Raw genomic sequence first — 144,179 nt, 5'->3', positions numbered from 1 at the left:
AGAGCCATGCTGTTAAGTGGAGCTTGTCTAGGCTCGGATGGCTCAGTGGCCCCTGCGATAGAAGATCTGTCCAGGTAGGGAAGATGACTGGGTCCTGGACGCTCAATGTTGCTACAAGACCGAACCAGCTTCTTTTGGGCCAGAAGGGGGTCACCAGGATTAGTGTGCATACCTGGGTTCTGAAATGTTGTAAGACTCTGGGGATCAACGGTATAGGAGGAAAGGCGTACACCATCCCCTCTCCCCAGTCTTGGCCTAGGGCGTCTACTGCTGTCGGACGATCTCCTGGCCGGAGGGAGAAAAAATTGCTTACTTTGGCATTTTCCCTGTTTGCGAACAGGTCCAATTGTGGGGTCCCCCACTGGTTGATCAGGATACTGAATGCTTTCAGGGAGAGAGACCATTCTCCTGGGTCTATTTGCCTCCTGCTGAGAAAGCCCGCTTTTTGGTTTAGCGTCCCCTTCAAATGGGTTGCCGTGATCGAGAGGATCCGGCCCTCTGCCCAGTGGAAAATTTTCTGTGCGATGTTTTGCAGAGCGGGAGATCTTGTGCCCCCTTGGTGTCGTACATGGGCGACCGCGGTGATATTGTCTGACAGTATCTTTATATGCTGGTCCCGTAGCGAGTTCCCTAACTGCTGTAGGACCTGCCATACGGCCTGTAGTTCCCTGTAATTTGAGGACTGTTCTTTTGTCCTTGGAGGCCATGGGCCTTGAAAGAACTGGTTCCCCACATGCGCTCCCCATCCCCAGGCGCTTGCATCCGTTGTGATGCGAGTGGCTGGGTTTTGTAGCCAATGAACCCCTCTCCGCAGGTTCTCTGGGGATGCCCACCAACGCAGGCATGTTTTCACCGCGCTTGGAATGTACATTCTTGTCCCTAGAGAGGACTGCTTTTTGTCCCACGTGGATAGGACTGAGGCTTGCAGGGCTCTGGTGTGAGCCTGGGCCCATGCCACTCTTGGAATGCATGAAGTCAAGCTTCCCAGGAGAGACATGGCTTCCCGAATTGTGCATAATCGTCTCCGTAAAAAGGTTTTGACTAGCCGTCGGATTTTTTGTATTTTCTCCTCGGGTAGGCAGGAGCATTGCGATTCTGAGTCGAGCGTTATACCCAGAAACGTTTTCTGTTTGTTGGGATCTAGGCTGGATTTTTCCCAGTTTATGATCCATCCTAAGGATTGGAGAAGTTCTAGCACTATCCTCAGGTGTTTCGTCCTCCACTCTTTTTGGATTATTTTGGTGATATTCTTGTGGACAGGGAAGGTATGCTTGCGCCTCTCCCCTAGTCCCCCAAATATCTCATCTTGTAGGGTACGTGGTTCTCTGGGCTCTTCCATTTTTAGTGTAGCCCTGACTGACTTAATCAATTCCATTAAGTCGTCCTGATGGAATAAGTATTTTTTGTAGTCCTAATCTGAGGACTCCTCGGCCGCCTGTTCCTCTTGCTCCAACCCGATAGAACTCTCGGAGTCGGAAGGCTCGTCAGGAACATACGCCCTTTTCTGGCGTTTCGCTGGCGGCGCCAACTGTGATGTTAGGGCTGATCTACCTCTTCTTTCACCAGCTTCCTAACGTCCTCCCGATTCCTCTTTAACTAGCCTAGCTACGCATGCCTTGCATAGAGGCCTCTGGTACGTAGCTGGCAGTTTTATCCCGCATTCCACGCATTTTCTGAGTTTTGTTCTGGGGGTGATGTCTTTTTTATCCCCCTGACAAAGCAAGCATTTTTTGCGGGTAAATATGCAATTTTCCATACACAATACACTGGATATTTGCATTGTATTTTGTGCCGCACTGGCTACTTATGGCCGCTGAGGCTGAGGTTTCAGCTGTCTCTGGGGCTGGAGCACTCATTACTATACCGGTGCTGAAGACAGCCTGCGACCTGTAGTGCTGGTTTGTTCTGGCTTCTCTCAGGTTCCTATTTTTTTTAAATTTTCGCGCTCCTGCGCTAAGCCCCGCCCCCTCCGCTCCTGATGCAGACGCGATGACGTCATCGCGCTGGGCACGTGACGCGGCACCCCGCCGTTGAAGGGCTTCCTGGAGCACCGCGCTCTAACTTCTGCAGGGAGGACGAGGGGGACTGAGGCTCCCGCTTTGTACCCCCCATGGGCCGCCGCGGGAGGAACCTGGCCCGGGGGTTACCACCCCATGTGGCGTCCTGGGAGTCGTCTGGCTTGGAAGGGAGGACAGGCTGAGCCACTGCCCTCCGATCCGCCTGTAAGTAATCCTGGCTGGCTTCTCCACCAGCTCCTCTCAGAGATGGCAGGACAGGAAGACACTAAGGAAAGTGGGGAAGGGGGGGAGCTTTTAACCTCTCAGTGTGTTCCTGTTCTATCAGGAGGAGGCAATCTCAATTGGTGCTGTCGTGGAGACGACTGGGGAAATAAAGATTATTATTATCCATCATCCATTGACAAACCCCTGGTTTTGGGACAAGTGATAAATGAGACAAAAATTTGTTCAGCTCCATCCTGGGCAACACCCCCAGAGAAGAAACCACCAGGTCGGGAAAAGGGGGAACTCTGAAAGATTTGGCCATACGGCCAAGGCTCACCTTTTTTGCCAATTTTTCTGTCACAACTCGGGATAATGATGGGCTGATTTAAGATTTTTCATAGAGTAGGGGACCTGATGTGGAGAAGGAATTTGGAAGCCATCTCTGAAACCCACCATTGGTAAGGACACCTTTTGTCTATCAGGAAATCTATTTAGACATAGAAGCATCTTGGGAAGCCTTAGAGGAGTCGTCCCTTTGGCCAACAACAGGCCGTTGCCATTGCAATGAGAGCAGATGTGTTTAAATATACAACCGGCCCAAAACTTATACTGGCCTTCATTAAATTACCAGTACACGACAGATTTTTGACTCTCGTATTGCCCCGACTGCCCTAAGGGAATTCATCTTTGCAGAGATCCGTTTAGAACTGACTCCTCCAGGAAAGAACTGCCTATAACGAGAAGGTGCCATAGCTTGTAATCAGAGGTAATTTTCTTTATTATCCTAATGAATAGACAAATGGACCGCCTTTCTTGCCAGAAACTGTACATAATACCAGAGCCATACTTGTCCTCCATATATATGATGTGACTCTCCTATCACATTCATATAGCAGACAAATGCCAAACCATTTTCCGGGAACTTCTTGTCTTTGACGCTAGCCAAGATGGCGAATGCTTGCAGCCAGTTTGTGAACGTCTGTGGGATCAAATGCCATCTCCGCTTCTCTTTCTCCTCCTTCTTAATATCCTCTCTCTTCCACTTGTCTAAATTACATTTTTCCAAAGGGAGGAGGGAGAAAATTTCTACATACTCATCCCGACAAACTTTTTTCTCTTTCACCTCCTTTTTCATGTGTGCCCCTAGAGGGCCCTCAAAGCACACATAGACTTTCCCATTAGCTTTATTATACAAGCGAATACCATTCCCTTCTTTTTTGGTTTGAACTGCTACGGCCACGCCAGTTTGCGTTTCACCCCCTCTGACAAACAAGGACCCACGTCTGCTCATGCTTCTGCTTGGCCACAAAGTGCCACCCATGCAGACACTGGAATTGGGCCTGCCAGTACTCCCGTCCCGCGTTTACAACGTGAAAGTAATTCCCTACACTTCAACCTGTGTTCCCATGATTCAAGCTCAAAACCTGACCTAACCCACTCCACCACAAAGAACTCTGGACAAAGGAAGGACAAAACATGAAGTGATACTTCATAAGGCTGCGCAGAAGCTGTGACCCCACCAGCCGGACATTCGGAATCCAGAAGAGATTCGCCTACAGCCATGTTGATGGCAGCTGTTCTAGTTACAATTTCACCATCCTGGAAGGCAGAACAGCCCTGCCCCCATCCAGGCGTCATTATAAAGCAATCTGTGTGTACATCAGAGGCATGCCAAGGAGGATCATCCAAGGAGGAGAGGCCCACTGATGCTTGCCCACTGGGAACAGGCAACTTCACCACCAAACTCAGGGCTGGGAACCGCAATAAAATGTTGTCGACCACTGCACTCTCACACCTGGTGGGCTCCCTGACTGGAATGCTACCGGAGAAATCTACCATTGATGTTGTTGTCATTGAAGAAGTGGCAGAGGCAGGCCTTGCATTCCTCCCATGCTGTGCTCCCGTGCCTGATGTGGAGGGCAGATGAACCCAGCCTGGAGGGTCCCCAGAAGGACTCCTCAACCGGTAACGCACACTGGACACCATTTTCCAGGCTAAGGCGCATGGACAGCCCAGCTCTGTTTGAGTGCCACTCAGGAGGAGGAAGAGGGGTGGAGACAGCGGTGGGAACAGTCACTAACGCCCCCGCCACTTGCTGTACCAGCCAGACACTACTGAGCAGCGCAGAGCTGCTCTAGGCTGCAGTAAACCTCCGTGCTGGTAAGAAAGAAGAGGCCTTCACAGGCTGTCCTCTCCTACACTGTTCTTCCTGCTCTGAGCCCTGCAACTTCTTTCGAATTCTCCCTTCCCTCTGTTCTCCTGTTAACCCCTTCACTACCCGTCCCTTCCCTTCAAACCTCGTCATATGGAACATACACCAAGGGTACAGCTATGAGCTGGTGTGTGGTTACAATACAGGAATATGGAATGAAGCACAGGAGCAGTACAAGAAAGGAGCCAAAGGTAGTTTCCAGGATGGCTGTTTTCAATACAGAAATAGCAGAACTGTGTTTGTAGCTCAGGATACACACTCAAGCACACATGGAACATAGCTATGTTTTCCATCATCAGGGGAAAATAATCAGTTTGGCTCATCCACCCCAGAAACTTTAGTCTTCACTTCCAGTTGCAGGAAGCCGGCGATGTCACCAACACCAGGGCCATGTGACCACTGCAGTCAATGATTAGCTGTGATGGTCACATGACCGGGTGTCAGTGGTGTCAGCGCTCTGCCCCAAGAAGTCAAGGCCAAAGGGAAGCATGTACCAGCGAAACATCAGCAGTGGAAAAACAGGAAAAGTGCATAGATCTTTTTACTTTAATACAGCAGGCTGAATATCTTTTTCAAAACAAAAAATGTTTAGTTTTGGCAGGATGACTTATAGCTTTCATGAGTAAATTTTGAGGTCCATACAACTTTATGATTACGGTTTATTACTGTTCTGTGGAATCAAGGTGAACAGAAAATAGCTTTATTTTTTACAGAATTAACTGTGCTGGATATGTAATGTAATATTTTATTGTATAGATTGTTATAGATATGGCAATACCAACTATATGTTGGTTGTTTTTTTTTGGTCCTTTTCATTTTTTCAATATATAAGTCATTGTGTAAGGGGAAAAAGTTTAAAGGGGTTGTCTCGCGGCAGCAAGTGGGGTTATACACTTCTGTATGGCCATATTAATGCACTTTGTAATGTACATCGTGCATTAAATATGAGCCATACAGAAGTTATTCACTTACCTGCTCCGTTGCTAGCGTCCCCGTCTCCATGGCTCCGTCTAATTTCGATGTTTTCTGGCGTTTTTAGACGCGCTTGCGCAGTCCGTGCTTCTGCCTGGTGAATGGGGCCGCTCGTGCCGGAGAGCTGCTCACCGCGTCGTCATCGTAGCTCCACCCCGTCACGTGTGCCGATTCCAGCCAATCAGGAGGCTGGAATCGGCAATGGAATGCAAGGAAGGAGAAGAAAATCCACGGTGCACCATGGGAGAAGACCTGCGGTGCACCGTGGGAGAAGACCAGCGGCGCCATCTTTAAAAGAAGAAAAGAAGAAGCTGCAGAACGCTGATGCAGGTAAGTGCAATGCTATTTTTAAAAACTAACCTATGCTTTCTTTTTAACAGGGCAGAATGCAGGGGTAAGTGAGAAATTTTTTTTTTCGATTTCGCCGCGGGACAACCCCTTTAACATTTTTTTTTTGTAAAAATGTTTAGATTCCACTGTCAGCAATGACTGCAGCATCTGCTGGATTAAACTGTATGGAAAAGTTATTAGATGAGCAAGTGCTCATCTTTTCACTCCTTTTCTGGCAAAGCAGACCCCCATATGTGACAGAGAGCAAATATGTTCTCTGATTGATATAAGTGACAAAATGAAGAAATGTCCATGTCACCCTTTCCCTGGGACAGACAGGAAAATGGCAGATGGTGCCGATTTTGATGTGGATTTGCGATGCTGATCCGCTACAGAATGTCTGGTGCGAATACTCTACTCCATGTTAACATAGCCTTACAAATTGAAATGCTGGTGCAAGGAACAGAGTCTGTGTAAGGTTCGTTCACATATGCCCTTTCACGCTGATCCGGTATGGAATGTTGGACCGGATGATAGGAACCAAAACTGGCCACAGTATAGTCAGTGGGGTCTCTTTAGGAATGGGAGTGGTGTGCACAGCCTTCTAAAAAGAGTCAAGCTGGTCTGCACGCTCGGAGTTTGCCAGGGGACACTGCAGAAATGGGGAAACATGTGAGTATGAAAAAAAGCCCCCCAAACTCCACGTCCCCTATGCTATAAACACCATAATTTAGTTTGATACTTCTATAACATTATACATATATTAAAAATTCCAGGGCTTTATACAATGGATTAGTAGTATTAGGAGCAACACAGCAAAAAATATGATGAACTTTTCAGTACGTGCAAACTTTGTCAACTAGTATGGCTGTTTGTAATGACAATAGCACCAGACAAGGATTGGGATATATGAGGGCAGCAAGTGCAATGGGTAAAAGCAAGAATCTGAGTGAGTCACATTGTGGCTACATGATTGGGTCAGGGCATCTCCATAACAACGAATCTTGTGGGGTATTTCAGGTATGCAGTCATTAGTATCTACTAAAAGTGGTCCAAGGCAGGATAAAATGTGAACCAGCAAGAGGGTCACGGGCATCCATTACGCATTGAGATGCTACAGAAGAGCTACTGTAGCACAAACTGTTGCAAAAAGTTACTGCTGGCTATGGTAGGTGTCAGAATACAAAGTATATTGCAGATTGCTCTGTATAGGGCTGCATAGTTCCAGAGCGCTCAGAGTGAACTTGTCCACTGTCTAAGTGCTTAAACTGGGCAAGTAAGCATCAAAACTGAACCCTGGAGCAGTGGCAGAAAGTGGTCTGGTGAACCAATTTTTCTGTTATTTAATCTGCATGACTGGATGCATGTGCATTGCTTACCTGGAGTGAAGATGGCACCAGGAAGGACAAAGGCAAACTGATGGAGGTAGCAAGCAATGCTTTGGTGGAAAACTTTGGGTTCTAGTATTTATGTGGATTTTACTTTGACACCTACCACTTGCATAAACTTCTTTGCAGACCAAGTTACCCCTTAAAGGGGTTGTCCCGCGCCGAAACGGGTTTTTTTTTTTTTCAACCCCGCCCCCCCCCCCCCCCCCCCCCCTCCGTTCGGCGCGAGACAACCCCGATGCAGGGACCTAAAGAAAAATCCGCACAGCGCTTACCTGAATCCCCGCGCTCTGGTGACTTCTTACTTACCGGCTGAAGATGGCCGCCGGGATCTTCTCCCTCGGTGGACCGCAGAGCTTCTGTGCGGTCCATTGCCGATTCCAGCCTCCTGATTGGCTGGAATCGGCACGTGACGGGGCGGAGCTACACGGAGTCGGCATCCTGCACGAGCGGCCCCATTCAGAAAAGAAGACCCGGACTGCGCAAGCGCGGCTAATTTGGCCATTAGACGCCGAAAATTAGGCGGGCTCCATGGAAACGAGGACGCCAGCAACGGAGCAGGTAAGTGAAAAACTTCTTATAACTTCTGTATGGCTCATAATTAATGCACAATGTACATTACAAAGTGCATTAATATGGCCATACAGAAGTGTATAGACCCACTTGCTGCCGCGGGACAACCCCTTTAATGACAATGATATTCCCTAATAACAGGGAACTCTTTCAGCAGTATAACATGCCCTATCACACTGCAAAAAGTGTTTGGGAAAGGTTTGAGGAACATGAAAGAGTTCTCAATCCGATCCACGGATGCTTCAGTTCGCAGTTTACAGGATTCTAAGGATGTGCAGCTAACATCTTGTGTCAGATGCCACTGGACACTTTCAGAGGTCTTATGGAATCCATTTCTAGTTGATTAAGAGCTGTTTTAGTGGCACAAGGGGATCTACACTATATTAGATAGTGTATATGCCATTTAGCAGTTTCCAAATTGGGAGATAATCTTTTAACAGAAAGATGATGTTCTAAGCCGGCCATAAACTAGTTATTTTAAACGAGTAAATGACTGCCAACTCTTCAGGCATAGTTCAGTAAAACAGATGCCTGTAAAAGGGATCGGCGATTTCTTACCAAAAGAATTAAAATTGACATGCAAGTAGAATCGTAGAGTTCGAAGGGACCTCTAGGATCATCGGGTCCAACCCCCTGCTTAATGCAGGATTCACTAAATCATCCCAGAAAGATGTCCGTCTAGCCTCTGTTTGAAGGCTTCCAATTAAGGAGAACTCACAACCTCCCATGGTAACCTGTTCCACTCATTGATCACCCTCACTGTCTAATATTTAATCTGTATCTCCTCCCTTTTTAGTTTCATCCCATTGTTTATAGTCTTTCTTTGTGTAAATGAGAATAGGGCTGATCCCTCTGTACTGTGACAGCCCTTCAGATATTTGTAGACAACCACTAAGTCTCCTCTAAGCCTTCTTTTTTGTAAGCCAAGCATTCCCAAATTATTTAACCATTCATCGTGATTTATAAACCGCTCGCCATCCTGGTAGCTCTTCTCTAAACTTGTTAGTTTGTACATGTCTGTCTTCTTTAAAGTGGGGTGCCCAGAACTGGACACAGTATTCCAGATGAGGTCTGACTAAGGAAGGGTAAAGGGAGATAATTACTTCTTGTGATCTAGACCCCATGCTTCTCTTAATACATCCCATGATTGTGTTTGCCTTTTTTGCTGCTGCATCACACTGTTGACTCATGTTCAGTCTGTGATCAATTAGTATACCCAAGTTTTTTTTTCACATATGCTGTTGCTTAGCTCAGTTCCTCCCATTCTGTATGTGCTTTCTTCATTTTTCTTGCCAAAATATAGGACTTCGCATTTCTCCCTGTTAAATACCAATCTGTTAGTCACAGCCCACTGTTCCAGCTTGTCTAAATAGTCTCTTTCCTTTAGTGTTAGCTATCCCTCCTAGCTTTGTGACATGACAAATTTGATCAGTTTCCCCTCTGTTTCTTCATCTAGGTCATTTATAAAAATGTTGAACACTGAGCCCAGGACAGAGCCTTGTGGTACCCCACTTGAGATATTCTTCCAATTGGATGTGCAGCCATTTTAGACCACTCTTCGAGTAAGAATTTCAAAACAGGAGTTGCAAGCAGCACTCACTTTTAACCTGTGCAGGCTGGACTCCAGAAAATAATTTGCTTGACAAAGACCTTTACATAGGTCGAAACGTCGCTACTGTTTGCTATGGAGGAATAAAGTTTTGATATCTATTTTTGCATCAAAATATGCTGCCGCATGTTCTGTTCTTTCACTCTTCGAGTATGGTCACTCAGCCAGTTGGGAATCCACCTAACAGTTGCCTTGTCAATCCCATATTTGATCAGTTTTTAACATAAGGATGGTATGAGATACTTTGTCAAATGCTTTGCTAAAGTCAAGATATACTATGTCCACTGCATTTCCCTGATCAACATAGTCAGTGATTCTGTCATAGAAGGAAATTAGATTTCTCTGCCATGACTTGTTTGTTGCAAACCCATGCTGGCTTTCGTTAATTATTACTCCTTTCTCATCCATGTACTTTCATACATGTTGTTTATTAATTTGTTCAAAGATTTTACCTGACATAGAAGTCAGGCTCACAGGCTTGTAGTTTTCTGGGTCCACCTTCTTCCTTTTTTTAACATAGGGACATTTGCCCTTGTACAATCTTCTGGGACTTCTCCTGTTCTCCAAGAAGTTTCAAAGATTCAGCAATTGCCCCTGCTATCTTATTCAGTATCCTAGGATGTAATTCATCTGTACCTGGAGACTTGAATTCATTTAATTTAGCTAAGTGTTCCCTCACCACCTTTTTGCTTATCAATAGCCTGCATTCTTTTATCTCCCCAATAGCACAGGGAAGATCAGCTGATGTTACATTTACTTTCTGAGACAAAGCAAATACAAAATAGGAATTTAAAAGTTTGATATTCTCAACATCATTTCTCACAAATTCATCATTTCCATCCTGTAGACATCCTATAGAATCCTTGACTTTTCTTTTGCTTTGACATACCCCCACATCCTTTTTTATTGCTTATGTCCTGTTTGTTTTGTGGGCCAAAGTTATTTCTATGATGTCATGATATTAACTTGGTTATGCTTAGTGAGTGAATACGTGGAGGCAAATTTATTAAGCCTGGCATTTACAATACTGGTCTTAGGATAATTTCCCCCGACTCATGATGCACTTAATATATGTAAAGGCGCACTCTTCTTCATGTATTAAGCACATCTTGGCACATCCATACGCCTACACAGAATGTACACCAGGATCTGGCGTATGTTTCTGGCATGATTTACACCAGTTTCTGGTGTAAATTATACATAAATCCTTCAGTGTGTGGCGATCCTGCCCCTTCTTGACAAACCCTGCCCTTTTTTTTCAACAAAAGTGGCAAAGCTAAAAGGTTGTAAATGTTTATGCAATTTACGTAAATATTTGTGACTTTTTTTTGTTCAAAAAATTTTTGTTAAGTTTTTTCAACATACAAAAATAATAACACATTCGTAAAAGGAATTGGGATAATAGGGGGTAGGACCGGGAAATCGTGAGCATTACTCATCACTATGATTTTTAATGTAGTCATGAGGCATGAAGAGACAAGACATACCTCCCAGAGGACATCCGATGTGGCAGGTTAGCAAATATACACCACCAGACATTGACATAGACACAGACCAGGGAGAACCACATCCAGGGAAGAACACAAGGGGGCGGGCAAAGGTAGGGAAGCCCGCGTCCAAGCTTGCTCGTCTTCCACATCATCCCCCTCCTCTCCGCCACTTCAGCTCAGGGGGTGCCCAACTCCAACTACCTTACAAGCCTGTCAGAGGACCTGAAAGCGACCCAGGTCTGCCAAGTGCAATAATGTTTTACCCATGCCTCTGGTTCCTCTGCCCCCAACTCCTTGAAGTGCATAAGTGTGTGAAGCTCCTCTACCCACATTATCCGGGTTGGGGGTTGAACGCCACAGCCTTGGAATAATCCTCCTGGTAGCTATAATGAAGAATCTGAGGAGGCTCCTTTTTGTATCTCTCATTGAGCTGGGGAACATAGAAGGGCTAATTCCAGAGTCAAAGGCACCTTTGTATAACAAATATGGTTGTATAACTCGATCATCTCCCTCCAAAGGTTCAACACCAGAGGGCAGCCCCACCAGATATGTGTCATAGTACCGCTGCTATCATTGCATCTCCAGCAGGTGGCAGGAACCTGGGGGAACATCCTCTGGAGACGATCTGGAGTCCTGTACCATCTGGACAATATTCTAAAATTCAAGTCCTGGACTCTACCCGCTGAGGAGAGGTTATGAGCCAAAAGCCATGCTCTGTGCCATTCCTCCGGGGTAAAGCTCCTGCCCAGTTCCCTCTCCAAGACCCCCATATAAATAGGGTTCTCGCCCTCTATCTCCCGAGACAGCAGCAAACTATAAAGTCTGGAAATCATGTGTCTGGGAAGTAGGGGGGTAAGACACAATTGCTCAAATTCCGTGGGGGGCCAACTTCATTCACCCATGGCATCAGTGAGTAGACAAAACCTCGCAATTGGAAATATTGTAACCACATTCCCGACTGAGCCTCTCTGTCCCCCAGAATCTCCTTCATGAACTTTATGCCCCCCTGAGACATCACATCACCTAGTCTAGGAATCGGGATATCCAGAAGTGCCAGTAAAGAGGAGCCTCTAAAAGTAGCCTCAAACTGAGGGTTGGAGACTAGAGGTGTGAGTGGGCCTGGAACCAAACTCCTGGGAACCGCAAAGCGTACCCAGTTTTTAATAAGTTGAACACAGAATGGGGACTCGATAGGTAAAGCTTTAATCTGTTTAGGAGGGATCCAGAAGGCAGCCTGAACATACCCTGTCACCCCCTCAAGTTCTTCCTCCACCCAAAGCTATGATGATTTATGTTTTAGTAGATCCAGTACACAGTTGGAGACACTAGCCCTGTAGTAAAGGGAGAAGTCAGGGAGACCCAACCCGCCGCTATCTTTTCTCCTCGTGAGGAGTGAGAAACGCATACGTGGTCTATGCCCTCTCCACACGAACGCCGAGATCAGGGATCTAAGTCTTTTCAAGTAGGGTCTAGGCAGCCCGATCGGGATAGTTTGGCATAGGTAAAGGAATCTAGGCAGTGAGTCCATTTTGACCACATTGACCCTTCCACTCCAGGACAGGAACAGTGGATCTCACTTTTTCAGGTCCGCCTCTAGTCCCACCGCAAAGGGTAGAGAATTGAGTCTGAATGTCTGAGAGACATCCGCTGGGAGCTGTATCCCTAGATATTTTACTAATGGGAAATGACCCCTCCAGGTGTGACACCTCGGCCCGCTGGAGAGTGATATTTAAAGCCTCAGATTTTTGGGCATTGACCTTATGGTTGCTGACCCTGCTGAATCTCTCAAACTTCTCGAGGAGGGCCGGCAAACCAACTTGAGGGTTAGACAAATAAAGAAGCAGGCCGTCAGCGAAGAGAGCCATTTTGTGCTCCCGATTCCCTATTTGGACTCCATTGATGTAGCCATTACTGCGAATAGCATTGGCCAAAGCCTCCATGCCCAGCACATACAAAAAAGTAGAGAGAGGACAATCCTGTCTCGTCCCATTTCGTACTCGGAAGGTCTCGGAAAGTGTCCCGTTGACCAGAACTCTGGCTGATGGATCATGGTACAGTGCTAGTATCCACTGCTTCAATCGCGCTCCCAATCTTATACTGTCTAGTGTGGCAGAGAGGATGGGCCAGCTCACTCAATCAAATGCTTTTTCATCGTCAATCGGCAGTAGACACAGGGAAGTTCCCAAGTGCTTTGCCTTTTCAATGAGGGACAGCGGCTTGATAGTGTTATCCCTTGCCTCTCTGCCAGGGATGAAGCCCACCTGTTTCCTATGGATCAGCCATGGAATGATATTTTGGAACCTATTGGCTATGAGCTTAGCGAACATTTTCATGTCTAGATTGATCAGTGAGATAGGTCTATAGTTCCCGTAGACCAAGGGGTCCTTGCCCAGCTTGGGGATCACTGTGACATGGACCTGTAGTGACTGTGAGGGAAAGGGTTGGCCCCAACTAATCGCGTTAAACTCCTCCAACATCAGGGGGGATAACTCCTTCTTAAATAGCTTGTAGAACCTAGCCGTGAACCCATCTGGTCCGGGGCTCTTGCCCATCTTCAGCTTTTGAACTATCTCGGATAATTCCTGGACTGAGAAATCAAGCTCCAGATCCTCTCTCTCCGTGTCCATCAATTTCTCTGGGGAATTAGCGGCCAAGTAGGCCTCCAACTCCTCCAGCTCATTGCCCGGGGCACCACCAGAGGCGCTGAGTCAATATTATACAATTTGCTGTAGAAAAACCTGAATTCCTCTAGAATGTCCTCTGTCGAGTGTCCCCGTCGCAACTGTATTTTAGGGATGTATGTCAGTGGAGGGTTCTGGCGAGCCAGCTACCGCATATATCGCCGAATTTGAATGAGCCTCTCCTAAGCTGTTCTCTATAAGACAAAGACGTTTGATCAAGAATAGTTAGGATCTGTTGCCGGAGAAAGGAGATGTGGGCCCTAAGTGTGTTAGATTGCAGGCTCTTGTTAGAAGTCTCCTTAATGGTGGGTTCTGATAAGTTAAGGCCGATGACCTCTCCTTTTTAAGTCGTGTCCCGTGAGCAATCAGTACCCCCAACACACATTTTAGGAATTTCCATTTCTCGGGGTGAGGGGTAGTATCAGTACAGTGGACCTTCCAAATTTTTTCCTTGATATCAGACACACACAGGGGGTCCCTGTAGAGGTTGTCATTCAGTCTTCAAGAATGGTTTCTCTGCATGATTTTCCCGAGAGCCAACCCACTAAGAACCAGCGAGTGGTCCGACCAAATAAAGCTCCTTAGTGTGCAGGTGGGGGACCAATCCAGGAGATCCTGGGAGATCCAATCCAGGAGATTATATTTGTGACTTTTTTTAACACCAAAGAGTGGCTTAAGGCCTCCTTCCCACGAGCGTGACGGGCTCCGCAGCGTAATATTCCGCTGTGAAGCCCGTCACGGCGCCCCCCAGAGCCCCTATACTTACCTGCGGGAGATAGCGTGAAATCGCTTCCCCGCCCACCACCGCCGCGTCACCGCTCGTCACCGCTCGTCACCGCCCACCGCTCTCGCGTCACCAGCCGTGTCACGTGACGCGGCCGGACCGCGTCATTTGGCGTCATATGACGCTCGGCGGTGGGCGGGAAAGCGTTTTTTCACGCTATCTCCCGCTGGTTACAGCGGGAGATAGCGTGAATGGACGGCTTCCATTGACTGCAATGGAAGCCGTCAGTGCGTACAGCCCGTCCTCACCCGCAGAAAATAGAGCATGCTGCGGGTGAGGACGGGAGAAATCGCGGTGCGTAATTCCGCGGTGGAATTACGCATCGTGAGCATGGAGCTATTAGGTTCAATAGAACCTAATAGCTGCGTGCAACGCAGCGGATTTTCGCCGCGAATTACGCGGCGGAAATCCGTTCGTGGGAAGGAGGCCTAATAGTTTTGATAATTTGTAAGAATTGTTACTGCCAAGAAATTGAAGCCATTCAATTCTGTTTCTCATTAAAAAAAGCAATTATCTTCAGAGGTACAGTAGTTAGTTGTACCACTGCTTTTGTATTTTGTATTACTCATAATACTGTTTGTAGTACTTAGTATTTAAGATTCCATGACGTCATTTGTTAGGTTTAGATCTTTGGTGATGTAAAACAAAGCAGGGACCCATTTACTCTAACTGACTAAAAGTTAGTACAAACAAAAAAAGTTAGTGCAACACAGGCAGTTTTAAAAATGCACCAGATTCATCCCAGCGACTCATGCTGGATGGCAAATCTGTCAAAATTTTAGGACTGTCTAATTTATACCCCTCATTAGTTCACTTAGCTTACAGCAAATTTTGCACTAAAAGTTTGGTCAATTTAGGCCACACCCCCTTTCCAAAAAGCCATGTCCCTTTTGGACGAGTCGGAAAAAGTGTCGGTAAGCATCTAAAAAACACATAGTAAATGTGCTGCAAAGATGCAAGACAGTTTTTTTGGAGCAATTTTCACTTAAAAATGGACATGTTTTGAATAGTAAATATGCCCTACTGTGCAGTCTCAACGACAGTACACAGCGAAGAATATCCATTACCCTAGACTGAGTCCCAGACAGATTTGGGGGACTTATCTTTGTCAAACATAATAAATTGCTCAAAAAATGGCCAACCAACGGACAGTGATTCTCTCTACTGGCCAACAGTAATCACAAACTTGAGAGATGTTGCAGAGGCTTCTGCGATATAATATCAGTTACATACGTGTGAATTGGGTTGTTTTTGCAGCATATGCATGGATTTCTGCAAACCCCATTGTTATAAAGGGGACAGTGACCGAAATTTCTGCAACAAATCTAAGATGTGTGAATATCTTAAGATGATCACATTTTAACACTGAGAAGCTCATTGCATAAAAATGGCAAATTAAATTTGTAAAGAAACAAAAAAAATAATAAATAGCAACATTTAATCAAGTCTTCCCTCTGTAATGAGCTATATACACATTTGAGAAAGCAGCGATGTGGAGATGAGAGAGACTGGCAGCCTCGGTGCCTTTGATGTGCACTTTTCATGCATTAAGGAAGTTATCCCCAATCAGGACATTATGGGCCACCGACATTATTCCGCTGCTTTCAGGAGACTGACTCATCTCCCTTCCTCTGTTCTGATGGGATCTACTGTGTTTAGAGCAGTAAAGGCATTGGATATTATGTCTACTGTGAGCCATTTATAGAGTGATATTTAACATTTTACTTCTACTCAGGATGTACATGGGATCAGAGCATGTATAATTCAGCATAAGTGTTTATCTACTACTTGTGTCCTCAGTGTTAATCACTAATATTTCAAGGGGTTGTATCCGATTTTCAAAAAGGTCTGTGCTTTTGCAGAAACAATGTAACTCTTGTCCATGGACTGTGACCGGTGTTTTTCCTAAATTTCATTCAAAGCCTTGAACTGCTTGAAGATGAATTAAAAAGTGAAATGCTGAAAGTAGGTTGAACAGCACCCCCATCAGGTGCTATTATGCCACAGCTGGGAAATCATAGCATCAGCACTTTAAAACATCTTCACCTATAGAATGAAATACTTAAACCTACAGTCTATCCTCTCTGGCCATGGACATTCATATAGCCCTTGACTATTATACTGCAAGATTTGGGCTTACAGGTCCTGCAGCAGCCCCAGGATTGAGGAAACAGTGTGGGGATCTTGAATATATTCTACATTATTTTTTATCCTTATATTTCTATAAAAGTTTATTCACTAGAAACCGGGGGAAAAAAACTTTAAAAAGGGGCCTCCATTATGTCATAGCAGCCTGAAGTGCAGCTATTTCGAATACATTATACTAGAGATGAGCGAGCATACTCGCTAAGGCAAACTACTCGAGCGAGTAGTGCCTTATTCGAGTACCTGCCCGCTTGTCTCTAAAGATTCGGCTGCCGGCGGGGGGTGGCGGGGGAGAGCGGGGAGGAACAGAGGGGAGATCTCTCTCTCTCCTCCCCGCTCCCCCTGCTCACTGCCGCAACTCACCTCTCACCCGCGCTGGCAGCCGAATCTTTAGAGACGAGCGGGCAGGTACTCGAATAAGGCACTACTCGCTCGAGTAGCTTGCCTTAGCAAGTATACTCGCTCATCTCTACATTATACTATATACAGACAGAATTTGATTTGAAAAAAAAAGTGAACTTCAGAACTTAAATTTGCGATAGAATCTAGTAGAACTTTACCCTAAAAGGTGCATTATCAACCTCAGACACACAGCGCTACATACCGAGGATTCTGAATGAAACTCTTTGCTTTCCTCCACTATTCTGCACAATCAGATTACAGAACAACCAACCAATCACAAAGGAGAGGCTTATCAGGACTCATTCGGAGACTTGAATCATACCTTGCTGGGGTCTGCTGGAAAAGCAAATGGCTGCTGCCTTCAATTTGTACTTCCATCACTTTCTTGGTAAATAACATAAGATTTCGACCAAGCACATCAAACCGTATGGTAGTAAGAAATACTACATGTTTATAAAGCAATAAAGATTAACTTTTTTCCAGGGAGAAACTTCCCTTTAAGAGCAAATCTTTCCTGCTGTGTCTTTAGAGGGGATACAAATCTCTAGTACAGTCTAAGTTGTTGGGCAGCAATGGGTATTTAAGCTGGCAGCTTATCACAGTCTTTGCTGTCACACTGCATGTGATTGTGCTACACCTCACTAAGGGGAAAGCTCAAACACCTCTCAGTCAAAGACATTAATTAAAAAGCATTAATAACACACAGAAAGGTCCCTGGTCTGTTCAATAAGCGGCCACCTGGTTATCCGGCCTAGCTGGAGGATCGGGAATCTCCCGCAGGGACACATCTCTGCCTTGCTCAAATGAAGAACGGCCTTATTAAACCCTGGGAGATTGCCTGCAAGCTTCACACATGTGGGACATGCACAGATTAACCCCTGGATAGGCAGATAATACAGCATTCTCTAGATCCAGGGAGGAAACACTGGCTGCAATTTCATTTCCCACATATATTGATTTACAGTTCGAAATTGAAGGGAAAGCATAAGAAGTTCAGGGTGCAGTCACCAGTGAATGACCATTTAAGACATTTGCCGAGTTCCAATTTTAATTGCTCTATTTGTTTTAGCTACAAAGACAAATGCAAGTACTACAATAGAACCCTGAAATCAAGAAGGAATTCCGAGTTCTTGCGGTAAAACATCTTGTAAACAAAACAGTAAACACATAAAAAAATAAAAGTTCCAAAGCACTGGTAAATGGCCGGGTTGAGCCAATGAATATATAGCAGTTGCACCAGTAAATGGCAAGTGTGATTTGGTCCCGAATATGAATGTAAGAAACTAGACAAACTTAGGACTCGATCTAGAAAGAAAATGCCGGTTAGATGAACTTTATCCTGCATCATAAGCAGAGGCGTAACTTAAAGCTCCTGGGCCCCAATGATAAATCTGTAAGAGGGTCCCCAACTATAATGCTTTATACATACTACTAGGCTTATCGTATGGAGAAGATAGGCCTTATGGGCCCCTAAGGGTCCTGGCCTGAGTGAAACCGCATCCCCTATAGTAACGGCCCTGTCATAGTCAATGTGCTTACTTCATGCTCTTCTTCTGATTTTCTGGTCACAAAAACTAGGAAATACTAGTCTTTATATTGTACAGGTCTGTAGCATGGAAAGGTAAGTTTGTCTCTATGTTGCTTATTTGATTGTCAGTGTCACTGTTAGGATCTAGGCTTAGTATTGGTGTATCATTCACTGGAGTTTTACTATTATCATGAACTAGTGTTTGACCACCCCAAGAAAAGTTTCCTAAACTTCTGCCAATTTGTATCTTATTCAGGGTCCTAGCAGCCTCAGGAATGCAATTTATTATTTTGCTCTGAAGAAGAGCCTGTTGAAGAAATGACCGGACCAACAGCACATTCTTCATCTGCTGCCATGTGACAAAATCAACCAATTTCACACTCGGTGGATGTCCTACATCTGATAATCCAATGAAAATACTGATACTGCTTAAAAATGGCTTATTGTTTCTTAACAAAATAAACTGGTCATTCACTGGAGCCATCACCCCTACTCTAAAGCACATTTACGCAGCATAAAGCAGCGAACACAATATAATCAATGCATTTATGTAGGTGGGATTATCAAATTACATAGAAAAGTTTGAGATTGATTTCTACGTGTTTTTATTCCAACTCCCTAGCCAAAATACATTGAAATACATGGATTTTGGGCTGAATGCCAAATTTATAAAGTCCCTGCACCTAGTGTGTTAGGAAAAGAGAGCAGGCTTCGGAATCGCACCAAGCACAACACACGTATTTTTTTCTGCATTCTTCTACTTTGTAGTGTAGCAGAAAACTATGTTTCTTAATGGAGATGTGCAGCCACAATTGGCCTGACTCTGGCTACACTGGGATATGGAGTCTACGAAATCTCCTGGTTTTTCACTCTGATCACCAAAAAGTAGCTTCACTATTTCTATGAGAAGAATTTTGGGCACTCAACCAATAGGAGTAAGCTTTAATATTGGGTAAGACAGGTACTATCCAGCTATTCTTGCAATGGTATGACAATAACATGGCCTACTCTTTGAATGACCCTGCCCCTCAGAGGTAATGAGCTCACATTAGGAGTGAGGAATACAGCCAGCTATGACTTTGTGGTTGAAAAAAAGCAGAACTCCAGGATATTTCATCTGAATTGGCAGGGCTATCCAGATAGTAATCCATGTGAATACCACTGCAAGAAGCGCCAGATAGTCCCCATCACATTTGGGGGAAAGAACTGTGTTTGTAGTCAAATTTAAAACTAACTCCTATGGGCAAGTAGCTGCAATCCTGCCAATAGAACTATTGAAACTTCTTTTTTTTTTAAAGTAAATAGACAATCCTATTATCCAACATAAAGGTTCGGACTTTCCCAGTCAGAGTCTCAGGTCACGGTCCTCAAAATGGTCCCAGTTGGTTGTAGGCTTTCTGAAGGACCAACAGCGTAACCAGAAATGAAGGCAAAGATCATTGCCAAGGAAGCAGTGAAGAATGCAACAGAGTGTAGAAGAAGTTAGTCAGAGGATAACAAAGTCGGAACCAGGCATAGAACGACAGGTAGCAGGCGAGCAATCTAAAGGATGGCACATATCGAAATCCAAGAGAAAGGCGGGAGTCAGGGTCAAGTTCAAATACGGTCCAAAAACCATGAGTAAGAACAAGGAAATACGAGAAACAGCAGATGGAGTGATACAAGCCGGACTCCCCTTTAAAGGTTGTCAATTCCATAATTAAAGATAGCAGTGGGAGGGAATCGTATAAAATAAAAAGGAACCAGCAACATCACAGGTCACGTGACGTGTCACAGGAGGGTTAAATGTGTGCTATTCTGAAACGTACTTTATGTAAAAAATTAGTATGGATAATTTTTAAATAGCCCTCACAGACTGACAGCAGCAGGTGGCACTAGTTGCCATGTGGATCGCAGAGAGGAGAACCACAGCCTATGAGAACATAGTAATGTAGCAGAGGGAATTTTTAAAAAGTGGTGACAGATAACCCACAAGTGCCCTCTTTTGCGCAATTTCCATGCATTGCCACCAGTAGGAAATATAATATTAAAAGGTGGTCACTGAGATCAGTGCAGCAGGGAGAGAAAGATGCATGCGCTTTCTGTAGCCACCCCTCTGGCTAATAGGTCCCCAATTACACTGGGCAACAAAAATGCACTTGAAATTTTTTCCTTTCTCAAAATAGTTAAAATACCCTAATTTTGGGCTGAGAAACACGAATATGACATTAGATTTTGTTTATTAGCTCTGGTTTTTAAGATATGCTAAAAATACACTTTGAAGTTCTTTCTTTTCTCTAAATAACTAAACTGCCCTAATTTTGGGTCAAGGAAAATGAATGTGACCTTATATTTAGTTTGGTAGGCCTAACTGGTTTTATAGATACACTAACTTCAAATAAAAGGGCTTAATCACGTGAGCGGATTCTCTTTGCTTGTACTCCTTTTCTGGGGCGTCTCTTGTTACTGTCCAACAGTAGTCTGCAAGCAGAGAAGCTTCCATCTTCCTGATACCTCTGTTCCATTTTCGATATATCCTGATGGAATCGCTCTCCATGTTCATCACTCACAAAACCGCAGTTGTCTGGGAAGAAGTCCAGGTGAGAATGTAGGAAATGGATTTTGAGTGTCATGTTGCAACCTAATTGATGGAACTTTTCTAGAGGTTTATTCGAAATCTCAACATAGTTGTGAACTCTTCGATTTCCCAGGAAGCCATGCACATCTTTACATGCCTCACATGCTGTTTTCTCATGACCCCGAAGAACTTGTTATCTTTAAGAAGATTCTAAGATTTCTAAGATTTAGCATTATGTTATCCGATTTACGTTTTAGTTATTCAACTATTTTACTATATGTACTTTTGTTTAATGATTTCACTCATGTAACCTTGAGGATCTGAATAAGGGTGCATGCATTTAACTTAAAATGGGCTATATTTTAGAGCCAAGAGCTAAAGCCCCATTTACATGCAAAGATGATTGCTTAAAATTTGTTCAAAAGATAGCTTGAATGACAGTTTTGAGCATCATTTTGCATAAACTACTAAGTAGTACTTAGCAGCTTATTAGCCTCATTTGCGTGCAAATGAGACTCCCTTTGCTGTATTCAGATAACAGCAGGAGGTCTGTTATCTGCGTACAGCTCCATTGTTCTCCAGTGGGACAGCAGCTGAAACAATGTTATCAGCGCTCCCTGCGAAGAATTACAGTGTGTGGTCCCTGCTATCAGCTGGCCAGCCAAAGGATGGTTTTTATGCTGAACTAAGAATTATCGTTTGGCTGAAACTAACAGAAAACTGCAGTTCAGGTTTTTTTTCCACGTCATTCAACCTTCTGGGATATTTTTATAATTAAGTTCATTAGATGTAATTTTGTTTAAAATATTTGTAATTTTACTATAAAAGTTTGTAGGGAAAAATAGGTATTTTTTATTTTGCTGATTTTTCACCTTTCTTCAGCTATTTCCTTTTACACTATTATTTAATCCATCAAGGGAACTTGAAGATATGATCATTCTAATGCTGCCATAGTACACTGCACTGCCTATGTAGTGTAGTATGACTATGATAACAGCCATGGTCTAAGAGGCTGGCTTACATGGGAGGCTGTTATAGCAACCAATTGGGCAACCCACGATTATATTGTTAGGTTCGATGAGTGAAAGAGGGGGTACATCTGTTAGCCACTTAGATGCCACGTATGTATGCTAAAGATCAGTGTGGCCTAGAGCGTGATGTGAGCACTGGACACACGCCAGGAGAGCTCTCACCTGGTAGGCTAGCTTTCTAGCTTGGTTTTCTTTCTAAAATAGTGTTTTTGATCTTGTTGTGCTGTCCGTTTTGCTGGTCCCTGGGAATTTGGCTCTGCTGCACCAAGATTCCTACTGGAGTTCCTGTAGGTGTAGCTATAGTAGATGTTGTGAGGCCTAGCTATTGTTTAACAGAGTTGCAGTAACGAGGAGGAAAGAAGATGCACGTGTGTTACTATGAATACTTTACGCCATGTGGCTGGCTGTGCAACATTGGAGGAAAATTAAGTGGAGTGATCGTGTAATATACATGGAATGCTTTGACCATTCTGATCACCTTCCTGAGAAATGCTGTGATATGGTGAGCAGGTTGGCGGAATTCGCTTGCTCAATTCACTCTGCAACCACTGTAAGAAATGCCCATGAAACATCTACAGCTGTATTTGCCTCCTCTGATGGGACTTTTAATATGTTATTGCACTCTGAAGGGTAAGCATGGCCCTCTTTTATATAGTTCATCTGCCTCTTTGAATACTATTATGCTGGCCATTTCAGCACAAGCTAGTCGTGTGGATATAAAAATGATATACAAAACTAACATGCTCTTTGTGGTTTTTCTAGTTGTGACTGAAAACCATACTGTTTTGATTTTGTTCTTTGCTCAGGTTGGTAGCCTGACAGAGGATGTTTGATTTATAAGACACGATTTGCAGAAAATGACTGCAAATTCAGAGATTGTCTAAAGCAGTGACACATATTAATGAAATGGAAGAAAAAACTGTTCCTATGCAGGACACAATTAGTAAATGCAAACAGTTTATCTGTACTTTGCAATATAAAAGCAGATGATCTGGAAAATAGACTAAAGAGAAATAATTTGCGACTGATGGGGGTTCCAGTAAAGGACGAAGGATTATATCTGAGAGAATTTTTTGAGGGATGGCAGAAATGAACTTTTGGGGAAGACATTTTGTCAGCTTTCTTGGGTACGGAAAAGGCTCATAGAGTTACTGCAAACCACCTCCATCCGGTGTCACACCAAGAGCAGTTTTGATAAAACTCCTGCATTATAAAGATCGGGACACTATTTTAAAGAAAGCGAGAGAAATGAAAGAGTTAACTATTGCAGCAAGCTGAAGTTGGCAGGTGTAACCCGAGGGGATCATTCTGATTACGGCTCTCTCACAGTGGTTGTTCCTCTGCCTGGAACGAGGGCCTGTGCAGCTAACGGCTCACGCAAACATAGTCGATGACCACAGCAACAGAAGTTCTTTGTGACGCCAGTGCCTCAGAGTATGACGTAACATCAGGACAAAATAGTCAGCAGTCAAAGCAATGTTTGAACCGGAGGCACTTGGTTTACTTAATACTTGTAAAGTTATGTTTCAATACATACTGCAACAGTCTTGGGTAACAACAATTCCAACAAGTTTTATCATAACAGTCACCGCTTGGCTTCTTAACTCTCCAACTTGAATCCGTGAAGCCTGCTCTGGCTTGAAGTCTCAATTTAAGTAGGGGAGTTCACAGAATTCTTTGCTGGCTGTCTCTCTCCGCTCCCGTCCCTTCTCTCTTTCCTCAGAGGGGTCGCAACCCACCCTCAGGGGGCGGACTTGTGCTCAGCTCGCACAACCTCGTAGGGGCCTCAGTCCACTCCACACATCTCTCTCCTCAGACTACATCTCACTTTTTTTTCTTATCTCTTTTCCCTGTCTCCTCTAACCATACCTAAAACACTCACTATTGACGCAACACATAGCGGGTTAGGGTGACAGGGGTACAGACACATTCAAGTTTGGTAACACAGACACCCGACATTGACCTTTTGGAAACCATGCTATTTTGTGTCCGACTTGGCTGAGAATTGTGATGCAGGGGAAGACTTTTCTTTGATAATTCTAGGGATGCTGTCTGCTTGATTGATAAACCTGATCAATATTTACATAATATATAACAGTAATATGTGGATTAATTATTAGTGGAGTATTTGACTCCTGAAAGGAGATTATTTGTTAGATAGGTGGGAGGTTCCTGGCTATTGCTCCTTACTGTCACATTGATACGTCACAGAAGGGAAATATAAAAACTTAAAAACAATCACAGAAAATGGCCATATACTTACTGACTAAGAAGTGCAGATAACTGCATCCCCTCAACGTGCAGGTAGCAGACTACCAAATGAGGGAGCTAATTACACCTGTGAGGGACACCGATGAAACAGCCACTCACACAGCCTCTTAATATAGAGGGGGGAGGCTGCTTGGTGTATACTCCCACACAGAGTAGATACAAAGTGGCAGACCTTCTGATACATGTAGTTCACCATGCAGACCAGCAACCTATTAATGACAACATAATAGTTCGGTGGGTTGCCCTGCACCTCAAAAAGTGAACCACATTGGTACTGCCACCCTGGGCTCCCCCTGGTGTTTTAAAGCCACACTGCAAGTGAAGAATAGATAATAAATGCAAGGTATTAGTTGGATTTTGGCCAAGATACATCGGCTCACTAACCATGTCAAGGTTCCTTGCTTATAGTGAGTCCCTACACTAATATAAATACGTCACATTGAGGATTTTTGTTTTCACCGTTATCACTATGTCTAGGTGATTAGAGCCCTAGGGGATATGGGTATGTGTGTATGGGGTTGGGTGTGCCGGGGTACTTTTTTTCTCCATTTTTCGAATGACATTTTTAATTATATGTGTAAAACATAAATAAGGAATATCATTTACCATGATTCAAGAGATTAATATTATTTTGTGGAATGTGCGGAACATAGGGGATAAACTAATAGATATGCTGTTTTTTCTTCTCTAGTATATATAAGAAGTCCGTCTAAAATGCCATGTTTTTGTCATCTGACAAATATGAATCATTTTAGATTTCTTTCCACCCTCAATGTGACCCACTATCAGTGTAATACAATTATCTGCACAATTCTATTGAAAAACAAACAAATCATTTAGGGTGGAAAAATAACTAAAATAATGTGGTTGCATTAATGTGAACACCCTCTTATATTTGGGGATGTGGTTGTCTTCAGAATAAGCCAATCACATTTAAACTCAAAATAGTAGTCAGTGTACAGCTGCCAATATTTACAGGGATTCTGATTTACCCCATATAAAGTTCCACTGTACTAGTTGGATTTGCCTGACATTTTTCAGCAAAAGCCGTGGCCCGTAAAAGAGCTTACAGGACATAAAAGGGGTCCTATTGCTGTAAGGTATCAGTCAAGAGAAGGGGACCAAAAACTTTCCAAGGCATTACATATTCCATGGAACACAGTGAAGACGGTCATCAAGAAGTGGATTAAATTTGGCACAACAGTGACATTACCAAAAACTGGAAGTCCCTCAAAAATTGATGAAAAGACCAGAGCAAAATTGGTCTGGGAGACTGCCAGGAGGCCTACAGCAACATTAACCCCTTAACGACCAGCCCATAGTGTTTTTACGTCCTCCCGAAGTGGGCTTTATTCTCTGAGGACGTAAAAACATGTGTCCTGCAGAGAATAAAGCCCCTTGGGCTGTGGACGTGACAGCTCCATGCTGTCGGTGTCCACAGGTAGCTGACAGCATGGAGCTGTCATCCCGGGCTGTTCGCCCCCTCCCCCCGGCATTGCGATCGGCGCTATCCAATTGATAGCGCCGATCGCAAAAAAGTAAATAAAACTGCAATAAAAGTTAAAGATTCAGCCGCTGGCTTCTGGGATGTGCCGATGTGGCGCGCATGCACAGAAGCCGGCGAGCCCGGCAAATTCAACATCTCCCTGCACCCGGCTGTCACAGATAGCCGAGTTCAGGGAGATATGACTGGGGACCGCTGTATGCGGTTTCCAGTCATATGATCACCGTTATCCATTGGATAACGGTGATCATATAAAGTTAAAAAGTACAAAAAAAAAAAAAAGGTTAAAAGTTAAAAAAAAGTTTAAAAAGTTAAAGTTTCATCTCCCCTTACGGATCGTATCCGTAAGGGGGGATGAAATTACGTACCCAAGGTCCCGGATTTGTTCCCTGGTGGGATGTTGATCCGTGGACCTTACCCCAGCTTCGGCGCATGCGCCCGTCAGCATGATGGCGGACGCATGCGCAAAAGTGAAAGATTTCCCAAGAAATTTAAAATCTCCCTGCTGCTGGCTACCAAAGGTAGCCAAGAGCCTGGAGATGTCACGGGGGGCCGCGGTATGTGGTTACTGGTCACGTGATCGCCGTTATCCAATGCATAATGGCGATCACGTAAAAGTTCTTTAAAAAGTGGCAGTTTCATCTCCGCTCACCGATGCGATCGGTGGGGGGAGATGAAACATCTTCTCGGAGGCTTCCGCATTTGAATCCAGATGCGATTATCCTCCATGGATCTTGCCAGCTACTGGGTATGTGCCCACCGGCAAAATGCAGGACACATTCGCAGGAGCCGGGGAGCCCAGGAAATATTAAACCTCCTTGCTCCCAGCGACCAACGGTCGCTGAGTGCTTGGAGCAGTGACTGGTGGCCTCGCTGAGCGGTCCCCGGTCACGTGATAAAGTAGCGAACTAACATTAGGCCGGTCACACATGACCGGAGAGGAATTACGGGTTCTGCATGCGCTTGATCAGCGGTAATCTACGGATCAATCGCATGCATTGGATTACACAATTCCCCCCAATTAGCGGGTCGGAATTACGTAATCCACTCGCAGAAACAGAACATTGCATGCTATATTTTACCGTGGATATTCGCGACCTAGAACCCATTGTGCTCTATGACCGCGGATATACTCGCAGCCCATATGCAAACACATTGTGTACGGGCTGCGGGTACCCGGGTCATCTCTAAGCGACGGCACGGGAAATATAAACAAAAAACCGCCTGTGTGAGTAGGCAGTTATGCGCAGTACATTACGCAGCCGTACGCAGGGTCACAGCCAGGCTCACAGCTGGGATCCGCTCCAGGGCTTCGCAAGCAGATTCCGCCTACGGCTACGTGAGCCCGGCGTTATTCAGACCGCTACCTGTAATCCGTAATTTACAAGAAGCCCCTGGAACGTTCGCCTTCCTGCAGTTCCAGGAGCAGCTTGTTGAGCGCCTTCTCTGTGAGACCGCCGCACCGCAGCAAAATTACAAAGCCTCACAGAGCACCACTTTTTACACCCCATATCCACCGCTGAGGTTACGAAATACCCCCCAAAATACATGAGAGGAGGGGGGGGATACCCGGTTTTCTTGCCCCATGTGCCCATCCCAAGCAGCCTCCGTAATTACCCCTGTCTTCGGACATAAAACGCAGTTTATATTATTACCTTTATCTAATATTTAGGGAATGCCAAAAAAATGGGGATGGCGGGGGAGGGATTATTTTTAGGAAGTCAATTTTTTTTCCGTATAAGTGGGCAATGGGGCCTGGAATTTATTCAGTTCTGCCCTGAAATCCAGCGGGCATTCCCTCCATTATGGGCCTAGCCATGTGTCCTATAAGTAGATTAGGGCCACAATGGGTATGTTTCTGAACACGGGACAAATGGGGGTATCCATTTTGGGGTGAACGTCTTCATTCCTATGTACACTGTAAAAAAAAACAGTTTTTAAATTGACAAAATTGCCAAACAAATGAAAAAACTTAATTTTTTCCTTTTGCTTTGCTTAGATTCATGCAAATACTTTGGGGTCAAAATACGCAGTACACCCGTAGATTAATTTGTTAAGGGGTCTAGTTTTCAAAATGGGGTCATTTGTGGGGGTTCTCTATCATTTTGGCCGCTCAATGGCTCTACAAGTGGGCAATGGGGACTGGAATTTATTCCGTTGTACCCTGAAATCCAATGGGTGCTCCTTCCATTATAGGCCTAGCTATGTTTCCTTTAAGTAGATTAGGGCCACAATGGGTATGTTTCTGAACACGGGACAAACAGGGGTATCCATTTTGGGGTGAACGTCTTCATTCCTATGTACACTGTCCAAAAAAAACAGTTTTTAAATTGACACAATTGCCAAAAAAATGAAAATCATAATTTTTTCCTTCTGCTTGGCTTAGATTCATTCAAAAACTATGAAGTCAAAAAAGTCATCATACCCCTAGATAAATTCGTTAGGGGGTCTACTTTTCAAAATGGGGTCACTTGTGGGGGTTCTCCATCGTTTTGGTCACTCAATGGCTCTACAAGTGGGCAATGGGGACTAAATCTCCTTCAAGCAAAATTTCTGTTCCGAAAGCCACCGGTTGCTCCTTTCATTTTGGGCCCCATTGTGCATATAGACATAATACTAGGGCCACAATGGGTATGTTTCTGAGCACGGGAGAAACAGGGGTATCCATTTTGGGGTGCAAGTCTTCATTCATATATGTGCTATACAAAAAAACTGCTTTTAAAATGACAGAATTACCAAAAAAATGAAAATCTTATTTTTTTTCCTTCGGCTTGGCTTAGATTCATTCAAAAACTGTGAAGTCAAAAAATTCATCGTACCCCTAGATAAATTCGTTAAGGGGTCTACTTTTCAAAATGGGGTCACTTGTGGGCGTTCTCCATCGTTTTGGTCACTCAAGGGCTCTACAAGTGGGCAATGGGGCCTAAATCTCCTTCAAGCAAAATTTCTGTTCCGAAAGCCACCGGTTGCTCCTTTCATTTTGGGCCCCATTGTGCATCCAGATGTAAGATTAGGGCCACAATGGGTATGTTTCTGAGCACAGGACAAACAGGGGTATCCATTCTGGGGTGCAAATCCTAATTTTCATGTGTACTATAGAAAAAAAGTCCTGTCTTTAAAATGACATATTTGCAAAAATATGAAATTTTTGTTTTTCTCTTCTAAATTGCATTGACTCCTGAAAAAAACTGTGGAATTAAAACACTCATGACATCCCTCAGTGAATACGATAAGGGGTGCAGTTTTTAAAATGGGGTCACTTGTGGGGGTATCTATCATTTTGACTCCTATGAGCCTTTCCAATCTTGGATTGGTGTAGGAAAACAAAGTGTTCCTCAAAATGCTGAAAAGTAATGTTACATTTGTACGTCTCCTGAATGGTTAAAAAAAAATGAAAGTTTTTCCAATGTGCACCCAAAATAAAGTAAACGAATGGAAATATAAATCTTAGCAAAAATTTCTATATTATGTTTGCACATATTTGAGATATTGCAGTTGGAAATGTGAAAAAATGACGATTTTTTTCAAAATGTTTCCAATTTTGGCGCTTTTAATAAATAAACACAAATTCTATCGGTCTTTTTTCCCACCTAAATGAAGTACAACATGTGGCGAAAAAAAACAATGTCAGAATCCCCTGGATATGCAAAACCTTTCTGGTGTTTTTCCATGCTAAAGTGACACGTGTCAGATTTGCAAAATTTGGCCTGGTCATTAAGGCGCAAACAGGCTTGGTCACTAAGGGGTTAAAGGAGCTGCAGGAATTTCTGGCAAGTACTGGTTATGTAGTGCATGTGACAACCATCTCCCATATTCTTCATATATCTGGGCTGTGTGGTTGGGTGGCAAGATGGAAGCCTTTTCTATCAAATAAAAACATCCAAGCACAACTCTGTTTTGCCAAAACCTACATCAAGTCTGCCAAAAGTATGTGGGAGAACGTGTTCTGGTCCGAGTACAGAGGAAATAGATTTATCTGGAATCTCATATGAGGATTAAACCCTGCTCATTACTGTTCAGCACGTCAAGAAAGCTTCAACGGCTCTTCCACACTTGCATTTTTCTTGCACGTTTTTTTTCATGCGAATGTCAATGGGATTTTCCAATGTTAAAAACGCATTGCACAAAAATTTCAAGTTTGTGCTTTGCAATTTTTGTGCGATGCGTTTTTAACATTGTGAAGTCCCATTGACATTTGCGTAAAAAAAAAACGCACAGAGATATCGCGTGAAAAAAACGCGCAAGAAAAAAGCAAGTGTGGAAGAGCCCTTAAAACTTTCTTTTGTCCCTTACCACAGAATTAAGATTGTAGGGGCTGATTGGCATAGTCATGGTCTCTGCTAGTGCCTGGACGCAGGTGCAATACGTGCTTTTTATCCATTAATAGTAATTTGTGGTGGTAGATGAACTCAGGCATTTACATTAGATATGCACGCCCGCCATAGTGAGGGCTAATTGATCATTGTGGCGTGGTCTAATTGTGTGCATTTTCCTATTTCTATTCCCTGCTCTGATATGTAAGATTACTGACAGGAGTGGTTTCTCCTCCCCGCCTCCTGATGTGGTCGTATCAGTTCAGAGAGGGTGTAACTGAGGATCTTATGATTGGCTGATAGAGCTAAGCCCCAACACTGGAGGGGCTGGGTCTTTTACTTATATACTGGGCGTCAGCCAGCAGTACTAGCACTTCTCTCTAGACATGCTACCAGTCACCATGGTGCATGTTTCTCTGCTTATCTGAATGTAAGCTTATGGTGCTTAACACTTTGGCTCTTAGCACCTTAAGCTGGAGCTCTCTTTCTACATCCCTGAGGAAAGAGCATCACATATATGCCGGAGAAAACGCGTTGGGTCTTTTTTCTTTTTTTGAAGACCATATTAAAGGTGTCCTTGTATGATGCTTTGGTACACACCAAATTGTCTTCACCTCTTGTGATTGTGTGCACTAAGTGAAGGAGCACGAGACTGCCCTCCTTGCCATCCTGTTAATACAAGAAGTGAGTTGACGGTGTGTAGATTCCAGTTATCCTCCCCCCAAGGTCCATTATTGGACAAGTGGAGACCCGTCTTTGTTTGTTGCGTGCTTCTCCTTCGGCTTAGTTGATATTTTAATAGAATTTTAGGCTCTCTGTAATAGTGACGTACACAAAACAGTTTCTTTGCCCACCTGTGAAATCTTCTATATCCACTTATAAATGGTAGGGGCTTTGGTTTGGATAGACTTTGGAGGTTAAATCCCTTTTGATTGAACCTGCTTCATGGTAATGCTAGAACCAAGGAGACTTTATTGGAATTTTTTCAGATTAATATTGGCTCTTCCTCAATTTCTAGGGTCTGATGTTAGAAAGGCATTTATACATGGCCATTATATACAGATTGACCTAAATAATAGTCTAAATCTCAGGATGTCATTAGGGTCCTTCAGTGACAAGCTTTAGCTGCAGAGCAAGCGTGTGTATATATATTCCAACTAATCAGGTGGAAATTAATTGGAAAGAGACACAGTCTCAACTTGCGGATGATCTGAGAAGTGTTGTAAAAAAAAAAGTGTTTTATAAAGCGGAAGATCTTTGAGGAAGGGGAAGCAGGGAATGGTTTTTCGGCTTCTATCACTAGGCAACAGTATTTTTTTTTTGTGTGTGTGTCCGGGAACTCAGTGGTATTTTCCCATTATTTGGATAACAAACAAATGGTTATTAACAGTTATTGAGCCAAATGTTTGTCACATTGCTGACTAAGATTATACGTACAGTGCAGGTTCATGATTATACATGTACAGGAATTATTTTGAATGCGAATATAATGCTGTTATTTTTGTTTTATTTACATCTGTAGATAAATTGGTGATTATTTGAAACAAGTATGACATCAAGAGGTTGTAAATATCCTGCAGATACTTTCTGTTAGGTATGCGAAGAGTTCATCAAAACACGGGCAAAGCAGCACTCTTTGGCAACAACAGCAAAAATGAATGCAACTTACAAAGCATATTTCGGATGGGTGATCAAGATAAGTCATGGGCACCTAACTTCAGCTGCGATAATTGCAAGAAAACTCTTGAAAGTTGGTTCAGAGGCGAAAACAGAGTCATGAAGTCTGTGATACCAAGAATTTGGCTAGATGCCAACTGATCGTTCCACCAACTGCTATTTCTGCATGGTAGACCCCTCCAAACGTGGAAAAAAAAACAGTTGCTGTGATGTATCCAAACATTCCTTCGTCTATGGTCCGGTACCACATTGCTCTGATCTCGCCATTCTGACGCCTCCACAAAGCATACATAGCGTACAGACATGGTCAGAAAATATCAGCTCAGACAGTGAAGATGCAACGGATCCTTTCCAAACCAGCGAGGATGACAGAAGACCATACTACGCAAACCAGAAGGATGTTAATGATTTGGTAGGAGATCTTAAGTCTTACAAAAGCTAAGGCAGAAATTCTGACATCCAGGCTGAAACAGTGGAACTTGCGCCTTTTTATCAACAGTTCTTCCAAGAGCCTGAAAACAGTTTTGCTTTACAATGAAAATCAACTTCCATCCCTTCTAGTGGCTCACTCTGCACATCTCAAGGAGGAGTACAGTAGTGGCAAATTCTTGTTGCGAGTTCTGAAGTATGATCAGTATGGTTGGGAGGTAGTTGGAGACTTCAAGATGGTTGCTTTCCTAATGGGTCTTCTAGGTGGTTTCACAAAGTTTCCTTGCCATCTTTGCTTTGGGATAGCAGAGCCAAAACTGATCACTGCCATCGACGAGACTGTCCTGAACGTATTGACTTCACTGTCGGATGAAGCAACGTCAAGTGGGAACCCCTAGTAAATCCTAAGAGGATTCTGATGCCACCTCTTCACATAAAACTCAGGCTTATGAAAGTTTGTAACAGCTCTAGATAAAGAATCTACAGCAATGAAACCTCTACTAAACTTCTTCCTGTAGCTGACTGAGGCCAAGGTAAAAGCTGGCATCTTTGTGGGACCACAAATCAAGAGGATCATAGAATTTCTGAAATTTCCTGACATGCTAACAGAAGTACACAAAGCAGCTTGGAACAGTTTTGTTGTCGTGATTCAGGGGTTCTTGAGAAATCACAAAGCAGACAACTATGTGGAGTTGGTGGAAACGATGGTGAAGAAATACCACGCTATGGGCTGCAGGATGTCGCTCAAGGTTCACATCCTGGATTCTCATCTACATAAATTCAAGCAGAACATGGGAGCATACTCCAAGGAGCAAGGAGAAAGGTTCCACCAAGATATGCAACAGTTTGAGTGTCGCTATCAAGGACAATACGAGGCTAGGATGGGTGACTACATCTGGGGACTGGTACATGAAAGTGACCAAGTATGCAATTGTCAATCGAAAAGAACCAGACATTTTCACTAATTTTTAACTGTATAGACATACTCTGCATTGTATAATGACTTTGGCTGATGATTGTAATTTCTTTTCTCACTCTGTATGCCATTGAAACATTCAAAATTCAAAATCATATATTTTTAATCCTGACCACAAAAGCAAACTTTTTTCGAAATTAAAGTTATTTTCCATTATATTTCACAATAAACTAAGAACAAATAAACTTTTCTCAGACACAAAAATCGCGTTGCCTAGTTTAATTAAGGCACAGGAATCATCATCTTAGGTTGCGGCATCGAGAAGGCCCGATAATATTTTGGTTATAAAGCAGGATGAAATTTTGAAGGCATTTCTTTCTATTTTAAAACTCTGCATGCTTCTAAGTTAAGTGTGGATTGTGAAGTTCTTTCTGAATATTAGGCTCGGGTGCAATTGCCAACTTTGATGTCCAGAGAGCGATGGTAGAGGCTTTTTTTGACACTGAATAAGCTAAGGGATGCAGTAGCAGCATTTTCTAAGGAAAAGTCATGAATGGATGGTCTTCCAAATGAATTTTTTGAGTGCTACATTTATTAACGGTGTTTAATGAATCATTGCATGAAGGCATATTTCCACCATCAATGAAAGATGCTGTGATTGTCTTAATTCCTAAACCGAAAAAGAATGGGTCTCTTCCTGAGAGTGGACACCCACTTGCGATTTTTGTCCCTGCGATGCGACAGCGATGATTATGAAACCAATGATTTTCAATAGTTTCATACTGATTTGCGATGTTTCAGCAGAGCTTCACATCGCAGAGAAGAAATCCGCAATATCGCTCAGTGTTTTCAAGAGGGCCAGCGGCAGCAGCGCTAGCCCCATTGCAAACATAGGGAGTATATCGTGGACTTCTGCCCCAGCTGAGACAGGAGTTTCCTTCATCCCCACGGGGATGAAGAAATCCTCTTCCACAGCTGTGACAGAAGTCCAGGAAGCTATCCCATTGCTTTCAATGGGGTCGGCGCTGCTGATGGCCCCATTGAAAGCAGTGGTTTTGTGGCAGATCCTGCAGCATAATTTTCGGGGAAGGGCTTGAAATATAAGCCCATCCCTGAAAATCATCCCTAGCTGGTTTAAAAAAAAACTTTACTCACCTCTCCGCTGCGGCCTCCGACTGGCTCCCATGCACTGCTGTCCAGCACTTTCAGGAGGCAAGGATTTAAAAGTCCCGCCTCCTGAAAGGGCTGTGCTGATTGGCTGAGTGCTCAGCCAATTGCAGGCAGCACTTAGCTATTCACTAGTGCCGATCCCATTAAAAGCAATGGGATAGCATCCTGGACTTCTGCCACAGCTGTGGCAGAGAATTACTTTATCGCCCGCGGGGATGAAGGAAACTCCTGCCACAGCTGTCACAGCTGTTGCAAAAGTCTGCGATATACTCCCCGTTTTCAATGGGGCCAGCGCTGCTGCCGCTGGCCCCTTTGAAAACACTGGCAATATCGCAGCATTTTTTTTGCAATGCGAATGTTTTCATTTGCTCTCGCATCGCAAGAAATAAAAACGCCAGTGCGTGTGATCCCTGACTCTTATCATCCAATTTCTCTGTTGACCACTGATGGTAAAATCTTGGCAAAGGTACTTGCAAATAGATTACTTTTAGTAAGGGCTCATTTAATACATAAGGATCAGTCTAGCTCAGTGTTTCCCAAATGCCAGTCCTCATGGACCCACAGGTCAAGTTTTCAGGATATTCTATAGTAAGAACACCTGTGGCAATGTCTGAGGCACTGACAGTAATTACAAAACATATGCAATACTGGGCAAAGCCTGAAAACATGATGTGTGGGATTCCATGAGGACTGGAGTTTGGGAAACACTGGTCTAGCTTCATGCCAAACAAATCAATTGCTATTTATATAAGGTGGTTGTATCTGAATCTTCAGGCGGATCTTTAAATTTATGGAAGTTGGGCTGTTTTCTCACCTGACACTGCCAAAGCTTTTAACAGTGTCAAGTGCAATTATTTGTGGGCTGTTCTTCATAGGATGGGTTTCGGTGAGAAATTTTTCACATGGGCTAAACTGCTCAATTCCAGGAAGAATAGGGAGGGTAAAAAAATGGTCATATTTTGGGACAGGTAATATTAGAGAGGGGAACAAGGCAGGGGTTTCCCCATTTCCTCTTCTCTTTACCTCCATAATTGAGCTCCTGGCTGGATTGCAGCATGGAGAAATTTAGGAACGCATCTAATTATATGCAGATAATAAATTGTTGTATACGGGGGATGCAAGTAGATGAATGAGTCCTATTATGTCATTTTTTTATATATTTGGCATAATGTCCGGTCTCACTATTAACTAGGAAATATCTGTGATTCTTTAGATCCCTTTCCAGTGGACTATTCATTGTAATATACACAATTACAAATAGTGAAAGAATTCAAATATTTGGGACTTAGGATATCTTCTAAGACTCAAGACTATATTTCTGCCAATCTGTTTCCATTGGTACAAAAGTTTGAGGATAAGGTCAGGTCTGGAAAAGTCTCCCATTGTCGATAATTGGCAAGGGAAATCTTATCAAAATGATTTTAACGCCACAGCTCCTTTATATACTTTAAAATTCTCTGGTTTCGATTCCATCACAATAATTTTTAAGACTTCATATGATATTTAGTTTAATATAGAATAAAACAACTTGCTAGTATAAAATTAGAGACCCTTCAAAGGGATAAACAGTCTGTAGGGTTAGCAATTGTAAATGCTTGGATATATTTTCTGGCATCTCAATTGCAACAGTTGAAGGGGTGGGATGAAAGGAATGCGGTGAAACGGCAGATTGGTTTCTAAAAGAATAGGTTGTGAGAGGGATGAAAGGAGAAAAAAAAGATTATTTCTGACAATTATTTTAATAAAATCATTGAATAAATTTAAAACTGATTTTGCAATTAATCAGATTGATTATATACACCCCCTCTGGAGGAACCCTAAAAATTGCCTTTTTTTTTTGTTGGAGGGATTTTCACTATGGGAGGAGAGGTGTAATCTTTTTGGAACAGGTACATTTTAATTTTTTTTTATAGTTTTGAACACTTTAGAAAGCTTGATGATGTTCCCCATAGTTATGTTTTCCAGTTCCTTCAGTTATGACATGTGTTTGCTGCTAAGGCCCGATCAGTGTCTGTGCTTACAGTTTAACACCCTGCGGTGTATTTTCTTGGGTGTTCTGGAGCTATGATGGATGTAATATTTGTAAGACAGATGCTTTCTTACTGTTTACAGCATATCCTAACAAAAGAAAACGAAAAATGGGAAACAATTTAGGCCACATTAGGGAAGAACAATGGGGCGCAGTGCTGCGTACAAGTCCAATGATACCTCTATCTGAAAGTCAACGAATATCTCAATTGCATTTAGTGCATAGAGTTTATTGTACTCCATTAAAGTTGTTTAACATGGGTATTGGATTAAACTCAGACTGTCCAAAATGTTACATGGATTGTGCAGAATGAATGAATATAGTCTGGTATTGTGTCAAATTTTGAATGGGGTACTAGTGATAATTAAAATAAATAATACATTTTGTCGATATTGGTCTAAACCCCTGTACTTGTATCCTGGGTATTGTTGATGGGCATGTGTTTTTTGGAATTCAGAGAGCACAGTATCAGATGCGGAAGTTGATTTCTGACTGTTGGATGTAGGCTGCACCCCAGTAGGAGATTTTGTTGCAAACATAAAAGAGGTTATACCTTTGGAAAGGATAAGATATCTAAAAAAAAGTCTGTTTGATTAAGTTTGAGGATATTTGGCAAAGGCGGTCTAATAAATATATATATATAAAATGGATCATTCACACTAAGTGCTGGTTGCATTGAGGTATCCTACAAAAGCTGATGGGATTGGGAGGAGTTGAGGGAGAGAGGTGAGAAGGTGGAGGTGTTTTTTGGGGTGTGTGGATGGAGGTGATTATGATTTGCTTAAGTAGAATTATGATTGATTTCTTGTTTGGGTGGGGTCATGTTATGGTTTATGTATATTTGGCTTGCATAAATGTTTTGAAATTAGGGAGTAATTGTATTTCAAAATATAATTTCAATAAAAATGATCTCATTTAAAAAATATGCCAGTCACTATAAACCACATGAGGTAAGGTGGCCAGGATCCAAGGTTTCTCCAAATTAGTTGTTAGAACAGCTAGCTTCTACTTTTCCCAGGCTAAACCTACAGCAAAAAGGCAGGTTTAGAGCTAGTAAGCAACCACCATGGAAAAAAAAAAAAAAAAAGTAGTAGTTGGTGGCCACTAATGGGATAAAGTAATGCCAGTAGTATCTCATAGCAAAGTTTTAGCACATTTGCCCTCCATACTAGAAATATGAGGCTGATACATGCCCTTGTGTGTATATCTGCTAAAAAGAACTGTCGTATAATTTCCTACTTCTCACGCTTTTGTCACAAGCAATTTAGTGAACAATGACTTTTCCAGCATAATGGCGCACAATGTCACAAGGTAAAAGTGATAAAGTGGCTTGGTTAACAGAACATTGAAGTTTTGGGTCCATGGTTAGGAAACTCACCCCAAATCTAAATCCCAGTGAGAACCTGTTGTCAATCCTTAAAAAGCGGATGGACAAACAAAAACACAAAAATTGTGATAAACATTAGGCACTGATTAAACAAGAAGTTGTCATCAGTCAAGATTTGGCCCAGATGTCGATATCCAGCCTGCCAGGGTGAATTGCAGAAATCTTATAAAAAAAAGGATCAATACTGTAAATATACAGCCTTCGCCTAAACATGATGTATTTGTCAATGGAGGTTTAAAAACTTGTGAAATGTTGTCAGTGTTTTCAGCGCCACACTAATATGTGTAATGCTCCCATTGTTTTCCATAGAGCCTCTCAGCCACAATTTTGAGCAGAGTCCGTTCTATTTTTCGGTGCTTAGTGCACCTCATCAATGATGAGGTATGCTAAACCCTGTTGTTGGCCACAGGGAGCTGAGGCCAAAAGCAAAAGTAAAATCGCGGCGCTTTGCCGAACACCTATGTGGGGGAGACCTAAGGCCTCCAACGCAGAAGCGTTCTTTTTGTCCATGTGTTGGATGTGGAAAAATCGCTCAGCACAGACTGCCAATGGACCCATATTATTTAATAAGGGCGCACAGACCACTGAGTTTTTTCATGCAGATATGGACTACATGAAAAGAAACTCGTCGCATGTCCAAGTCTTGTCCATTTTACGGAATGGGATAGGGCATGCAAATACATGTCAATATAAAGGTAGTCCATGTATTGGACACACGGGTGTCTAAGGCAAGTTGCACCAGAGCCTCTTGGATGGAGCTCATCACATAGTAAGTGGGCACTTTGCCTAAAAGCTCTAAACACACATAGGCCTCATGTCCACGGGGAAAATCAGGCCCGCTCCGGATTCTCCATGGAGAATCCGGAGCGGGTCCCTCCTGCCCCGCGGACATGAGCGCTGAAAATGAGAATAAATAAGAATAAACTTACCTCTCGCCCGCTCTGGATCTTCTTTTCGCCGCAGCGTCATCTTCTCTGCGTCGCGGACGGATCTTTTTTCTTCGGCCCGGCGGATGCGCAGGGCACGTCGGTGACGTGCCCCGCGCATGCGCCGGCCCGAAGAAAAAAGATCCGGCCGCGACGGAGAGAAGATGGCGCCGCGGCGAAGGGAAGAACCGGAGCGGGTGAGTAAAATCCGATTTTTGTCTCCTGCGGATCCGGACGGCTTCCATAGGCTTCAATAGAAGCCCGCGAGAGCCGTCCCCACGGGAGACCCGCACGAAAATGGAGCATGTTCCAGATTTTTTCATGCTCCATTTTTTTTAAAATCACTTTTATTGACCATCCGCAGGTATTTATCTACCCACGGGTGGTCAATGCATCCCTATGGGATGCGGATCCGCGGGCAGGAGAAGAGTTAAAATCCGCTGCGGATTTTAATTCTTCTTTTGCCCGTGGACATGAGGCCTGAAGCAGCAAGCTTTGTGAAAGCCAAAATTTGAGTCAGTCTCAAAACTTTTGGCCACAACTGAACACTGCAAAATTCAGGTAGTGCTGTGTAGTCTACTTGTAACAGGCTTCAGCTGGGTTTTATACAGTTGGCTGCCAGAGAAACCCATCAGCACCTCACAATCACATTGTGAGGTGCCGATAGGTGACAAGGGGAAAATCCCCCACTCAACCTCTTACTTGAGTAATCAAATATTATTCTTGAGACCTTACTTTTTTTTTTTTAAGCTTATTTGGACTTGTTCTATCTTATCAATATCTTTCTGTAGGGAAGGTCTCCAAAACTAAACATGGTATTCCAAATGTGGTTTCACCTGAGCATTATAAAACTCTAGCCCCTATATAGTTGTTAGGGTAGTTTGGGGAGGGAGAGTTTGTGTGTGTTATAATCGTATATTGGATGCTCTCTGTTCTTCCCCTCTCTTTTCCCACTTCCAGGGTGGCCATCAGTATACATTCTAAATTGATACATTAAATACCATAAATGGGTAAGCTACAACTGTGTGTTTTTTGCAAAAACAACAAGTCTCTAGTGTAATAAGATGTGTTTAACTTTATGGAAAATATATGCTGAATAGCATTAAAGTTTAATGATCCTAGCTCATTCCCTTTTTGTTCGGGCCAAGAACTTTCCAGCTCCTCCCTCATATATCTGTCTAAATGTTCTCACTTCCAACAAGAGGTAGTTGTGGCTAACATCTCCCCAATAACAGGCACACTGCGCAGTTCACAGAGGGGCTTCCGATCTTCCTAGGAAGACACCTTAACATCCGTACTGAGGCAGAACTAGACATATCAAGTTTTTCTCGTCTCTAGCAATAGTCCATAGGGTCAAGTGACATCCCACAACTCTGCCCTACAGCTTTATCACCAATTTTCCACCCCTCATAGCTTTTACCATCACTTGGATTATATATTTCTATCCTATTCCCTTGCGCCAGAACTACTGGGACAGGCATAGAACAAATTCTGTCAGATCTTGCACTAACACGGGTTACCCCAAAATAGGGAGAACACTTAAAGGCCCTACTAATGGAAACTCAACAATAATGTTCAACAACAATATCCCTGTATGCAAGGCAGACAGTCGTTCAATCATCATAGACTTTATAAGTACTCAAGAATTTGAACTCATAAGCCTCCACCAAAAGGAAAGATCTAAATGTGTTGAGGGGCACACACAGTCTGCCAGCAGTTTTTTGTTTTTTTTTTGATCTGGAGACCTATGCAAATATTTTTTGCCCAGCTTGCATCCCTTGAAATGTATTAAAATTAGTCTCCACCTATATACATGGAACTGTCTAAACCAAGACTAGCTCTCCTATGTCTGTTAGATCAAGCAGATAAAAGGCACTAGGGACAGACTACCCCGCCTATAGTATGATTTAGGGGATACAAGTGGCAAACTGTTAGCACATGCACTGCATTCTTCTTCCAACATTATGGCCCTACATTCTCACAAGAAAGGGGAAACCTATTCCACCAGCGATATCCTTGAGGAGTGCAGATCTTATTAAAAAAGCTTCTATAATCTAAAAAGGTAAATACGCCTCTCGCACACAGACTGCATAACAAAAATCAAATCATCTCTCCAAGTACATATCTCCTTCCCTAAGGAAGTTAGCGATATAATAGATTCTCTATTTACACAAACGGTGTTACTTTCCTCCATTAAATTGGCTGTCCGAGTTAAGGGAAACCCCTGTCAACAGATCCTCCATGCATTAAAATAAATCAGTAGTTATTCGCCTCTCCCTCTTCCTCATTCGTTGTCCGCCGACGGTCTCCACTGTGTTTACAGGCACCTTTCCGTAAACCTACTGTAGCAGCCAATGACAGAGCTCAGCCATTGTAGACGGGCTCAGCCAGCAAAGCAACATCACACAAAGACTGGACGAATGGGGAGTGGTAACTGCTGTATTGTTTTTTTAATACATGAGGAACCCGTTGACAGAGGTTTTCCTCAACTCATATAAACCCTTTAAGAAGCTTAAAAATAAAAAAATACCCAACCTCAAATGCCTATACTTTAGTTGAGGGGCTCCACTTTCTCTTATACATGCCCCAACTGCCCTATCTACCTAAACCTGGAAAGGAACCCTAGGTGTATGTGGGAATTATAGACTAACATCTACATCAATGAGAGCTCATACTTTGTTTTTGGTTTTTTTTTTTAAAGATGAACGTTTCTTCGACCTTATAGATCTTTCCCTGTTCACAGATAACAGGTGAGTTTTGTATGCAAAAGTGAGTTTAGGGACAACACGATAAATACACTTGAGCTTAAATTTTGTATGCCAAGAGCAAGGGGAATCCCACTGCGCCTACTATCAGTTGACCCTGGAAAAGTATTTGATCAGATGCAGAGGGACGTCCTGCAACTGATCTTGGAAGTGGTTGGGATTGGATAAGCTACAGTCGCCCAGATTCTGGCTATTTGTCCGCAGTGGACAAGCTAGGGTGGTCCATCACTCCCATTTGCTATTAATGGTACAAGGCATGGTTGCCCAGTCACCCCTACTTTACATACTTGGAACGCTTAGCAAGGGTTCTACACACAAAGGGCTCAATACGGGGTAGGGGTACATTGGATGACTCTGTCCATTAACTGGTCATATACACAGATGACCTCTTAATCTATACCTTCAAGATGGACATTCGTTTCCCATGCATCATATCCAAATTGTGATTTTTGGGGATCTCAGGGAAATGAACACACAAGTGAGAAACTTTAGGGGCATTTCGGAGATGAGACAAAATGTAACTTTTTTTTTTTTTTTTACATTTTGACGTATAGCCATTTTTCCAAACATTCATTCAAATCATTAAACTGAACTCCAGTACCTATTTTTTACTGAGCTGCGTCACAGCTGCTTTCCATTTAGCTTTAGATTTTCACATTACTTAAAAACGGCCACCAGCAAGTGCAAAAACTACGTCTCCCAGAATGCCCCATTGCCAGTTACTGACGAGTGTGCATTCACTGCTGTAACAAAGTGTCATCGCTGCAGCAAGCATATTGATGTTCACATTGTTGGATTACTCCCAGAGTAATCTGTAGAATCATAGAGTGAAACATGTGACCTGCTGGAGTACACACCGTACATGATCCAACTGATGCAATCATGAACAGCCTGGAGCAGTACAGACTACAGATCACACCATAAATACTTATCACACTGAGAACTGGCTTTAGGCCTCTTTCACACGGGCTATAAAATCTAGATACAAAGCGCAGGTACGTGAAGCCCATGGTTTCCAAAGGGTTCTTTCAGGCTACAAAACATCTCTCATGTGAAAGAACCCATGGGAAACCATGAGCTTCACATACATGTGTTTTGTAGCGAGATTTTACAGCCCATGTGAAAGAGGCCTGAGGCCACATCCACACAGGTGACACGTGAGAAAATCATAGCAATATCACACCGGTGGTCCGTGCGATAACGCCGCAGTTTCTCATAGCGGTACCGCGATTTTGTGGCGCTACCAAGTCGTGCAAGGGGAAGGGGCTTGAAATATAAGTCCTACCCTGAAAATATGCCCTAGCTGCACTGTTGTTCATCATCTCTTCTGGCCAGGAGTTGAAAAATCACCGCCTCGTGGAAGTGCTGCTTCTGATTGGCTGAGCGTTGTGACGCTTAGCCAATCAGAACCAGCGCTCGATGAACCAATCACAGCCTTTCATTGAGCGCTGGCTCTGATTGTCTACTAATCATAGCGCTCGGCCAATCAGAGGCAACGTTTTCAGGAGGCGGTGATTTTTCAATCTACGGCCAGAAGAGATGAAGAACAGTGCAGCTAGGGCATATTTTTAGGGTAGGACTTCTAAGGGAATTTTTTTTCCCCACAGCTAGGGCTTAGCTTAGAGATTTTACCCATGTGGTAGTTTTACTGCCCTATTTTCTTTTCTTCAGCTATCCAAATTATTTTTGCTGCATTTTTTTCCCCGTGACACATAGGGCTATTTTTTTAATATCTTTTTCACTGACTTTTTTCCCGTTTTTTAGTTCAATTGGGGGTAAAAAGCAAAAAAAAAAGAAAAAAAAAAGATTTTTTTTTTCATTTATAGTTATATTTTTTCAAATAGTATATTTACGCTAAAATAAAGTATTGGAATGGGTTCCTCATCTTATGTACCGCATAACCTCATAAAACCTCCTGGCGGACAATCCGTTTGTTTTTTTTTGTTTGTTTTTTTTAATTGGACATTTTTTCACAGTAGCTGGGGCATCCATATGAGCCCCAGTTACCGGGAAAAACATCCCCTGTAGTGAGATTAGTCACTGGCAGAGGTGATCAGGGTCTTCTAGGACCATGTAGCTCTGGTGTAGCAGGGAATCCTGGTGGTCACAGTGGAAGTTACACTACTGCTTTCCCTTTTCAGTACACAGTGCTCATTGAGTGCGGTGTACTCGGGAAGGAGAAGACAGAAAGGGTTAAAAACTAGAGATGAGCGAGCACCAAAATGCTCGGGTGCTCGTTACTCGAGACGAATTTTTCGCGATGCTCGAGGGTTCGTTTCGAGTAATGAACCCCATTGAAGACAATGGGCGACTCGAGCATTTTTGTATATCGCCGATGCTCACTAAGGTTTTCATTTGTGAAAATCTGGGCAATTCAAGAAAGTGATGGGAACGACACAGAAACGGATAGGGCAGGCGAGGGGCTACATGTTGGGCTGCATCTCAAGTTCACAAGTCCCACTATTAAGCCACAATAGCAGCAAGAGTGGGCCCCCCCCAACAACTTTAACATCTGAAAAGCCCTCATTAGCAATGCATACCTTAGCTAAGTACCACACTACCTCCAACAAAGCACAATCACTGCCTGCATGACACTCCGCTGCCACTTCTCCTGGGTTACATGCTGCCAAATCCCCCCCCCCCCACGACCCATTGTCCACAGCGCACACCAAACTGTCCCTGCCCAGCCTTCAGCTGCCCTCATGCCACGCCACCCTCATGTCTATTTATAAGTGCGTCTGCCACAGGAAAAGCAGGCACACACTGCAGAGGGTTGGCACGGCTAGGCAGCGACCCTCTTTAAAAGAGGCGGGGCGATAGCCCACAATGCTGTACAGAAGCAATGAGAAATCCAATCCTGTGCCACCTCCATCTGGAGCTGCACACGTGGGCATAGCAATGGGGAACCTATGTGCCACACACTATTCATTCTGTCAAGGTGTCTGCATGCCCCAGTCAGACCGCGTTTTTTTATATATAGTCACAGGCAGGTACAACTCCGCAATGGGAATTCCGTGTGCACCCACAGCATGGGTGGCTCCCTGGAACCCACCGGCGGTACATAAAAATATCCCATTGCAGTGCCCAACACAGCTGAGGTAGTAATGTCATGTTTAATGCAGGTGGGCTTCGGCCCACACTGCATGCCCCAGTCAGACTGGGGTTCTTTAGAAGTGGACACATGTAGTTACAACTCCCTGTGGACCCACAGCATGGGTGGGTGCCAGGAAGCCACCGGCGGTACATAAATATATCCCATTGCATTGCCCAACACAGCTGAAGTAGTAATGTCGTGCTTAATGCAGGTGGGCTTCGGCCCACACTGCATGCCCCAGTCAGACTGGGGTTCTTTAGAAGTGGACACATGTAGTTACAACTCCCTGTGCACCCACAGCATGGGTGGCTCCCTGGAACCCACCGGCGGTACATAAAAATATCCCATTGCATTGTCCAACACAGCGGATGTAACGTCACCTGTAATGCAGGTGGGCTAAAAATTCCTTTGATTACACTGTAGGCGAGGGCCCACAAAAATTGCTGTATCAACAGTACTAACGTACATCAGAAAAATTGGCTATGGCCAACCAAGAGGGCAGGTGAAACCCATTAATCGCTTTGGTTAATGTGGCTTAATTGGTAACTAGGCCAGGAGGCAGCCCAGTTAAAATAAAAATTGGTGGAGGTGAAAGTTTCAACGCTTTAATGAGCATTGAAACGTATAAAAATTGTTTACAAAAATTATATGACTGAGCCTTGTGGGCCTAAGAAAAATTGCCCGTTCGGCGTGATTATGTGAGGTTTCAGGAGGAGGAGCAGGAGGAGGAATATTATACACAGATTGATGAAGCGAAAAGGTCCCCGTTTTTGATGGGGATACAGAACGATGCTTCCATCCGCGGGTGCAGCCTACCTATTACTTAGGTATCGCTGCTGTCCGCTGGTGGAGAAGAGAAGTCTGGGGAAATCCAGGCTTTGTTCATCTTGATGAGTGTTAGCCTGTCGGCACTGTCGGTTGACAGGCGGGTACGCTTATCTGTGATGATTCCCCCAGCCGCACTAAACACCCTCTCTGACAAGACGCTAGCCGCAGGACAAGCAAGCACCTCCAGGGCATACAGCGCGAGTTCAGGCCACGTGTCCAGCTTCGACACCCAGTAGTTGTAGGGGGCAGAGGCGTCACGGAGGACGGTCGTGCGATCGGCTACGTACTCCCTCACCATCCTTTTACAGTGCTCCCGCCGACTCAGCCGTGACTGGGGAGCGGTGACACAGTCTTGCTGGGGAGCCATAAAGCTGTCCAGGCCCTTAAAGACTATTGCACTGCCTGGGCTGTACATGCTGCCTGATCTCCGCGGCTCCCCTGCTACCTGGCCCTCGGAACTGCGCCTTCGGCCACTAGCGCTGTCGTATGGGAATTTTACCATCAGTTTGTCCGCCAGGGTCCTGTGGTATAGCAACACTCTCGAACCCCTTTCCTCTTCGGGTATGAGAGTGGAAAGGTTCTCCTTATACCGTGGGTCGAGCAGTGTGTACACCCAGTAATCCGTAGTGGCCAGAATGCGTGTAACGCGAGGGTCACGAGAAAGGCATCCTAACATGAAGTCAGCCATGTGTGCCAGGGTACCTGTACGCAACACATGGCTGTCCTCACTAGGAAGATCACTTTCAGGATTCTCCTCCTCCTCCTCCTCCTCAGGCTATACACGCTGAAAGGATGACAGGCCAGCAGCATGTGTACCCTCACCAGTGGCCCAAGCTGTGTCTTCCCCCTCCTCCTCCTCCTCCTCCTCACCGCGCTGAGATATAGACAGGAGGGTGCTCTGACTATCCAGCGACATACTGTCTTCCCCCGGCTCTGTTTCCGAGTGCAAAGCGTCTGCCTTTATGCTTTGCAGGGAACTTCTCAAGATGCATAGCAGAGGAATGGTGACGCTAATGATTGCAGCATCGCCGCTCACCACCTGGGTAGACTCCTCAAAGTTTCGAAGGACCTGGCAGATGTCTGCCAACCAGGCCCACTCTTCTGAAAATAATTGAGGAGGCTGACTCCCACTGCGCCGCCCATGTTGGAGTTGGTATTCCACTATAGCTCTACGCTGCTCATAGAGCCTGGCCAACATGTGGAGCGTAGAGTTCCACCGTGTGGGCACGTCGCACAGCAGTCGGTGCACTGGCAGATTAAACCGAAGTTGCAGGGTGCGCAGGGTGGCAGCGTCCGTGTGGGACTTGCGGAAATGTGCGCTGACCCGGCGCACCTTTCCCAGCAGGTCTGACAAGCGTGGGTAGCTTTTCAGAAAGCGCTGAACCACCAAATTAAAGACGTGGGCCAGGCATGGCACGTGCGTGAGGCTGCCGAGCTGCAGAGCCGCCACCAGGTTACGGCCGTTGTCACACACGACCATGCCCGGTTAGAGGCTCAGCGGCGCAAGCCAGCGGTCGGTCTGCTCTGTCAGACCCTGCAGCAGTTCGTGGGCCGTGTGCCTCCTATCTCCTAAGCTGAGTAGTTTCAGCACGGCCTGCTGACGCTTGCCCACCGCTGTGCTGCCACGACGCGCGACACCGACTGCTGCCGACGTGCTGCTGCTGCTGACACATCTTGATTGCGAGACAGAGGTTGCGTTGGAGGAGGAGTAGGAGTGTGGTTTAGTGGAGGAAGCATACACCGCCGCAGATACCACCACCGAGCTGTGGCCCGCAATTCTGGGGGTGGGTAGGACGTGAGCGGTCCCAGGCTCTGACTCTGTCCCAGCCTCCACTAAATTCACCCAATGTGCCGTCAGGGAGATATAGTGGCCCTGCCCGCCTGTGCTTGTCCACGTGTCCGTTGTTAAGTGGACCTTGGCAGTAACCGCATTGGTGAGGGCGCGTACAATGTTGCGGGAGACGTGGTCGTGCAGGGCTGGGGCGGCACATCGGGAAAAGTAGGGGCGACTGGGAACTGAGTAGCGCGGGGCCGCAGCCGCCATCATACCTTTGAAGGACTCTGTTTCCACAACCCTATACGGCAGCATCTCCAGGCTGATAAAATTTGGCTATGTGCACGTTTAACGCTTGAGCGTGCGGGTGCGTGGTGACGTACTTGCGCTTGCGCTCCAACACTTGCGCTAGCGACGGTGGACGCTGCGCTGACAGACATTGCTGGATGGGGCCGAGGACAGCGGAGGTGGGGGTGTGGGTGCAGGCCAGGAGACGGTAGTGCCTGTGTCCTCAGAGCGGGGTTGGATCTCAGTGGCAGGTTGGGGCACAGGGGGAGAGGCAGCGGTGCAAACTGGAGGCGGTGAACGGCCTTCGTCCCACCTTGTGGGGTGCTTGGCCATCATATGTCTGCGCATGCTGTGGTGGTGAGGCTGCTGGTGGTGGCTCCCCGGCTGATCTTGGCGCGACAAAGGTTACACACCACTGTTCATCGGTCGTCTGCACTCTCAGTGAAAAACTGACAGACCTTTGAGCACCTCGGCCTCTGCAGGGTGGCATGGCGCGAGGGGGCGCTTTGGGAAACAGTTGGTGGATTATTCGGTCTGGCCCTGCCTCTACCCCTGGACACTGCACTGCCTCTTGCAACCTGCCCTGCTGCTGCCCTTGCCTCCCCCTCTGAAGACCTGTCCTCAGTAGGCGTAGCAAACCAGGTGGGGTCAGTCACCTTATCGTCCTCCTGCTGCTCTTCCTCAGAATCCTCGGTGCGCTCCTCCCTCGGACTTAATGCCCTTACTACTACCTCACTGATAGACAACTGTGTCTCATCGTCATCGGCCTCCTCACCCACTGAAAGGTCTTGAGACAGTTGCCGGAAGTCCCCATCCTCATCCCCCGGACCCCGGGAACTTTCCAATGGTTGGGCATCAGTGACGATAAACTCCTCTGGTGGGAGAGGAACCACTGCTGCCCAATCTGAGCAGGGGCCCGAGAACAGTTCCTGCGAGTCTGCCCGCTCCTCAGAATGTCTCATTTTCATGGAGTGAGGAGGCTGGGAGGAAGGAGGAGCAGCAGCCAGAGGATTCTGAGTTGCAGCAGTGGACAACGCAGAACTCTGGGTGGACGATAGGTTGCTGGAAGCACTTTCTGCCATCCACGACAGGACCTGCTCACACTGCTCATTTTCTAATAAAGGTCTACCGCGTGGACCCATTAAATGTGCTATGAATGTGGGGACGCCAGAAACGTGCCTCTCTCCTAATCCCGCAGCAGTCGGCTGCGATACACCTGCATCAGAAGCTCGGCCTGTGCCCACACCCGGACTAGGGCCTCCGCGTCCTCGGCCGCGCCCACGTCCTCTAGGCCTACCCCTACCCCTCAGCATGCTGTATTACCAGGAATGCAGAAACACAACACTGTAATTAAATGTGCCGCTTATTGGCCTGTGGTTTGAGGCTGAGTTCGCTTACGGAACGCCAGGAAATAATTTGGCGCAAGCCTGCTGTAACACTTAGTTGGCTGCGTATTTATTTGGAGAAATTTTACCCCCAGCACACACGGACCCACAACACTGAGCAGAGTGACAGGCAGGCCAAATAGATTTTTTTCAAATCTTTTTTTGCAAAAGGACCACTGCGTATATTCAATCTATAAGATGTCTTCTGGCCCTGCCTACACAATTAGGTCTCTGTAGTATTACTGCAGGGCGCAATGCTCTGCATGGCCGATATACCAAAAAAAAAAAAATGTGCAACACTGCTAACAGCAGCCTCCACAGTACTGCACACGGTTGGATGTGGCCCTAAGAAGGACCGTTGGGGTTCTTGAAGCCTACACTAACTCCTAACACTCTCCCTATAGCAGCTCCGGCACCAATAGCACTGTCCCTCAGCTATCTCACAACGCATCTGAGGCGAGCCGCGGGAGGGGCCGATTTTTATACTCGGGTGACACCTGATCTCCCCAGCCACTCACTGCAGGGGGGTGGTATAGGGCTTAAACGTCGCAGGGGGAAGTTGTAATGCCTTCCCTGTCTTTCAATTGGCCAGAAAAGCGCGCTAATGTCTCAGAGAGGAAAGTGAAAGTAACTCGAACATCGCGTGGTACTCGTTACGAGTAACGAGCATCTCGAACGAGTATCAAGCTCGGACGAGTACGTTCGCTCATCTCTATTAAAAACCCCTCCTGCCTTCTCCTCCGGGTTATGAGCCAAGTCTAACAGTTGACAACCCGTCCTTCCTCTGATTGATTGCAGAGCAGGAGGCTTAAATCCCTGACGTATTTTACATACAGCTGGGCCTTAAGCCCGGGGACCAGGTGCCGTATATTTACAGTGCCTGGTGCTAAATGGGTTAAAAGACTGAGACGCTTGGTAGGTTGTCAAACTAAGATCAATTTAAACAAGTCTGAAATACGCAATGTGACATTGTGGAGTCACTGTGATCAGCGTTCACTTTTTCTTGGAAAGAGGATGAGCTCAAATATCTGGAGACCGTGATAACGCCACATATTGATATCCTCTTTGAGAGAAACTATAGGCCCCTACTAATGGCCCTTGAGGCAGATCTGGGCAACTGGAAGAAAAAGTTCCACTGTACTAGTTTGGGAGAATAAACATGGTTTGAAATGAACTTCTTACCCAAGTTTCTTTACATTATTCAGATGGTGCCAATAAAACTCTCGGGGGCATACTTATCACAGATTAGAAAATCTATAATGAAGTTCATGTGGGAAAATAGTAGCCCCAGGTGGAATTGGAGGGCCGGTACTTTCAAATAGTGCTGCTTGTTTGTGAGAAACCTTTATTCTTCAGGTTCACACATAAATGTCAGATCAAGAGGACGCATCTCAGTTCACAACGAACCTTGGTCAGCTGGAATTGGAGGGCCCTCACTGGTCCCAAGAAGATGGGAGGGCTTGGCATACTAAATTTCTCACATTATAAGGCTTCTCTGACAAAGTAGATTTTGGATCTATTTCATTGTACGACACCGTAAGCGGTGGGTAGAGGTGGAACAAGACTTGGCCCCGTTTAGGGGGTAGGGGGTGTCTGGTCACTGGACAGAGAGACATAAAAACCTAGGGATGTCTCCCTTCCTGGATAGTTTAATTGGAGCGTAGGTCGGCCCTGCCACTAAGTCAGGGCTTATATCTATATCAGGCTCTTATTCCTCTATTTGGTAATCCGGACACACCGGCCGTCTTTCAGGCACCGCCTTCACCCGGTTCCCCGAATATATATATATATATATATATATATATATATATATATATGAGTTATGTGCCAGAGATTAATTGAAATTCGCCAAAGTTTATACAACTTGGGCGGTCTGGATTCAATTTCATTCCTCGCCGGGACTGAATATCTGGCTTGACAGCTGTGCTGTCACGCCATAACAGGTATGCCTCTCATCACCTAGGCACAGACTGTGGCTACATCAGGCGTAAAACAGAACCTCTACCTAATTGGACAGGATATTCCTCATTCCCATTATCCCTAGGAATACCTCTTTATGTTCTGGGATAGGAACATGTTGACACCTGGCTTCTCTTCTAAACCAAGCCCACCTACTATTTTTTAATAACCCAGTTTATCCATAAAGAATGAGATAGCGATATTTTGGGGCTCTCCAAGCTAGAGGCCCCCCACTTTACCCAATCATGTGCCTTGCCCCTTCGGACTTCTTCCCAAAGACACTTGTCCAGTGGGGATTGCTAGTTGTCCAAAGAGAAACCAAACTTTAGAAATACTATGTTCCCAAGATGTTGCTACGTGGAAACCTCACTCTTTTTGAGCCACTATGCATACAAGACATTCCCACTTAATATTACTGCTCTACAGGTTACTCCTGGAGACATATACTACCTCGCTACCAAACCTCTTGTCTTGGGAGTATAAACTTCAACAGTACTCCCAATTACTGGCACAAAAGCGTTGGTCTTATTTCAAACCTATAGAGAGGGAGGAAAAACTACAATACACTCCAATGAGAATGGGGTATGATATAAAACAAAGATTCTCCCGAATAAACTCAATTACGCATTAAGAATATAGTTGATACTTTTTTTCGTCCTATAAAGAGGACAATGGGGTAAATATCAACAGGTATTAATTATCGTGAGAGTTTGGTGCTTTTGTATAATTGAACTGTGCCTGACATGAAATTTGTGCCGTTGTGGAATACATTCCCAGTTCTGAGATACACAGCCTTCATATTCACACTGCTGTAGTCCGATGGCTTGAAGTATGGAGCTTTAGCTCCGCCCACATACATAGGACTGCTCTGAAACCAGAGTATTGAGAGAGTGCAGCGCTCCGTGAGCTGATCCATTATGGATAATGAACTATCGCGGTATTTTGTACCAAGCCCCATGCAGAAGCACTAATGCATATGAGTTCCGACGTACGGAGGGCGGAAGAAGGGCGCTCGCGTGACTTGATATATCCCGCGCATGCGCAGTTAGATAGAGAAAACGCTGGACATCAGTACAACATATATTACACATGGAGACAGCCGTGGAGAAAGCGTTCCACGTTATTATTAATGGAAAGTTACCAGACCAGGAGGTTGAGCCACAAGGTAATGATGATTGCACACATATGTGATTCTGTAAAGGTGATTGGTGGTGGTACAACTGTAGTTGTGTTATATGTTGGTGTCTGATGTATGTTATCTTTATGCTTGATAAAGACCCCAAGAGGGTTGAAACGTAGCAGGATTTTGGAGGAATAAATTATCGTTTTGCACTACGCCCTGGATACTGCCATTCCCTTTGTGAGAAAGTGGAATATATCTTTATTGGGGTTTTGGAGGCTCTGACCCCTAAACTGTTGGCGTGCATCCCATGGACTTATTAGTCATCTCTTCATTGGTTTAAAAATCCTGAGGTGTGCTGTAAGTGAAATCAAAGTGAATTGCAATTTTAAATATAAACATTCTAAGACACAGTCAAGATTTCACTTTTTTTTATTACTTTTGATTTACAAGAAACATTTGGAATTTTTTTCCTTTGTATTACAAAAACATTTTTTACAAAGCTTTCTCCGAAAGCTTATTTACATAATAAAAGTTATCCCTTTTGTTGGGATCCAGTACAAAGATTTAGAAATTATAGAGGTCTGTAGGATGACTAGCAAGTAGTTCAACAAAACAAGAATACTTGTTGCAGGCGGACATGGGTCCTACATCTCACTTTTTAACAAACAGGTGAACAGGAAAAGTCTGCATCTGCTAGTCATAAGCACTGTACTGTGAAACCACTGGCATATACGTCAGGCTAACCAGCAGCACACGGTATAAACTCAAGCCCGCTAATAACCAAATTCTAAGATTCAGCCTCTTAATTCACTAGAAGGCAGACTCTGACATGTCATGCCATGCAGGTGTGAGAACTGAAAGTCTGAATACTGGTTCTCTACAGACCTTTCCCCTCCACTGCTTCACCTGTTATATTCATTGCAGGGTGGCAAAAACCACAAGAGGGAGAAGAGAAAAAAAAAAAAAGAAAAAAGAGGAGTAAAGCCATGAGGTAGAGCTATATATATTAAAGAGGCAGCTCCCGAGTCGGCTGAGCTGCTAATAGTTATATCACACTCTAATTTTTATTTTCATTTATACATAGTTATTTTTACTTACATTTTTTTCTGTACGTGAAACCTAGATTGCCAAAATAAATTTTAGATAACGGATAAAGAACATCTTTAAGAGATCAAGTTGTAAACTGCTAATCTTACTAAAAAACGATTTAGCAATTTCTTTGCTTACACTTCGTATATGTAAATTAGAAAGAAAAAAAATAAAAAAAGATTCTGCACAATGTCTTCAAAGAAAAAAAGTTTTTAAAAAACCAAAACACGCACACACCACCAGAACAGTCTAACATACAGTACTGCCTGGTAGATTTAGGAATGGGAAAATGCAACAAGCTCTTCTATAACAATAAAATAATATTTCTAATGGTCGCTGTAATAAGTAATGTCAGACCTTCCTGCTCCTTGTATAGCACCAGACTGACTTCTTTTCCTATCACAACCCACAGTGAAAGAGCAAGAATGGACTATAAGTGCAAACATCAGCGATTCAGGGTTTTTTTTGTTGTTTTTTTTTTTTTTTCAAATAATTGACATCCCCTTTGAAAATAAACCCTTGATTCTTTTTCCTCTTCGTAAATGTAGGACAGACATGTGAGAAGGCGAAACAGTTTATATATTCTGCATTTCCTGGTGACAAGCAGGTATTCTCAACTCAAGCAGAACACGTTGCAGGTCTTGCATTGAAAGGGAAGTTCAATCGGACCTCTGGGCACAATTCTCTAGTAACAATCTCCGACCTTCTTCATAATCATCTTCATCTACATTAACAAGAAGCTGAATGTTTTTTTGCCCTACAACTTCCTTTAGAGAGTCTGTGATAAAAACACCCTTTAAAGCTTCCAGCAGGGAACCATTCATGTAGTCCGTCCAGAAGGCATCCAGATAAGACAGTTCAGAAAACTTAATATCGCAAATAATAGAGCCCAGGTCTATGGATTTCAGCACAGTGTTGGACTGGCTGAACAGATCAAACTGCTTCTCCAGTGGATCCTCTTTGAGAGACCGTACATTCTGGTTAAGGATCCTGTCGTGGTGAAAGTACTCCCCTCGAACACGCAATCTGATTCCTGGATAAAAACAAAACAAAAAAAATGGATGTAGGTGGAGGGGGAAGAACAAAAGGGAAACCATTAGAAAAAGTGTAACATATACAAAACTCTACAAGGTCATGCAACTTTAAGTCACTTAAAAAAAGTTAAGTATACCCTTCAAGATATGAAGGACCAGCAAAGCTATAACCGCTCTAAAGCACTAAAGGAGCACACTGGAATAACCAGTTTGCAGCCAATGTCAAGATTTACAAGAGGTTTTAAAAATATAACAGACTTGTCCTTATTGTTCATGTTTCAGAGTTAGAAATGTCTTCACAAAACCCCATTTCTTTCTGGTCACAGAACGTGTACTAGTAGGTATATTACTGCAAGTCTGAGTTTTACTTTATGATTGCAGCATCAAATGGCTCGTTAAAATATGTGCAGCTTTTACTGGATTTTGCTTTACTATCAATGAGGAAAAAATAAATAAAATAGAAAATAGGAATATATGACCAAAACGCATAGCACTTCAATAGAACAAATATGTTGTTTCTTACATACGCTTATAAGTGATTTTATTTCCGCTTTATTTTTTCTGTTCTTGTTGAAGGTCAGTCAACCTGTAGAAGTATTTAATCAAGAGTGCAAAATAGAACATTTTTGGTTTTCCTCGATACAGAAAAATGACATCTCCCTAAAGGGTAAAGATCAATGACAGTGGAGTGGGATTTCAGAGCTATTCTACCAGAGGGAACACGTCTTCCTACAGATGAAGTGATGCAAGGCTAAAGTAATGCTTGGGTATGGACAAAGGGGACACCAAAGATGGCACAAAATCTGTTAACAGCTTTCATATCTTTGATTAGCAATGGGCATTAAGGCTGTGAATTGAGAGAACCAGTACTCTGCACTCTGGATCGCCCCATGGTTGAGGAATACATATCGAAGTGGTGGCAGAGCCAAAGCTAATACAAAGCACTTAACGGAAATGGAAGCCGTATGATATTTTGGTTGGAGCCTTATGTCTGCATTAGAAATCATAGAACGATTTTGTGCACACACATCCATTTTATGGAAAGCGTCCAAATAATTGTAACAAGACAAATCAATACTGGTCCATTAAAAGTTGTAATACTAACTTTCTTTTCTTCATCTTTATAATGTTAACACACATTACAGACTTAATACCTTTCTCTCAGTTTCACTTGCCAGTCAGTCAATATGAAGGGCGCTGGCATGTTTATGACATGGCGTATACCTTTTAGAAAATTTCAAAATTCAGGAATAATAAGGAAATGGGGGGATGCACTCCCTGAGCAAGAATACAATAAATAGGTTGGTGGTCACAGCAAGGTCTCAAAGATGGTATAACATACTAATTAACATATCATTAGAATGTTAAAAAAAATTAATAAAAGTGTCAGGTGGATGCATCAGAGAACCTCCTTCCTCAAGCTGAGTGTCTTTTTTAAAATCCTAACAAAATATACTTATTGGTACGTTATAACATCTCGGAGGCCTTGCTGTGACCACCAAGCTATCCTTCAGCCATGTGTGTGCTGAGAAAGCGCATTGCCCTGGTTTTTCTTTTTTCCTCGCACTCTGAAGTTTCCAAATCCTGTAGTTCTGTCAGGCATGTAGTTCCAGCTGATGCAACGTAGCCATTTATTTATTATTTTCTAATGCTTATAAGCAGTTGTGCCTTTAACACAAGTACAGGAGGCGAGCACCTTTTAAAGGCATTTACACAGAGGTATATAAATGGCATATTATCATACTTAGAGCCCTGCTTGCTTTATTTTTTTTTTTAATACTCTCCAGGATTCTCTCATATTTGGCGCATCTTAGGCAGTCTAAAAAACAAATTTTCACCTTCTAGGAGCTCGATACATACCACCATGCTTAGGTATTGCAAGATGCTAGAAGGTTAAGCCTACCCAATTTTCTCGTCACTTTTCAAAGGCGTGAGGAAAAGTCACAAACTGATGCATAAATCTGGTGTTTGCCATTATTTACAACTTTTCTTTGATATTTTATAAGAATACTAGACATCAAGTAATTTGTGCCACTTTTATGGTAGTATGCCACAGCTCATTTATTTGTCCTGTAAATTGATGTTCACATAAAATGTATTTAACGTGCGTTGCACTTTTTTTCACATTAACATGATTACACAATGTTTAAATGTTACCAGTTCCACAGATACATACTTTTTCACCAATTTCTTGTTTGTACAGATCAGATGTGCTACCACCAACAGGCAAAACATTTTCAGGGTAATTTCTGACATATCGCACGCACAAAACCATGAGCCCTTTTATAGCCTTATTGTTACGTTTTCTGCATACAAATTAGTTCATCAAGAGAATGTGGAATAAAAGGTTTGTAACGCTGACATATTAGCCGATAAAGTGATTACAAATGTACAATGCTCTTTGGCGGAGCATTGAACAGACTTGCCTGTCTGTGATGACCAAATCTGATTTCTTTTAGAAATACATGAAGCAAACATTGACTATAGATGACAAAAAGCTCTGCTTGATTCAGATTAACTGTACATTACAAGGGGTTGTCCCAAGTTATAAAAAGTTATCCCAATCCACAGGTGGAGGTCTGACAGCTGGAATATTCAAGAATAGGGTAGGGGGTTGTTAGAGTAGAGGCCGTTGTTCTATTCACTTAAATGGATGAGCTGGAAATTCCCCGAGTATGAAAACTGTGGATAGGGGCTAACTTTATAACTTGGCACAACTCCTTGGTTTTCATTCATTTACCATATACACTGATAACAAACCAATGCTTAAAATATTGCAGATAAGAAACTACTAAACTGTGCTGTGTTAACTTAAAAAAAAAACAACACAAAGGAAGGCCTAACAATTTTCTTGACTGCCTCTGGGTATTTTAGCTGGTGACTTACAGAAAGGTACCGTTATGAAATACAGAAGATTGACTTTGTCTCTGAAGCACTGTTTACAGAGCCTGACCTTTAAAGAGAAATACCCTATCTCAATTCAATGCCTGTGCCATACATGAATGGAAATTCCATCCTGGGCCACTGCAGTGTGGATGGAGCTGTGCTTCCATCTCCCTACAGCTTAGTGATCAGCTAACTGACTGGGATTTTGGAGAAAAAGGGTCCAAAGTTGTAGTCCCCTGCAAAATTGAGTTACTCCTGTGAGTGGCAATGCCCAACCATCGAGGTATAGACACAGTAACCTTCAGATCCAATGACTATAGAGCAAATATTACTCAAGTGTGAAGAGCTTGAAAAAACCCTTATCTTAAATTAAAGCCATCCAAATATCAGTGATCTCTACCATGATGAATCAAGACCTGTCAGTCACTCATCCTCTCCAGGCTGTGTTTTCACACCTTTCTTCCAGTCTCACGATCAAATAGCCATGCTCTCTGCCCTACAGGAAATGGGTCAGCTTTATGTCAACTCTCAAAAGGAAAAAAACTGTTTCTTGCCCATGGCAACCACTAACAGTGAAGTTTTCATCTCATATTCTGCTCTTTAGAATGAAAGCTTGACTGTGATTGGAGGCTATGGGCAAGAAAGCTTTTTCATGGCAGTTGACATTACTGGCCCATTAACAGAGTTTCCGAACTCTGGTCCTCAAGGCACCCCAACAGGTCATGTTTTTAGGATATCCTATAGTAAGAACGCCTGTGGTAATGTCTGAGGCATTCACAAGAATTACATCACCTGTGCAATACTGAGGAAATCCTGAAAACATGACCTGTTGGGGTCCCTGAGGACTGGAGTTGGGAAACACCGACATAGAGCATTGCCAAAGAGCTGGTCATGTGACCTGGAGGCCCAGAGAATACACAGCCTGGAGAGGAGCTACACAGTTGGACTCTTCACAGCAAAAATCAGTGATCCTGGGATGGATTTCCCCAAAAAGAGAAGAAAAATTTTTCAAAAGTGGTTCTTTAACGTCATGGGGATATTCACATGTAGCAGAAATGCTCCACATTTTCTGCAATGAACTGGTTGCGTAAAATCTGCAGTATTTTATAATGCTGACAGTATGGATGAGATTTCAAGAAGTCTCACTGGAAATGATCTGCTGCATAAGTTGACCTGTGGTGCAGATTGTAAACCTGCAGAATGCCAATTTATACTGCAGATTTCACCTCTTCAAATGAGGGGGTAAAATAAGCGTCAAAATGCATGTGAACAAACTGACCCGCCACATGTGTGTGGAGTTTAAAGACCTTTTTTTTTAAAGGGAACCTGTCACCATGTTTTTGCAGCCCTCAATGAGAACATAAAGTAGTGTCTGTTACATACAACAGAGCCATTACCACAATCAGTGTATCTGTACAGGTTTGGATAAACTTGCATTTTATTAGTAGCAGACCCAGAACTAGTCCTGCATATTCATGAGCTAGCCACACCCATCCCACTCTCCAGCCAATGATTGGCAGCTCTCTATGCACAGTGATAGGCAGGCAATTGCTAATCAATGGCTGTAGGGCGGGATGGCTGTAGGGCGGGATGAATATCCAGGACTACCAGAAGTAGTCCTCTACGCATGTGATGCTATTGTTAAAATGCAAGTTTCTCCAAAACTACTGCACAGATACATACAATAAGCATATCATTGAAACCAATGTGACTGTCACTACCATTATGCTGCCCTCAGAAAGGGATGCAAAAAAGATGATGACAGTCTTTAAATATTAATGGCAGCTCTTATCAATCACACCTGAACGCAGGTCAGAAGACTCCAAAGGGTGGAGGTCCCATCTATCAGACGTTCATAGCGTAACAGGCTATGCCTTAAGTGTCTATGATGAGAAAAGCACGTTATATAGTATTTGACAGGCAGTAGCTTCTTTTTCTCCATATAAAGTCACCAGTAGGAGTCTTGTTCTAACCACCCACAGAGTGCAGTCAGAATATTCTTGCAGTATTGACCATGAAACAATGTAAATGAATTTCACGTTTGTGTTCTATTAAACAACTGAGAAAATAAGCTTTATTATATAACATCAATATTAAAAGAGAACCCACACGAGTCAAGTTTAGGACTCCTTAACAAATTGACTGAAAGTCCATGAGGAGACCGTTAACGTATCGGATGAGTGGAGCAGCTTGTCTAATACAGTGCAGACGGAAGCAGAAACAACACAAGCTTGTATTTTTGCTCCCATGTTTACCATTGAGTTGCAGAGCCAGGCTGTCAGAGCAGCTTTTTAAGGTTTTTTCCATTGGAGGTCTTAACTGTGAACCGAGAGAGACAGGTTGAAGTTTTCACAAATACATAGAACATTTGTTTTCTAAGCAGCAAGATATTAAATTTCACTACAAAAAGGTGCCTTTTTAAATCTATTTACATTATATATATATTTCCTTTGTAAAACGAACTACAAAAATCTCACTAAACTGAATTTAAAAAAAATGTTGTAGCAGCAGATAGCAGAAGATAAAAGATGCATCTTGGAAGAAGGCATACGTAGTCATCTTATGGACAGAACACACACTAAGGATGCTGGAATCCATCGGTATAAATTTGCTAGAAGGGTTCTCAATATCAAATTATAGACTTTTTTTGTTGCAAAAAAGTGAGCAGTGTTCACATACGTAGACGGCTCCATTCTGACCGGGGTTTGTAGAAACAACCCTATTCAAGTCTATGGGAATGATTTTTAGTCGCAGACGTTTCTGTAAGAGGTCTGCTGTGTTTATATTCACCAATAAAGAGCAACTTCGGTCAAACATGATGGATCAAATAACATTACTATTTCTTGACAGACATTTTCTTCTTTCCATGGTTCTGTTACTTTTAGTCTAATGAAGAAGCAACTTGTGGATTATAGCAGCTTTTACTAGGACTTTTTCCAGACACCATTTCATGTTTGCAGAGGCCTTGAGTTGCCAACAAACAGTCCTTAAGGAACACTATTTCGAAAACTACATCCCTCATGGGAGTATATAGTGGGTATTTTGATGACATAGGTGTCTTGGAGTTGGACTTTTTAAGTAAATTACAATTTTTCCAAAAACAGGTTTTGCTCAAATGGTCTCAATTTCATAATAGGGAATGAAAAAGCAATGCCATCCCCCCACCCCCTTTTTTAGGTTTTTCTACTTTTGAACAATAAAATGATTTCTCATTGCCATATTCAGAGACCAATGACCATTTTCCCATCTAGGGAACCGTGTAACATATGCTGTATGAATGACATTAATCTTACTCTGTGGATTGATACAATTACAGCAATACCAAATTTATATAATTTTCGTAGTTTGTGCAAAATCAAATAATTTTCTTGCAGAATGAGCCTTTTTTATCTTCATTGGTACCATTTGGAGTAAACCTTACTTTTCTATCACTTTTTATTGGGCGTTTTGGAAGCTGTAATATTAAAAAATACTTGCATCGCTTGTTTTTTTCATAGGCTATTCACTGCATGATGTAAAGGACAGGTCAACATTATTCTACAGGTCAGTATAATATTGTCAATACCAAAATGCATATGGTTTAAATATTTTATACATTAAAAACATTTTTCACAGGAGAAAAAAAATTATTGCCACATTCAGAGAGCCAGAACATTTATAATTATGCAGCGTACGGACTAGCTGTCTTGCAGGACAAGTTGACGTTTAGTACCACTTTGGGTGTTCATATAACTTTTTGATCTATTTATTCAGTTTTTTTAGGCAGGCGGGTTAATAAAAAATAAATAAATTTAAAAAAGGCAGTTCTAACATTGAAAGCCGAAAAAAAAAAGAAACACTGTTAAATAAGTTAACATTAGGGATTATTAAGAACACTGCAATACCAATTCTGTAGAGCTTTTATTTGCATTTTTCCTGTAATAAATGTTATTTTTAAATTTTTTTTATTTTTTTTTACCTGAAAAGTTTTATAAACGTTTAGTTACATTTTTATTTGTCTGAAATTGGAACATACGACAGTTTCATCGCTTAAAGACACTGCTGTGCTTATGCAATATTCCTAATAGTTTAGCCTTTTAGATCATGGCATACCGCAAGGCCATTAATTGGCCTCAAATTGCTATGGCAACCATCAGTGCCACGTAATCTCATCAGGGGGCAACGATGGCATGAAAGGATGGGGGTGGGAATCACCCACCCTCTGTAAACCCTGTAGGTGTCAGTGTGCACTAACTGTGGCATCTAAAATGGATAAGTGACCAGAATTAGAGCTGCCTTTGACTCTGGTCACTGCAAAGAGACCCCAGCTGTCAGTCACAGTCACCTTCTGCTGCCTATATGCCTATAGGAGTCCGTGCAATGTAGAGGTTGTAAACGTATAGCATTTTGCGTGAATCACTTCCTTCCCGTGACATACATGCACGTTATATAGTGGGAAGCACGTTATATAGTGGGAAGATAAACAGAATCTATTATGGTAAAATCTATGGACAGAACGTTTTACATGGAGGCAATTATTAGTTTCCCTAATAATTGGCCAATAAAAGTCCTGATGGGTACAATAAATTTGGGCTTGATGCCCAACAGAGGTTTGCCTTCCCAAGGGAAAATCACTTGACAGGTGGTCCAGTTGCAGACTAGGCATAAGAGATCACTAGGAGAATGGCATATCTTTTTTCTTTCTTAATGCCGTTTGCTTTTGACCATTTGGGTGCCGTCCACACAGGGCATTTAAAGGCCACAGCTAATCTTCTATCAAGAATAACTTTACGACTCCATTGTGCACTAATAATAATGCACCTATCTTCTAAGCCTCAAGATTACATTTCTGCCAATCTGCTTCCATTAGTACAAAAGTTTGAGGATAAGGTCAGGTCTAGAATAGTCTCCCACTGTCGATAATTGGCAAGGGAAATCTTATTAAAATGGTTCTGAAGCCACAGCTCCTTTATATACTAGAAAACTCTCCGGTTTTGGATTCAATCACAATATTTTTTTAGACTCCATACGATATTTAGAAGTCTATTATGGATTTAGAAATCTGCTAAAATAAAATTGGAGACCCTTCAAAGGGATAAACACAGTCTGGAGGATTGGCAATTCCGAATATTTGGATACATTTTTGGCGTCTCAATTGCAACAGTTGAATGGTTGGGGAGAAAGAAATGGGGTGGGGTTGAATGGTGGACTTGTTTCTTACTTGACAGGTTGTAGCCTACCTACAACTGTATGTAAGACAGGGAGGAAAGGAAGAAAAAGGATATCAGACATTTTAATAATTAAACTATGGAATAAAGTTTAGCAAGTTTTGCCATTAGACAAATATCTCTATCTGAAAGTCAACGACTGTCGCAATTGTATTTAGTGCATAGAGTTTATCGTACTCCATTAAAGTTCTTTATCATGGCGATTAGATTAACCGTAGACTGTCTGAAATGTATGAATTTTGCGTGAATTATGAAATGGTGCATTAGAGATAATTTTAAAAAATACATCTGTCGATATTGGTCCTAATTTGTATAGCGGTTATTGTTGATTGGCTTGAGAGGCCTACGCTTTGGGGAATTCAGAGAGCATTGTATCAGGCGCAGAAGTGGATTACTGCCAGTTGGATGCAGCCTGACCCTGACAGTAGGAGATTGTTGCAAAAATAAAAGATTGTATATCTTTGGAAAGGAAGATATATCAAATAAATAAGCCGTTTGATTAAATTTGAGGAAATTTGGGGAAGATAGTCTGATATATATAACAGATAGTTCACACTGAAAGCTGGTAACGTTGAGGTATTGCAGAAAAGTTGATGGGTGTTGGTGTGGTATAAGAAGGTGGAGTACAGTTATGTTTTTTTGTAAGTATCTAAAATGTTTTGTTTTTTTGTTTGGGATGGGTGCAATTATGATTTGCCTAAATATAGTTATGACTAATTGTATTGTTTGGGTGGGATAATGTAATGGTCTATGTATATACTTTGCTTAAATTAAGGGGTAATTGCATTGAAAAATATAACATTTCAATAAAAATGATCTGCTAAAAGATAAATAAATAATGCACCTCATGGACAATACTATGAAACATTCATTTCTGACTGGAGTTGCTCTTTAACTAGCTCAAATGTATGTACATTTGATTGGCCCAGAATGAATGGAGGTGTAGTTGGCACCACTCTGTGTCGAAGGCCTGTGGGTGGTGCAGCAGTACAGCCTCAATACCAGACAATGGAGATGCTGTTTTTGTTTTTTTTTCTCTCATACAACCTTTTAAGATCATGCTAAATGATTGTATACACCTTACATCCAATGAGGAGCTACAAAAGGACCTTTTATTTCTGGTATCTGCAGCAAGTGAACAATATTCTAGCAGAAATCTATTTTGTGAGGATTAAGAGCAGGCAAACTATTCAATGAAATGGTGTAACAGTTCAAAGATATGAAACTGGAAGAGACCACTATCTGAAAGGTAAGGACTCTAAGCTGAAGAAGAAGTAGGGTTGGATATCAGCTGCCAACTAAGTGAACAGTGAGTGTACACTAGTAGCAACATTATAGCTAACACTCCTGCTAAAATATGAACAAATTAACATTCCAGCACGAGGGTTCTGAATTTGCATGCAGAGAGCAAGAGGACAGATACTGATGGTCATGTTGTACTTGGGAATACTAACTGCCTCTCACTTGTAGAGGCATACATTTACCTTTTTTATGGTATGCTTGTATTTTTGAAGGGTAGAGATCATGATCATTTCTTTTACAGAGAGATTTTCTCTCTTAAGCATCAACCTTTCCTCAGTAACCTGGAAGTTAAATTTTAGAGAAAGTCGACTGAAGAGAAGAGCAACACAATATCATGACATTTACATGATACATCGAGGAGGAGAACTTCATGTAAAAGGACAGCAACAACCTAAAAAGCTTACTCACACTGCACACTTGCAAACAGCACCAGTCAGAAGACTATCCAAGGGAAAAAAATGAAACCATATATACATGTCTGTTTTTTAAAAAAGTAACGTAGGGCACAAAAGTGTATATATGTTAAAGGGGTTGTCTGATTTATATAAAGGGTCTCTAAACAAGCCCCATATCATGAAAAATAAACAGCTGACACTGACCATTCTCCCACTGCAAGCTCTGGTCTTCGCCAGATTGTTTTTTACACGCTGCTGTCATTGGCTGCAGCAGCTTGTTTGTAGGCAGCCTGTAAAAGAGGACGTCAGCAAGGAGACTACAGCGGGTAGTGAGTAACAAGCAGAGCAGCAGTATCAGGCATTTGCAAATTTTTCATGATCGGGAACCCATTCAGAAGCAGTTGATTAAGTCTTCCAATTAAAAGGGTTGTCCAAGTTATAAAATCTGCTTTACAAAACGAACAAATTCAAACAGATTTATGAAAAAGTCTAAGCCAAGCTTTCAAATGCACAAAATAAGAGAAAAGCTGCGCTCCAATTGCATATATATACCGTATATACTCGATTATTAGCCGACCAGAGTATAAGCCGAGCCAATACGTTTTTCCACAAAAAACTGGAAAAACGTATTGACTCGAGTATAAGCCTAGCTATACTCCAGTATATACTAGGTAAATAAATGCAATACTCACCTCCCAGCCGGCATCTGTGTCCCTGGCGCGATGGTCTCCCCGGCGATTCGGGCAAGCTGCTTCAGAATTCTCCCCACTGTCATCTCTGTCATCTCCCCACGGTCATCAGTGATTTCATCCACTGAATGGCTGTGATTGGCTGGCGCTCGATCCAATCACAGCGCTTACTTACACAGTGAAGACGGCGAGAGAATTCAAAGCCAAGCAGGGAGATGACAGCGGGGAGAATTCTCAAGCAGCTTGCCACACCCCCAGGGAGACCATCGCGCCGGGGACACAAACACCAGCTGGGAGGTGAGTATTGCAGGGGGTTTTTTTTGTTTGTTTACCTCACTCAAGTATAAGCCAAGAGTTTTTTTTCAGCATAAAAAAAACATGCTGAAAAACTAGGCTTATACTCGAGTATATATGGTATTTATTTTTATTTTTTTTTAACCCTTCATAAATCCTCTCAAATAAATTTAAAGGACACCTGTTACCAGGATCATATCAGGGGGAAAAAACACCTAAAAAAAAAAACAAAAAACACACAAAACCTAAGGCCACGGTCACATAGGGCGGATTCCCGATGGAAATGTCACGGTTTGGCTGCAGCGGCTTCGAAGCGGCCCGGCCGCTCGCTCTTCCGCTGCGGCCAGCGCTCCCATAGAGGAGAGCGTGGCCGCAGCGGGAAAAAAAAAATAGACACGCTGCGGTCGACAAATCCACACGGCAGCAGCGGCTTCTGCCGGCTTAGCCGCAGCTGATTTGCCGTCCTGTGTGGACGAGATTTCTGAGAAATCTCGTCCACATGGCTGGCTAATCCGGAATTAGCGGCCGCATGCGAATTTGCCGCGGCGAAATTCCGCACGGAATTTCCGCGGCAAATCCGCCCTGTGTGAACCCAGCCTTAGAAGTCTGACTCAGAGCTCAATAGAGCTCCAAGTTAAAGAGGCAGAGCGCATAAGGCTGCTCTCCACCCGTAGCATCAAGAATAGCGGCTCATGCTTATGTATATGGAGAAAGCTGCAATTCTTGATGCTGTGGGCGGGGAGAGCCCAAGGCTGTCCACCTCTGACTCTGAACACCAAGTCTAACTTCCAAGTATGTTTTTTTCTGAAACGCAGCAATGTTTAAGAATAAAACATACTTGGACCAAATGGGTATAGCTGTTCCCTTTGAGCTCTGCAAGGCATCTGTACTTGAAGTCAGTGACAGGTACATTTTAAAAGGGTTGAAGTATAAAACGAGGTTTAGTTTACTTTGCACTAATACTTGAGCACATTTAACATTCTGTGATGGAAAAACCGACCATTCAGTATTCAGCACTAAACAAGTGCCTTGAAAGCATTTGTCACTGGTGCACACTGGTATAATACGGAGGCAAACAAATTGAAACGAGGTAAGGTTGCCCACAAGTCTTCAAGAGGTCATAAAATATTTATACACGTATGCATACAGTGTTGAATGTGAAGTTTTATTGCTCCTACACCAAAGGATGTCTTGCAAGTGCAGAACTAACAAAATATACATACTAATTAGGCATTTGTGCCTTGGATTATAAAAATATAACCCAAAAGAACTGTGCGGAACAATGCTTTCGCTGCTGAAGAGGTATTCAAAAATTCAATGAATCTCTTCAACATTGAAAAACACCCTAATATTTTTTCAGCATTGTCAGAAAGGACCACCATCTAGAATTAAACTGGTCCATCTGCAAGTGAAAATTAGTTATATTATGAAAAAAATTTTGAGAAAAATAATAGGGGGGAAAAAAAAAAAAAGACAACACTCAAGAGTTGAAAGGTCTTACTGTTTCATCCAGGTAGCACAGGTTTGAAGGTATTTTTTGTATTTACTAGTTTTATTAGTAAATATCTTCTTGCGCACCATTTTCCTGCAACTGTCAAAATGTGAGAAACGGAGCACAGAGAAATTACATGACACATTGAATTGATGCCTTGTTCTGGAAAACACACTGAATGGGTAGCTAACAGACGTGCATGGTGTTATGATGAATTTTAAGCCTACTTCAATGGTTGAAAAATTTCCACTCCCTCCCCCCCTTTTTCTTCATTTGGGCATTTCAGGTAACATGTTCATAGAAGCAAGTTATGGTTAACAAGGATGTGGATATGAAATAGTCTATAGACAAGCACTTGAGCTCATAAAATCTATGAAGGTAGAAAATTCCTAGTATTCAAGTCATGCAGGTGAACATGTTTGAAGCCTGAATATTCCAGCTTCCTGATGCCAACAGCTATACGTATAACAGCATCCTTAAAAGAAGTGGAGGGCACTCTCAGAAGTTAACTGTACGTACAAGACAGAAATATGCACATCTTGTGAAACAAGAGCCGACTCATTGCAAAATGCTTAGAGTTTTAGTAAGTATTCAATAATTTTGTAATAGTTGTTTCAACTGAACAAAGCTAAGCTTTTCTTTTCTATTAATAAAAGATGGAAAAAAGCCAATATGAAGTTATTTTTTCCACCGCAAGCCTGGTATTGTGCGTTTTTATTTCTTTAATTAGCTTCATAGATAACAGCACAATACAATAAACTAATGAGGCAGGATGTTATAAAGCAGTATGTCAAAGACAGGAGAACGGGACCAAATTTCACCTGGAAAAAGAGATTTCAACTCTGCTAAGTAATGCAGTCCATATAGTTGTAAGTTAGCAAATATTGGGCCAAGTGATGTAGTGGATTCATCATTTCTTAGGCAGCGCCACAACACTTAATTGCTTTAGAATCATGCAGCTCCAGTTAACAGATCCAGTCGTGTAATTCGAATGTTATGTAGAGGCAAACATTAGCTACCAGAGGAACTAGCATTTGCTGCAGTTAAGAGAAAGTGTTAGTGGGCAGACACGAAAGCATATCACTTAACTTTTTAGAGAAGCTGACAGTCCGAACCACTGAGAGAATCAAGAAAAATGTCAGTTATAGGCAAGCCTCTTGCACAGATGTGACTCCTTAGTAACTATATATAAAAATTTGTTCCCATTAAGGTCAAGGTTCTTCATAAAATATGGATGAAACATTTCAGAAGAGATGCTTGGAGAGCTAATGACAGATTGATTTATGGTAAGACTTACCGCATGTTACTTTGCTCTGTCTTATCTCAGCTGGTGGGATAACATCGCTCACTTTGTTCTTTTTGGGTTTTGTGCAGCGGCTCCTGTTTTTTTTTCCAGCGCTCCTCCTTTTCTTAGCACTAGATCCTACGACATACAGCAAATAACAGAATCTTTAAAGCTTACCTTTTCAGAATAGGCTGCCATGCGTGTACATGAAGATTTACATTATTTCTAGTAATTATATGACTTAGGTAATTTTTACCTCCATCTTTCCCCTCTGCTGGGTGTATATCGGATTCTCAGTTCTAGGAACTGGTGGGAGGAGCCTGCTGCTGTGCTGTAGTCTACACACTGTACACACAATAGCAGATTTTGCTTTGTAATTGTCTAATATTCAGAGAACTAAAATGATCGTGTAGTACAGTGTACAGCAAGAGTGAGTAGTAAAGATGTGATTTCTTCAGCTACAACAGTAGCTTGCAGGCAGCATTTGTTGGATTCCCCCCTTACTACACATTTCAATTAACGGGATTACTTATCCCCCTTCCCCAAACTTCATTTGTCCCGTCAATCATTTGAGAGCATCAAGCTACGAGGACTGAGACCCCGAATAGCCAGCCCTTTAGAGGGGTTTTTCAGCACAAAAGCATTTTAGATAAATAAATAGAGTAAACATCAGTTTTGCTAGTTCTCACAATGGCCACCATATAAGCACAATTGTTTGTTCAAATATGACAGTTGTTGCTTTTCAAATTACTTGAATGGGCAATAAATTTTCAGTTACAAATATATAAAACTTGGAAGGTCATTACAATTTGGAACACAAAAAATGCCAAGCAAATAAAATGATTTACCTTGTAGTAATAAAACTATTTTTTTTCATTTATATATGCAAAAGATGTTCCAGGATTTTTACTTTTTAGCTGCTTCAGACTTCTCACCATTGTCATCTCCCGGCTTGGTTTCGAATTTCTCTGACGTCAGCGCTGTTTAACTAAGTGCTGTGATTGGATTGAGCGCCAACCAATCACAGCCGACGCTCGATCATTCACAGCCATTCAGTGAATGACATCACTGAATGGCTGTGATTTGTTTATCACACCCCGGCTGTGATTGGCTGGCGCTCGATCCAATCACAGCACTTAGTTAAACAGCGCTGATGGCGGGTGAATTCAAAACAGAGCCAGGGAGATGACAACAGGGAGAAGTCTGAAGTAGCTTGCCGTACCACCGGGGAGAGCATTGCGTCGGCGACACAGACGCCGGCTGGGAGGTGAGTAATGTGTGTTTTTTTACCTAGGATATACAGTATAGCTAGACTTATACTCCAGTTAATAAGTTTTACCATTTTTTTGTGGTAAAACGTATTGATTCGGCTTATACTCGGGTCGGCTAATACTCGAGTATATACGGTAGTTGTTACAAATTCACACAGCTCCTAACATTACATTTAAGTATTACCAGTTTCCCAGCTGTCTTCACTGGTCTGTGATGTTGAATTCAGACAATCATCCATCTTATTGCCAGCGTCTACAACTGAAGGACCATATGTGTATCTTTCTGGGGACACTGCAAAGCACATGAAAGAAAGGTATGATTACAATTTGTAGTGAGATAGATTATATTAGCAAACTTTAAAAAAGCTTTGATGGCATACTAGTTTCTAAACAAAATAAACCTAAAAAAGTTGAAAGGGGAGCTGATCTGTTTTGCAAGGCAGGGTCAGATAAGCAAAACTTATACATACCTTTGAGCAGAGTTACAATGACTGATACCATCAACAATCTTTGCCACACAAATGATCTTAAGGCCCAATGTCCACGGGCGGATTGGATTTGCGGAATCTGCGCAGGGCACCTCCATGGAAGATCCGCACTTTAAGCGGCTCACAGGCAAGTATGGCTGTCTGCACTTCAATTTAAACATGCAGATTTGTTTTTCGGATACCGCATGCGGAAAACAAATCGCCACATGCTCCATTTTAGTGCAGTTCCTGCATGGACGGCTTCTCTTGCCGTGGAATCCGTCCAATCCACGGCACGTCCACAGTTGACACTGCGGACAATCCACGGATTCTGTGGGAAAGCAGGAGTTTGGGGGGGAAAAAAATGTACAGCCCTTCCGCACACATCCGCAGCACAGAAAACAGAAGACCCGCTAAGCTAAGCAGGGTCGCGGGTAGGGTCGGTTTCCGCTGCAGGCTCCCACATGCGGAATCCGACACGCCAGTGGACATGAGGTCTTAGGCAGGACGTCTTACCAAAGTACTCTGCATTAAACTGAGCCAGAGAGCTGACTAACAGCTGTAGCAGCCACCTGGTTGGATGTTACAACTGTCAATCAGAGCTGTGGAGCAGCTCAATGAGAGATCACCTCAGTCAGAGGTCCCATCTACAGAGTACCACCTGTGGCAGCGGACAGCACAAAATTAAACTTTATTTTTAAATCACCGCTTCCAATAGTAACATGCTGTACAAAGATTTATCTGAACCCTGCTCCTTCACATCATTGTCAGTTTTGCATTACAAAAACTGCTGACAGACTCCCTTTAAACATTGAATATGAAGAATTACATTGACCTCTTTCTTTTATCAACGCAAATGGTCGACACTACATCTACATCCAAACATTCATGTCAACCACAAAAACACAAGGAAAAGCACAGGATTCTATTATCAGGGTATACACTCAGTTGTATTCTGGCCTTGTGAAATTTAAGATTATGGCCAGTCTCACACAGGAGTTTGTAAAATCAACACGGCTGACAGCATTTTTAACACACCCCATCACTGCAATAGGTGATGTTGTTCGTAAAAAAGCACTGCAACATACTAAAATAGAACAGTGTTAGTTTAGGGCGGCGTTTCACCCCACTGAAATCGAAGGAGGCTCACTACAGCGTTTTTGGTGGGCAATTCAAAAGCCCGCTAAAAAGAGGTAAAACTTGCCAGTGTGAGAGTGGCCTTAAAGTTACCAAAATTTCTAGCTTACTGAATGCCAGATTTAAGGCTCCATTATGCATATTTTTGTCAGCATTTTAGATTTTCTAACATTAAAACATACCTATGTGGAAAAACTCTTAAAAAGCCATACCTAGAGTACATGCTGCGTTTTGCTGAAAGGCCACATCGCTTTGTATGTAGTGCATTCTATATCGCACTATAGAATTTAAATCAAACACCTTATGCTGCCTGTCCACGGGCGATTGTTCATTGCGTTACCCGCGGCGATAATCCGTACGCAAGTAACGCAATGAGCGTTTTCCATAGCGTTGCTATGGAAAGCGCAGCCGCGGCATCCACGAGCGGAGAATCATAGCTATTTTCGCTCACGGGCTCTAAATCGTGGCATGCCGCAATGCGCCTATTTTTCAGATAGGCTCACCGCAGAGAATAGACAGCGGCCCCCTCTCCTTCCCCCAGTGGGAATATCGCTGGCGATATTCCGCAACAGCCATGGACAGGGCGCCTTACTGCAGGAAAAAAAAAACAACTAAATATTATGTGTGACATCAGCTTTCAGCTGCAATGTCGTATGCAGTTTTATGGCAAACATTTTTCAGGCCAAACATAGTCGTTAATAGAAAAGAGACGCAACACTCTTCTCCTTTATACTTTTCCTTCTTTTGGGATCCACAACATATGCTCCCAAAAGATCAGAAAAACTGCCACAAAACTACAGGCGAGATTCCAACCTAAACTGTATTAAGCCATTTCTTTATCTTCAAAATTATGCCAGACAAGGAAAAGAGCTGCTAGTATTTATTAATAGTAATATAGAATATAAATATATAATTGCTACATATGTCTTAGGCTGGCTGCACACGACAGCTCCTATACCCCTGAAGATGCCAGAGTTAGGCCCAATACACACGGGCATACTTGCATTGCGAAATGCAGGGAAGGGGGTGGGGTGGTGGGTCTGGTTTAACCCCTTAAGGACATGGCCTATTTTGGGCTTAAGAATGCTTTTTTGGTGGATTTCCATTTCTCAAAAGCCATAAATTTTTTTAATTTTTCTGTCGACAGGGCTGTAGTATAAGGGCCCGTTTTTTAGTGTGGCGAACTGTAGTTTTTATTGGTGCCGTTTTTGGATGCATAGACTATATTGTAAAACTTTTCTGAATTTTTTTTATGATAGAAGGGAGAGAAAAGACACCAGTTTTGCCATAGATTTTTTTTTAAACAGCGTTAATCATGCAGCATTAATGACACAACGCATTCTGACATCCTTTTGGCAACTCATCAGGGTCTCCGAGATTCTATCACGAGAGTCCGATGACGTGCTATCCTCAGGCCGTAACTGTACAACCTGTTGTGCTAAGTACATACCTGCCAGGACGTACAGCAACGCCCTGTGGCGTTAAGGGGTAAAAAAACAAAAAAAAACAAAAAAAAAAACCCTGTACGGAGTATGTCCAACGGCTCGCCGTGCGGACCAGCCGGAGTACAGAAGAAAACAAGAAACAGCAGGTACGCGCGGATGCCAGCCGTGGGCAGGTTCCGATTCTGCTGCAGGATTCCACATGCGGAATCCAACCTGCACATGAGCATTCGACCTCAGTCTATCTGGCAGCATTTATCACACATGCTGGCAGTTCATGCAGGGATCTAATCACTTGCTAAATCCTTAGTACATAGCAGTGTATTACTGCATGGTAGCACGTACCAGCAAATGTTAGATGTGACCCTGATATGTGTGTATAATCAGCAAGGCAGGATATGGTTTCACTTAAGACAGTTTTGTCTATTGAATTACATTCATTCACACCATTGACATCTTTTTTAGTGCATCGCTACTATAATATATTTTATTACATATTAATAAAAGTTAGTTTTTAAGGGAACCCAACTGTAGGTTTCAGCTTAGGCAAAGCCTGTGGTGGGATTAGTTACAATTTAACTATAGTGGTCAATCGAGTCCCCAAAATTTTTGTTCGAATCTCCCGTTTATCCCGTTTAATATTACAAAAGGAGATGGGTAGATCTGTATGGGAAATTAAAGCTGGATGAATATTCACCAAGCAAAGTGGACAGGAAGTTGTGCTGAAACCATTATACTATAGGTATTCTAGTTATTTCTAAGTCATAAAAGCTTTACATTGGGTATGGAGAAAACACCAAACTATTAAACATCACATTTATGATCTTAGAGGGGCATTACCTGTGCGAGGTCTTTTTAAAGACACATATGGAAGAAGGTCGTGTCGGGTTAAAATTCGCAGTAGCTGAAGAAGGTGCTTGAAGTTAGATTCATCACATTTTCCTCTTCGCTCCAGTTGAAGAAGTAGTTCAGTGCCATTTTTAGGCCTCTGCAAGTCAGGAGTATCCAAATTATCATTGTTGAATGCACTGGAGCTCCGGTTCCACCTCTGCCACGCAGCAATTAAAGCACTATCAGGAGCTACATCAGCTTCTTCGACAGTCCAGATATTCGGGTCGAGAGGATGAGTAAATGGGTAAGATTCATTCAGTAGGAATGACAAGGCATCAATATCACTGTCTGTTAACTGGGATCCAATGATATCAAACATACGGTGCAGAGAAAGCATGCCATAGTAGTCCAGGCATTCTTCCTCTTCCCAAGACGGAAAGAATATTGGCTTCCTGATTGCAGCCATTGCAATATACAGCTTCAGGAAGTCCACCTCAAAACAACGCAGCTGACAATTCAGTACAACAGAACACCGCTATCACTGCTTGGTGCACGTAGGACAAATTTCTGAAAGAAAAAGGAAACCAAATAAAAGTTATTTTAAAGAAACAAATTAAAACTTAGGAAAGGAAAAGAAAAGCGATCATAGAAAACAGATCATAGCTTTTCAATTGTATTGGTGCACCTACTGTTACCTAGGATATATAGAGGGAACTTGTCACATTAAGAACATAGTCCACACACGGAAGCAAAAATGACAACTTTATTCTGTGGGTCAGTATGATTACTACTTTTGCTGTAGCACTTTTAAAAACTTAACTCTCGAAAAAAATAAAATTATTTTTTACGGCCATCTTTTGATAGCCATAACTTTTTTTATTTTTCTGTAGATATAGCCGTGCGAGGGCTAATTTTTTGCGGAACCTCCTCTAGTTTCTATTGGCACCGTTTTGGAGTGCATATAATGTTTTGAACGTTAAAGGAAGGTGTTTTCTGATGATGTTCATGGTGCGGGATAATCTGTTACTTTGCTAGATCAGACTTTTATGGACGAGAAGATACCAAATATGTTTTTTTAAACTATTTTTAGTCTTCATACAGGACTTGAACTTGTGATGGTTCGTTTGCTCCTTAAGTATGATGCATTACCACAGTATTATACTATACTGTGATCTGATGGAACTTCAACCGTGGCATTTAAAGGGTTAACAGCCATGATCAGTGGGAGTATTGATCGCAGCTCTTGCAGGCGGGTGTCAGCTTTAAGAAACAGCCAGCACCTGTATTGTATGGAGCTGGAACAGTTTCGCATACTCCTCTATACAAACCCTGAGCCTCAATAACACTGTATATCATGGAGCGTTAAGGGGGTAACCTACCATATAATGTATTAGAAGACCTCAACATTTCTAAGTGGCGATGTGGGGGGGGGGGGGGAACCCCACAACTGCACTATTAGAGATATGAGGGTATTTTTACTGCATTCATGGTGCAGTAAAAAAATGACATGTCTTTATTTTGCTGATCAGTACGAATACAGCAATGCCCAATTTATATAGTGATGCTTAATAAGACATCTATCTATCTATTACACACACACCAACTTGCTTTCTATCACCATCTTTTGACTCCCCTAATTTTTTCTGTTGATAGGGCTGTGTGGGGGGCTCGTTTTTTGCCCCTTGTGGTTTGTATTGGTACCATTTTAGGGAACATGGTAATTTTTGATAGCTTTTTATTCAAATTTTTCTTTGAGGTAGAGTGACCAAAGAATGGAATTCTGGCATTGTCCTTTTTTGCCCTGATGGAGTTAACCATGCTGGACTGATAAGGTGATATTTTCATGAATTGGACCTTTATGGATGAAGCGATACCAAGTTTTAGATTATTTTGTTATGTGAATACCAACAGGAAAACGTTTGGTTTTTTTTTTAACAATGTATTTTTAGAATTAAAAATCTACTTAAAAGCAGTAAAAATTAAGTTACCATAGAAGGACTTGAATTTGCTATTGTTTGACTGGCTATACAGTATAATGCAATACTATGGTATTGCATTTTACAGTTTTAACAGGCAATTAATCATAGCAGCCCTGGGGCTACCCTGTAATTATTGTGGAGTCGTTGTTCAGGACATTTAAACACCATTGCCAGCAGCATTTAAAGGGTTAACAGCCGCAATCAGCTTCATCTCTGATCAAGGCTGTTGCCGGAAGTAGTCAGCTATCAAAGCTAGCTAATAACTGCCATGTATGGAGTGGGTTTGGCACCCAAGCCCACTTAATACCCAGCATGTGCTATTAGGACATATATAGTAGTGTTAGGGGGGTCTTTGATAGACCGTTCAGCTGATGCTGTCTGCTTCCGAATTAGCTTTAGATATGAGTACTCATAGACGACGCAGATGGACAACCACATATGACCTGCGATGCCAAGAAGCGAAGTGAAAGTTTATTTGCAAGTTACAGAATATATAGGAAAATCTCTCATGTAAGATTTAATCACAGCGCATGTCCAAGGTCGCTGGACATCTGGAGGAAGACAATTAATAATACGTCTTTGAAAGACACCCGGTTTCCCAGGACAATACATCAACATATTATGATCAGTTTATCAAAGTAAAAAGTATTCAAGGATATTTTCCCAGAAGGGAAGAAAAAGAGGGGATAGATAAGAACTCGTGTGAGAACAAGAACAGAAAGAAATACAGAAAGATAATATTTCACACAGAGAAATTAAAACTTATTTTTCTCTTATTTAGGCCGCCTGCAGACGAGCGGGTCGGATCCGGCGGTGAGAATCCTCGCCGCGGGACCCAACCCGAGCGCCTGCAGAGACGAGCGCGTACTCACCCGCGCCCGGCGGCCCCGGCTCTTTCATGTGCCGGCTGCCGGGCAGCCGTCGCATGCGCAGACCGGAGCCGGCGGGGCGGGTGAGTGACGTTTCTGTGCGAGGCTCTGCGAGCCCCGCACAAAAATAGGACACGCCGTGGTTTGTTTGCCGCGCGAGATTTGTAATGCACTCCTATGTAGGCTTTCAGTGGTGGAAAGTGGCTAAATTCTGCAAATTAGCCCCGCCCCCGTCCCACCTCTCCCCATTGCAAATAGTGCAGAGGGGCGGAGAGGAGGCAGAGAGGGGGGCGGGAGCTCAGTTCCTGCTCCTGGCTCTTCCATCTTCCATCTCCCCCCCCCCCCCCTTGCACACGAGAACAACGTATATCGGCTCGGCGTGAAAACCCAGCCGATATACGTTCGTGTGACTTCACCCTTAAAGGGGTGGTCTCGCGAAACCAAGTGGGGTTATACACTTCCGTATGGCCATATTAATGCACTTTGTAATGTACATTGTGCATTAAATATGAGCCATACAGAAGTTATTCCACTTACCTGCTCCGTTGCTAGCGTCCTCGTCTCCATGGTTCCGTCTAAATTCGCTGGCAGCTTGCTTTTTTAGACGCGCTTGCGCAGTCCGGTCTTCTCCATTCAGCACGAGCCGCTTCAGTGTGCTCCCCGCTACAGCTCTTCTGCGCACGCGCAGACGAGCTGTCACTGCTCGGGAGCGCGCTGAAGCGGCCATTCTGCACCATCCTCTGTTAGAGGAAGGTGCAGAAACTGGAGCTGCCCAGCGGAGAAGACCAGCCCAGCCCAGCCCAGCCCAGCCCAGCAGCCCCGAGAAGCCTCCCAGGTAAGTGATGGGTCGGGGGGGGGGGCTGCCGCTGCGCCGGGCTGCGCCGTGCTGCGCCGGGGGGGGGGGGGGGCTGCCGCTGCGCCGGGGGGGCTGCCGCTGCGCCGGGGGAGCTAGCGCTAGGCCGGGGGGGCTGTCGCTAGGCAGGGGGAGCTGTCGCTAGGCCGGGGGGGCTGTCGCTGCGATGGGGGAGCTAGCGCTAGGCCGGGGGGGCTGTCGCTGCGATGGGGGGGGCTGTCGCTGCGCCGGGGGAGCTAGCGCTAGGCCGGGGGGGCTGTCGCTAGGCAGGGGGAGCTGTCGCTAGGCCGGGGGGGCTGTCGCTGCGATGGGGGGGGGCTGTCGCTAGGCCGGGGGGGCTGTCGCTGCGCCGGGGGAGCTAGCGCTAGGCCGGGGGGGCTGTCGCTAGGCCGGGGGAGCTGTCGCTAGGCCGGGGGGGCTGTCGCTAGGCCGGGGGGGCTGTCGCTAGGCCGGGGGGGCTGTCGCTAGGCCGGGGGGGCTGTCGCTAGGCAGGGGGAGCTAGCGCTAGGCCGGGGGGGCTGTCGCTAGGCAGGGGGAGCTAGCGCTAGGCCGGGGGGGCTGTCGCTGCGCCGGGGGGGCTGTCGCTAGGCCGGGGGGGCTAGCGCTAGGCCGGGGGGGCTGTCGCTGCGCCGGGGGAGCTAGCGCTAGGCCGGGGGGGCTGTCGCTGCGATGGGGGGGGCTGTCGCTGCGCCGGGGGAGCTAGCGCTGGGGAGCCGGGGGCTAGCGCCGGTTACCTGCTGTCTGGTCGGCGGCTGCGGGGCGTCTGGTCGGCGGCTGCGATGCGTCCGGTTGCCATGGAGACACAGCTGGCGGCGTCTCGGGAGCGCGCACGTCGGGCTGCAGCGAGCGACTGGGAAAGAGCCGGCGGCCATCTTGAGGAAACTTTTATAACTTGCTGAAACGCTGGAACGGTAAGTACGAACCAGCTAGAAATGTCATTTACAGGGGGGCTTAGTAATGTGTGTTTAATGGGGGGGACTGGGCAAAAAAAAAAATTAACTGCTTCCTCGAGACATCTCCTTTAATGCTACATATTCCAGCCATTGGCCCCGGCAGGAAGACTAGGTTTAGGCCGCATGCAGTTTATGCAGTGTGGGACAGTACCCGTAGGAGGAGGGAAGGCAAGCAATAAAATCTAAACAATCACACAAATATGAAACAGATGATTATTGTAACCTATAAATGCAAATCTTACAAGTCTGATTAACTTGCTATATTGGCAGTCGGCGCTCGTTACAAGCCATTTATCTGCCTGCGTGAAAGGAGCCTTACAGAAGACCTGCTAGCAGCTGTCAGTGCACCATAGGAGGGGGTTCTGCTCTCTCATCAAGGCACTTTACTTCTAAAGCAACAGAAAGCTGTAGAGATTTATTAGCACAGCACTGTGAATAGAATGCCTAATGATCAATAAACCAGGAGTAATCCCATCCATAAGCCACTCATTAATCACTACTGACTTCATTACACCACAAGCGAATCATATATATTCACCATCCTGACAAAAGTGTCTTAATAAGAAGGTAGAAAATATAGCTCATTTCTGTCAATCTATAAATATACAACAGGTGTTAATTCAACACTGCTCTGATCAATGATGTCTATACACCTCTTAATATTTATCCAATACCCTAGTGTGTCTTACACGTACAGATAACGCAGCACTGTTTCACCCACAGGTCCTCTTGTAAAAAGATGATTCTAGCCTATTTGCAGTCTCAGAACTTGTTCCACAACCAGCAATCCCCATTGCATGCGTAATCATCAATCAGGCCTGCCCAGAAACACTTAGTACGCTCTCACATGTGCGTTCACAAAACGCTGCATCTGAAACCGCAGCGTTTTACTGAGATTTCGCATTACATCCTTAAACTCATGTTACAGCATTTTTTTAAACGCACCCCACTATTGTAATGTGGTGCGTTAACAAGCGCTAAAACGCACGGAAACAGAGCAGACACTAATCGTAGTACAAAGTGGGCTGTGCGAGATCAGCCTCAAGAGAAGACTGGAGACGGCTTAGGGAATCTGCACTAGCAGCGGTACTGCCATGTTTTTGCTGAAATTAAGGCTGGGCTCATACGACTGTGTTTACCGCGTACTATTCGGGTTCTGTATGGCCGTGTGATGTGTTGTAACTCGCAGGCAATTAGTTACACCGCCCTATGCAGTTGCGCTCACAATAGTGTTTCGGAATTGCATAATATGGGAATGCAAAACCAAAATACAGCATGTTCTATTTTGTGGTGTATATTCACGAGATAGAGTCCACGGTTCTCTATTGTTTTGTATATACACGTGCCCATACGCAATTACATTACATATGGGCAGCAGGTATACACATCATCACACAGGACATAAACAAATAAAAGAAAAGTGTACTGCGCATGACGGCGTGCGTGTATGTGGTCAGGCACAGTACAATTTTGCTGCCATGCATGACAGTACACAGGGTCACCGACAGCTCCACAACTGTGAAACATTGCGGGAGCCCTATGGCGTTTTACGCTTACGGTTGTGTGAGCCCGGTCTACAACTTACTGGAGTACAGATACTGCATTATACTAATAGGAGGTCCTAAGACACCATTTGATCTACATTGCTTAGATTTTCAAAAAGGACCTGCTGATAAAGAAAATAGGTGAGGGAGGGGGAAGCATATATGGATGGCATTAACATTACATGGTCCTGGTAAGTAGTCACTGTCTATAGCCAAAATTATAGGCAATTTTTATCATGTTTGAGCCCAATAAACTACGTTATAGGACTCAAACATGAAAGAAAGGAGAGTCTGGAGAATTGTGCTTCATACGCACCAGGATCCCCATTCCAGCACTGTGTCCCAGGATTCCCATTTCAGCGCTGTGTTCCCGTGATTTTGTCACACGCAGAAAGCATGACTCTTCAGCTGGCTGTGTTTGCGCTCTGCCATAGAGATGAATAGCAAAGGGCACACAAATCCGGCTGCATAGAGAGAGTCAAGTTGTGCGCGTGCGTGCGTGGCAACAAGCGAGAATGAAACGCAGTTCCCCCAGACTCCCTGTTCTCTCACCTTTCAGCCCAGTAACGTAGTTTATGAGGCTCAAACATGATGACAGGTTTCCTTTAAAGGGGTTGTCCCGAGAAGAATATTGTCTATTGTTAAAGGTGTTGTCCAGTTACAAGACAACATCCCGTGCTCTGCTGCAGCGATCCACTACTGTTGCCCCGCCGTCCTTCCAGTGATTGTTGTGGAAGATGCCAACAGCGGAAAATAACTCAAACGAGCCATTTTAAGCAATAGCTGTCCCGTGTAAAAGTGGGATCTGGTAGGGTACTGGGCGAGAAAACGCTCACTAGTCGCTACAGTTCACTGAAACAAAACGACTAGTGAGCGACTTCTTGCTCAGTATAAACAAGAAGTCATTAATCTTTGAACAACTGCCTGTTCAGTGAATGGAGACGGATGGCCAGAACAGATCTCTGCCACGCTCCGCTTCCATTCACCGAATGACTAGTTCTCCTGTGTGAAAACACTGGAATGATAGTCATTGCGAAGACTGTCAGACACTTCTACATCCAACAGTCTTCCCATGTAAAAAGTACCCTTACCTTAGTCTTGCTTCTCTCTGCTGTGAAGGGATCCCTGGTGTGGTGAGCAACTTCTGAAGTTGCTACGTCTTCTCTGATGTCGGAAGAGATGCTGAGCAAATGATGTGAGAAGACAGCATTACTGCAATTGTTCAACATCTCTTCAGAGGAGCAGAGAAGACGCTTGAGAGGCAGCTGGCTAACTACATAAGGGATCTCTCCCCATATCCAGGCGACCAAAGAGGGAAGCAGACTGAGTATTACCGATCATCTTTGAACATTTTCTGAAGTGGACACGATAGAAACAGCAGGTGGAGCTACTTATTTCTGGAATATCTGAGGATGTAAGGGATTTTTTAAGAAGTATAAATACAAAAAAATATTTAGCACTTGCTAGGCTTAATAGTATTTGTGGAATACAGTCTTAGGCCACTCTCACACACGCGCCTTTTACCGCGGCGTTTGAGACCACTATAATTGCGGTACATCATTTCAATGGGGCCTTGCAGACCTATGCTTGAATGCGGAATTTTCTAACGGAATTTTCAAGCACTGTCTGCTCTATTTTGGCATGCTTTTGTGCTTTTTAACGCATCTCATTACCCATGGGGTGCGTTAAATGCAGTCGAACGCAGTAACTTGTGTTCAAAAACGCTAATCAAATTGCTGTAAAACCGTGATTTTACTGACGCATTGTGTTACAGTGGCCTTAGGGTATGTCCACATGAACATATTTTTCACAGTAGAAAATCCACAAAAAAAAAACAACATCCGTGGCAAATTCTGCATGCATTACATGCAGCATCCAGTGTGGATATGCCGTCTGTGTATGTAGATACACAGATATTTACCTAGTGTGGATATGCCGGGGACTTTGTCCCCTCATTTGAAGGGGTGAAATTTGTAGTGAAAATCTGCAGCACAAATTGACAAGTTGTAAATGTAAAAACTGCAGGTAAACTTATGCTGCACGTATTGTCTGCACCGTGTGGATGAGATTTCTTGAAATCTTATCCAATTAGCTTGTACTGTAATATGCTGCGTATTTTCCACATGCAAATCTGAAGAAGAAAATATTCCGAATGTGAACATGGCCTAAAGATACAAGGGAAACAGTATGACAGGACAGTCATTCACATGACTGGTCGTCTTATAATACAAGGATTGCACATGGTCCACTAGAACGGAAGTTGCTCTTACTGAGAGGGTCTCTAATAAGGGTCACAGAAGGGGGTCCCAAGTGGGAAACCCTGCTTTATGTTCATATGCCCTATTTTTGTTTATTGCGGAGTAAGGCCCCCCTTGTCCTTGTCCACTCTGCCGCTGGGAAGAAGGGGGGGAGCACTGACAGGTCTCCACATTGAGCCTATCTAATAGATAGGCTTACCACGAAGAATTGCGGGAAATTGCAGCATGCCGCAATTTAAATCTCACGAGCAGAGAATCGCCATGACGTCGGCTGAGCTTTACAAAGTTGGCCTATGGAAAGCATGTCATGCGAGGTCCGTGGGCGATTTATCGCCGCGAATCTCGCACTGATAACTCGCTTGTGGACAGGGGGCCTAAAGGGGTTGTCCGACCTCTGGACAACCCCTTCCCCGTGCAATAGCAAACGATTATTTACTCGCCTTTCTGCTCCCACTGAGTTCCGCGTCGGTGCTCGCCTTCCCCCATACTGTACATACAGGGCTAGCTGTCAATCACTGATGGCTCCGCCCATTGGACAGTTCAACTCAGAACGTGCAGAGATATAAATGAATATAATACAAGTTCTACTGAATCTTTCCCCATAAAACGATATATCAGTTCGTTCAGGTCCTTTTGATCTATAAGACTAAGTTCACACGGGTGAGCGCGATATGGGGCTGTGAGTCCTGCATCTATATCGCACTCACAATGGGGCTGCGATGCCAGAACACGCAGCAGGTTTGAACATGCTGACATCTGCTTCTCGCATGCAGAAAAACTGCGCTCATGTGTATGACCACATTCAAAAGCATGGGGTTCATATTTGTGCGTCACACAAATCGCACACAATTTCTCGACTGTGTGAAGCCAGCCCAAGATGATGCCTGCAGATTGGACAGCACGTTCAAGCTGACAAGATTCCCTTCTTTGGGCCGCCTGTAGTAAAACAATAAACTGAGGAGTACTCACCTCTCCAGCGTTGGGATCCAGTGCTGTAGCCCCGCTCTGGTCCCGACATTTGTTGTGACAGCTGACTTCACAGGAGTGCAAGTGAGCGCTGCAGCGTTACTGCTTGTTCCCCTGGTGTTGGTGCTCACATCGTGGGTGCCATGATGCCAACAGTTCAGCAACATGACGTTGCCACCACTGATTGGCTGCCGCAGTCACTTGCACTACTCTGATATCAGCTGTCACAACAATTGCTGGAACCAGAGTGGGGCTAGAGCGCTGGTTCCCAGTGGTGGAGAGGTAAGTGCTCTTCAGCTTGTTGTTTTAGTAGAGGGGCTCTATCAAAGGGATGTTGTTCAGTAACGGACAACCCCTCTGACAAACGCCACATATGACCTCAGCAATGTTGCCTCTGTTTCAGCTGCACTGCCTGGCCCGAGGATCAGTTGATCGGTGGGGGATCACAAGTGGTAAACCCTGGCCAATCAACTATTGATGACCCATCCTGAGCAATAGGTAATCAACAGTAAATTCACAGAAAACCCCTTTAAGGTAGGTTTTTGCTTTTATGTATATTTAGTTGTGTCGGATTCACTGTGCAATATCCACACCAAGTGGTGCAAATTCATTGTACATTTCAAGGGGCAAAACCCGCAACATAAACTGGCATGCTGCAAATGTGAAGTCTGCCGCACTGGTCAATTTACTCTTTGGATATTCCCTGCAGAGTGAGGGAAGAGACGCCTTGAAACCCTATCCACATGGCTTGTACTATAAAATGTGGTGGATTTTCTGCAACGTGTGAATGAAGGCCTACCTCACACAGGCGTCTGAAGAAACACAGCGCTTTTCAATACTGCATTTTCAGCCCGGTTTCAGCAGCGCTGGCATGCGCTATGCCAGCGTTTTGGCTGCGGCTTCAGCATGGCTGAAAAAGCAGCCAAGGATGCTGAGAAAAAACCCAAAAACAATACTCACCTAGCCGACGCCATCTCCGGAGCTCCCGACACTTGTAAGGGCAACAGGGGATCTTTTGCTAGTGACGGGAACTGAAATCCCTTCCTCCAGCAAGAAACTGCTCTGATTGGCTTGAGCGTCAGCTAGCTCCACCAATCACAGCCAGAGCTGGATGCATAGCTGTGATTGGTGCATCCAGCACTGGCTGTGAGTGTCAGAGCCAGCTGCCACTCAGAGCAATCTCTTGCTAAAGGCAGTGGATTTCAATCCCCATCACTAGCAAAGATCCTCTCTCGGCTTGACAAGTGGCCAGGATCCTACATGGAGCTCTGGAGATTCCCAGACAGCGGCAGCCAGGTGAGTATTCTTTTTTTTTTTTTTGGTAGTGCAGCTAGCACTGCCAAAAACGTGGTACCAAGTTGTGCCATGAATTCAGCAGCGCCAAAACCGCTGTCCATTCTTTTCTATTGGGCCGCGCAGGGCTGAGAACGCCCAAAAATAGAACATGCATCACTGTCAGAAGTGCAGCGTTTTGATGCTTGTGTGAGCAGCCCCATTGAAATGAATGGGAGCGTTATACAGCGTTTAGTGCAGCGCTAACGCTGTACAATGTCTGTGTGAGGGAGGCCTTAAAGGGGTATTCAGTTAGACAAAGTTAGAATGTTAATCAAATGTTCTTAACGTTTACTATGTGGTTCTTTAGATTTGTGCCTGTAGCTCTAAAAACCATCACCTTCTGCTGGCACTTCAGAAGTGCTTATTCCCAGGTTACCTCTGTATACGGCCAGTAGGCATCCAGCGCTACAGGTCGGGCTTGCCCAGTAAGACCGACTAGGGACGGCTGTTTTCCCTACTCAGCTCTCTGGATAGTGGGCAGTGCTTAGCAGGGACATGCACAAAAAGGCAGTACAGAGCAGGGAACTGTGGGAAATGTAGTTTCAAGCTGCATGTTGGCCAGGAAGGGGTGGCCATCTTGGAAAATACCAATGTAGGGAAACATCAGAAACAGAGGACAGGATAATAAGTGATTTATACCCATAACCAGCTGTGCACGAACACCTTTCATATCTGGAGTTTGTGAACATTTGCTTTACAACCAGAGCACATCATTAAAGGGGTATTCCGGCCATTTAACACTTCAGTATAGATGAGGTATCCTTGGATATGTCATCAGTTGCTCAGAGCCCTCAAGTGATCAGCTGAACTCACTGCAGCCGGATGTTGACAGCTCCGTCCGCACTGTGGTCAGAGCTGGAAGTGCAATAGAAGAAATAGCGACGATTCAATGTGATCGACACCTTCTATTCACTTCCGACCCGGATGTCAAAGTGGATGTCCAGCCTGCAGGAGCGAGTACAGGTCCTCAATACTACAAGGGGTTAAATGCCCAGAATACATCTTTAGGTCTAAATGCCTACGGATGGTTTACTGCTGCGGAATTCGCAGCCAGACGCCCGTCGCGAATCCCGCAGCAATGACCGTCCATAGACATGCCACGTTAACAGATTCTCCCTGCCCATGAGCAGAAATCAACGGCAATTTTCCGCTGGCGGTGAGAATCACAGCGTGTTCTATCTGTGCGGAAAATCACACGGATGACTTCCACTGCCGTCAATGGCAGCCGCCGTCCTGTGATATTCTGGCACTGCGGAAGTACCGCGAGAATCCGCGGGGGGGGGGGGGGGGGCGCGCACTCCGACCCGGTTGTGGGCATGAGCCCTTAGGATACACTGCACCAGAATTCGCATATTTAAAAAAAAAACAAAAAAAAAAAACACACCACACGTGAAGCCCCACGTCACTGGTGCTGAAGGGGTGAAATCGGCTGCAGATCCACATCACAATCTGCGCCCGTGACGTGTATTTTGATGCGTTTTTAGTGAGATAAGCCATTTTCCATTACGTGTGAAAATAAAAATAAAAAAATTCTGAAAAAAGATTTTACATAAAAAACACCTTTGACAGGAGGAAGAAAAAAAATCCACAACTACCAGAAAAAAAACGCAACTTTTCAGTAACGCCCCAGTGAAGCTGCGCCTCGTACGGCCGCCTGGGCCGCCACTGCCAACTCCATGCTAAATCTACATCCCACTGAAATGCGGGGAGTCCCGTGACCCGGCGGGCGGCGCGCACAGGTGCCCCAGCAGGTAGCCGGCCGCCACCAACAGCAACCATCAACCACAACAGTGTAAATAAGGGATAATGACGGAGAATCTCCACTCCGCCGACACGGAAGGGAAGCCATCATCATTAACCCCTCGGTGCCCCGCTGGGAGATTCAACAACACCGATCATTACCCGCCGTCACATGATGAAGGGCGCTATTAGCCCTCACCCTTGAGCCGCTATTAGCGCCCCAGGGAAGCGAGGAGTCACCGGGGGACACAGCAGCCGCGGAGAGGAACAATATTTACCTCACAAACCCCCGGTGTCGTTATCGCCGCCTCACTAACCATGTTTCGCACCAACTGACACTAACTACAAACCGGTTGGCACGTTTATACACAAAGCTCTAGAAAAAAATTAAAAAATAACCGCTTACCGTAAACGGTCGTCGAGGAACGGCAGCACTCCGGTTACCTCAGTGTTTTTCAGGTTCTGGTATTTTCCACCAAGAATTGCGCAAGCGCACAGAGACACCGTGACGTCACCGCCCACTGGAGGACACGCCCCGCTCCGCCATCTTATGATACGAGCATGCGCAGAATGCGTTGAATTTCGGTGAGGCAATAATGCGCTGTCACACAGCAGAGCAGCGATCCCACGTGACTCCCAGGTTAAGAGGCTGCGTAACGCGTGCTTAGCGCGATTCACGAAGGGCAGATACGCCAGTTCATGGAAGGACGTCATTGAGGCAATGCGGAGAGGAGTCTGCAGGGCCTGAGCGGTTGCTATGGCGACGTACTACAACGGTCTGGTCAGAGGAAACCTGAGCTACCACTTCAGTGTGGTGATAGTTACGGCAAGAGGCAGACAGAAGTAATAGGGCTTTTGGATAAAGTAGCTACCGAAACTCCTATTGTGGTCCATAAACATTGAGAGACCTATAATGTGCTGCCCAACCTGTTCGGTCAACGGGAAACATGGAAATACTATGTAATTGCGATATAGGTCATATTCACACGTTCATATTATTGCAGATATGCAATATTTTTCATGGATCTGCAGAACGTGAAAAAAAAAAAGCATAATGGCGTATTTTTGTCAATATCATGGATGAGAATAGGCCGTGTAATGTCAACTGTCCCCGCCGCCCGGACACGTGTCAGACGTGCGCTGTCTGATTCAAGCTCGCACACAACATACAGAACAGTGAATAACGCCAACGTTATGTTCTACGGGTACAAACAAGTCCCAACCCCTGGCCGGTTACAGCGGAATCCATATTTCAGGGAATGGGAATATCACACGGCCCCTACCATGTAACATATCACTCCGAGTCCAGCACAGCTGGAGCTGCTGTTTGTGCCTGGTTAAAAGGGGGTCCTAAGTGAAGGTCTCCCTCGATGACCCTTGTGTCCTATAGGGGATATCACCAATTCGCAAGATATGGAGAGGTCAATCTGGGAGAGCCCTTTACTTGGTGATACTTGAGGAGCCTGCTAGCACCTTGGAGTAGTGGTGGTTCCTTGCAAGTTTGGGGCCGCATTGCAGTAACTGGAGTTGGGGATTTGGTTAGGATTAATGGTGTTCTCAATGCTGAGAAATACAGGCAGATACTAATCCATTATGTAATATCATCAGAGAGGCGTCTACCTGGCTCCAAATATATCCTGCAGCAGGACAATGACCCTTTCCTGCAAAGCAATGTACGACTTTTTACCAAGTCCGTAAAACAATGACTGGGAATAGGAAACCAAGCCAGAATCCATACACAGACAGCGGTTTCGGGGGGGGGTTTGCCCCTCATCAGTGTGCTTAGGTTTCTGGCTTGGCTGGTGAGAGGTCTGTGATGTGGGTAAGGAGGGGTGTCATGTCTCCTTAAGGAGAGCACCCAAAAAATGTGTGGAGACCCCTAGGGAGTGAGTGGGTCAGGGGATGGTATAGTCTCTCTCCAAGGAGAGCACCTATAAGAAGTGTGAGAAGACACCATTAGGAACTATCTTCAGCGTAAAGAAGAACAGGAAGTCCTGGAAGTGATGATATGTCCCATCTTCCCCGAGGCCTGATCACAACTTCATGAAGTCTGTCTGGGATTACATGAAGAGACAGAAGGATTTGAGTAAGATGACATCCATAAAAGATCTGTAGTTAGTTCTCCAAGACGTTGGGAACAACCTCCTTGCTGAGTTCCTTCAAAAACTGTGTGCACGTTTACCTGGAACTAAAGGCCCATTTTGACATAACGATTATCACTCAAAAGATGTCGCTCAAGCGACTTTTGAGCAATAATCGTTGTGTCATTTACAGCACAAGATGATCGCTCAAGATGAGCGGAGGATGCAGAAGACAAGTGGGGTGTCTCCGCTTGTCTTCTGCATCCAGCTGTTCCCCACTCTCAGTGCCGGATGTTATACAGCTGAGCGCTCCGAGCAGAGGATGCAGAATTCAAGCAGGGTGACCCCGCTTGCCTTCTGCATCTAGCTGTTTTCTGCACGGAGCGGCTGGCTGTTATAGAGCCGAGCACTCCAAGTGGAGGAGGCAGAAGACAAGTGGGGTGTCCGCGCTTGTCTTCTGCATCCAACTGTTCTCTGCTCGGTGCGCCCGGCTGTTATACAGCCGAGCGCTCCGTGTGGGGTATGGAGAACAGAGCTGGACCGCTCTGTTCTTCATACCCCGGCCGTCATCAGTGAGCGGGATACAGGTGAAACAATAGTAGCAGCTGTATCCTGCTGTGAATCCCTGATAAGGCTCATCATTCTCTATCAGCAAGATGAAAGACAACGATGAGCGACAGGATAACGAAAAAAATCACAATGTCAGTGCAGTTACACACAACGATTATCGCTCAAAAGACGGCTTTTGAGTGAATTTTGAGCGATAATCATTGTCTAAATGGGCCTTAATGCTGTTTTGAAGACTAAGGACGGTCACACCCGATATTGATGTGCTTTAGATTTCCCTTTTGTACATTCACTTTGCATTTGGTTAATTGACATAAAATAAACTATTAACACTTCTACTTTTGAAGGCATTCTAACTTACATTTTTTTTCACATCTGCCGGCAAGGCGGAGACGGGAAGCTGAATTCTCTTTTCCCGGCTAACCGTATTCCAGTCTGCGGCGTATATACGCCGCACCCGGCCGTCTGAATGGGCGAGAAAACAAGAGATGCAGCCACGATTTGGTCACGGCTGCCTCTTGTTCTTGCGATTTTCGCATTGTCCATGTGACGGAGCCCTAACGCTAAGGATCATAATAATGACTTTATTAAACCTGATCAGTCATTCCATTACAGGAACAGTCATTGGAGGACAACATGCCTCCAAAGAAACTTTGCTACAATTGGAATGACCGTGCTGTAGAAATTCTTCGCCAATGCTTTTAATCAGCTTTGTATTAATCAGTGAAATGGCATCCATCATCAAACAGGGACTTTACATAGAGCTGGCCAGGGACAAGATGGTTAATGATCACATCAATGGTACACTTAAATCAATATGCCCGGGTAGTAAGAACTGTTGGTTGCAATCAAAAGAAATCTGGTCTGCCAGTCGCAGAGGCCGCACATCGCCATAGTTGTGCAGACCAGTACAGTTTTTACATTCAAAAAGTGTTAAAAATCATTTAAAAACAGCATAAGGGTACAGTAACGTAGCAGAAATGGTGATTTTTTTGCAGTGGAAACTACATACCAAAGTCCATGACAATTCTGCAAAATTTTATGCAGATCCACAGCTGATTCCAACCTTTTAATAGAAAGGGTAAGTTTGCTGTGGAAACACACCAAAATCCACACCAATGGATTGGTGTGTTTGGATAAGGGGTCTTATCCAAGTAAACGGCAATGAAAATTCAATAACTCCTGTACCTCATTGGAGATACAGAAGTCTAACCATTCATTCTTGACAAGTTCATCTATTCCTACCTTTATGAAACAAATATATAGTGCAGCACAGAAAAATAACATCACCACATTTTGGTAGATTTTCATACATAAGCTAAAGGCATATGAAAGTGGCTGTAGGTAGCAAAAAGTATGCATAGAAATGAAAGCTCATCATGTTTTAATATCAATATCCTATCAACAACAATACACAAAGAATTTTACTGAAATAAGGCCGGGTTCACATCTACACTAAAACCTCATTTTGGAGGTTCCATCACAGATCCGGCACAGAAGATATAGCGCTGAATGCAGTAAAATGCGGTAAAATGTCAGGCAGCTGAGCAGAAATTGAAAAGGACCCCATTATAGTCAATGGGGTCCGATGCACACTGTTCGGTTCCATCTTAAGACGGATCCGTTCAGCCAAGGGATTCCCCTTTCCTGCTCCCCAAACGGAGCAGGAAAATGGAATCCCCGCCGCAGAAGTAAAAGCAGCCTCACAGATAACAGCCTCTGCATCCAATCGCTATCAGCCGACAGCCTGGGCCACCCTCACACATACCGCTTTTTACCGCGATTAGCATGGCATCCAACCACGGTACAGCGCTGCTCTTGATTTCAATGGGGCCACGCAGACTTGTGCTCAAACACGGCGTTTCTCACGGCCTGATTTTCGAGCGCTGTCTGTTCTATTTTTGTGCGTTTCGGCACTTTTTATCGCATCTCATCACAATGAAGGACTGCATTAAAAAAAGCTATGTCATACGCTATGTCAAATCACTGCGTTTTCTAAAAATCTTTTAAAAATTTTTAAGTGGAGTGAAATGGGACATTTAGGGGGGAAGCCTTGTTTTCACAGCGTACAGACTGCAGCACAAATGGCCTGATAATGTTTTTTCATGGATCAGTATGGTTACCACATTTTTATAATTTTGTTTTTTTTCTTTGCTGTCCTACTTTTAAAAAGTAAATATCTTTGGGGGGAAAAAAATTATTTTCTGCCACCATCTTTTGACAGTCATGACTTTTTTTTATTCTTCCATCGACATAGCTGTGTGTGGGCTCGTATTTTGCGGGATGTCCTGTAGTTTCTATTGGTACCATTCTGGAGTACATAATGACTTTGTGATCACTTCTTATTCAATTTTTTTCTTGGAGTCGCATTCTGGCGTTGTGTATTTTCTTTCCTGAGGACGTTCACCATGCAGGATAAATAATGTGTTACTTTGATATATCTGACTTTTACGGATGCAGCGATAACAAATATGTTTATAGCTTTTTTTATTATAATTATGGGAAAAGGGGGAGGGTAAACTTTTACTACCTTTTTATTTTTTCTAATGCCTACATACACTATAATGCAATACCACAGTATTGCATTATATTGCATTCTGACAGGCAGTCTATCAAGCCATGCCACAGTGGGCACCAGGCTGCCACAGCAACCAAACGGCACCACTCAATTTCATCATCGGGGGAGCTGTTGAAGACCGCTGAACGTGGACTGGGACATTTAAATGCTGCTGTCACACCTGACCAAAGATGGCCACATATGCAGTATATTAAAGATTCCAATATCAAAATGTTACATTTTTAACCCCTCCCACCGTAGTCCTTTTTTCTTTTACACGTAGATTCCACATAACTTTTTTCCCCCAGCATGTGGATGAAATTTATTGTAAGGTCACCCACTTTGCTCTTAACGTAAATGCTGAGGATTTTCCTCCCTTACAGCACAACAACCTTGGTCTCCATTCTCTACTTTTGCGGCACTTCTTCAAAAGCAGCCGATCGGAGCCTCCAGCGCAGACCTGGCGTGCCGTCGCGTGCAGGACTACTTCATCTGGTAAAATGCCGGAGAGGATGACAGGAACTGAACAGACTCCATTATAGCCATTGGGGTCCGTTTGGTGCCATTCAGTTTCATCATAAAACTGAATCGTCCAGCCAGGGAGTTCCATTTTCTACTCTCGTAACGGGACAGGAAATTGGGATCCCCAACGCAAACAAGAGCATTTTTGTAACTTTACTAAGACAAGGGAATAATTTCAATGGGTCATGCCAACATTAAATCAGATCGATGGGGATATGACCCACTAATCATGAGAGTCGAGCTCCGGAAGGTCCCCAAATGAATGGGATGGTGGTTGAACATGCACACTATCGCCCTGTTTATTTGCCATGGGACTGCTGGTCCAAGCACTGGTACGTTCACACGCTCAGCTATATCAGCAGTCCCCTTGAAATGAACGAAACGGCAGTACGCTTACTTGACCGCCGCTGCGGATTATTTCGGGAGTCCCAGTGGTCAGATAGTTATCCCCTATCCACGGAGAACTTTGAATTTTGGCACAACTCCTTTATTTAAATTTCATAAGCTAATTTATCTATTGTCTTTGCTCTGTGTTCCTGATTATCCCCGATGAGTCCATTTTTGTAAACTTCTATCCGGTCTCCGTACCTGAGCGCATTAATTGTCTAGTATTGATAGTATTACTTTCATTTTACTGTCGGTCTTTGTACCACACAGAGATATCCTCTACTCCATCCCTCAAAATAAAACCTCCTTTATTGCTACACACGGATTCCTTATAGCTGACCCACTTGTTCCTAATTGTCTCCCTGTTGTCTTTGTCCCCGCTGAACTACCTATTCCAGACAAATGAATTAGAACGGCAATTTGTCATTTGATTTTGGTCATGTGTCTTGTCTTCCTGATCGATATGCATTCTATTGCACCCAATGGGAAATGGACTAGATATGATGCATTCTCTATGTGACTATGAAAATTCTAATAATGGTGATTCCAGGGTCATATATGTATATCTATTTAATGTATTAAAGGGGTTTCTCCTGAAGACAACCCCTGTCTATTATGTCCTACTAGGGCACATGGAAATCAGAGAGGGGAATCTTCTGAGCCAGAACAGAGAACAGCTTTATACAAGCTTCTCCCATTCTGGTGGATTTGTCCTTGTATTACATGGACTACCATTCATCTTAATGACTGTCATATAATACTACATATCCCCTGCAGCAGAGGAAGGGGAATAAACTGCTGTTGGAAACCTCTGGGAACTGCTTATCTCCTATGGGAACAAAGGATCAGGCAAGTTAAACTCCAACATGTCCGATTGATTCTATTTTCCCCTGATGTCTGCCGTTAGAGAATACTGAGCTGTCCCATAATACATATAGAGGGTTCAGTGGACTCTGATGAGTATGGCTTGCCTATGATAGTATTATTACAGTGATCCTTCAAGTTACAATGTCCTCAGGATACAATATTTCTAGCATACAATGGTCTTTCCTGGTCCAGACTCAACATGCAATGTCACAGGCAGTCCGGATCAGCAGCACGCGCACTTTGCTGTGATCTCCAGCAAACAGTATGGGCATTTCATCTCAAGATATTCGGGTGCCGGCGGGGGAGAGCGGTGAGTTGCGGGAGTGAGCAGGGGTGAGCGGGGGGGAGAGAGTGAGAGAGAGATCTTCCCCCTGTTCCTCCCCGCTCTCCCCCTTCGGCACCCGAATCTTTTGAGACGAGCGGGCAGGTACTCGCATAAGGCACTACTCACTCGAGTAGTTTGCCTCAGCGAGTACACTCGCTCATCTCTAGTAAGGACTTATCCACTTAATTTCCTTTGTCATTTTGTATTACTTTTAGCTGACATTTTTGCAGCTTTGGAACCAATTACCAGTTTTCCATAGAGTTATGGTTTAAACATACAATGGCCTCCTAGAACAAAATGATGAACCACTGTATCTCTCCAACAGTAGGGGGGGGGTTCACACAGGGCGGATTTGCGGGGGAAATTCCGTCCAGAATTTCCGTGCAGCAAATCCGCATGCGGCCGCTAATCTCAGGATTAGCCAGCCATGTGGACGAGATTTCTCAGAAATCTCGTCCACACGGGACAGCCAAAGCTGCGTTTAATCCGGTCGAAACTGCGGCGTGGCTTTGCCGACCGCAGCATGTCCATTCTTTTTTCTTTCCGCTGCGGCTGTGCTCTCCTCTATGGGAGCGCCGGCCGCAGTGGAAGAGCGAGCGGCCGGGCCACTTCAAAGCCACCGCGGGTTTTTCCGCGGCGCTTCTCCCGGCAGAAATCTTGCGGTTTTTGCTGCGGCCAAACCGCGAGATTTCCGGCGGGAATCTGCCCAGTGAGAACCCACCCTAGTAGTAGTTTGCTAAGGAGATGGAGGGTTGTAGGGAGTTTTTAAGCATACAATTAAGCATAGTTTTTTCTAAAAAGTTCAAAAGCAGTGCTGGTCCTCAATAGATTCTTTGCACCCGCTATGAGCTCTGTCAATTCACTTTTCCACATAGATTTTTCTATGTTTCTGCTGCCCTGCTATTTGCAATCCATTTATCGGTGGCTTGTGTATTAGGGAGCCATTCTTCCAGTACTGTACTGTCTGGGACTTCTCCCACACTTGCTATCCAGCCTTGCATAGCCCTGCTACATTAGGCTGCAAGGCAGCGTCTGAATGCCCGCCCCTCTGTTGTATGTAGTAGCTAGCAATGTCCCCATGTCCCTGTTACTAGAGAAGGCAAATGCCTAACAGGCAGTGAATTGCAAAGGTGCTAGAAGGGAGACCCCTACTGACAGACACTTCAAACTCCACCTTCAGTGGTAAAACAAATTTTAAGCATATTACAGGATTGCTGATACACACATAGGCCGTTAGATGAGCAGAAGTCGTGCGAAATCTAAGTGTACATTTAAATTCTCTGGTTCTGTCATTTGTATGACGCCGAGATAGGAGCCTTACAAGAGAGGTTTGGGGCGTTGTATGGTTGCCTTGGCAACAGTACTGTCCGATTCCCTCATACATTTGTCAAAATAACTTCAAATTGAACATATGATTTAAAGGGCATTTGCACTAAACTAGTGCATACAGGTCCTTGAGCAGCCATTACTGTTCTTAAGTCCCTTTTAGATGGAATGATTATCAAACGAGTGAAAGTGAATGATAATCGTTCATTCTAAATGCAGCCAACGGCCGAACGACAAACTATAATAATTCACTTTCCGATCGTCGTTTGGTTTTTACGCAGGCATAAAAACCATGGTTGGCTCGTTCACTAATCGCTTGGTTTAAATAGCGCTCGTTCGGTCCTTCTCATTGACTTATACAGTGAATGTGAACAATGGAACGATTCCAGGTTTGAACGAGCCAGCGATGTATCTGCCGGTATACACAGGCTGCCCTTACAGTGCTGTCACTTATTCTTCCTAGACTCTTGAATCTGTCAAACCTGCCAAACAATGCGACCGATAAAGCAGAAAGGAGGCATGAACAACCAGGCAGATTTATTCTTCTAGGAATCCTCCTTACATATCTTCTATAGTTGTAAATAACCCTTTTTCTGATATTCCTGTAAGATGAGGAAGAATGAAATGTATTATTGCTATTGAGCAAGAAAGCATTTTCATCCAAAAAAACATGTTTAGCTTCTAAATACAGATCCCACTACTAAGAAGTGGATATTTCTTCAAACATTATTCGCGGATATGTCGTTACTGTTCGGCTGCACTCAACCTTCCCCAGCAGTTACTGATTTACTTTATGGAAGCAATACAGCAATATCAAGTGCAAAAGTGTGAAGTGCTAGTTAGTGTATGTACCAATATTGGGTTGCGGATAGCCTGCTCTGGACCATACTGTAACCCCCGTATGTATAGGATTAGGGAGGTATTCACCATAGAAGCATTGCATTAGCTTGAAAATACAGTATCTCATGGAGGCACGGAGAATGCATAAAAGTATGTAATACAGACTCGTAGAGACTCCATACCGTAGGAAGATATACACTGGATGGCACTTTATTAGAGACACTCGCCCTTTCAATATTGGAGCTTCCCTATGTGGAAATTAGACAAGTGATTACAGGGTAAAGGATAAAATCAAATGAACACGTTCTCCTTGGATCTGTTTTAGTGTGAATCCACATTAGAATGAGAAAATTGAGCGATTTCGAACAAGGGATGGTCATCGATGCTAGACTAGCCAGAGCCAGTGTTTCAAAAACTGCAAAACCTTGTAGGGCTCATGTAATGGTAACAAGGGGTATACTGAAAATGGTGTGATCAATGAAAACATCCAGCAAAAGTGTGAAAATAAACAACTCCTTACTAAAAGGGGCCTGAAGAGGTGGTCAAGAATGGTTCTGACGAACAGGCAGTGCACTGTCAAGCAAACTATAGCCAAACACAATGCTGGCACTTTAAGGGTCCATTTAGACCTGCCGATTTCTCGTTTAAGTTCGCTCGGGAAGCCTGTTTATACAGGCAGATACATTGTTGGCGCGTTCAAACAAGAAATCATTCAGTCGTTCACATTTGCTGTATAAGTGAATGAGAACGACTGAACAACTGGTATTTAAGCTGAACAATTAGTGAACAAGTCAGCAATGACTTCTATGCCTGCATAAAATGAACAAAAAGTGAACGATTTATTGTTTGTCATTCGAACGTTGGCTGCGTTTACACCGAATGATTATCGTACATCTTCGCTCATTTGAATGGTAATCGTTCCGTGTAAAAGGGGCTTATCTAACATGTCCTTAGTAAGGATGGATTGCAACAGCAGACATCCACTTTGTGTCATTTTTTGTCTTAGAGAAACAGCAAGGCAAGGCTTCAGTGGCCAAAAGAGCAAAAAAAATTGGATTACTGAGAAGTGAAAAAGCATTGTCTGGTCAGATGAATCCAGATTTCTATTGCACTTTGTTGATGGTAGGCTCATAATTTGGCACAAGCAGCATGAATCGATAAACCCTATCAGATGACAACAGTTCAGGCAGGTAAAGTAATGGGGAATATTTTATTGGCATACTCTCGGTCTTCTGATACCTGTGAATGGATGCCATGATCAATTGCTGCAGTCCTGAAGGCCAGAGGAGGTCCAACGTACTACAAGATAAGTATCTCTAAGGGTGGTTTCACATCTGTGGCAGGAATTTCCGCTTCGCTGCTCCGTTCGGGGAGCAGGAAAGGGGAATCCCTGCGGCCGAACTGTTCAGTCTCCGGATAAAACCGAAACGCGCTGGACACATTGCCTATAATGGGGTCCTCCTGCTTTTGGACGGTGCTGCATTCCGACGCAGATGTGAAACCAGCCTAATGAAGTGGCAATTCAATGTATATAATTTTATTTATGGGGAGTTATAAATTCTTCTTGTACAAGTAACAGGCGTGTGGCATAGTAAAGGCTGTGACAGTAGACGCACCGGGGAGGAACCCTTTGAAATCCAGGCATTACTATCTGTGATTCATGTGTGACTCATGTGGGTTTATATCACAATGTTTTATAGCCAAACCAAGATTACAGAAGAACAGAGAGAAAAAGGCTTGGTTTATGTCCTGCCACACCTTCTTGTCACTCAGTTCAATGGCAATGTGCCCCTTGGATGACTGATTACACTGGTTTCTAGGGATAAGCTGCCTGATAACCCCATGGAAAAGTTGTTAGGCAGTTTATCCCTAGCAACCAGTCTGTCCAGCTGTTCGGGTCTCAGCTGGATTGTCAGAGAATGAAAGGGAGCAGTCCTATCATGCTATTCCTCATATCAGGCGGCCAAATTAGACATTGTGCACACGGTTACACCATGGATCTGTGCTCTACAGATCTGTAATACAATGCCCATAGGCTGCTATGGGCTCATATTTGACTCCATGTGCCTCCGACCATGCACAAAGGCACGCAGAGATTTTTTTCCACCAATGGGGAGAGAATACCGTTATAGTATACGGCATCCAACGCAACATGAGAGTTGGTTTTCTCATGAATTCATGCAGAAAAAATAAATCTTTGTGTCTATGTATAATTTGAGGCATTGCTGTAAGTATGGACCATCGCCGGCTTACTACACATCCAGGAATACAAGCGAGTGGATGGGTCATATAGCACAGCAACCCCTTCATAGATCTTCTTGCTTCTGACCTAGCACTGTGCAGGAACTCCATTGGGGCAATGATACCGTTTTATGCACAGCTCTGTCATGGGACCGCGGCCCTTTGTTCTGGGGATCAAGGGAATCCAGCAGTCAGAGCTCCAGCCAGTTAGTGCATAACATTAGTAAATATGACAAAGAAACCCAATGTTTACCCTGCATGCCTTAGTGTATATAGACATTTACTCAGATGCAATTATCCATGTGTGTGCCTACTGCTATCTTACATATACCTCCTTTGTTTATTTATATCGCATACTTCTTGCAAGCCCTGATCGCAGTTGTTGATGTAGATGAACGAGCAAATAGCGGTTACTATCTCTAGGTCTGTTATGTGTGTGTATATATATATATATATATATATATATACACATACATACATACATACATACATACATACATACATACATACATACACACACACACACACACACACACACACACACACACATTCTATATGTGTATATAACTTTGAAACCAGGACCTCACACAGTGTATGTATGGGTGCCTGTGTGAGTGTCCACAAAATAAATTTTACTATATATATATATATAGCGGACACGCACACATATATGTATATATTTATATAGTGCGGACACGCACACATATATGTATACATTTATATAGTGTGGACACGCACACAAGCAGCTCTATAGATATGGTAGATTGGCCCAGAGACGAGTATTTCATTGTGATGTCGGTGTTGCGTATGTGTTAAACATATACACGCACATATTTATGTATCTATATATATTTACACGCACACACATATTGTGATATTTTGTATGTGTCTCCAACCATGATCACTCAGGATTCTTTCCCCCCACACCCCTCCCTCTAGCTGCCATTTCCTCGGTGTCTTTACGGCCGCCCGGACTCCGCTCTCTGCCAGAACCGATCGATAAGGGGAAAAAAAAAACAATTATTTTGTAATAATGAAATGTCCTGGGTATTCGGTTGCCGTGACAACAGCACTCTCTACCTCTCTCGCTCCGTCAGTCAGCCAGTGACAACGCTGGCTGGGTTGACCCCTGACCTCCCTCAGCCAGAAGTACCCCCGCACACTGGGGGGGGAGGAAGGCTAGCAAATGCCACAGACCTACATGCACAATGTCTTCTTAAAGGGGCTCTACTCTCCCTTAACCCCGTTGCTTCTAGAAAAAAGCACCGCAGATCAGCATTTCCCAAGACCATATAGATAAAAATCAGGTTAACACTTGCTACCAGCGCCCGGTGGTCAGCTACGAAATATCGGAAAGTCGCACACATTTAACCCTTCCGCTCTCGGCATAGGCACTACAGCTCGTTAACGTCAATGTAGCACCACAAGTCTACAAGTTTTCGGGAGCGAAGACGCTATTTTATGATGAATATGGATTTAGTGAAGTCTAATAAATACAATGGTCTCTGCTGGGGGTGGGCACTTTAAGGGGAGAGAAAGTAAGGAAATCGAGGTACCATTAACTACATGTAGGAGTTTGTTTATTAGCCTTATTGGCGGAGTATTGAAATTAATGAGCTGTAGTGCATCTACTAGGAGAGATGGGTTAATGGCAAGTGGGGTTTTGGTCAGCGCAAATGACAGGGGCACAGCAAATTAACAGGACAAAGGGGGTTCATCAAGAAAACGGGCAAGATTGCCAGGAGACTGCTGTTGTCCCCGCACGACCAGAGTTATATTGTGAATTTAATTTTCACACTTTACAAGCTGACATTACAGGCCCCATCATCACCTCCAGTCATATATCAGCAAAAAGGAACAGAAAAAGGGCGAGGGAGGTGGAAATGGTTACAAAAAAAAAAAGAGAATCCCATAGTTTATTCCACAATACCGGTCATCCGAGTCAAGTGCAACCATGATAGGACAATATAATGTCTACAGGACCAGATATGGACAGGAACCTGCCTCGTGGAAGAGCGAACAGAACGGCTGCCATCCTGTTTACAAGCAGCAATTCTCCTTCTACATGACTAATAACGAGCGTCCATAATGATAATTGCCTGCTGCATGTGACCGCAGATGACACATCGATTCAGATTTCACTGCATCACCACATTGTTATACACTGAAGTAACCTAGCGGAACAATACTTTACTCAGCAATTCCTTATTAGCGAGTCTTCCTACATAACTCATAAGAAAAAGACAAACATTATGCAATGATATATGAAATGTGTTTTCTTTGGAGGTATAAAATTTTTTTTTAAAAACTGAAAAAAAATATTTATTAAGCGGGTACCGTGCCGCAATATTCCGGATGCATTATACTATCTGCATACGTCCGCTTCAGTTCTAATGATCGCTATAGGGTTTTGCAATCAACTAAACTTTGCCCGGTAGAACTGTGGGAGGTCCTGGTTACTATTATAGGATACCAAATCTGCCATGAATTGTAACTACAAAACCGGTTGGGGCGGATAATTGTGAAGGTTTCAATCCCATGTACCAGAGCGGAAGGTTTATAGGATAAGGTTCTGTTCAATCTGTGTCGGAGGATCCCAAAGAGCATCCAACTCTGTCATTTGGATTGGAAGAACAGACTCCATGACGGTATACCGACTGACACCATTATACAAGGTGATCTTAATTAAAGTAGCCCTATTCAAAGATGTCTAGAGAAAGATCTACTGGAACCAAACTTGGTAATAATACTATTCAGGACGTGCGGAAGCAATCCATGAAAAAAAAACAACATGTCAACAACCAACTGAAAATGTTGCTACAGCTGCTGTTGAGAGTCTATGGAGGACAAGCAGTGCTGTTTCAAGACTATTCAAGAGCCGATAGTCACCTGAATAATTTTTGGTGACTACCGTGTACATACGGCCAGCGACAGGGTACTGAGCAAGGAGTCGCTCGGTTACTGCTAGTCGGTCCATTTCCGCTCACTGAGATGGAACAACTGCTGAGCAGCTTCTCCCGCAGTATAAAACAGGAGTCACTCAAAATATGAACTTCTGCCTGTTCACAGTGAATGAAGGCGGTTGAGCCGGAACGTTGCTAGACTCGCTCCACCTCCATTCACTTGAACAACTGGTACAGCTTTGAGTCGCCTATGCACCCAACAGTCGGACCATGTAAAAGGTATCTTTAGACATGGCCCAGTCAACAGTGCTGAAAATGCTGTTTCTGGTGGTAAGATTTGTAACTAATTTTATATCACATGGATCGCTTCTGCATGTCCTGGATAGTATTATCATCAAGTTTGGAACAATTACACCAAGTAGTCTCTCTAAACAACTCTAAATAGGGATACTTTAAGAATGATCACCCTGTATATCAGTGGGGTCTGTTAAATGCTGTTGGTGTCCATTGTATGATAGACCCGGGACTAAGACATGGTTGCCATTTCTAATGACAACTATGAAAAGGTATGGACAGAAATGTAGAAGCATTCACAACTATATGCAACTGTTCTCTAGGTTCTGAGATCATGGAGTGAACACAGTATGGATTTTTTCTGGCATTCTGGTCAGTAAATGGTATTGAGGAACAATTCAGTAAAATTCTCCATACTCTCAAATGGCTGAGAACAGGGAACAGTAGGCTGCATTCTGCTGCACAGTAAATGATGATGTTAATCTTGAAAGGGTTTAGTTTCAGAAAGGTCATCAATATTAGATCAGTGGCTGTCTGACTCTCAACACCCACACTGACTGGGTAACTGAAGACGCCACATTAATCTAACATTAATCCCCTTCATTGTTTACTGAGCACAGTGCTATACATTTTGTAGTGGCTGTGGCTGGTATTGCAGCTTAATCCCACTTGCATGTGACAGAGATATGCAGGATCAAGCACAGTCACGTCAAAAATGTACAAAGTTGCGCCTTGCAAACAATGGAGGGGACAAGGTGCTCAATGGTCCCTTCACTCAAAAGTCTGACCACAACAATCTGATAAGGATTACCTATCCCAACAATATCAAAATCCCAGAAAGCCCCTTTAAAGGGGTTTGGATGGGATTATGAAAAAGGGTCTGATGTGTTTGCATAAACAGCGTCACGTCTGTTCTTGGGCTGTGTCCGATATTGCACTTCAGCTCCATTCACTTGAAAGGAATGAGATACAATACACCGCCCATGGACAGACGTGACACTGTCTATGGAAAACCAGCAGACCATTTCCTCTAGTCCTGGAAATTCTCTTTAAGTTGGTGGAACAGCTATTTCGCAATAACTATTGACTCTCCATAAATATGCATGTTTGGATTGGCTGAACGCGCATGTTTATAGTATAGGGAGAGGAGGCTGCCATATACAGTTGGAGCTGCTTATCAGCTATTCTAAAATCCAGTAAAAATTATCCTCGTTTTCAATAATAGAAGACATTAGGGGACACTTGAGCTGCTCTTATATGCTTCATGTTTACCAACAATTCTGTTATAGGAATGGTTAGTTAAAGGAGATGTTCAGTTGCTAACTATTGATGAGCCTATCCACAGGATAAGTCATCAATAGCAGATCAGCGGAGGTCCGCCACCTAAAATCACTTCCCGTTAGCTGTCTTCTAGGTTGGTGCGCTTGTGCACCAAGCTGATTTCTGCAGGAAGTAGACAGCTCCATTTCCACTGTGGTGACCAAGTTTGGTATTGCAGGCCAAGTTGCCATTGAAGTGAATAGGAACCTTGCCTGTAATACCACATCTGGCCACTGCAGTGGAAATGGAGCTGTCTGCTTCCTGCAGAAATCAGCTCAGTTTGTGAGCACACTAACCCAGAAAACAGCTTATCAGTGGAGTTCTTGGTCAGCTGAGCCCCACTAATCTATTCATGGACTGTCCTTTGGAAAGGCCCATCAATAGTTTGCAACTGGACAACCCTTTAAGATACTAAGAGATTACTGTAGATCTTCCAGAGTCAAATTTTATGTGACATCTAAATTGTTGACAGATTATTCTGTGGGGCTTTTAGATATATAGTGACAATGTCATTTGGTTTAAGTAAGATCGTCCAATCAATAGTTTTTGTCCCATTGATCGGATATATTGGAAATGAATGGACAGGCCATGTACAGCTAGCATCGCATGATAATGTAAGCTCTTGTGGCCACACTAAGGATGCCCAACGTGTCTGTGGTCATCACATCATCTGCAAGGTGACACCTGATTGCAAGGTTGACTCTTGAACCTTCAGCCCACGTCGATCACTTTCCTCTGGCTTTCCAGTAAGCACACTATGGCTGCTTTCAGACGGGCACATTTATACTCTGTATTTGGTCCATCCTTTGCGGAATGTAATTTAGACCTAATGGAAATCTATGTATCTATTCACACGGCTATAGTTTGTACAGACCATTTTTGCCCATTTTTGCTTCTGTATTGGTATTATTTTCTATTGGGTAAATATGGATTTGTATTTGAGCAATAGAAAAGAATCGTAATACAGAAGCAAATCTAGATGACATACTGATGACTCGGTTGTAATGTCATCTATAACACCTCCGTATTACAGATGGGCGCAGTACACTCATCTGAAATTGCCTATAGTGGAGTTATTGCCTTTTGTTTTCCCAAGGTAGAGATAGGAAAAATTACAACCACACTAGCAAATTAAAAGTCTGATATTTTATTTAGTGGGTTACCCTCAAATTACCATAGAGATGGCGGCACTATTACATGTGAGAAATTTGTATATAGGTCACATAATGACCACATTCAATGGATCGCAAACATTTTATAGTAATTATGGCTACTTTCCATCATTCTTGGTCAATGCATAGAAAACATAGCTTTATGTAAATTGGGTCTAGGGGTCTTATTTAGAGGAAAGCTTGCCACTGTTTCTAGTTCTCCAAGTTGCAACTGTTAGATGAAGATGTGTCCCCCATACGTTGGCCTTCATCATGTGAGTAGCAAGGTTAGTGATAACACATATGACATTCGGATGACGGTGTCAGGGCAGTGTGTAGCCTTACAGCTGTACATCCGGCATATGACCACATACATGCACACATTGTATAGTGAACTTATATAGCTACTAATATATGCGCATATATACACAATGCACATTAAAAGTAGCTTGCAAAATAAACATGTACTGTGCAGTCAAATAGATATAAAGCTATCAGTATCATGTTTCTATGTATCATACATAGTGTTAATCTGCAGATATCACATGCTGAAAGACCTGACATGGTTCAGTTTCTGCCTATTATCTCTCAGCTGGGACTAGTAATGGTCAGCAGCTCTGCAATACTGCCATCTGGTGTAAGAATGTGACAATGCAACATTTGCCACTTGAAGCAGAAATTTCCAATTTGTTGATGGTTATTGCTACCACGAAGCCTTACTTGGGTGGCAGCATCATCAGCGAGCACTTTGCATACATTGCATGCTAAATAGGAAAATATATAACTTATTTATTGCATAAGGTTTTTATCTATGCCACATCTGGCAGCTAGTAATACCTTTATTTATATAGCACATACATATTCCACAGCACTTGACATCGCTGTCCTGTCCCCATTGGGGCTCACACCTTTTAAATTCACCCACTAGCTTTTGTAGTGTGTGAGGGAATAATCGCAAACACAGAGAGAACATACAAACTCCATGCAGATGTTGTTCTTAGTCGGTTTTTGCAAAACGGGAGGAAACTGGAGAAAATCCATGCAAATATGGGAGATGTCATAACTGCGACTAACGAGTGGTAACTGCAGTTCTGAAATAAGCGCACAGGAACTGTTAGGCTAGGCTCGTACTGGGCGGATTTCCAGCGGAATTCCCGTGGTTTGGCCGCACCGTAAAAGCGCAGGAATTCCGCTGGAAAAGCGCAGCTTCAAAACCTGCAGCATTTCGCCGCGGGTTTTGTAGCAGTTTAGCTGCTGGCATTCAGCTGTGGCTTTCTCTCCCCATAGAAAAAGAAAAGTGACATGCTGCATATTTTAAGTACGCGCCGCAACGCTGGTTCCGCCTGGCTTTTCCGCAATGGATTGGCCACCCTGTGTGGATGAGATTTTTGCAATATCTCGTGCACATGGCTGGCCAAACCCGGGATTAGTGGCTCCAGGTGGATTTGCCGCAGCAAAATTCCGCACGGAAATTCCGTGGCAAATTTGCCCCGTGTGAACCCAGCCTTAACACCACAGATGCCAGACAGCAGGTGGTTAACGGAAAAGAGAAAATAAAGTAAACTGAACTGTCCCTATGGGGCTCTAAAAAGGGGACGTTCCTACCTAAGTAGTGAATGAACAGTCCTGACAAGAACGCACTCACGCCGGAACCTGGGGAACTCTCTAACCCTGAAACCTGGAGATAAAGAAACAACAAACCAAGAGAAAACACTCCAAAACGTATCTTAACGAGGTAAGCAGAAACTCTGACTCCAAACTCTGGAGTAACCATTACACCCAGCATCACTCTCCTTTGCTTCCAAAAGGAGACTGCTAGAACGAAGCAGGAGAACATACAAATTCCATACAGATGTTGTCCTTAGTTGGTTTTGGGAGTATGGAGGAAACAGGAGAAAATGGGAGGAAACCCACACAAACACGGGTAGAGCATACAAACACCTTGCAGATGTTGTCCATAATCGTTTTTTGTAGCATCGGAGGAAGACGGAGTAAACCCACACAAACACAAGAGAACATACAAACTCCTTGCAGATGTTATCCATAATCGAATTTGAACCCAGAACCCGAGCACTGCAAGGCAACAGTGCTAACCACTGAGCAGCTCTAGACTCAATGGGGTGTTTGATCCTGACAAACATAGAACAATTTGGGTATAACAGTAGACTTTAAGTTTTTAGAAAAAAGTAGCACTTTTCTTAACTTTTTTTCTGCCCAAAACCACTGCAGCCAGATGTGACCTTAACAGGAGTCTATCAGCCGTTTTGCCAATGAAAAATGTAGAGGCATGGAAGCAGGGTATAGACATACCGATGAGCATGATGCTACTATCTGCAGCATCCATAAAATCAACTTTTATTCTGCAAGCGCTCTGAGGCCGGACTTCGCACTGAGGTACTCCCCTCGGTCCCCTGAGCTGCTCCACAGCTGACTGATAGCTGTCAATCATAGAGAGGAGCGCACTTCAGTGAGAAGTCCCACCTCCAGAGCACTTAGTGACGCGGCACACTGCAGAATAAAAGTTGATTTTTATCGGTGCTGCAGATAGTAAGTAGTATGATAGGACTCCACTGCCCTGACCCTACATAGAGCTGCCAGCAGTTTTAGTAGACTCCCTTTAAAGCAAATGTTGATATATAAAACACACTACAAGCAGTGCATTTTTGGAGCATCTTTCTTCACTGTTGGTGTGTAGTTTGGGTCAATGACTTTTTTTCCCAAAACACAGCATGCCCTACACATGCCGTTTTTTTTTCATTTGTTTCACCATAGGCTTCTCTACAGAACTGGAAACTGCATTAAGTTCATAGAGTTTCTTACAAGCCAAGAACCATCACCAAAAACATAAGCTGTGACATAAGCCTCGGGGAGGAATTTATCAAGGGCTTTGCGCCAGAGTTCTAGTAAAAATAAAAAAATTGGGCGCACACCTTGCCTTGTGAAAAAAGTTAGCAACTTTTTGGATTCTACACAGCACTCGCCACTATTCAAAAAGTGGAAGGGGGTGGTGCCTTCTGTCGCTTGAAAAATTTACTATAATTTATACCCGGAATTGAAGTAAATTATAGCACAACTCTAAACCTGTTCATAATAATTGGTATTGATTGCATTTCCTGGCACATCAATAGCAACAGATGCACCAGATGTGATACAGCTTACACCAGTGCAATTCGGAGTGAGGGCAGACACCCACTGGCGATATTTTCTATCTTGCGCTGCGAGAGCAAGTGAAAACACTCGCCTCGCAGCGCAAGAAAGATGCCGAAATGAGACCGGGATATCGCCAGTCTCTTCAATGGGGCCAGCGGCAGCAGCGCTAGCCCCATTGAAAAGATATGGAGAATACCGCGGACTTCTGCCACAGCTGTGGCAAAAGTGCAGCATACTATCCCATTGCTTTCAATGGGATTGGCGCTGCTGCAGATCCTATTGAAAGCAGTGGTTTTTGGCAAACCCTGCAGCATGATTTTTGGGGAAGAGCTTGAAATATAAGCTCTACAAGCTACCAGAGCTGACCTCGTCTTACTAATGCAAGCCTTCTAGCTAGCTTAAAAATGCTTTTTGCCATTGTGGCAGTTACTAGTAGTTCCTAGGCTGATTTGGGATATTGTTCCCCGTACGTTATCTTCTTGTTGGGCGAATAGATACTTAATCTTACAGCGACTAACCTAGGAGCTACCAGTCCTGGAGGACATATGACAGTTCTATGCTAACCTGGGTGCCACTTTGGACAGACTAACTCTGGCAGCTTTGGTACACACCATATGCATCATTTTCATGGATGCACATGATGCACAGCTTTTCTATTCTACACCAGAGCCGCATGAATGTGGCAGACCTTATGTGAGCCAGAAATATCCAGTTTAAATCCATTTTCCGGATTCTGATCGACTAGAGCACGTTTGGGACCCATACGATTGGTAGGGTCCAAGTTTATTATATAAACTAGGCAACTCTGAGGAATCTTCTATTATTGAATAGTGACAGGCGTGTTTCAGCCACCTATCTAGTGATCATCTTTGATATATATTCTAAAACAAATCTTTTCTTACTTATTTAGGGGCTTATCGATGCCCGGCTGCTGATGAACTATCGAGTACCCCGATAGGGAAACGCGTCGAGCAAGAGCAATATAAACGGAAAAGCTTTAAACACTGTAAACTCAATACCATACTGGTGTGAAGAGCAATCTAAACAGAAAGTGTATAAAACAGTGAAAACAAATGCACTAAACGACATTGATTCAAACATTAAAAACTACAAGAGTCCCAAAAGAAAAGTGGTTTGCTTGATTCGTATAACATATATACCTCTATTAAAAAACAGTCTCCATTTGGAGAACATACGAATCATACAACACCTCAAGTGCTAAATACTTACCTTGATAGGGGGATCTGCCCCATCAACTAAATCACAAGTGACTCTTGAGGATCCTGGTGATGGTTAGACGGGAGTTGGTGACACATAATTCCCTTCCTCACCCATCCCAAGATTCCTCTTTTTAGTTGTTTGTCTGTCCTGTCACTATACGTTTTATGTCATTGTTTTTCTTTGGTTGGCCTTGATTTTTAAAATAATTCCTAATAAAATTTCAATTTTTAAATTCTATATCTGTGACGGCCTTAGCTTCGACTATATGGATATCTCATACCACTGTGATTTGTTGCCAATAACAGCTAGTGCTTAGCTATTCATTTATGAATAGCACTATCTTAGCTATTCATGAATGAATAGCTAAGCACTATCTGTAATTGGCTGAGCGCTCAGCCAATAGCTAAGCACTAGCTGTTATTGGCTGAGCGCTCAGCCAATCAGCAGAGCCCTTTCAGGAAGCGGGGATTTTTAAATACCCCCGCCTGCTGAAAGTGCTGGACAGCAGTGTCGGGGAGTCAGCCGGAGGATGCGTCTGAGCAGCGGAGAGGTGAGTAATTTTTTTTTACCACTTATTGATGATTTTCAGGGAAGGGCTTATACTTCAAGCCCTTCCCCGAAAATCATACTGCAGGGTTTGCCAAAAACCACTGCTTTCAATGGGACCGGCAGCAGCACCGATCCTATTGAAAGCAATGGGATAGCATGCTGCACTTCTGCTGCTGTGACATCTGTGGCAGAGGATTCCTTCATCCCCTGTGGCAGAAGTCCGCGGTATTCTCCCTATCTTTTCAATGGGGCTAACACTGCTGCCGTTGGCCCCATTGAAAAGACTGGCGATATTTTTTTTCTCACACTGCAAGAGTTTTCACTTGCTCTCGCAGCGCAGTGGAGAAAAACTGCCAGTGGGTGTCCGCCCTAAGACAGGAGTATGAAATACCAGTCTTAATAAATTTGCCCCTAAGTGTAGAATCCAAGGCAAATCCTTACCAAAATTTGTGTCAGATGTACGTCCCATGTGGACATACCCTCAATTTACCGGTATTTGACGTGTCTCAACAGTTTAAAAAAAAAATAAAAAGGAGAATTATATAGGCCGCATGCACACAATAAAGCCAGATTCCGCATGCGGAATCCGGCAGCAGAATTTGGCCCTGGCAGCAGCGGCGTCCTCGCGTACTTGCTTTCTTCAATCTTCATCTGAACTAGTATGGTCCGCACAGCTCACTGACGGTAAAGGTTTTATTTTAACCCTTTGCAATCCAATTTTGGATTCAGGGTTTCCTAGGGGGCTTTCTCTTTCTGCCATTATACAATGGCGCCATCTGCTGGCTAGAGCCAGTACTGCGGTATGGGACATGCTGGACAGACCCCGACAACAGAGGGGCCCGTAATATACAGTAAGAATACCCTGCCGGACGTCTTCCGACATCGTAGCTGTACAGCCTTCAATCAGAATGTCTTCAGACGTCAGACAGTGGATTGGAAAGGGTTAAACTCCTGCTTTTCTCGCGGAATCCATGGCCTGTCTGCAGTGTCAATTGTGGAAGTGCCGCGGATCGGACGGCTTCCATTGACTTCAATGGAAGGAATCCGTGCGGACATCGCAGGAAACGATTACCTATAGTCCAAGAAAGTGCAAACTGTAGCACCTGTTAACAGATCGTAAGTTCTTCCAGGTACGGTCCACTTACCTGATTGATTGAATTGCTATTAGTATATTATTCCCTTTAAATGATGCAGTGCAGTATATACATCATATACTGTGTCAAGAGAAGTCTGTGCTGCTGCTTATGTTCATATTGTCTGTAAATAATCTATTATGTAATAGTGTACTTGGTTCTGCAGTAGACATCTGCCCTTTCTACAATTCCAACGATACATCACTGAGGTCAGTACCAAGCAAATTATTAATTCATATTGACAGCAGGATTGCAGAAAATTCCCTACAGGTGGTGGAACATTCACTCCAGTCCTGGCTGACAAATTGATTGAATACAATGCAGAGGTCAGTGACAAAAATGTATATTTTTTTCAGTTAAAAGATTACTTTTCAATTTCTGCTTGTTCTGCATTTAACCAATAGTAATCATATAGAAGAATAATAGTAATAATAAAGAAACAATGGTAAAGGTATTATAGGATAATAGTAATACTATAATAAAAAAGGAAGAATCTAGAATAATAGTAATAATGCGATATAAAGGTAATAAAATAGGATAATAGCAATACACTAAATGAATAGTAATATAGAGTCATAGTTATAATGCAAAATAATAGTAAGAATATTTAATTAACAGTAGGAAAGTGTATTAGTAATAACAGACTAATCAATTATACAGTATACCGTATATACTCGAGTAATAGCCGACCCGAGTATAAGCCGGGTCAATAAGGTTTACCACAAAAAAAATGGTAAAACATATTGACTTGAGTATAAGCCGAGCTATACTCAGGTATATACTGGGTAAAGGAAAAAAAACGCAATACTCACCTCCCAGCCGACATCTGTGTTCCCGGCGCGATGATCTTCCCGGATGAGCGACAAGCTGCTTGAGACTTCTTCTCGCTGTCATCTTCCTGCTCGGCTTTGAATTCCACCGCCATCAGCGCTGTGTAAGTAAGCTCTGTGATTGGATTGAGCGCCAGCCAATCATAGCCGGCGCTCAATCATTCACAGCCATTCAATGAATGACATCACTGAATGGCTGTGATTGGCTGGCGCTCGATCCAATCACAGCGCTTACTTACACAGCGCTGATGGCAGGGGAATTCAAAGCAAAGCAGGGAGAGGACAGCGGGGAGACGTCTTAAGCAGCTTGCCGCACCACCAGGGACACAGACGCAGGCTGGGAGGTGAGTATTGCGGGTTTTTTTGTTGTCTTTTTACCTCACTCGATTATAAGCCAAGGGGGGCTTTTTCAGCACAAAAATAATCTGCTGAACAACTCGGCTTATACTCGAGGATATACGGTAATTGTAGTACGAGGTGCACTCAAATTTGGAGTCTAAATTTTCCTAAAAACCTACTAACTAGAGATGAGCGAATGTACTCGGTAAGGCCGATTTCGCAATCGAGCACCGCGATTTTCGAGTACTTCACTACTCGGGTGAAAAGATTCGGGGGCGCTGTGGGTTGCAGAGGGGAGTGGGGGGGGGAGGGAGAGAGTGAGAGCTCCCCCCTGTTCCGCGCTGCTACCCCCCGCTCCACCACTCCACGCCACGCCCCCCGGCGACCCCTGAATCTTTTCACCCAAGTAGTGAAGTACTCGAAAATCGCGGTGCTCGTTTGCGAAATCGGCCTTACCGAGTACGTTCGCTCATCTCTACTACTAACCCAAGAAAGCTGAAACACTTCTCAACAAAACCTCCCTCTTGAATCCACATTTTTCATGTCGACGTCAGGATTGCTTGGTTGTTGCAAACACTTCTTTAGGGGTCCGCTTAGTCCATTGAAACAAACAACAACAACAAAACGCTGGTGCAAGTGCAAACGATCAAAAAATGAATCCTTCATTGCTGGAAAACACCAAAAATCACTACGTGCGAGGTCAGGTGAGCAGGGAGAATGAAGAACCACATAAAGTTGTTGTCATGAAGACCCCCTGAATAAGACTACCTGATAAGCGAAACATTGTATTGATGGATTTGTGGTACCCACCTGGGGAAAACTTTCCGCATCTTCAAGTCTTCATGAAGGATGTGCGGCGACCCGAGCAGGATTCCCGCTGCAACGGGGCTGACCACGGGGAAACAAGATGGAATGTCACGGGTGGCTTTGCGATCTCTCCTATCAGTGGCGCCATCTTAGCCTAGTCGCTTGCAGAACATAAACGTAGTCTTAAAAATATGAATGTCACGTGACGCCAGCACCTCTTTTAGGCTGTTATTGACACTGCGCGAAATAAAGAGTCCACAGTCAAATAATAAGTTTTCCAGGAACTCAACCGGAGAGGCACGGTTGTACTTTACTCACAACTTTCAGCTTGGATTCTCCAAGTAGTAAATTGCACTGAAATAACAATCTTCTTTACAGATATTCACATGTCATCCGCACCTTCAATAATACAGACTTACTAGGAGACACTCTTCCCTATAGCCGTCTTCAGTCTCCGTTATCTTATAGACCGTCTGTGGAGTATGCACTCCAGACTCATTAACAGCATTCACTCAAGTTTTCTATTTGGTTCTCAGGCTTTTAAGTTGCTTCCCTTCGTTTTGTAGTAGCAGGAGACCCATTACTCTACACCTAGCTCAGCGCAGGAACGTCCACCACCTCCGACTACAATTTCTCAACTGTCTCTCAATAAACTCCACCCCTCAACTACCCAAGTCTTTCAACCACATCTCTAACGCAGTTAAAGGGACACACACACAAGACTCATCCACAACAGTCAGTCACATACATCCACACGACTACTTCGGGCAACTGTAGGTGGTGTGCACAGATCCTACAGATATGACGGCTTTGTAGGCAGCCTCTTCCACAGTCAATCAGACGTCCTCCATAACCACTAGCTAGTCATGTAAATAACTGCTGATGCATCATGGGATTGATAGCACAGAATAGTGAAAGCAGGAATCTCTGAATCAAGATGGTGCCTGATCAGCATCAGACAAGAGGCTGCACTGAATGATAGTTACTGAAATATACATAGGACACCTCCAGAGTGTGACAGGCAATCAGGTGGGGGGGGGGGGGGAGGATGGAAAAATGTGTTTTTGCTGGAGTGCCCTTTAACACTCCAGGGTGTACATTTACGTCCTGTGGGTTAAGGGTTTGTATGGAGGTGAATCAGGGTTGAAACCACCCCAATACAATGATGGGTGCTGGCTGTTTCTTACAGACAACACCCGCCCACAACAGCTCCGATCAGCACCACTCCATCACTAATCACAGCTGTTAACCATTTAAATGCTGTTGTCAATTCTGACAGTGGCATTTAAATGCCCCGATCAGAGTTCAGGGTCCTGATCGGCCCCTGTCATGAGATCGCAGAGTGCCGTTCAGTTGCCATGGTAGCCAGGTGCCTTTTGAAAGCAGGCGTGGCCTGATGGATTACCTGTCAAATCGTGGTATGATGTAATACAATTGTATACTAAGTTCTTATACCCATTGGAGACTAAAAATCAGTTTTAAAAAGTTGTGATTATTAAAAAATAAATAAATAAATAAAAAGGCAATAAAAATTAAAAAAAAAAAAAACACATTTTGCCGTATTTATAAAAAAAAAATCTAAATAAAAAAATCCCCAAAACCTGTGGTATCACTGCGCCCGATCTATCAAAGTAACTCATTATCTATACCATATGGTCAGACAAAAATGTAAACAATGCCAGAATTGTGCTTTTTTTGGTCACCCCATCTTCAAGAAATAATGTAATAAAAAGTGATCAAAACGTCGTATGTTCTGCAAAATAGAACCAATAGAAATTACAGGATGTCATGTAAAAAATGAGTCCTCGCTATACTGTGTCAATGGAGAAATAAAACCGTTATGGCTGTCATGAGATGAAAGTAATCATTTACATCCCCCCCCCCCCCCCCCCCAAAAAAAAAATAATAATTTATATTTTAAAAGTAGTACAGCAAAAAATAAATAAATTCGGTATCGTAGTAATCGTACTGACCCATGGAATAAAGTTATCATGTCATTTTTGCTGCAGTGTGTACACCACAGAAACATGACACCCCACCCCCACCCAAAGATGGCAGAAATTTTTTCTTTCTCAGTTCATCGCACTTGGAGTTTTTTAAAAGTTTTTGGGAACATTGTATATTAACCCCTTAATGATGCTGCCTTTTTTGGGGGGGCGGGACGAGTTCTATTTTTTAATGATGCTATTTAATGTACCATATAATGTACTGAAAACATTTTAAAAAATTTTAAGTGGAGTAAAATGAAAAAAAAACAAAAAACATTCTGCCATCTTTCGGTGCGTCTTGTTTCTACGGCACACAAACTGCAACAAAAATATTATAACTTTATTCTATGGGTCAGTACAATTGCTACGATACCAAACTAATATAGTTTTTTTTTGTTTTTTTTTTTTTTTGCTGTACTACTTACATTTTTTTTCAAAGACATTTAATTTTTTAGAATTATTTTCTGCCGCCATCTTCTATGCGCAATAACTTTTATTTTTCCATCGACATAGTTGTAAGGGGGTTCATTTTTTGCGGGACGTCCTGTAGTTTGCGTTACTGCCATTTTGGAATATATATGACTTTTTGATCGCTTTTTATTGCATTTTTTGGGTGACCAAAAAAGTGCATTTCTGGAGTTCTTTATTTTTTCAGTGTTCACTGTGTGGGGTAAATAATGCATTATTTTCATAGATTGGACTTTTACGGACGCGGCAATACCAAATATGTAATTTTGTTTTAGGATTAAGATTCTTTTATTATAAATATGGCAAAAGGGGGACGATTGAACGTTTACAATTTTTTATTTTTTTTTATAAATTAGTAAAACTTTATTGATCTTGTTTTTACTTTTCTTTTTAGTCCGCAGAGGGGACCACAACTAGCGATGCCTTGATCACTCCTGCAGATGATGTTATAACATTACATCATACTGTGACCGGGCAGACAGTCTATCAAGCAAACCCACGGGGATGGCATGATAGGCAGACTGCTAAGACAGCCCTGGGGCCTGCCACAATACCCACACGGCTCCCTCGCGCGGGGCGGGGCGCAAGGGACTCCCGAAATTTAAATGCCAGCGGCATTTAAAGGGTTAATAGTGCCGATCAGCCACGCGGCTGATTGCAGCTATTGCCGCGGGTGTCAGCTGTAATAAACAGCCGGCGCCCGCGCTGTATGAAGAGAGATTTTTTAAAAGTCACAAGGGAAAAAACGAAAATGAAAAAAAAAAAAAAGGGGTTGCGTTCTTAAGAACTTCTGTTATATCTTGCATTTCCAGATACCAGTGTACCACACACCTTAGATATTCATGTGGGAAGGCCAAGAGGAACAGAATTTGCTTGGGTATGGTGCAGAGGATCCCAGGACCAAAGTTTGCTCAGAAATCTGAAGGATGATAATAACGAAAAAAACTTTAGTTGGGAGAGACCACAGGAGCGCAAGTTGTGGTTTCGCCTTCTTCCTCAAGGAACTGCGTAGATGCAGCAGTAACAGCTCTTAGCTTGACTGGTTTCCATTGCATCAGAGAGGTGGACAATGTTTCTCTCAACCAAAACGTTAGCGCTGAAGGGGAACAAAGTAAAAGAAGCCTCTTGGAAAACATGAACAAAGATAAAACTTATCCTGGAATAGGCTCAGTGTGCTGCAAAAACACCCAATCCCCAGCCTCTCCGATGGTATTTGATGCAGCGATGAGGTCCTGACACAGGGACATGGCGGGGTAGCTGTTAGGGTTGTTATGGTGGCACTACCAACTCCTCCCCTGAGGGACCCGTGTGACCCTTGGCCATGGCACTGACGGGCCTCTCAAGGCAACGCTGGGACAGCAGTTACCTGAATAAATGGTGTAGAGGACTTGAAGAATTCTGTCACGGGTGACGCCATCGTTTCTTACTCCGCGGGATGTCTGACAGGAAATAAGAAAGTCCACACATGGTTAACTTGATAAACTCAGTTGCTGGGAACGGTCAACAACTGGAACATAAGGATAGATAGCTTGATAAAGGCTCGCAACTCTCTGTGGGTAATTTTACACACCAGTGCAAGAAAGACAAGGACGGAGATCAGGAAGGAAACACAAGATGACACCGGGCCTACAGTCTAGTTATCTGTATGACTCTGCTCCTGGACACACACCCTCTGGAGGAGGACAAGAACACTCCACTGAACATTCACTCGTGGGAAGCTTCTAGACACTGCACGGCAAACTCACTCTCCTTCTCTTCTCCACATTCACTTTCTCTCTCTTTAGGATAAAGGTCCTGGGCATAGACTTCCAGGGTACTGCTCCTCTGCTTCCATTCTTCACCACATGAGGGTTGAAGGTACTCCCATGTGGCTGGCACTCACTCTCTGACCTTCTCAGACTGGTGAAGCAGATCGGAAGACCACATTTGCGCCTTGCAAACACATGTCAATCATGCTCACGTGACATCACAAATTGTTACATTTTCCAGACATTCACAGACATTAAACTCTTACATGCTGCAGCTATGCAATCCACATAACTAGTGACAAGACAATTTGCACAGAGCATCCACACTAAAGACATGACATTTACAGCAGTTATAGACAATTATGGAGGGGCCAGATATATTTACTTCGGGCCACTACACAACTATATACCAGCTGTAGCGCATTACCAGCTGGCTGCACAAAATAAGACCACACCTACTCATGGCAGCCAATGGCTCTGCTACATACTGGCAAAATTGTGCTGCCACTGAGGGTATGGTTTTGTCACGTGTGACCAGCCTCACAATCTTTTTCCATGCTTATGGCGCATTTAAACAAGTGTATGCGAGTTACGCTCCTGATGCTCGGATGCGACTCACATCGGACAGCACACAAGCATTTATCGATATGCTGTCCGAACGGAAGGGGCGGCAGGCATAACATGTCCTCCTCTCATCCATGACTTGGACATGAATAGGACACGACGCAGTTTTATTCACTTGGCACGTCCGCATGAAAAGGCTGAATAGCCTTATTGGCTATTATAATGGGTCTGTGTGCTGACAATGCAACACACCAACAACACAATGACGGGATATATGCCCATCTGATTATACCCTTGCAGTCATACCGGTATATATAGAGGGAGAGAGAGATGAATTCTTTATATATTTCTCAATTTTGATCACAATACAAAACAGGAGAGGGTCAAAAGAAATGGAGACTATTAAGGGAGTTTTCTTTTAAAGAAAAAGCAGCAAAAAAGAAAAAAAAGGGATATATATCCCAATAAAAAAGGGATTCTGTGATATTTTTGCAGCTTTTTTGGATCCTGAAGGATTTAATTCTGGTGAAAGATCCAGTCAGCCAATGAACAAGCGTTCTCTGATTGCCAGCAAATTCAAATGGGCCAAAAACTGAGCAAATCAATGCTCGATCATCGTCCCATGGAAAGCTATATTCACACAGGCTATAATTGCATTGGGTTTTTTGGATGTGCATTTCAATGAAAATCCACGTCAGAAATCTGCATGGTTGCTGTGGATTTCTAACTTAAATAAGCGCACATGGCAGGTTAGGTAAATCAGGAGAGGCAGATCTTGTGTACACACTGACTGCAGGTCTGAGAGCAGTGTTAGTGCAGGGAAGCTGACCCTGTGAAGACAGAGCCTCCCTCACAGTTAACAAACATTCTAGTTGCTAGAGAAGCTGAATGTCTAAGGACAAGCAGTGGATTGCAGGTGGTCTGTACTTCACTCTTGATTTTTAGTGGTAAAACAAAAGAATTTTAAATGAAGTTGGAGGAGTTGGATCTGCTTGTGCTTGTCGGACGATCATAGGATCCTCTCTACTAGTGGTCTATTAAAAATGCCCTGAGCCTGGTCACCTTGTGTGTGCTTCTCATGCATTCAGTAGTCCCAACACCTCCTAACAGTCTGGTCAGAACAGCCCAGCTGGCAGGCAATTCGTCGATATGACCATTCAGCTTCTCACATCCTAATAATGCCCCCCCTCTCAAATTCTGGTAATGGGGCGAAATCTCTTCTCTGTGCCGTAGAGGCATCTAGTGGTCAACAAGCTCCATACACAAGCGGAAGAAGAGGTCACTACACACAAGGAGCCTCCGAGAGCCTTTTTATAGGCCAAGGGGGAACCACTTTTAGGGCCTCAGGTGGCAAGACCGTTCATCTAATCACACCACAACTCTAATCATTTCTATATCTGCCTGAGATGGAACTGCATGCCGAGTTTTGCAGCAAAACGACAACTTTTTACAGGGGTGGGATTTTTTTTTATTTTTATTTTTTTACAAAGAGTGTACATTACAAGACTGATGAGATGCATACAGGCTATGAAATGCAGAAGTTATCTGAAAAGTTTAGCTACACTTTAAAGGGAACCATGCTTTAAGCTATATAAACTACGACCAGCTCTATAATAACGAGAGTCCACTTTTCCACACAATTATTTTTGTATGTCTGTGGATTAAAGCATAAGTGAGTTATCAAAGTTTATAATTTTGCATGCTAATGAAGTAGAGAGGTCGGGTGGGCATGCTGGACCATCTTTGCTACCATTTTGTTCTGCCCCTCAGCCCACCCCTCCTGCCTCTAGATGTGGATTACGCAGTAGGCGTCATCGACATAGCGCTCCCAAGTCTCACACGAGTACCGTGAGGTCATCAACCGGTGCACATCTTTCTTTTTGTGGGCAGATCATATGCACATGCGCCAGTTGACAACCTCGCGGCGCTCACACGAGACATGGGAGAGCTGTGTGGATGACACCCGCTATGTCATCCTCATCTAAAGAGGCAAGAGGGGCAGAGCCTTATTTACATGCAGTGCGGCAGAATTATGATCTTTGATAACCCGGGTAGGCTTTTATCAGCAGATAAAGATAATTGCGTGAAAGTGTGGAAGGGATGAAATCTACTGCAAATCTACCCAAAATCCATGACAAAATCTGCAACAAATCAGCGACGTCTGATATGCAGTCAAATCTCTAGTTTCACTGGTAATCCATCCGAAAGCAATCAGCTAAACTTGAAACCAATGAAACTAGAGGTAATTATTTCCATAGGAATCAACGTAAATCCATTTAATTTGTTCTATACATTCCAAAAAACACACCATGAATGGCTATGATTGGAGCAATCCATGAATGGCTGTGACGTCAGAAGCGAGGTCATGTGGGCCGACGGCAAAACTAGAAGCAAGCAACAAAAGAAGAGGCAAGATTCTATACTGAAGAATCGGCGAAACTGGAAACTGGCGAAAGTCGAAGGCGACGAAAGTAGAAGTATAACTGTATAGGTGGTTTCTTAGATGGAAAGTCTGATAAGTTCCAATCATAAAGGTCTAGAACGGCAATGTTTTTGTTTCCTATACTCTTATACGCAAAAGAAACAGACTGACAGATGAAGTTAGTAGTGCTTGCTTGGGCTTAGGCTGCATTCCCACGAACATATATCGGCTCGGTTTTCACACCGAGCCAATATACGCCGTCCTCATCTGCAGGGGGGGGGGGGAGGATGGAAGAGCCAGGAGCAGGAACTGAGCTCCCGCCTCCTCTCTGCCTCCTCTCCACCCCTCTGCACTATTTGCAATGGGGAGAGGCAGGACGGGGTGGGGCTAATTCGTGAAACTTAGCCCCGCCCCTGTTCCACCTCCTTTCATTGCAAATAGTGCAGAGGGGCGGAGAGAAAGCAGAGAGGGGGCGGGAGCTCAGTTCTTGCTCCTGGCTCTTCCATCCCCCCCCCCTGCAGATGAGGACGGCGTATATCGGATCGGCGTGAAAACTGAGCCGATATACGTTCGTGTGAATGCAGCCTTAGGCCGCCTGCACACGAGTGGAAATCCCGCCGCGGGATTTCCGCCGCTGAAAGTTTGCATAGGAGTGCATTAAAATACGCACTCCTATGCAGACGGCCGCGGTTTGGCCGTGCGAAATCTCGCTCGGCAAACAAACCGCGGCATGTCCTAATTTTCTGCGGGGCACGCACTCACCCGGCCGCCGGCTCCGGTCTGCGCATGCGCCGGCTGCGCGGCAGCCGGCACATGAAAGAGCCGGGGCCGTCAGGCGCGGGTGAGTACGCGCTCGTCCCTGCAGGCGCTCGGGTCGGATCGCGCGGCGAGAATTCTCGCTGCCGGATCCGACCCGCTCGTCTGCAGGCGGCCTTAAAGTGTACAAAATACCAACCTTCAATTGAGGATTTAGCCAATGAAATTCAGCAACAAAAAAGTCACTAATAGGCAGGTTAGTTAAAGAATTCCCCCTCCCCTCACTTATCTCAGTTCACGGCACCCCACACAAGTTAAATAATATCAAGAGAAACAAAAGAAACCGACTGACGGATGAACAAAGAAGTCACTAAGCAGGTAAGTTAAAATACTTAGTTTTTGGTTTATTCAATACAGTTATGTTACAAGTATACATTTTTGTTATTTAAACTATAAATATCACAAATATAGGCCGCCTGCAGACGAGCGGGTCGGATCCGGCAGCGAGAAATCTCGCCGCGCGATCCGACCCCAGAGCCTGCAGGGGCGAGCGCGTACTCACCCGCGCCTGGCGGCCCCGGCTCTTTGATGTGCCGGCTGCCGCGCAGCCGGCGCATGCGCAGACCGGAGCCGGCGGCCAGGTGAGTGCGTGCTCCGCACAAAATTAGAACATGCCGCGGTTTGTTTGCCGCGCGAGATTTCGCACGGCCAAACCGCGGCCGTCTGCATAGGAGTGCGTATTGTAATGCACTCCTATGCAGACTTTCAGCGGCGGAAATCTCGCGGGAAATCCCGCGGCGGGATTTCCGCTCGTCTGCAGGCGGCCTTTGGGTTTTTTTCTCAAAGTGACACACCACCCGAATTATGCTCGGTTTTTCGTCGAATTTTGACACACCAAGCCAAAAAGGTTGCCCATCACTTGCTTAGAGGGAGGGCACTGAATCTCCTGTCACAGTTACTGATGATGATCACACAGTTATAATAAAGGAGATCACAGGTCATCCTCCTGACTGAAGGTTTGTAACGTATTCAGATTAATATGGAAGGTAATGATAATTAAACTGTTCCCCCTGCAAGTAGAATGGTATAACCTTACCGCTGCCTGTCCACGGGTGTTGCCATATCCCGTGGCGAATCTCCGCCATGGGAGTCGCCCCCGGGTAGCAGGAGCCAGCTGATGGATCTGACAGACAGGCTCACCGCGGAGATTCGCAGCATGCTGCGATTAGCTGGATGCGAGCAGAGAATCATTATGATCCTCCGCTCGTGGACAGGGGGCTGCGCTTTTCCACATTCACTGTGTTTCCGGCAGCCGGATTATCGCCACGGGGAATGCAGTGAAAAATTGCCCGTGGACAGGGGCCCTTACTAATGCTGGGCTAAATGCATCATGGGATAGATGTGAAACAGAAATCAGACAGGGGACCGCACTGCATGGAAGTATCCGCAATACACAGAGGAGACCTCCAGAGTGTGACAGGCATGGAAAAATGTGTTTTTGCTGGAGTGGTCCTTTAAAAATGTGCATCCCACCTCTGCTTACACGGCGCTGGGGCGTCCATATAAATGTTCTGGGGCCACCAGGTCTCTATCTGCTTTTAATAATCTCCCTCTCTGATATATTCCCTATACAGCAGCACAACGAGCCCTTATGATGAAACCAGAATAAAGTGGCGTCAGGAGCTTCTAACACTGACAAGCTTCTGTGCCACTTACGACAGGAGGTCTCACTTTACAGCGTCCCACCTGATTACCTCAAAACTGATCCGTTCTGTAAAGTCAGCGGCTCGCCTTAAAAAAAAACAACTCACCGCAAAGCACTGTGGGATTGTTCAGCCTCGTCCTGACCGCTGGTCACGTCATTCTGCAAGACCCCTATTGCCGCTGTTATTGCGCCGCATCCCTATAGGACGACGAGTTGTAGCCAATGAGCGGAGGCGATGCTGGAAGGTTCCCGGAGAGACGGCTACTGAGGAGGAGGGGACGTCGGGACGCAGTGGGTAAGTGCCGGGCTAGCGGAAGGGCGGAGGCATGGCGGGAAGGGGTAGGGAGGTTATTCGGAGTCACTCCGGGCGGCTGAGAGGTTAGAGAACCGCCGCCCGCAGTATTTAGGACATGACTGTCACAGGGACCTCTACACAGCGGGGGAGAGAGGGGCGCTCGCCCATAGCAACCAATCAGAGTACAGCTTTTATTTACCCGAGGGCCGCTGATAGATGAGAGCTGCAATCTGATTGGTTGCACCCCTCTGTTCGTTGTACAGGCAGCTCTCTGGCCTCCTAGCAATGTGTCATAATGGAAGTACCAAGCTGCCCCCTGTGAGGGTTCAGTCAGGAGAGTCCTAGTCCGGGGCACAGGAGACTCTGTGGAGGCCAAGTGTGACATGGTGGCCCAGCCTGGTGCGTACAGAGTCATGTCATCTGGTGGGAGCAGCCAGTTGCTGGAGGGCCGTAAATCACTGTGACTCCACCAGCAGAATAGTGAGCGCTGCTCTGGAGTGTAATATAGGATCAGCACAGGATACCTTGTTTTAAAGGGGTTTTTGGATGTTTTTAAACATTGGTGGCAGTGGAGGGGGGGGGGGGGGCGCAGATATAGATACCTCCCTGCTGATGCTCTGCCCTCCCCCACCCCGTGTACCCAGCCAATAAGAGGCCGGAAAGGGACGTCCTCAGTGGTGTCCTGTAAATCGGCCTTGGAGCTTGTACATTAGAAGGCCAAGTGACGGGTTTACGGGGCATCACCCGTTAGATGACATGGCACCAAAGCAGCTTTCCAGCACCATGTTAATTTAATATCATTTTGAGCAAAACTATATAGAAAAAAAATTACTGAAAACCCCTTTAATGTGTCTAAACAGTGACTCCACCAGCAGAACAGTGAGCACAGCTCTGGAGTATAATACAGGATGTGACTCAGGATCAGTACAGGATACGTAATGTATGTACAGAGATTTCACCAGCAGAATCGTGAGTGCAGCTCTGGAGTATAATACAGCCTATAAAGGCCCTTTTCGACACAACGATTTTCGCTCAAAGCCATCTCATGTGCGATAATTGTTGTGTCTAAACCGGGCTTAACACGGATCCAGTACAGGATAAGTAATGTATACAGTGACTCCACCAGCAGAATAGTGAGTACAGCTCTGGAGTATAATACAGGATGTAACTCAGGATCAGTACAGGATAATTAATGTATGTACACAGTGACTCCACCAGCAGAATAATGGAGTGCAGCTCTGGAGTATAATACAGGATGTAAGTCAGGATTGCTACAGGATAAGTAGTGTATACAGTGACTGCCAGCAGAATAGTGAGTGCAGCTCTGGAGTATAATACACAGTGTAAAGCCCCATTTACATAGGCCGACTTTCGGGCAAACGACGCCTGACACTCGTCCCCGCATATACTCGCTCCCATGCTATTACACAGGAGTATCGCTGGCTCAGTCACAGAGCAGCCAGTGGGGGACTGGGGCGGCTGGAGGAGATCTCTTTTCTCGCTACCCCAACCCCCCACCCTCTCCATTAACTCTAACAGCGGACGTTCAGTACTGAAGGGCTGCTGTTTACACTAAACAATCGTCGTTCAGGATTATCAGCTATCGTTTATGCTGCATAAATTCCTGATCGTTCAGTGTAAACAGCAGCTGTTCAGTACTGACCAGCCGCTATGTTAAAGGGGTGGTCTCGCGAAACCAAGTGGGGGTATACACTTCCGTATGGCCATATTAATGCACTTTGTAATATACATCGTGCATTAAATATGAGCCATACAGAAGTTATTCACTTACCTGCTCCGTTGCTGGCGTCCTCGTCTCCATGGTTCCGTCTAAATTCGCTGGCAGCTTGCTTTTTTAGACGCGCATGCGCAGTCCGGTCTTCTCCTTTCAGCACGAGCCGCTTCAGTGTGCTCCCCCCTACAGCTCTTCTGCGCATGCGCAGATGAGCTGTCACTGCTCGGGAGCGCGCTGGAGCGGCCATTCTGTACCTTCCTCTGTTAGAGGAAGGTGCAGAAACTGGAGCTGCCGTCCGGAGAAGCCGCCCAGCTGTCCTGCCGTCCAGGTAAGTGATGGGCCGGGGGGGGCTGCCGCTGCGCCGGGGGGGGCTGTCGCTGTGATGCGCCGGGGGGGGGGCTGCCGCTGCGATGGGGGGTCTGTCGCTAGGCCGGGGGGGGCTGCCGCTGCGATGGGGGGTCTGTCGCTAGGCCGGGGGGGGGCTGTCGCTGCGATGGGGGGTCTGTCGCTAGGCCGGGGGGGGGGGCTGCCGCTGCGATGGGGGGGTCTGTCGCTAGGCCGGGGGGGCTGTCGCCGCGATGGGGGGGCTGCCGCTAGGCCGGGGGGGGCTGCCGCCGCGATGGGGGGGCTGCCGCTAGGCCGGGGGGGGCTGCTGCCGCTAGGCCGGGGGGGGGCTGCCGCTGCGAAGGGGGGGCTGCCGCTAGGCCGGGGGGGGCTGCCGCTGCGATGGGGGGGCTGCCGCTAGGCCGGGGGGGGCTGCTGCTGCGATGGGGGGGCTGTCGCTAGGCCGGGGGGGGGGCTGTCGCTAGGCCGGGGGGAACTAGCGCTGGGCCAGGGGGGTAAGTGATGGGTCGGGGGTGATGTTCACTGACAGGTGAAGGCCCCGGAGCCCAGCGCTGGGCTCCGGGGCCTTCACCTGGGCTGAGGGTCTAGCGCTGGGGAGCCGGGGGCTAGCGCCGGTTACCTGCTGCCTGGTGGTGGGTGACTGGTCGGCGGCTGCGGGGCGTCTGGTCGTCGGCGGCGGCTGCGGGGCGTCCGGTCGTCGGCGGCGGCTGCGGGGCGTCCGGTTGCCATGGAGACACAGCTGGCAGCGTCTCGGGAGCGCGCACGTCGGGCTGCAGCGAGCGACGGGGAAAGAGCCGGCGGCCATCTTGGGGAAACTTTTATAAGTTGCTGAAACGCTGGAACGGTAAGTACAAACCAGCTAGGAAAGTCATTTACAGGGGGGCTTAGTAATGTATGTTTAATTAGGGGGATTGGGCAAAAAAAAAAAAAATCACTGCTTCCTCGAGACATCTCCTTTAAGTGAATGGAGAGGGGAGAGAGAGGAGAGAAATCTGCAGCTGCCCCGCTGTGAAGCAACGATACTTGCTCCTATGTAACAGCACAGGAGCGAGTCGATGCAGGGACGGGTGTGGGGCATCGTTTACCCGACAGTCATCCCGTGTAAATGGGGCTTAACTCGGCATCAATAAGTGCGTTTACAAAGTGATTCCCCCTCATATGTAGATGAGCTTCCCTAGGGCGTGTTCACACAGCAGATCTGCACCAAAATCCACAATATCATTTGCAATGTTTGGTGCGGATTTTGATGCGGATCCGCAGCACGATTCACTCTTTCAATTAGGCCTCATGCACAGGGGCGGATTTGTGCTGCGGAATCCAGAGTAGGTGTTCACCTCCAGATTCCGCAGCAATAACCCTGCATAGCATGCTATGGAAAAACAATTCTTCGTGCGCACCAATTGCGGTTTCTGCTCACGAATTAAATATTGCAGCATGCCCCATTTTTCTGTGGTTCCCGCACAGACAGCTTCCGTTGACACTGCGGTCGGGCCGCGGATGCCGCAGGAAAAGCAGGAGTTAAAAAAAAAAAAAATCTGTATTGTTCATGTCGGATGGTGAGCCGTGCGGACCATCCGCAGTACAGAAAAGAAAGATGATGTTACCTACGCACGGACGCTGCTGCGGGCTCCCATGTGCGGAAACTGACCCGCCCATGTGCGGCCTTAAAGGGGTTAAGTTTTCCGTGGATCCGCCTCAAAATCCACACCAAATTTGCAACATGACAATGAACACGTATGGAAACTGCCTTGGTTTTGCATAAGAGTCACAGACATTAGATTTTGGTCTTGGGGGAACCAAGATACAGTAACACCTGTCCTTTTTGTTGCTTTCCCTGGAGGTTGATGACACTACTGGTGTCTGGCAGCCAGTCATCCATCCACTTACCTGAGAATACATGCAGATGTACAAAACACATCTGCATATGTGTAGCCATCTTTGGAGTCTGGTTGAGGACAAGGGGACGATACGATGACATAATATCCTATTCTGTTGTTCACTGGTGTCTCATTTTGTCCCTACAGCAACCATAAAGGAAGTTGGCACTACTTGCAGTCATGGCGGAGGGCGGCCAGGCTCCAGTCGTCTTTCAGCACCAGTACATGTGTTCAGAATGTGGCCTGCTATTCAACACTTTGGAAGATGTATTGCTTCATCAGCAGAACCATGTTGGAGGTGGGATCCAAGCGACATTGTCCCAAGATGTGTCCCTGCAGTTGGGAGAGCTGCAAGGCTTAGTACAAGAAAGCCAGTATCAGTGCTTGGAGTGCGGACAAGTCCTGTTATCCCCCGACGAGCTGCTTCATCATCAAGAGATGCACATGCGAGAATTTCCCCAGACTCCTGCTTCACCCTCATTAGCCAATGGCCAGATACATTATCAATGCTCTGACTGTAAAGAACTCTTCACTTCTCCAGAACTGTGGCTTGCTCACCGCCAGAAACATGAAAAGCAGGAACACCAACCTCAACAAAGTGTCGTTCTTCAGACCGGATCTGGCATTCAAGCCGTGCTCAGCCTGCAAAACGTCCTCTTAGATGAAAGAACTTTAAATGGTTGGGGAGTGGAAATGCCAGCTTTGGTAGCAACGGGTGAAGATGCTACAGAATCTGTGCCAAGACCGTGCCCCGCTGCATCCTCTGAAACCGTGCCACTACAGGCAGAGGTGATCCAACTCCCAGATATGCACCCATATGAGTGCTCAGAGTGCAGTCAGGTATTTCGCACGCCTGAGGAATTTCTTGACCACCAAGGTCGGCACTTCATAGAATCGGAGAAAGAAAGTTCAGTGTCTCCGCTATACGGAAGCAATGACAATGCAGCTCCTTCCCCGGGGATTCTGGAGAGATTGCGGAAAGATTGGATGATAGAAGAAAAGGAAGAGCTCACCAAGGACAGGTTTGGGGTAGTACAAAGGGTGTACCAGTGTCAAGAGTGTAAAAAGGAGTGTGCGACTACTGAGGAACTACGGCGGCATCGCAAAGAACACCAGAATGAAGAGTATCCGTGCCCGGACTGTGACCGCCTCTTCACTTCCGCCAGCAGGTTACAGTCTCACCGCCGTGTACACGTGGAAGGTACTTTGCAGTGTCCCAATTGCTATAAAGTCTTTAAAAAGGAGGCCTCGCTGGAGCAGCACATGCGAGTACATCGCGGTGAGGCTTTATACCTATGCGTGGACTGCGGTGTAGGGTTCGGCACGGAGATCACCTTGGTTTTGCATCGGAAAAGCCACACGGCTGATCCCTTACACCGTTGTCACTGTGGAAAAACATTTAGTAATATGACAAAATTCCTATACCACCGAAGGACCCATGCCGGTAAAAGTGGCACACGTATCCCTAGACCAGATAGGCCCTCCAATTTAGGCAAGGACATCCCTCTAGCTCTGGGCCATTTCTCCCAGATTTCCACAGTGCTGGCTCCAGTGATATTTCCTGCACCAGAAGTGTCTACCGCACCCGAGGTGTCTCTTGTGGACTTGCAGAGTAAACACGAGACTGTAGAGAACCCTGGATCCAAAGAAAACGGATTCACTACCCACGTTTCCACGGAAGAACCAAAGACTGCGCCAGAGCGTGAGACTGAAAACTTCAAGTGCCCTCAGTGCAGCAAAGAGTTTCTTACCCGGCTGAAAATGGTGCAGCACCGACGCGCCGTGCACATAACGGAGAGGAAGCACAAGTGCACTGTGTGCGGGAAACACTTTAAGAAACAAGTGCACTTGCGCAACCATATGCGCACTCACACCGGCGAACGCCCCTTTCAGTGTTCGGCTTGTGGCAAGGCCTTTGGAACCCACGCTAATCTGACACGGCATCATCTCACCCACACCGGAGAAAAGCCATACAGGTGTGATGTGTGCGGCCGTAGATTCACGCAGAATTCCAATTTGCAGCAGCATCGCGTCTTGCACACGGGTTCTAGGCCGTTCCCCTGTAATGTCTGTGGCCTAGAGTTTAATAGAGCTTCCAAGCTTACATTGCACCAGATCAAACACACAGGGGTCCTGCCTTACAAGTGTCCAGACTGTGACAAGTCATTCTTGCGGAAAAAGTTAATGCAGTTGCATCATCTTGAGCACCAGGGTAAAGCGCCCATCTACTGCAAGGAATGTGGGCTAGTGTTCGCAGATGAGTCGCTGCTCTCGGGGCACAGATGCCGGAGCAAAAGCTCAAGTCAGCATATATGTCCTACTTGTAATAAAGTACTGAACTCGGAATCTAGTTTAAACCTTCATCTTCTCCTACATACTGGTCAGCGGCCCTTTAAGTGCCTTGTATGCGGCAAATGCTTCACCAGCCAAAGAAGGGCGGCAAGACACCAGAAGTATCACTCCGGCGTCCGACCTCATAAGTGCACCTACTGTGGGAAAGCTTTTTCTGCTTCTTTCAGTTTACGGCTCCATCTTAGAATACACACGGGGGAGCGGCCTTTCCCATGCTTGGACTGTGGCAAAAAGTTTCGCCAGGCTGCCCATTTAAGGGAGCACCGCCGAATTCACACGGGGGAGAGGCCTTACCGCTGCCAGGACTGTGGTTTGTCTTTTGTCCAATCCTTGCATCTAACAGAGCACAGACATGTGCACACAGGAGAACGACCACACTTGTGTCCGGAGTGCGGCAAAAGGTTCAAGTCCCTGTCTAACTTACGGAGCCATAAAAGAACTCACAGCAACCTCGCTCAGCCACAGCAGACCATCATGTGCACAGAACTGGGGGAGACCATAGCCATCATTGAGAGCGTCGAGCCGCTCCCTTTAACTGAAACCATTGAAATCTATCAGGCCGCGCTGGAGGGTAACTTACAGGTGGAAGATGTCACCATATAAAGTGTATATAGCGACTATTTTTTTTTTTGTTTTTTTTCCTGTTTTGTTAATATGATAGAAGGTATTTATTCTTAATATAAAAGGCCTAGATTTATAACTGGTTGTCCCTTCTTTCCTTTGGCCATAGAATTGGAAGAGCTCTGCCATGTATGCAGCATACACGTGCGCACTACAGGTATGGCCTGTACTTCACATTGCAGCTCTGCCATACTTCCTTGATTGCAGATGGACTGCAATACCAGACACAACCTATGTACAAGAATGGCACTGTTTATCAAATCTCGTACAACTGGCATGCATACTCTTAAGTAAATCGTCTAAATTAGCAGTGTTGGATGTGCACATCTGTAGGGGGGTGGACTATTGGCAAAGTATGATTGCAGCCATACTGGTTTCAAGCAACTCAGAACTAATTTACAAGTAAAGATCAGTGCATTTACAGAGATCCAGGAATGAGGCACTGTCTTTTTTTCCTCTATGTATAGCCATATATGTACTACAAGCAGCAGTTATTAACCATATCTACTCTGCTGGGAAATGGCCTAATATGTACATATCTGGCAAAGAAGTTAAGGTTTAAATGTGGTTATGCATGGTTGCAAAGACATGGCTGCTTACTTTGAGAAACAACGATACACCTGTCCGTGGGTTGTCTGGTATTGGAGGTGAGCTCAATTGAATGGAACTACAATAACGTACAAGCTGTGGGCTGGTTTTGAAAGGAAGCAGCCATGTTTTTCTATTCCTGAGCAATCCTTTTAAAGGGTTTTTGTTCCACTTTTAGCTATTTTGCCATAGGACACAGCTCTGTACATAGCACAGTGGCCTGGGTTGGTACTGCAGGTTGAGTCCCATTCACTTCAGTAGGACTGACTGCAGTACCAACCCAGGCCACACTGCAATGTACAGTGCTGTCAGCAATACAGCTAGAAGTGGGACACCCCCTTTAATTAACAATATTGCATTAAGTAGTCTGCATTTGTTTACATGTCATTTTCAGGTATCCTAGTGGAGGATATATGTAAAAATATTTTACCTCCCTGCAGCAGTGGGTATGTGAACCCAGTTTCAGAAAGGCTTGTTAGTTTTATGATTCTATAACTTTACACATCAGTTTATATATAAAATGAATCTACATAAGTCGAGTCACTGTGTACATAGATTGTTCCTTACTGAGCCTGAATTACATCCTGACACTTGCCCTCGCTCCTGTGCTGTTGCACAGAAGCGAGTATCATTGCTTCATAGCGGGGGGTGGCTGAAGGGTTCCGCCCCTGTCCATTCACTTTAACATAGCGGCCGTTCAGTAGTGAATGGCTGCTATTTACACTGAACGATCAGCGTTGAGGATTTTATGCAGCTTAAAATCCTGAATGTTGATCTTCAGTGTAAATAGCAGCCATTCACTACTGAACAGCCGCTATGTTAAAGTGAATGGAGAGGGGCGGGGGAGCCCGAGGAGTGAAATCTCTTTCAGCCACCCCGCTGTGAAGCAACAATACTCGCTCCTGTGCAAAAGTCTGTGAGCTAGTACATGCAGGGACGAGTGTCGGGCATCGTTGGCCCGACAGTCGTCCTGTCTAAATGTGGCTTTACACTCCAGAGCTGCACTCACTGTTTTGCTGGGGGAGTCACTGTGTACATTACATTACTTATCTAGTACTGATCCTGAGTTACATTCTCTATTACACTCCAGAGCTGCACTCCCTATTCTGCTGGTTGAGTTACTGTGTACATACATTACATTACTTGTCCTGAGTTACTATACGCTGGAGCTGAATTCATAGTTCTGTTTCCTATTGTAAACTCTAAGCTTGACTTCAGACAACGCTCCTCCAACAGTTTAGCTATGGTAATGCAGGGACAGTAATTGTTTTACTATACAGTATCTGGTGTAAATACTGCAAATGACTGGAGCAAGCTGCAGGGTATGCTGGAAGACTTCACACCCCAAACCTGTAGCATTATGAATGCAGCTCTGAATATAATACAGGTTCTCTCTGAATTAAGATAGGTATTGTATTTACAAAGCAAGGCCTCATTCAGATGGACATATAGTGCCTTTATTGAATGGTCTTAGTCTTTTTGTAATGGTCGACCTATTCTCACCCGAGATTCCTATGGCTGTGATTTCAGTCCAGTGGAGGAGTCCATATTCCTCCTGGACTGTGGACTCTTATAGATAGATGGGTCCAGTGTGTCCAGTAGATACTTTACTCCATATTTTCTGTAAATTAATCATGTGTGTATACTGTTAAATTGTATTTAAAGGCAAACCTACTCTTCCCGTTCCATGTGAATCTGCTATGTTTGTACTGCGTACTTGGCACTAGGCGATATAGCTGCCCATACATATGAGATGGCTGGACCATTCCGCCTACTTTGGCCAGTAATAGAGATGAGCGAGCATACTCACTAAGGGCAATTGCTCGAGCAAAAAGGCTCGGCTGCCGGCGTGGGTGACAGGTGAATTGCGGCAGTGAGCAGAGGGAGAGAGAGATCTCCCCGCTCTCCCCCGCAGCTCCCTGCCCGCCGCCGGCAGCCGAGCCTTTTCTCTCGAGCGAGCAGCTCGCTCATCACTAATCTACATCTGATTAGGTAAGTATTACCATTCCTAAAGGCCCATTTACACACAACGATTATCACTCAAAAGATGTCTTTTGAGGGACTTTTAAGCGACAATTGTTGTGCTGTTTCCAGTGCAAAATGATCGTTCAAGATGAGCGATCACCTTGCGCTGCGAGCGGAGGATGCAGAAGATAAGTGGGGTGTCCCCACTTGTCTTCTGCATCCAGCTGTTCCCCCGCTCCATGTGCCCGGCTGTTATACAGTCTGGCGCTCAGTGGAGGATGCAGAAGACAAGCGGGGTGGCCCCACTTGCCTTCTGCATTCAGCTGTTCTCTGTGTGGTGCGCCCGGCTGTTATACAGCCAAGCGCTCCGTGCGGCGTATGGAGAACGCTGCTGGACCGCTCTGTCATCAGGGACCAGGATACAGCTGAACCAATAGTATCAGCTGTACACCGCTGTGAATCCCTGATAAGACTCATTGTTGTCATTCAGCACGCTAAAAGACAACGATGACCGACGGCTTAACGAAAGCAGCACAATGTCAGTGCAGTTAGACACAACGATTATCGCTCAAAAGACGGCTATTGAGTGAATTTTGAGCGATAATCGTTGTGTCTAAATGGTTCCTAAGAGGGGACAGTTCACAATAGACGTGACTGCGGGATAGGGAAGCAGTCCAGCACCCGCGGGGCATGACCAGTTTCAAGGGAGGATCCCCGTTCCATTCTTTACACCACCAGCTTCTGCATACAACATGACTGCTCCAGCTTTGCCTGAGATTGCATGTGACTCAGTCTAATGTTTGATGACTATTGCTCATTATTGGAACAGTCAGCCTTGCATAGACTTAGACCTAGGACTTAGTTTGCATGCTGCGTCACAATAGCTGCAGGGATTTCCACAGAATCCAATGAAGATGAGAACTACAGCAGTTTTGTAAACCTGCTCAGTGTGTAGATGCCGCCTAGGGCTTTCCTGGATTACTTTTCCTTCTGCTGGACCTTATTCTGTGTGTTTATGCGAATGCCCCCCATAGTAGTTTCCGCTCAGTCAGTGCACCATGTGAAGTAGTGATGCTCCATCCTCCCTGCCTCATCATCATAATCTCTTTTTTTTTTTTTTTTGTTAAATACTAAAATAGCGGTAGTGCGAGCAGAGGGGGGGCAGCGTGGGAGGCCGCCAGGAATACTCTGCAGGCACCGAGGTGCGGCCCGCCTGTACCAGTCATTCTTTGCCTGGAGCAATATTTATCTGAGCACCAGGTGGATTGTGTAATGCCAACAATTCTGTTTCCTCAGAGATTTTGCTTCCCTCTGCAGGGGTCCTATTTGGTTCTGTAAGAAATGACAGGGCTGTGGGCCAACGCTGGTGTTACGGGAAAAATATCCACTTCTGGGACATGCACACATATTGGGGGACATTTGTTAAATCTAGTGAAAGTGGAGGAGTTTCCCATAGTAACCAACTTCAATTTTTCAAAAAACCTTGCAGTAGCAACCTTGTTTTGGGCAACTTTACCACTTTTCGTCTTCTCTAGGTTTAGTAAATCTGCCCCCTTGTGTTTGGGATGCCCAGAGACAGGGTGGAGTTTTCAGACTCACCACAGGAAGTGATTCTTGAGAGTCCAAAACTGTTGCATGTCTACTTTCCCTCTATGTTAAACTAAGGGTTCCTTCACACTAGCGAGGGCAATATGGGGCTGTGAATCATAGCCTGGTATCGGCCTCACCATCCATGGGCAAGCCCCGGGATATGAGGCGTTTTCATGTGAAAACAGCCTTGAATCACTTCGGGGATGAAGGGAATCCCTGCTGCGGCTGTGCATTACTTTCAAGGGGCCTGGTGCCTGCCCCATCTAAGAGAAGGGAATGGCATAAAATAAAAAAGGCCACCAACCTCACTTCTCTTCAACCCCCCTGGGACACAGTTGAGTGGCTCTGGCTCCTGGTATGTACGTCTGGTGGCCGTTAAGTGATTGCTGCAGCATCATTTGCCAAACGCCTGGCATCCTCCCACCTAGGATGGCAGCCCTGATGGCAGGAGTTCAGTCGGCGAAACTGCGGCCTCTGATGTGGAAGTCAGATGACCACTGCAGCCCAAGGTGTAGGTAGCAGAAGCCGGAGCCATACGTAGCAGAAGCTGGGGGCTTAGGAGGTGAATATTGTGCCGTTATTTTATGCCATGGCCAGCTGGTATTAAACTTTCTTTTATAGGGGAAAAGCTGCTATACAGAAAGTTCACACGTTGCAGGAGAATTGTTGCAGGATGCTGTGGAAGGAGTTGTATCACTAATCCAAGTACAAAACCAGTTCCATGACCAACTGTAATATATGGCAATGAAAAGTAAACCTTCAGAAAGTACATGTAACGTCTGTTTTTGACATAATGATCGACCATTGCCGCCCCCTCCAGCTTGGAGACCATAAGCCCCACATGCGCAGCATACTTGTACTGGAATGTAATTACATTTCTCAGTGATGGCAAGCTTCAACTCATCGTCTGTAGAAGTAGGATGTGCGTACACTTCATCCGTATAGATTTTCAAGGCATCGGCAGCTGTCGGGGCCGGGCCACTCCGGGGTTGGAGTGGAAGCCGCTGCTCTGACTCCTGTGTAGTGGCCGATGCTCGTCACATCAGGCACAGGTCCCATTGAAATTAATGGGAGCTTCTCCTGCAATTCCAAGTGCAGCTCACATTGATTTCAGTGAGAGCTCTGTCTGCAATTATAAACGCCGGCCATTACATGCGTTGAGCAGCGGATTCTTCTCCAACCCTGGTGTAGCCCGGCACTGACAGCCAGCGCTGTCTGGAAAACCCCTTTAAGATACCCAAGCTGACTGGCCAGCTTGCTCCCCGTATCTTAGCCCCAAAGGAAAAAGTCAGCCGGGGTATCTTAAGGATAACATGTATGAGCATCCCATCCCAACAGTCGATGAATTGCCGTGACTGAGGAATTCAATAACCTTCCAGTACAAATGTTCACATGCATCCTGACAGACCTCACAGCATGCTCTATTTTTGTGAGGTCTCTGCACGGATGGCTTCCATTGAAGTCAATGGAAGCCGTCTGACTTGCACCCCTTCTGCAATTGACATTGCAGAAAGGTCACCGGACCCACGTCCTCACCTAGCAGCGGAGCTGGAAAGATAAAACATTTAAAAATCTCTACTACGCATGTCAGACGGATGGCTAACCGAACTATCACCAATACAGAAGAAGACAACGACGACAAAAGACAGGTACGTGAGGTTGCCGGACGGGCACTGGGTCCGATTCCGATGCAGCATACCGCAACCTGACCAGTTTGTCTACAGGCGGTCTTATAATCTCCAAGCTTGCCTTGAGCTTGAAGGTGCAATTGTTGATCATTAAATCGAAGACAGATTTACTTTCGGAATATTTAATGCCATTTGTTACAATTTACGTCATTGAACTGGTTTTGTACTTGCATTGCAGTAAAAATATGACTACTTCTGCAACGCCCTGTATATTAGAGTATTACCCCCATTCATAGTGGAATCTAGTCATGGTGACTACTGCAGCGTGTTAGAGCCGTCATGGAAAGGTAGTGAAATCCATGCATTATTTATCCTGCATGGCAAATGCCACAAGATAAAAACTACCCATATAAAAAAGTGCAATTGAATTTTTTTCCATTTCAGTCCACCTAAAAAAAAACATTTCTAAAACATTGAATGGTACAATTAAAAAAAAATATTTACACACACAACTAATCCTGCAAAAAAACAAGCTCTCATTCAGCCATATCCATGTAAAAATAAAAGGTATGGCTCTTTGAAGGTATAGATTTAAAGGAAAAAAAATAAATCTGTGGTCCTGAAAGGGTTAATGCTAGAGATGAGCGAGCGTACTCGGAACAGCACTACTCGCTCGAGTAATGTGCTTTATCCGAGTATCGCAGTGCTCGTCCCTGAAGATTCGGGTGCCGGCACAGAGCGGGGAGCTGCAGGGGAGAGCGGGGAGGAACGGAGGTAAGATCTTTCTCTCCTTCTCTCCCGCCCGCTCTCCCCTGCTCCCCGCTGCGACTCACCTGTCAGCCGCAGCGGCACCCGAATCTTCAGACCCGAGCACAGCGATACTCGGATAAAGCACATTACTCGAGCGAGTAGTGCTTTTCCGAGTACGCTCGCTCATCTCTAGTTAATGCCCATTACATGCTATGAAATCCAGCTCCCTGTATATAGGAAGGAGGTGTACGAGTATTAATATGGTTAAGTACAAAAAGGCGATTGAACTCTATAATTGTTCATGTTGGAAGCAGCTTTTCACAGATAGACGCTTGTCTGTGGGGCGGCTCCACACACAGCCGGTAACCTGTAGTAAATACTCTGGCCAGCCACAGTGGCCACATTTGCACCTAAATGGTGCAGATTTGGTTGCAGATCTTCAGCACCTTTTAACCCGCAGCATAAAGAGTCACGTTGTAGCTTTAGAACCCGCAGCATTCTTATTTTTAAAGGCTCTGGCTTCAGTTCAGATATTCGCATTTGCATGTGCAGGAGATTTAACCCTTTCCAATCCACTGACGTCTGAAGACATTATGATTTAAGGCTGTACAGCTCCGATGTTGCAAGACGTCCGTCAAGGTTCTCTTACTGTATATTGCCAGCCTCTCTGCTGTCGGAGCCTATCCAATGTGTCACCTCATGCAGTACTGGCTTTAGCCAGCATATAGCGCCGTTGTATAACGGCAGAAAAAGAGTAAGCCCCCTAGGAAAACCAGGATACAAATTGGATTGGAAAGGATTAAAGGAGTATTCCAGGCAAAATACTATTGAAGACCTATTCTCAGGATAGGTCATCAATAGTTGATCGGCTGGGGTCTGCCACTCAGGACACTGGCTGAGCAAGCGCCTGCCATTAGGGCCGCTACACTCTGGAGTCAAAGAGGAATGCTGCTGCTCTGATCACTGGGTAGTGGCCGGCGCTTGTAACTGCAGGAGCAGCTTCCATTGATTACAGGTGCAAGCACCGACCACTACCGAGGGGCGAGAGGGTGTTGATCAGAGCAACAGCTTTCACACCGACCCGTGGGTAACGGCGCTAACCGCGGGTGCCTGATCACCTGATCGTTGGACCCCAACCGATCAGATACTGATGAACTATCCCATCAATAGTACTTTGCTTTGAAAACAGCTTTACAAAATCTCCTACCCGTCTTGTTCTGTAAATGCTGAAGCTGGATGAAGCTCCCCAGGACTATAGATTCCACTGGTAAGACAGCAGCAGAGGGCTATAGCATTTCTGTAGTCGTTTTTTTGCCATTGCTCCACACATGGATTTAGTTCCAGCAGTGGGCAAAATCCGCATGCAGCATGCATAGGTAGAATATTCCACAGCGGATTCTGCCATGTGAACATGGCCAACCCCATAAAGTAATATAATCTCTACCCTCACACTGTAACCGCCTCTTTGGTACAAGGTTGGAGAAGAAAAACCTACACCCAGCATGCGTATTGTGTGAAAGAAGCCATTCCCGAGAGAAGCAGGCCATAGGAGCTGCGGCATGATTAGTGACCGGCAGTGGACAGCGGAGGAAGCAAACTGTATTCTGTACAGTCAACTTCATTGGAGCTCCGCACAGTAGCAGGCACAGCCTATGCACACAGCAATGGGCCTGGTTGCAGATGAAAGCAGCCATGTTTAGCTAATCCTGGGAATCCCCTAAAAGGTGACAGTTTATATGTCCAAACAAACTAGTAATTATTGGGAAATTATAGTACCAGTGTTTCTGGTGGCACACTGCGCCACACAGCTCTGCTACATGCACATCACATGCACTCACACAGCTGCTACATGGGCGTGACACAAACACCTCTGCTACACGCAATGCGCCTGAGAGACACAGCTCTGCTACATGACATGCATGTCACAGACACAGCTCTGCTACATGACATGCACATGGTACAAACAGCTCTGCTACATTATATGCGCTTGACAGACACAGCTGTGCCACAGTACATGTGGATGTTACAAACGCAGCTCTGCTACATGACGTGTGTGCCAGCACAGACACAGCTCTGCTAAATGACATGCGCGTGCCAGACACATCTGTGCCCCAGCACATGCGCATGTTGCAAACTCAGCTCTAATACATGACATGCATGTCACAAACACAACTGTGCTACCTGACATGCGCATGTTACAAACACAGCACTGATACATGACATACATCCATGCTGACTATACACATTACACGCACAGCACATTAGACAGGCATTCGCAGCTCTACTACATTCAGGGCGCGGTCACACGAGCGTAGGCGTATTTACGTTCGCACGTGCGCAGCGTTTAATCGCCGGAAAGAACGTTTTTCGGCGATCATGACCAGAGCTAGAAAGCGTATTATCGTTTGTTCCTACTTTGCAAACTATCTTTTCGGCCATCGAATATGCGTTGGCGCGTATTTCGGTCGCATATGTTCCGTTTTTTTTTCGGGTTGCCGTTTTTACGCGCTGTAAAATCGCCCGTGCAAACGAATACAGGCTGACTGCACACATGACACACACAGCTCCTGCATACAGTGATAAGCCTCTGGTCATGTGACCCTTGACTCCACCCGCACAGGGGATCACATGATGGTGACATCATTACAGGTCCTGGTAGTTTCTGTTGACTTATACAGTACTACCAAACTCCAGCATGGCTCCTCCCACAGCAGTAACGTCACCACAGGTCCTTCAGCCCACCAGATCTCTGGCAGCGGTAGGTCAGTGACTCCTCTCAGGACTGTTGAGTTGTGTCGGACATCATAATGGCTTAGTTGTATTCTCATTGTGTTAGGACCAGCCATGTCGGGCGCCTGGGGCGGAGCATGAGTATCACTCACATACTAACGGACAAGCGGTCATTAGTAGTTTGATAAGAAATGTAAGAAAACCAAATCTAAACAGAGTCTTGAATGCTGTGCGCACAATTCCTACATACACTGAATTATTAATTGTACTATGGCTCACCCTTCTCCTCCCCAATCTCACCAGCGTACGGTGCTGTACGTTGGAGCAGGCTGAAGCCTCTACCACTCTGGATTTGTCCTGTGCTGGGAATTATTGAAGTTTCACTGTTGGAAGAATACAGCAAGGAACTTGTCTCATTCCAGCACGCTAATGACTTTCCAAAAGAATGTGTTCAGGGTCATTGAGCATAAACTTGCAGCAATTAATGGACTGGATCACTTACAATAGCTTGTACTCTGCAGTGTAAGGTACAGGTTCATTTAATGAACAGAAACTGCAGCCAGATAGCATTTACCTTAAAGGGCACTTGTCAGCGATGTATTATGCAAGCACATTTCTGCTGGATGACCGATAATTGATCCTGCTTGTTCATCATCTGCATTATAAACCTATTCTGCAGCCCTTTAAAAAGGAAATTAGCTTCTAAGCCCAGGAATGCTCCCTCTACTCCCCCCTCCCCCCCCCCCCCCCCCCCCCCCATCCATCTAGTATACACCCTATATTCCATGCTAGAACACTAGATTATGATCTCCACTGGTCACAATATCTGCAAATAGAGGGCAAGTCAAATAAGGAACCACCCAAATACCTGTAGACATTTGGTGGATTCACACATTACATATTTGACTAGGAATACACTTTGAAATTCAAATTATCCATATAGTGTAATATTAGTGAAGATGCACAACATGTCCCAGCTGGTGCAGAAATGCCACATTTTCACAGCAGATCTCATTCATTGTACTGTGGATTTCATTGTGGACTTTTGGGTCGCTGTCACTGGGTAATTTTTAAGCCTTATAAGCAGCTATTTAAAAAAAAAAAAGTATCCTAAAGTTTCAAAACTTGCCCATAACAGCATAGGAGTAGGTGTCGCGATCAGTGAGGAATCGATCAAAGAACAAGGGGTTTCATAGGAATGGTAATTTTGGCTTGACAAAGGGTTAAATGCCCAAACTTGTTGCACACCTGGACTCTTCATTAAAACTAGCAAGATGTTTATAACCAAGTGTGCTATATCCATTTTTGCATACCTTATGGACTTGTGGTTCTCATAGTGGCACCTCTGTCTCTTACCCCACCTGCACTCATGGCTTACATGGTGTGTATGCTACCATCCATGTTTTCCCATATGACTAGAGTGCCGACTGCACATGTGCATAGTTGATAGGTAAGCCCTAGGTTGATAAATGAAGCAACAGCGCAGAATGCTCAACCATCGCTCCATTCATATGGAGGAGTAGAGGACGACAAGACAGCCCCGCTCTCATGCTCCCTTCAGACTCCCAGTGCTCTGACCCCCACTGATATCCCTTATCCATGGGGTAGTGGAAAAGTATGTTAAGTATGAAACTTGGAACCACCCCTTCAACATTAAAGTATTGCCACATCTTTTTCAGTGGCTGTTTTACCATATAGTACATGGATTTGGGCTGAGGAAACAATCTACATGAGCCTATATTTATCAACATTAACTTTCATTTGCTATTTCACCAGTCAAGCCTCCGGTTCCTCCAGCTGCCCCTCGATTAGATCATCCTCCATTGTGTTGATTACATTACAGTTTAGCATCATGTGCAAATATTTTTACTCTAAGACCGCTGAAAAAAAAAAAAAGCCATATGTGCATCTAGTTCAGCCTACTAACCCCCCCTCCCCCATTTCCTTAATGTTGATCCAGAGAAAGACAAAAAAAAAACCCAAGGTGGTAAAAAAAATGGCTGGTTTTCCCCAGGACTTAAAAAAAGCTTCACAACCACTGTGTCCTTCCTGCTTACTGCCGCAGTCAATCACCCTTAGAAGGTTACTGCTGTGCCAAGTGATTGGCTGCAGTAGTCACATGTCCTGGTCAGCCGTAACCAGAAAGTACAGAATGGTTGTGAAGCAGTTTTAAGTAGTAGAGAAATCCCTCTAAGGAAGCCTCAAGCTGTATTTACACACAAGTTCTATCCATGTCAGAAAGACAGAACTTGTATGGAAGCATAGGAATTTATCCTACCGGTAGGGACAGGAAGCGGAATAGTATAAAAGTACCTCTCCCCCACCTAATCACCAGTGTGTTCCACATAACTACAGAGACTATGTCCTTAACCAGAAGGCGTTCCTTATTGTGCTCAAACCACCTTCATAAACAGAAAAACAAACAACACACGTTAATCTCACATGAGAAGGTTTGAAGAACGTACAGGCAGGGAGGGAAAGCCTGTATGCTGTCATGATGACTCAAGAAGGGGAATTACGGTAAACTAAATTCCTATGTTCCTCCTGTCATCCTGACAGCATACACATGGAGGAATACCAGATCAAGAGGGAGGACTACAGTCTGTAACAATTTGCCTTCCGAAGGCAGTGTCTCGACCGGCCTCCAGATCTAGTCTATAATGTTTAACAAAGGTGTGGTTGTTAGACCACGTGGCGGCTTTGCAAATTCGATCGATGGTGGCGTGAGCTTTTTCTGCCCAGGAGCAAGCTATGGCCCTGGTGGAGTGGGCTTTCAGTCCTTCAGGGGAAGAAACGCCCTGGGATTTGTAGGCCTCCTGAATAGCTTGCCTGACCCATTGGGCAATCATAGCCTTAGAAGTAGCCTTTCCCCTGGCCGGCCCCTGAAATTGAATAGTTGATGAGAATTTCTGAAGGAATACGTTGCCTATGGGGAAGCTAATACTGCCCCCCTACCATCTAAATTGTGGAACTTCCATACCTTTTCATTTCGGGGGGTCCTAACAGAAGGAAGGAAGAGTTATTGATTGTTCCCCTATGGAAGTCAGGACTTTTGGTTGGTGGGGGGGAAAAAAAAAAAAGAGGAGGTCTAGCGTAAATAATATTTTGCTCGGATGGATCATCATATAGAGAGCCGTATGGGAGAGCGCCTGTATCTCGCCCACTTGTCTAGCTGATGTAATTGCTACTAACAGGGCTACTTTACATGTGCGTGTAGAAACAGACAAATCCACTAGAGGCTCAAAAGGGAGGCCCACAGAGTGATTGTAGAACTAGGGTTATATCCTAAGGAAATCCACTAGAGGCTCAAAAGGGAGGCCCACAGAGTGATTGTAGAACTAGGGTTATATCCTAAGGAAATCCACTAGAGGCTCAAAAGGGAGGCCCACAGAGTGATTGTAGAACTAGGGTTATATCCTAAGGAGGAGTATTCCTGATAAAGGGGTGAAGCCTACTGGCTCCTTTAAGGAATTTCCTGACCCACCTGCGTTCCGCAAGGGAAAGGTCAAAGAAAGCCCCATGGCCGCAACCTGCACTTTTTGGGTATTTGGGCTTAAACCCTTATCTAAATCTGCCTGTTAGAAGTCAAGGATTTTGGGGATCTCTGGCCAAGGCCGTTCCTGGATACCCTGACCTATCCACTCTGAAAATTTCCCCCAGAGACTTTTGAGTATATCTTCCTAGTCAAAGGGTTTAAGGCTTTCGCAGAGAGTTGACACGACTAGATCTAAGAATTTTACCCTCTCAGCATCCAGGCGGGCAGCTTGAATTTCTGAATCTCCGGGTACTCTAGAGGTCCCTGGAGTAGAATGTCCGGCCTCATCAGTAGGTGAATGGGATCTCTGACAGAAAGGGAGTTTAGCAGCAGGAACTAGGGCCTCTTGGGCCAAAAAGGGAGCCATCATCACGGTAGCTGTGGACTTTATTTTTTTTTAGCACAAGAGGGATTAGAGGCAGGGGAAGAAAGGCATAAGCTAGGTCCCAGTTTCATACATGCGTGAGAGTGTCTGTGCCTACCGCCCGAGTATCCACGCACCGGGAGAATAGGAGGCATTTGGCGTTTCTCCTAGAGGCAAACAGGTCAATTTGTGGGGTTTCCCATACCCTAAAGTGGGCATATTGAACATTAGAGCATACAGCACCCATTCTCTGGGATCCACTCCCCTTCTGATGAGGTAGTCCACCAGGACATTCTCTGATCCCTTTACGTGAAAGGCTGATAGACAGTTGCTCTGCCCAGAGTAGGATTTTTGCTGCCAACCGCTGAAGATGAGGAATCCTGATGGCAAATAAGCGATACAGCGGTTACGTTATCTGAAAAGATTCTAACAGGTTTCCCTCTCATCTCCTCTTTAAGGTTGCATAGAGATTTCCAGACTGTGCTTAATTCTTTGAAATTAAAGGTTTGAGCTACTTTGTGAGAACTCTAAGGCCTCTGTATATACTTCCTGTGAATGTGGGCCCCCCAGCCAGTGAAGCTGGCATCAGTTGTAACGATGACTGAAGGATTTTGATTTCACTCTGTGGTTTTAGCGAGGTTATCTGCAGACATGCACCAACGAAGAGCATCCTTCACCTTGGGTGTCATAGAGACCATTCAATTGAGCGAAGGATTGCAGTACTCTACTATGGGATTGGGCCCAAGGCACAATACCAATACAGGAGGTCATCAGGCCAAAGACTCTTATGGCCTCCAATAGATAACCATGGAACCCTGTAGAGGGGTTATACAGGCTTCCAAAATATGTTGCCTTTTGGAGGGGGACAGGGAGAAGCACTAGAGGTGAATATCCAGGACGACCCCCAAAAAGTTCTTCTTGAGCTTGGGTTCTAGGCTGGATTTCTGTTTGTTAACAAGCCAGCCTAGCTTCTGCAGTAGAGCGAGTGTAGATTGTGAATGTAGACTTGCTGGGGATTGTGCGATGAGGAAATAGTCTAGATAAGAAGTAATGATTATGCCTAGTCTGCGCAAATGTACCACCACCTCTAAAACTACTTTAGACAATACATGGGGGCAGAGGAGATCCCAAAGGGGCAAACAAGCTGGAGAGGGCAGACCGAACCCTCTATCTGCAATGCGAACCTCAGATATTTATGAGAATTAGGATGGATGGGGATGTGGCAGTAGGCCTCTTTTTAATCTATAGTGGACATGACATGGTCTACGTTAATTAATGGGTTGTTTTAATGGTTTCCATTTTATTTCTTGTAAAATAATGAACTTACTTAGGATCATTAAGTTTAATTTGGTTCAATAAGAAGTCTGGTTAATAACAGGAATAAAATGCTTTCTGGTAGTCCTCTTCAGGAATTGAGACGATGGCCCCTACTGCTAACAGATTTTGAATCCCTAAACGTAAGGTCTGTTGAAGTGAGGGTAACTGGTAGGCAGTTACCCCAATCTCCTAGGAGGTAATAAGGAGGATTCAATCTTATAGCAATCTGTTCTTAGACACAAAATCCACCTCTTAGACATAATGTTCTCCAATGCCCTAGGAAGAGGGGACAATCTCCCACCAACTCGGTGAGTGGAAGGACTAGAGGGACTTTTGGATGGAATCTGAACCTAAAGGAGGAAGGGGTAAGACCATTGTGCAGGTTTCCCTTTTGTATCCCCTAGATGAGGGATAGTGTATATGTGGTCTCTTGGGGTATGGGGGCTATCAACCGGTAACCCCTGCCTTGTATGGGCTGCTTTCTCCAGCAGGCGCTCCAAGACCGGACCAAATATGTGGTGGCCTTGAAATGGCAGGACACAGAGCCCGCTTTTTGATGAGCTATCTCCAAACCAGCCCTTTACCCATATGACTCTCCTGGTGGCGTTAGCAAGGGCCCCGAAGCGGACTGACTCCATAAAGGCATCTGCTAGGAACTCAGTGGCAATTTGCAAAAGAGGGAGACAATTAGAGATTGCCCTCTTTGTGGCTTTTTGGTAATGTACTGAGCTGATCCAGCCCTATTGACATAGATCTAGCCACCAACGTGCCCGCAATGTTAGATTTAATCACAAGCTCTGCCGTAGTCCAAGCTTTCCGCATTACACTATCAACTTTATTATCCATGGGCTCCCGTAAGATTGAGACATCCTAAAAGGATAAGGCGGAACTTCTGGTAATTGTAGAAATAGATTTATCAACCTTGCAGATAGTTTCAAAGACTGCAAGATCATCCTCCAAGAAAAGGAGTCTAACCTTTAAAGTCCTTAGATAACATAGTACTATGCTCAGGATATTGGCATTCTTTATGAATCAAGCGTATCAGCGTTGTATTCACCGGTTTATAAAAACCAGCAAATCTCTCGTCCTGTATGGAATCGGGATGCGGTATTTCTTCCTCCACTTGCATGGTTTTTCGAACCACATGGAGGAGTTGGTCCATGTCAGAGTAGGAAAACAGATATTTTTTCACTTCCTGCATCTCATGGCTGAACCCAGATAATTCCCCCACCAAGAGGTTGTCCCCCTTACTAGGACACCGAATCAGGAGACACGAGCCTTGCCTTTTTAGTGGATGTAGAGGGGACTGGTTGATGCAGACTGGACAGGGAGGATTGGACTTCCTCACATACAATAGTGCGGATATCCATCACCACAGAGGTTTTTTCCTCTTGTAAAATTTTTGTGTATGTGTCGACGCTTTAAGCACACCGGACATTTTTTTTGCTTTTCTTCCTCACCTCCTTAAGTTCCTGTGTATCCCTGTCCTGTAAGGCATGGAGTGTGCAGATGTTATAGCATGTAACATGGTGACCGTGTGCATTGATCGGCCCACTGGACCACTCACGGTCTGTTCTCCAGTTATTCTCGAGCAGACATCTCAGCAGCAGATCCAGCAGAGTGACAAACACCAGAGGATTCTGAGCTTTTCCCCCGCATCCACTTTTGAATCTTCGTGGGTTTCCGCACTAGGCCATGCCCCTTAGTCAGGCTACGTCTAAAGCCCCACCCATGTGCGAAGCATCTGGCATCACTCCAGCATCAGACCCGGAAGAAGCTGAGCTGCCGCTGAAGGAGACCATGAGGCGGCCGCTACCCAGGATAGCGGCCGCTGCAAGCTAGAGGATACTCTACCTTGAGCAGGTTTGCAGGAGATGATATGGTGACCGCTCTGGATAGCAGTCAGAGCAGATAGAGAATCCTTTCTTGGGTACCCTGCCCATATTGGCACAAGTCCCAGGAAGGTAGTCCTGGGAGGCCAGGCAGCATCCATAGAGGTTACTTCCACTATGGCTGTCCTGTAGGGACAGGAAGACAGTGGTGATTATGTGGATGGGGGCAGGGGTTGTGCTTAAACCACCTTCTGTCTTGAAGGTGGTTTCAACACAATAAAGAACACCTTCTGGTTAAGGACACAGTCACTGTAGTTACTTGGGACACACCGGTGATTAGGTGGGGGGGGGGGGGGGGGGGGGGTTAACTTTTATACTCATCCACTTCCTGTCCCTACAGGAGTCCAGGGGACAACCTCCATGTTTAAGCTGTCACGATGACGAGGGGGAAATGGACTTATTTGAATGAGTTATTTCACAAGTGATTTTTCACTCATACCGATAATCTGAGTTT

The 144,179-nt window shown here is 44.6% G+C and overlaps 2 protein-coding genes and 1 long non-coding RNA gene across 7 annotated transcripts; 1 reads left to right on the top strand and 2 right to left on the bottom strand.

Moving 5' to 3' along the window:
* Window positions 1–52,173: 52,173 nt before the first annotated feature.
* Window positions 52,174–85,588, bottom strand: DEDD2 (death effector domain containing 2). 2 transcript variants are annotated; one of them, XR_010793154.1, is made up of 9 exons: window positions 85,487–85,588; window positions 72,593–73,150; window positions 68,891–68,998; window positions 67,448–67,573; window positions 67,240–67,267; window positions 66,160–66,249; window positions 63,463–63,561; window positions 58,881–59,090; window positions 53,761–53,884 (listed from the first exon to the last, which is right to left on the bottom strand). XR_010793154.1 is itself a non-coding variant. In XM_066607144.1 (5 exons), the coding sequence occupies exons 2-5, from the start codon at window positions 73,047–73,049 to the stop codon at window positions 53,511–53,513; spliced, it is 1,065 nt and encodes a 354-aa protein (XP_066463241.1). In that variant the 5' UTR covers window positions 73,050–73,150; window positions 85,487–85,588; the 3' UTR covers window positions 52,174–53,510. The 2 variants fall into 2 exon arrangements, 1 of the variants encoding a protein (XP_066463241.1); XM_066607144.1 differs by lacking the exons at window positions 58,881–59,090; window positions 63,463–63,561; window positions 66,160–66,249; window positions 67,240–67,267 and having other exon boundaries at window positions 52,174–53,884.
* An 8,032-nt stretch (window positions 85,589–93,620) lies between these two features.
* Window positions 93,621–120,509, bottom strand: LOC136632338 (uncharacterized). 2 transcript variants are annotated; one of them, XR_010793152.1, is made up of 5 exons: window positions 120,248–120,509; window positions 114,313–114,385; window positions 113,778–113,865; window positions 110,494–110,727; window positions 93,621–94,314 (listed from the first exon to the last, which is right to left on the bottom strand). It is a non-coding gene; the product is annotated as an uncharacterized lncRNA (long non-coding RNA). The 2 variants fall into 2 exon arrangements; XR_010793153.1 differs by lacking the exon at window positions 113,778–113,865.
* Window positions 120,286–128,488, top strand: LOC136632337 (zinc finger protein 574-like). 3 transcript variants are annotated; one of them, XM_066607141.1, is made up of 2 exons: window positions 120,286–120,436; window positions 124,541–128,488. In XM_066607141.1, the coding sequence occupies exon 2, from the start codon at window positions 124,574–124,576 to the stop codon at window positions 127,346–127,348; it is 2,775 nt and encodes a 924-aa protein (XP_066463238.1). In that variant the 5' UTR covers window positions 120,286–120,436; window positions 124,541–124,573; the 3' UTR covers window positions 127,349–128,488. The 3 variants fall into 3 exon arrangements, with proteins under 3 accessions (XP_066463238.1, XP_066463240.1, XP_066463239.1); XM_066607143.1 differs by lacking the exon at window positions 120,286–120,436 and adding an exon at window positions 120,442–120,519; XM_066607142.1 differs by lacking the exon at window positions 120,286–120,436 and adding an exon at window positions 120,447–120,835.
* Window positions 128,489–144,179: the final 15,691 nt, after the last annotated feature.

The sequence above is a fragment of the Eleutherodactylus coqui genome, chromosome 6, assembly GCF_035609145.1.
Source record: "Eleutherodactylus coqui strain aEleCoq1 chromosome 6, aEleCoq1.hap1, whole genome shotgun sequence".
In the NCBI taxonomy this organism is placed as follows: Eukaryota; Metazoa; Chordata; class Amphibia; order Anura; family Eleutherodactylidae; genus Eleutherodactylus; species Eleutherodactylus coqui.
Note: the sequence above shows the minus strand (reverse complement) of the source record. Positions and strands in the feature narration are given on the sequence as shown.

Excerpts from the sequence above, each read along its gene's own strand:
- DEDD2 (XM_066607144.1), bottom strand. The coding sequence starts at position 73,049 with ATGGCTGCAATCAGGAAGCCAATATTCTTTCCGTCTTGGGAAGAGGAA. Across the intron at positions 68,999-72,592 it reads TTTAAAAAGACCTCGCACAG|TGTCCCCAGAAAGATACACA; the intron begins GTAATGCCCCTC and ends TGTGCTTTGCAG. Across the intron at positions 67,574-68,890 it reads TGAAGACAGCTGGGAAACTG|GATCTAGTGCTAAGAAAAGG; the intron begins GTAATACTTAAA and ends TGTATGTCGTAG.
- LOC136632337 (XM_066607141.1), top strand. The coding sequence starts at position 124,574 with ATGGCGGAGGGCGGCCAGGCTCCAGTCGTCTTTCAGCACCAGTACATG.